This window comes from Centrocercus urophasianus, unplaced genomic scaffold (assembly GCF_019232065.1).
Source record: "Centrocercus urophasianus isolate 14NV4802_14NV808 unplaced genomic scaffold, USGS_Curo_1.0 seq_16, whole genome shotgun sequence".
Taxonomy (NCBI): domain Eukaryota; kingdom Metazoa; phylum Chordata; class Aves; order Galliformes; family Phasianidae; genus Centrocercus; species Centrocercus urophasianus.
The window spans coordinates 38109512-38250416 of NW_024884711.1; the positions used below are offsets into that span (position 1 = coordinate 38109512).

At 39.2% G+C, this 140905-nt stretch overlaps 2 protein-coding genes across 13 annotated transcripts in view; one reads left to right on the top strand and one right to left on the bottom strand.

The window, feature by feature from the left end:
- Positions 1 to 12683, top strand: part of DIP2C (disco interacting protein 2 homolog C) — a 290929-nt gene extending 278246 nt beyond the window's left edge. For all 6 annotated transcript variants that reach the window (XM_042817356.1, XM_042817357.1, XM_042817358.1 and 3 more), the window contains 5 exons: positions 1405 to 1462; positions 2502 to 2576; positions 3759 to 3933; positions 5079 to 5202; positions 9180 to 12683. In XM_042817356.1, the coding sequence (XP_042673290.1) occupies positions 1405 to 1462; positions 2502 to 2576; positions 3759 to 3933; positions 5079 to 5202; positions 9180 to 9432 (685 nt within the window). In that variant the 3' untranslated portion in view covers positions 9433 to 12683. The remainder of the gene's footprint in view (positions 1 to 1404; positions 1463 to 2501; positions 2577 to 3758; positions 3934 to 5078; positions 5203 to 9179) is intronic.
- A 6582-nt stretch (positions 12684 to 19265) lies between these two features.
- Positions 19266 to 121156, bottom strand: ZMYND11 (zinc finger MYND-type containing 11). 7 transcript variants are annotated; one of them, XM_042817556.1, is made up of 17 exons: positions 120933 to 121156; positions 102920 to 103032; positions 80100 to 80234; positions 62756 to 62915; positions 49656 to 49700; positions 46779 to 46940; positions 38325 to 38402; positions 37832 to 37924; positions 36286 to 36373; positions 35106 to 35161; positions 34390 to 34467; positions 33753 to 33871; positions 31801 to 32008; positions 29895 to 29963; positions 27810 to 28082; positions 26538 to 26723; positions 19266 to 21431 (listed from the first exon to the last, which is right to left on the bottom strand). In XM_042817556.1, the coding sequence occupies exons 3-17, from the start codon at positions 80213 to 80215 to the stop codon at positions 21309 to 21311; spliced, it is 1854 nt and encodes a 617-aa protein (XP_042673490.1). In that variant the 5' UTR covers positions 80216 to 80234; positions 102920 to 103032; positions 120933 to 121156; the 3' UTR covers positions 19266 to 21308. The 7 variants fall into 7 exon arrangements, with proteins under 7 accessions (XP_042673490.1, XP_042673489.1, XP_042673492.1 ...); XM_042817555.1 differs by lacking the exon at positions 102920 to 103032; XM_042817558.1 differs by lacking the exons at positions 102920 to 103032; positions 120933 to 121156 and adding an exon at positions 119866 to 120178.
- Positions 121157 to 140905: the final 19749 nt, after the last annotated feature.

A 140905-nucleotide genomic window follows, 5' to 3' on the forward strand; every position in this document is an offset into this window, starting at 1 on the left:
ATCAAGGCTGAGAAACTCCCCAGCACTGCAGATGAATCTCTATTCACTGTTCCTGCCTTGACCTCGACAGTCCCAGCTTTTATGGATAACTTCTAGAGCAAAGAAATAGTACAAAAAGAAGAGAAAATCTTTTTCCATCTTCTTTTATGTGTAGGGGCTTGAAATTGCCAAAGCTTTGCTCTTCCCCAAGGGACCTTTAGCAGAGTTCTCTCTGTGTCTCATCCCTCCCTCCCCATACTGAGCTCTGCAGTGTTTCACATATAAAAAGGTATCAGAACAGCGCAGAAAAGATCTCTCACGACAGCTCTTAACTGACTGCAGTTTTGTGATCACTTCAACTGGATCCAGTTCTCTACACACCTCGCTATGCCTTCCTGTGCACCCTCTTGTATCAACATTTCTTTTATGAGATTATTTTTTTTATATATCTCAGGGATTTTTTCTTTATAATGTGGCATTTGGTGGAAAGAGAGGGGTAAGAACTGCTTGCTTGGTGGAAGAAGAGATTTAGATCAACTCTGTGGGATATGAAAATTCGGGAGAGTGGGAAGTTTTTCATGATTCTGCTATGGCTTTTGAGGCATCTCACTTGGGATACAGAAATGCCTATTTGTTACCAGAAATCTCTTCCCCGTCTACTGGCTGAGCTGATAGACCATTTTAGGACTTCACAGTCTCTTTCTACTGTTAGATGAGCAATCTCCTTCCAGACCATCATGCTTCTCCAGGAGAGCTGCCATAGCTGTTCCTTCAGTGGGAAAATGAGTTATCTAAGAAGGGAAGAGAGCAGACCAGAGTGTCACTGTCAGTAAGGGTCTGACCTCAACAGTAATAGCATTTTTCATTTAAGGGTTTTTTTGTTGTTGTTACTAAAATGTTTATCAAACATTGTCCATCGAAAATGATCAAAAGATTGCTAAGGCAGATTTCAGTCCAAGTTGTGGTTATGGGCTCTTTAGGGATGACTTTGGTTTCAACCATTACCCACTCATGGAATGTGGTTGCTCACTCAGCTCACATGCTTTTGTTTCTGTGCCCTGACATTTATGATGTTCTTGTGGAAAATCAATGCTTTAGATCCCTTTTGTTGGGAATAATTTTGTGCTTGGAATTCCATTTACAAAAGTCTATCAAAATAAATATAAGGCACCAATTACATTGGAAGAATTTAGTCTTTAAGAAAATGTTTGTAGCCATCTTTTTTTCATTACTTTCCAAGCTGTAAGTTTTGCCAAAAATTAAATGTTGGGCCTCAGGATGTTTTAGAGGATATAAGCTCCATCTGTTCCAAAAATAGCATTAATCTCTGTGACCATCAGCCGTTCCCTTTAGAAATAAATATCAGTGGAAAGCAAATAAACGCAACCATCTACTATCCGTATTATTTTCACGTGTATTTTACAGAGTTCGTTTAGTAGAAAGAGGATCTCCGCATAGTCTGCCCCTCATGGAGTCAGGAAAAGTAAGTACTGAGAGAAGATTCGAACATCTCCTTTATAGTAAATGATTTCAGTGCATTTCCATGTCTGTTCATTTTTCAAGCAAACACAGCGCTCCAAAAGTCTTTATCAGCTGTGCAGCCAAAGGCCTTTGCTGCTGGAGTGCCAGCGGCAGCGCCTGCTTCATTGCTCAGAAGCTGCATCTCATCCTACAGATGTGGCACACGTGTGCCTTTAGCGAAGTCTCAGCGTCGACGTTTTACCTGTAGACTTCTATCCATCGGTAGAGGGGTGCAGCACCCCAGGGGAGACAGGCCAGGGGGCCCAGCAGACACTGGTGCCATGCTCAGCTCTGTGTAGGACACAGCGCCCGGCCACATGCCAGCGGCTGAGGTGTGCTGCCAAGCGTGCCCTGCCTATGTGAGGCGGAGGGGACGGAGCCGCTACACTCAGCCGCTGAGGCAGCCCGCTCACAGGCTGCCCTTGGCCCTCTCTGTGCTCGTCTAAAGCAGTCTGATTATATCTTTGAGAACGTTCATTTCAGAGGATGCTCCCTGTGCTATTTTAGGTTTTAGCATCTCTCCACCTCTGCAGTGTTTGAATGCCAGCCTGTTACATGGAGTCACTGGCAAGGATCTTGTTCTTAAGAGACTATGTGCTGCCTACAGGGCTTCCTCTTTGCTTCAGAGCAAGCTTTCATGTGAATAGGGTGGGTTTTTTCCATTCTGGTATGTACTGTCAAAGAGATTTGGGGCTGTTTGATATGATTTTTGGAGTTTTTGGGGTTTTTTTTTGCTGTTCATGTTGTAGATCAATATTTGACTTTTGACAAGTTTTTATTGATGGAGCAGCTTTCACAAAGATAAGAGGTTTTACTTTAACATTTCCCAAATATCTAGATTTGTTACATCAATTGACTATTTCAATTTTTTATTCAGTATGTCTACTTCTGATTTTTAAGGATGCCTTCAGATTTACTGTGAAGGCAATTTTGGGGAAGAATATTCAGCTGATGATTGGGTAAGTACCTCCTTTCTCATTCTTCATGTGTTCTTTCAATAGATCCTGCCTGGAGTACGTATCATTATCGCTAATCCAGAAACTAAGGGACCCTTAGGAGATTCTCATCTTGGTGAGGTGAGTCATGAAAACTTCACCTTTGCATACTTGGAACTGAATCTCAGGGGAAAAGCTATCAAAATATTTGCCAGTGGTTTCCTATCATGCATCTTATTAAATGCTAGGTTAAAAAACTTAAATGATGCAGACCTCAATTGTGTATGAAGTGCGTGGTGTGATATTTGTATCTTTATTAAAAATGTTATTGGCATACTTAATAAATGCTAATAATAGCTCAAGTCTATGAAATAATTTGAAAACAATCTGCTTTCTCTAATTACATTTTCTACTTGATGCTTGAGTAATTCCAATGAAAACTTTAATGAAAAAAATAAGTGTATTGATTAGTCTAATTTCAGCTAGAGAAGTTTCAGTGTTTTCCTCTTTATAGTCATTGCGCTTCAGTGCACTGAAGCACTCTCATTAGCTGAGTTGAGCAAGGCTATGTGTTTTTCTGATTTATTTTTAAGTTTATAGAGAAAAAACTTCAAATGTTATTTTCAAAGAGCAATTAAAAGATCTAATTAACAAAATGAGGGATTTGCGTAGTCATAATTAAGATTGCAATCTGATTTGTGAGATTCATTTTTAAGATTTCATCACTATGAAAGTGTGAATATTCCATGATGTCTTGAGTTAGCTGAAATGAACCCTTTTCCACATGTGAAGGTCCCTGGCCTCTCCCTCTAAAATTATGCAAACTCCATTTCAAATGTTGTAGCCTTTCCCACTACACTGGTGCTGTGGGAGGTATCTGTCTGTTTTGTGTTCACTGACAATGTCCAGCTGGATCAAATACACTGAACCAGGCTCAGGGGGCTATGGAAGAGCAGTATGTCTACAGCAGCATCTGAGAATTGCCACAGCCCAGGCAGAGCTCAGAGCAATGACAGTTGCAGGAGTCTGTGCAAGTCTGAGGCTGACCTGGGGCTGGAAAGCTGCAGGGAGAGCGTCCCCACAACATGACTCCTGCATTCCCATGGGCTAGCACAGATTAGCTCTGCGCTTTGACTTCAGCGAGGTCAGATTTGGGTCTTGATTCGTGCATGCAAGTGGGTCAGGAACAGTGTTAAAAGGCATTATTTCTGGTTACATGTATTATCTAGCTATGACTGAAAATATTTGCATTAAGAATTTTCAATAATGCTTCATTCTGGAAAGCTGCTTTAATTAATACCAGTATAATTGCTTTTAACTTAGATATGGGTTCACAGCACTCACAATGCCAGTGGGTACTTTACCATATATGGAGATGAATCTTTGCAATCAGATCATTTTAATTCAAGACTCAGCTTTGGAGACACACAAACTATTTGGGCTCGGACTGGCTATCTGGGGTTCCTGCGAAGAACAGAGCTTACAGATGCAAATGGAGGTAAGGGGTTTCTCCTTGTCTGCCGTGGGTCTGTGTGTATAATTTAGATTATGATGGTTGTGTCTCCTGGCCTGTGTTATCTAGCTGGTTCTGTCAGTGAAGCTACTAGAACTGCAAAAAAAAAACATTTCAAGACAATCCAAAAATAAAACAAAGACCAGGATTACACAGTTTGATAATGACAGGAGAATGGCTTTAAACTAGAAAAGGGAAAATTAGGTTAGACGTTAGGAAGAAATTCTCTGCTCAGAAGGTGGTGAAGCAGTGGAACAGGTTGCCCAGAGGAATGCTTCATCCTTTGAGGTAATTCAAGGCCGGACTGGATGGGACCCTGGGCAGCCTGATCTGATGGGTAGCAACAAGCCCATGATGGGACTGGATGATCTTTAAGATCCCTTTCAGCCCAAGCCATTCTATGATTCTATGATTCTGTGATTTGTAATTACCACCATGCAACTCTCTGAGTTGTTATGAAAAGAACCAGTTGTCTGCTTTTAAGACTATTAGCAAATATAATTTCCTTTAAGGATGATGTGCAAGCGTTTATTATCAGCCTGATATCTTTTAAAAAGCCTAATTTCAGCCTCATTTATTTCTTTAGTCAATAAAAATTCATATTACAAGAGGATTACTCTTCAGAACTTGTATTTGTCTTAATGAGATATTTGCTATCTAACATGCTGCACATATTTCTAATTGATGAAGACTACTGTAGTACAACATAAGGCATCAGTACTGACCTTCTCAAGGCTGCTGGAACAACATATTCCATGCTGTTTAGGGTCAAGTCTTTGAAAACAAAGAGAGAAAAACAAGGAGTCTGTTGTCTGTTTAGAAATTTGCCTTGAAAAAAAAATTTTTTTTTTTTTGTTACATCCACCTTAAGGACAAAGGAAATTGTCCTACTGTTCTTGGGTAAAGACTTATATCTTCTTCAGATGTGAATAGTGGTTCTGCATTCCTTTCTTCTGCCTTCTGCTACATTTCAGTGATGAAGAATGCTTATTAGTTTGAAAATCAGTTGGAGGGATCAGAAATTCAAGGATAATTTCTGCTATATGTATTTTCCTTGTTTATTAATGTGATTGTTTTTGTGATTTGATGCTCTGGAGAGCAGTCATTAATTCTTTTTCCCTTACAACCAGAACGCCACGATGCACTTTATGTTGTGGGTGCATTAGATGAAGCCATGGAGTTACGAGGGATGAGATATCATCCAATCGATATTGAGACCTCTGTAATTAGAGCACACAAGAGCATCACTGAATGGTAAGGGTTATGTAACGCTATGGCTCTTATATAAAGCTGGAATATCTATATTATCTGGGGTTTTTCTTGGATATTGCAATTGGTGCAGGAAATGATCTGTCGGGACGGTCGCAGGATTTAGTACCGGTGGTAAATGTGCCTTTAGGATGAAACTTTTCATGAACAAATGTAATCAGGAAGGATTGTTTTCCGTTAAGATCGTTCGATGCATTTCTTTTCTTTGGTGTGTTTTGAAATATGAGTGAAAGATTAAACTTTCAGTTTGAGAGAAGCAAACAGCTCTCAGGTAGGTCAGTGGATGTTTTCTGCTCTAACCAGGAAAAAAAGCTTGGTGTGAACTCAAGCTTTATGAGTGCTCTTATTAGAAGGAGTAAGCAAGCGGGCATTTAAAATAAATGAACACACTAATAAACGTTATTAGTGAACGCGCTGTTACTTTTGAATTGGTCATTAATAAATCAAGCAGTGATCAAATCAAGGTCACAATGGAAATTGAAGCAGTAAATCAATGAGTTAATAATGATGTTGTCTTAATCAATGTATCACATCGTCAAATGCACACAGCAGGTAATGATTTCACTAGGCCGACTTGAGGCCAAATTGCTTTTCATTATTTTTGCATCAGAAGACTGAATCAGGTCGTTGTTTCGGTTTGATCTAACTTCAGCTCAGCCCTTCTTCTTTTAACCAAATCAACAATCTCAGCAGTTAAAGCAAGTCAGCTAGTACAGGATGTGACTCTCCATTTTTGTTTTCAGGCTATAGAGTATGGCCTGAAGCAGTAAAGAAGCATAGCAACCATACTGGTTTCTTCAGTGACAATTAGCCGCCTTTTTCTCAAACATCTGTTATGAAACAGTTAATTGCTTGGTTGATTGTATCTGGGGTTTTACCTGATTGCAGTCTTCCTGCAACGTAATCATCACCATGCTGTGCTGTGCTGACAAAGGTAGAGGATTCTGGGTTCTCGTAGAGATCAGTACAAACCCACAGAGGATGTCATGAACTGCTCCTTTCATATGTGCTGTATTCTTATCAACAGTGGATGGAAAACTATTCAGGGAAACTCTGTTGTAGATGGCCACAAATTCAAAATCTGTGTGTTCAGGTATACCTGCTGTCAGAAACGTGTCCTCCTGGGGCAGTGAAAGAAGCAGCCATATCATACTGCAGAAGTGATCATTATTGATTCCAGTGGCAAGAAAGGCTTAAGTTGTATTCCTTTTGTCAATACTACTGAAAGCTCTTTGTGAATCTCTTTCCATCCTTCCCTTCTATTACCACGGAAATCTTGAATGGTATAGGGACAGCTCAGGAAGGGTTGGTGTAGGCTGGGAAAATCAAAGAAAGACTGTTAGATTTCTTCAAGAAGGTAGAAGTACATGAAAATAATTCTTAGACCACAAGCAAAATTTCAGAAAGCATTAGTGATGCTATTACTACCTTCTGCTCAAAGGCAAACTCTGATAGTTGTTAGGTTGTTTTTTCCTCAAGGAAGAGAAATTGGAGGTGAGCTGGATATTTTTGTGAAGCGGTCCTTCAGAAAAACAGGTGTTTAAAGAGAGAAGTTGCCAGTATGGAGTTTTCTTTCATAGTCTGACCCTGACCTTCACTTTTCTCACTCAGCTTTTCTTTCAGCTTCTCCTCTTGTCTTTGGGGAGCACCCCTTGACAAAAGTCTTTCTTTGTATATATGCTTTTGTTTGGGTTGGGACATGAGCATTTGGTTTTGTTAGAGACCGTTGTTCTTTCAGTTACAGCGACACATTAAGAATTGAACTGCATTGATACCTATTGCAAACAAAAGGCACTGGGCAGGCCAGCCAACAAATAATAAAAATAGCCCCAGCTTCAAAGAAGTGTGCTCCTTGCATAACATGTAACGCTGCTGAGGAAAGCACGGACTGTTGACTGACACACGAACTTGCTGTGCAACTTCTGTTACTGAGGATCTGATTGAAAGATCATTTAACGTTATTCTGTTTTCTTAAGAGATTTTAATAGCACAGCCTATGCCTTCGGACCTCCTTTGTCTCAGTCCTTTTCTATTGTGATGTATAACTGCACCAAGCAGTGTAAATCCATCTCAGCTGGTGGAAACATAAAGGACAATATTTCTTTGTGTCTGCAGCGGTCATCACTGAGTTGGAGTCAAGACAAGAGAAATAAGTTTTAAATTGATACCTTCTTAGGAGTGTCAGTGATCCTTGGAATTAAAAGCAGCTTCATGAAGGTTTTTGGAATCAGTCTTTTGAACTCTAGACAAACTGACTTCTCCATAGCTGTGTTTTAGGGACCTGCTGCTGAATCTTTCCATTAATTGCTTTCCCAAGAAACAAGTAACAGTTGGCTTAAAGCATGGTTTCAACTGCTTTCTAGTATTTTAATTAAACCTCCCAAGCTTTTTTTGTTAAAACATACGTAATATTAACTCAGATGCTTGTGTAGCTTACTAGAGCTTGTGTGAAAACACAGTTACAAATTAAAATTCATTTAATAGCACCACTGAGTCAAAAACAACCTTACTTTGAATGCCCATTAGTTTTCCAGATCAATAAGCACATAGGTACATAAAAATTCAATCAAACTGTACTTCAGCAGGATCTGAAAATGAAATATGTATTTTTAATAAGTATTCTAAACCTAAAATCTATTCTTCTAAGTGTCAACTTAGAACACGTTTTCGTAGCTAACTTTCAGGCAAAGTAAGATGTGTTTCCAACATACAAGGATATTCAGAATTTTAATAGACCAAAACAGTGCACTTCAGACTGACTTCAGTCAAGGATTGACCTTAGCATAAGTAGCTCTCTTGAATTTACCTTAGATACAGAATATATTCTTACTTTCAGGTGCTTACACTCAAGACAGTTCTGGAAAATTATCCTCTGATTTTTTAAGGTAAAGGAGGATAGAGCACAGAATTTGTTATTTGAGTTAAAGTGTAAATTCTAATTATTTTTGCTACAGAAAAAGGTAGAGCAAGAAATAACCACTGTTGATATCTTAAACATGTGCCTGAATAAGTCTGCACTTCGTGGATCCTCAGTCCTGCTGACCTCCTGTAAGACTTCAGGTGCTTTGGAGAAATTTGAGAAAAGGGGAAAGGGAAGGAGGGAAGAACACACCAGGCTTTTGTACCTTCCCGGCCACCATGGTGGAAGGACAAAGCAAAGTTGCCCAGTAGCAGAGAACAGAATTTACCTGTTCTACCAGCCAAAATACTGGGGTCATACAAAGTTCTTTCAGTTAAGAAGAGACATTGATGGTAACGATATTTCTTCCACCATCTCACCTGTTGATAAGGGTTGTAAAAACTCCTGTCCCTTTAAGCCCCCCAGAAATAAAACATGACTGATATAAAGCAGATGGTTTCTGCGTAACCCAATTGATCCAGAAGAAGCTGAGCTCTTCTGTACTGAGCTGTGACCAGCCTGGCAGACCAGCAGCCCAGTGCAGAAGGCCCGTCCCACGCTGGCACAGCACCCAGCAAAAGCCCCTTCTTAGGCAAAGTTTATCTTCTCTGCAGAGCTGTTTTCCTTACGGCCTTGTATCCCTGTCTTCTCTCTTAACCTCCTTTGCTCCTCCGGGCTGTGCTTCAGAAAAACCCAGTGAAAACTTCCACCCACACACTGCCTGCCTTCGTGAGCACGGCAGTGATGTGGCAGCCTGCTGGCTTCAGAGGGGGCTGTGCTGCTTCCTGCTGTCCACATACGCAGCAGGCGAGGATGAGACTCAAGATTCTGCAAGGTGTAGCCCACATCTTAATGTTGCAGTGATGTCAAAGAGCAAGCTCATCGGACTGGTTTTCTGCCCTGCCCGTAAGCACCTTCTCTCTTGTCACTTAGATTCTGTGCTCAGGCCTGAGCACTCAGAAGGAGACATCACAGCTAAAACAAGCAGTAAATAAGGTGGAAAAAAAAACAAAATAACGAAACAAAAAAAAAAACCCTAATGCTTCTTTTTCTTTGATTCCAGTGCGGTGTTTACCTGGACAAATTTATTGGTCGTTGTAGTTGAGCTGGATGGATCGGAGCAAGAAGCTTTGGACCTGGTTCCTTTGGTCACCAACGTGGTCCTGGAGGAGCACTACCTGATTGTAGGGGTGGTGGTGGTGGTGGACATTGGTGTAATTCCTATCAACTCCCGTGGAGAGAAACAACGTATGCACCTACGAGATGGATTTTTGGCAGACCAGCTAGATCCCATCTATGTGGCCTACAACATGTAGTCTTGTACCTTAAAGCTTCCATGGACTTTACTATAGATGTATAAAATTTTTTGGTGTCCACAAAAAAAAAAAGTGCAGATAAGATGCTGACACTCATCAGAATAAAACTGTTTCTATTATGACTTTTCAAAGCAGTCACGATTGGAAGGAAATGAAATGTGAAATTTTTTCTTTACCGCTAAATTTTAGAGAAGAAGGACTCTGGGGTAAGGCCCTTCGGTTTGGTGGAAAAGCCCATTGAAAACTCTTTCTTTTTTTTTTTTTTTTTTTTTTTGCTTATTGGACAATACTGCTTTCTGAGTAAATGTGGCTTTGTGTTTGACATTAAGTAAGCTGAAGTAGATTTTTTTTCATTCTGCCCTCCGAATGGATTCTTTTAAACCAATTTGCAGACTAATACAAAGAGTCGTTTTCTTCATTTGTTTTAATGTGTCATAAAAAGCTGATGAACACAGACCTGTTGCTAACTTAAGCCATTTTAGGTCCCACATCTTAGGAAACTATGTAGTGGTACGAGGAGAATACCCAAAGCAGCACCTTTCCATTAGAAATCTAGCAGCTTTCTGGCAGAGGTGCCGAAAGCACGAAGGCCAAAGCGCCTTGGCAGTTAGCGTTAGAGTGGAAGAAATTTATAAATAAGGTGTATTTCGGCAACGAACTTGCAAATATCTTTGTACTAAACGAAAAAGATAAAATAAGTTAACTACTTCTTCTGTAATTATGTACAAAACGTTTAATTTATTTTGATCTCTTTAGAAGTATAAAAGAGAAAAAACATTCAAGAATATTAAACTCTTGAAATGTTTGCTAATATAAAAACAAAGTGTTGTATTATCTTGAGTGGATAGTATCACATCAAATATATATATATGAAATATAAATTCACTAATGACAAAAAGATTTTAAAGTTTAAAATGCAGTACTTGTCACTTGCATGGTGTCTCCCACTGTAGATAATCAAATGTTACTCACAAATTTTTTGAACAAAGCAATCCTGGATTGCTAGAGTATCCCTGTCTAAAAGAATCCTCTAGATACCAGCAAGTGGAATTATTGCTGCCTTTGAGGCAGTGAATGAATTTAAAACTAAAAATGCACTACAAGAATTTTTTTTTCTTTGCCATGGAGGCAACAATAAATATTCGTGCTGGCATGTGCATACACTTGTTAGACTTAGAAAAGGCAGGTTGAGGAGTAGCACTGTTGTCTAGCTGCAGAACTTTGTTGCACAATTTTTTCATTGTTTTAGTTGGTGTTTTTATTGCTATAATGAAACGTTTTGGGGTTATTTGCACAGAGTTATCAGTTTGCCTCTCAGCTAGGACACATAGCTCGGTGGCCAAGGCATCCAGTTTACATTTACATGAAATGATTGTTTCAATGGTCTTTAATTTATTCCTAACGGAGAGGAGCGTACAGTCACTACAGCCAAGCCAACACGAATCGTGCATCTGCTAACTAGTCCCTAAGCCAATTAAAACATCAGAGGAACCGAAATGCCTGTTCAAAGAGCGGAGTCCCGGGGTCTCTGACCTGAGGTCATCCGTCAGTGGGCAAAGAGTAGGAAAACATGCATCACAGCTGCCTTCATTTTACTACGTTTGGATAAAGGAGAGGTTTGATTGCCCAGTTCTGTTGTCTTCCCTGCACTCCACAACCCTTTTTTAAAAACTTTCCCGTTCCTGTGGTTGTACCTGAATTGACCTGTTTGTGATCGAGAGTGGGATTTACCAGCTGCAGTCCAAGAGTGCTTTTCTCATTGTCCAAAATGACGTCCGTGTGCTGGCTCTCATTACCGGATATGCATGACTAAGATTGTTGCAGGGCAAATGTCACCACGTTTCTGTCACCTCTGAGGGGCGTACGTACTTGGTCTGCCTCTGCAGAACGCTGGACAAGAGATGGACCCTGCTAACAATAGTTTTGTTTGGCTTCTGAGTCTCAATGCTGGGCGTTTGAAATCTCATTAAAAGGTAGGGACGTTTCGGTCTGCATGTACAGTACAGAGCATCTTACCATGTCTGACTCGTTTTATTTCAGACCATCTATTCAGACACCACTGTCTGTGAATGGCTCTATTCATGCTCTGAAGACCCATCCTCTATTTTGCCAAATTCATTTTCTGCTCCCTTTAAAAAGAATAAAGTCTGTTCCTAATGGCAAGTCGCCGTAAGGTTTCAGACGAGATGTCGATTGACTACAGACATAATTGCAGTGTGCAAACTAACTTGTGAAGTCCTGCTACCGCTGATCTCAGTACTGCAAAACAAATTTAGCTGTCATTTAAGGCATCACTTTAACCCTCACAAAGTCAACTTTGCATTAGTAGAGGAGAAAAAAAAAAAAAAGAACTGCAATGCAGTTGTGAAGCGCAGTTAATAACAGCTCTCTTCTGCAACCTGTCATCTGTGGTTGTTAAATTCTGAGTACAGAGAAATGAGAAACCGAGTTTCTGGTTTTGTTGTGCAAGCAAAAGGCAGGAAACATTTAAGCACCATCAGACCGAGCAATAAAGAAGGATTGTTCTGTATTAGAAATTGTACTGTAGATAAACCATTCATGAGAATGTATAAAATGTTTGTCTTGTGACCTTGTGCTTTTGAAGTCAGACAAAACCATGTAATCAACTTGATGCACATGCACAAAACAGAGGGTACACAATGAACATTGAAACACAAAACTAATCAAACAGGAGCAGATTCCTCATGGTGCTTGTTTATTATATATATTTAATCCTGCTTGACACTTTACCCAAGGGAAGACTGTCCCTTTTATCAGTTGAATGTTAGCAGCGTTATTTCATAGAGTGTGGTGACTGGTTAGAGAAATTCATGTAACTCAGCCAATCACAGTTTCAAACAAAAATTTTTATGTGCAAAGGACAGCAACCTTCTTGTATGTTAAACCACCAGTACGCTTTGTACATCTGTGATAACGCCTGTTTTATATTCAAATGAACAAATAAAAGCTTTTATTTTTGTTGCTCTGAAAATATCAGTTTCTTAATTAGTCATCTAAAACTGAGCTTCCCAGAGCGGCGTGAGCTCGGTGGAGGAACACTTGAGAGCTATACTGTAATTTTATTTTGTTTACCTCTCTTGTTGCATAATTTATTAGTACAAATCATTATACTTTTAACAATGTTTAAATACTGGTGTGGGCATTTATTGCTGAAAGACTTTCATATGGCAACAAATGTTTTTGTGAAATGTTTTTTTAATTCTTTTTAATATATTCAAATATACTGTTCACATTTTTGCTGAAAGTGTAAAGATTATTGTAAGCTTGGTAACATTTTGTGAGAAGCAATAACAAGCATTAGTACTGTAAAACTCCTCAGATTTGTCACATCACTTTTGTCGCAAGGTCTTGCTGCCGGCACAGCGCGGATCAGACACTTCAGTCACTGAGCAGGGGCTGCATCTCTGCCAGAGCTTTCAGCCAGTGCAAATACCCAGCAGCTGTTTGTCATACGTGGGCTCCAACATCTCTGTCAGCTTTGGCTGGGCAGACACAAGCATGGAGAACTGTGATCCGCTGATTTCCATTGGCCCTTTCCAAAAATAACATGATTTGGGGGCTCCTCTGCTTTATAGCTTCCAACAGGTTTGGATCTACCCTCACTTTGAAAATGACATTTCAGAGGGTGAGATTCGGAGTCCCTGTTCCTCAGCTTGCTTTTCTGAAAAGCTGAAGGTACTGAATGTAATTTCCAGTGGCCCAATTTTGGGTCGCTCAGGAGAATCACAGAACCTTTAGAGTTGGAAGGGACTCTGAAGGCCATCTAGTCCAACTCCCCTGCAGTGAACAGGGACACCGCAGCTAGATCAGGTTGCCCAGGGCCTGATCCAGCCTGGCTTTGAAAGTCTCCAAGGATGGGGCATCAACCACATCTCTGGGCAGCCTGTTCCAGTGCCTCACCACCCTCACTGGGAAAGATTTTTTTCCTTATATCCAAAGCTCTACAGGTCACAAGAATAAATGCAGACTCACCCCACTCCTAGCTCCACAACGGAAGATGGCAGCGAGGGGCTGAGCTGGGGTTACCCTCATGAGGACGGTATGGGAGGAGCATGGGGCCGAGCAGTGGGGCTCATCCACTGTGCCCATACAGGTCCCACACACCCATAGCAGCAGCGGGAGGGCGAGGGCAGGATGGGGGTAAGAGGAGGATGGCAGGGCAGCTTGTGTTTCCAGAACCCATTTTAGAGAGAGTTTTAGTTAAAAAAGAAAAGTTTTGTTGTTTTGTTTTGTTTTTTTAAATGGTGATTAGGATTTTTAAAGGGTCCAAATGTTTTGAGTATGCATTTTAAAAATCATTTTGGGAAATGGTACTGTAATACTTAAAAGCAGGTAGAGAGTCTCAACAACAAAAATACGTAGTAGGGTTATGAAAATAGAACAGTGTAACTCATATTAAGTTAACATGTGCCTTGCCAGTGAATTGCATCCCATTATATAGCCCTTCTCCCAGTGCACATTATCATCTCTCCTAGTTACTCCCTGGTTCAGCAGCCCAGGCGCACAATCTTCTTGACACAGCTACTAAGGAGTATTTCCATACTAGGTCTATCACCAACCTGTTGTTGTTAAGGACATCTTGTATTCTTTCTGGAGGTAGAAGGGCGGTATTTTGTAAGGTTATTGCATTTGTTCTAGAGTTTAAGGTTATCATGTTTGTTCTGTCCTGTGCTAGAGGTTAAAATGTCATAATTGTTTTGTCCTGTGCTAGGCCTACCCTGCAGATGTGCTTTATCTGGGATTAGCCAGAACACTCCAGTTTTGGCTTTTAAGCAAAATATTTGCTGCAGCTTAGTGTGAAAAGCAACTTATGCAGCTGTTCTGTAAGAAAGTTTTAAGTTTACTAAGGGCCTATACTTGGATATTAGAAGCTTCTACTGCAAACACACTAACTATCACACCATTATCATGGGGAGTGGAGCACAGAGCCTGCTGGACTTAGGTACCTAATCTGAGGTGCCAACATTTTGATGTGCTCACTGAGATCATTTCCAGTCAGGGAGGTTCCATCTGGGGGCTCGGATGAGCTATGATGTGCAGAACTCAGCCAAGAGTTTTTGAGACCAAAGAGAGGAGATGGATGGAATTAGGAAGATAGACAACATGTAGAACTGAGTTTATTGCAACCCAACAAGTTCAGGAACCTAAAAAAACAGATCTGTGTCAGGAAAGAGGCACAAGCGAGGAAGCAAATGGTCAGTGAAAATGGGTTTTTCCATTCGCACTTCTCTCCCCAGCCCAGATACCTGCTGAGGTGCCCATGTACACCAGCATGCAGGGGCCGTTACTGAAGGATGCTCTGTGGCCATGCTGCAGAAAAGGCCCAGCACAGGGCACCACAGAGGCAGTGATGCAGATCCTCAGGACACCCACCTGAATGTTTCAGTCTTTCTCTTCCCCCTCATTTGGTTGTTAAAGTAAAAGAGAGTAAAGAGCAGATGAACTGTGGACTCAGCAATATTCTCTTTTCAATTTAAAAGCTTCAGGTATTTTTTATCTCAGCCTTTTAGCACAAGTGGCTTTCAACTGCTGTTTTTAACCATGGTAAGACGACCATGAAGGATCACTCAATTCTGATAATTTTTGAACAAAACTAGATTTCCCTAAACAAAACTTTTGCTAAAATGCTTCCTTGCTAAGTGGCTGCGTAGCAGGTTGCAGCCTCACCACAAAGTGTGATTGCAATTTTGCTGTGTGTGCATGCAGATGTGAGTGCCTTCTTTTCAGTTTCCTTATAACTGATGGAGTCGTTTACATCACCAGCACATCACAGCTGGCACATCTGTGGGAGGGCTGCACAGTCAGGATGCAGGTTGTCCGCCCAAGAGAGATGTGACATGGTGTAAGTGTCGGAGAAAGCAAGCAGATATTCAGGTCAGCAGGAGCAGTGCCCACAGCACGTGAGCATCTCAGGGTTGCACATGATCTGTAAGGGTGGAGAATGCAATCATGCAGTAAGTTTGAATTCAATAAATTGCAAAAAATCAGCCGAAATTCCATCTTGGCAGTGTTTGCAACAAGAAAACCCTTTGTAAAACCTCTCCTGCCCTTTGTGAGTAGCCTCATACAGAAACAATCCTAAACACAGAATTGAGTCAACTGAATGGTGGACAAAGAGGTTGCTAAGAAAAAATAAAAAGCGGACCGTAAAAGAATGTCAGAGCAAACAGCATCTCCCTCAAAATCCCATTGTTACTGGTTTGGTTCTGGTTTTGCACTCCTTGTGCAGTCAGCCCTAGTGAACTCTGTAGTGCAGGCTACAGAGATACCCACAGAAAAGATGCTCAGGGATGCTCTGATCGGCATCTCCAGCTCCACTGCTGAGCTATGTGTTCCCCAGTGACTGTCATGGTGCTGTAAAATTGCTTTGTTAAAAGTTTCATGGCACATTTATCAGTGTATGAAACCACCAGCCATCCATCTTCTTGCAGACTCCGGACAGGAAGCAAAACAAAATGATCCTCCCCCTCCTCCTCCTTTTTCTTTTCCTTCTGCTGACACACACTGAATTTCAGCCCCAGCACCACCCTTTGGTGACAGTCTCTCAGCCTTCCTGAGCTCACAGGGCTCATCAGTCGATGAGCTGTGGGGGTTCAAACCACCGTAAAAACATTACAAAAATTCCTGCTCTGAGAGGCTGAGCCCCAACCTCCAAAAGTGATTTTCTAATTCAGAAGTCAGACATTTCTGAAAATTATTTTTTAGGATCACTGCAGGCCGGGCTCCTCTGGGCGCTGCTTTGCTTCCCCAAGGAGGGGTTCCAGCAGGTGGGAGGGAGGGGAAGATGGACTGGAGATTCATAGATTGGTTGCATCTCTGTATGGCATTCAGTATGAAGAGTGACCCCCATATGCTATACTGGAGGCCAGTGGCTCTGAGGGCTCTGCCAGCAGCCCCGCAGCAGCTGTCAGTGCTGGAGAGCAGAGCTGGAGCACTGCTGGGTCTGGTGGCTGCAGGGAACTGATGAGCAATTGCTGAGCTTCCCTTTCTTCAGAAGAAATAAAAGGCTTCTGGCACTCGCGGACTTTACAGACTTGTGAAACTCATAGAAAGGTTCTGTAGCCCAGTTAAGTACTGTGTCAGCCAAAGAAATTGCTGCACTAGTGCACGAGCAGAATGAGGCAGCGTTTTGGCTGTGATTTTGTTGGAGAAGGAACCTGCATCGCCGCTTGGTGCCTGTAGAGCTGTGCTGAACCTGTGGCACCAGGCCTTGGTGGGCCAGGCAGTGTCTATGGAGTCAGGGGAAGTCCTGGGGGGACTCAGATATGTTCCCCATCACTCAGTGTCTGCAGAGGCAGTGATCACCTTGGAGGCCCTTTATGAGGGATGAATGCACATCCCCTGTGCCATGGCCTACGAGCAAGGCAGGGCCTGAGGCTGTGCATGGCTCCTTGCTGCCCTTGGGGCAGCCAGCTGCCAGCAGAAGGCACGTTTCCCATCAACAACATAGTTTAAAAAAAAAAAAAAGGAAAAAAAAAAAGGAAAAAAAAAAAAGAATTTTCATCTTTTTAAATAGCGCTTCAACGTTATTCATAGACATTGCTTTCTGTGGCGGGAGTCCTTTCCCAAGCACCACCAAAGCATGTCGTGCACCCAGCTCAGCTGCACAGAATTCAGGGCTATTTTTAGGTACCTCTCTGGGGCAAATCCAGCTCTCCTGGAAGCTTTACACCAGCTCAGCTTCCACTGCCGGCAGCGAACAGCAGCTGGCCGGTGGCTGTGTGAGCACACGCGCATCCTGCCCTTCTGGTACGGAACGTGCTCCCTCCCCCCCTTTCTCCCTGAGTCCTCAGCCTTTCTTCTGTATCATCTTTAATTATTCGTCTCCTTTTATGTGAAAATTATCTGCACAGCAGGCCTGTGTTTAATCTCAGCCCATCCACCATTATTTGCCCTTAGCGATTTCTCAGCGCTCGGCCACCAGCCCCAGGCAGCAGCAGACCAGCAGAAATTCCGGTTCTCTGGGTTTGCTCTGGGTTTTCCTCTTCTGATTTTCCAGTTTGGAGCTCCCAGCAGCCCAGCAGCTCTTCTTGAAGGAGCACTATTCAGTGTATAAAGTACTTCTAAAATCCTTTCGCCTTCTGTAAATGTTTCATTAAAAAAAAAAAAATGAGGCTTTTATTTTTTTCAAGTGGTTTTGGAAGGTCCAAGGTAGTTTGGTTTGGTGTGGTGTTGTTTCATGGCTTTTTTTTGTTTGTTTTTAATCTTTTATGTTAGATTTAAACATCTCCTACTTCAACACTACACTTTTTTTCTGAAATGGATGCTCCTTTCCACTTGCAATTGAATTTCCTTAACGTGAAACAATGAAGGAAGGGCCTTTCTGGTTTTCACACTTCCCCCTCCATAATTTGATTAATGAAAGCATTTGGAAAGTATATGTACAGCTTGCATATGTGCATTCTGTGAGGCTAAAATTGGCTGGGTAGCCCCTAACTACCGGTAACAAATCCCAAACATGTTTTACATTCTCACTGAAGAGCTGGAAAAGCAAACCAGCCCTGAGCTGGGCTGATCACTCCACCTAAAGGAAGCGGGAGGCAGAAAACTCCTTATGTAAAATAAAGAGTCAGAGTTACAATAATAATAATAATAATAATGGAAAAACAGCAATAAGAGGAGAAATAATGCCTTTGAGCAAGCCCCACTCACTGCTGCAGCGTCGCACAGGGGATCTGCCGGGCTGCTGGTGCTGGGATCGGAGGCTGGCTATGGTACTCGAGAAGGGAAGAGGCATGGCAAGGCAGCTGGGAGAGGGCCACTGCCTTTTCCTGATCCCATTTTGTTGGTTTACTTCAGTATAAATGATTAATTTGCAATACGTGAGCTATGCTAGTTACTTGTATTGAACCAAGTTTTAGCAAGCTGAATGAATAACATTTGCACTCTTGGGTGAAACACTATGACTCATGTAAGAACAGAATGCTTCGGAATAGCAAAATAATAAGAGATTCTAAATATTTAAACTACACATTGATTATTTTCCTGGGACAAGCAGCTCTAACCAGGTTCTAATTCCCACAGAGAGACACAGGGAAATTTCTTCCCAGCATCTCTCCTGCTGCCTTGACGCCATGACAGAGCTCCAGGACTCCTTCTGCCTAATGCCCCTTCTGCTGGGGGCTGCAGGCACTGCACCAGTGGGGCTGCGTGGTGATCTGTGGGGTAAATTTTGTTTACCAGCAAGACAGTAATCCTACCTCCAGGTACAATTACCTTATTCCTCCCACCCTGGGCACAGGCTCATGGCAGTTATCGGGTTTGTGTGAGAGGCAGACGGGGCCACGGGTGAGACCAAGGAGGGGCTACAAGCTGCAGTCACATGGAAGCAGGCATTAAAACCAACACTTGATGGACATGGCCTTTGAGGGCTGCTGACTTGAACAGGCTGAAAAAATTCATCGCAGTGCCGAGAGCTGTGGTTCAATGCCCAAGTCCTCCCATGGATCTCCTGGCTCACCCCCCACCAGGCAGCAGCAGGTTCCAGGGAGACCAGACATGTTCACCTCACACACAGCCCTGGGCATGGCCACCCTGGGGCATCTGGCCACAATTAACACACACACTTTCAGCGAGATGCTTTTTTTTTTTTTTAAATACATTTATTACCCAATGTTAACACATTAAATGACTCTATATATTGCTAGTCAGAGCAGCTTACAAAATGCCAGAATGCATCATAAACTGGACAGCCACAATGAATAATTACAATGTGCATAGTGGCTAAGCTCAACACTTTAATATAGCTTTATGATTTGCAGAAAAATTAATTTTAAATCATGATTCCTAAAACAATCAATTGTAATTTTACCTAAAACTTATACAAAACCAGGCCACAATCTTTTTTTTTTTTGTTTTGTTTTTTTCTTTAAAACACACAGTTTTCACGCTGTAGTAACTTGGAAATGTGCAACCGTGTCAACAGAGACAAAAAAGCCAAAGTAACACGAATCTTACTTTCATGCAGCTATCAGTTAAATATTACATATTCTGGAATGATTTTACACCAAAAATATTTCCACAATAACTTGCTTTCATAGGGGTGGATCGAAGTTTTGGAACTCGTAAAGTAATTGAACAGGATTGATTTTTAGTTGTGAAGTGTTTTACAGTCACAACACAGAGGCGACAAAAGTTAATTACACATTAATCAGGCAATAATGTAGCTGTGGTAATACAAATTACCATCTACGTACTATTTTCTCCCGTCAGCTTACCACTCAATTTCCACAAGGTGTTGGGTGCTATTTGGCAGTATCAAGTCAATTAACTTCTATCACCGCTGTAAGTAAAAAGATCAGGATTCCAATGGCAGTTCACAGAAGTCTCAGTTGTATTTTCATCTTTACAATGACCCTGACAAATCCTAGAGAAAACTTTTTAAAGGCTTTCCTCCTGATTCTTCAGCTTCCATCGTTCCATCATGTAATTGCTTTCAATAAATATCAAAGATCTAAATAAATATTTACAAATTATTCCTCTAACTCCTCAAAAAATAGCGGGATGATTAATGGGCACAGGACTTGGTCTAAGACCAGCCTTTGAAAGAAGAAACTAAAATGCGGAGACACTTTAAAAGAAAAGCTATTTAAGTAAGCTTTACATCTATTTAAAAAATTGTCTCTGAACATGGATGCAATTCATATATCTATATATAAAACAAACAAAAAAAAATCATTTTTCAACTATCGATCCATTCCTATTGGTAATGCTTCTTAATCCAGACATTCCGCAAAATACAGACTTTTTACAAATCACGGCATCTTTAATACAAGAAAATTAACATGCATTATTCTTCATTCTGAGTACAGTGATGGAGCTCATTATTAGGCAATGACCCATTACTACAAACATAACGGCTTCTGTGAAACGTAAGTGCTTTTTCTCCTCTTACTATCGAGTTACAATGGACCAGGTGACACCAGATCGTAGGCAGTCAGATGACATTGGATTGGGGAGGCTGAAGGGGGCACGTTAACAAAACTTGTAAGCCTCGTAATTCCACATATGAATAAAGGTAGTTGCTTCTTTTGTTGCTGTTGTTTGGGTTTTGTTTTTTGGCTTTTCTTATTCTTGTTACAAGCACTCATGTCAGGACAAAGATGAAATGTGCAAACTTCAAAATTTAAATATTCATTTTTCTCTAAGATCCAGCTCAGTAAAAGATTACCCCAGTTCCCTGTGATTTTAAACTACAAGATCAAAGCTAATATTTTGTTATAAAAGTTATATATTGAAAAGAAATAATGAAAATAAAACACAGTTGGGAAATATTTAAGAAAAAATACGCAGGAGTAGCACCTGCTGTGTCAACCCTGTTCCCTAAATTCAATCATGTACCCACTGGTATAACCAATAGATAATGCCTTTAAACAGTAAAATTAAGCTGAACAAAACCAGCTCAACAAGGTTAAGAAATAAATGTTACATCAAGGTAGTATGCTTCGTTTTTCTGAAACAGTTCTAAAGTTCTTACATTCAGATCTAGTTTTTGTATGTTCCTTTTGTTAAACTCGCATGGTTTAATTCTAGATCTGCTGTTTTTAAAGATTAAAATCTCTGTAAAACCTAAAAATGTTTTAAAATTTGCTGAAAATGCAACAAATCCTCTAGTTTAAAATTATTTAAAGTAACCTGCTCCCAGAGATGTTCAATTCATTCCGCTGGCAAAATTTTGGAGGAGCACTGAACAGAAGATTGAAATTACTGTGCAAAATTTCTTTTACGAAAAGTGTTTAAAGGCTGGTGCAAAATGGGAAGCAAATTCTAAACAATTTTGGCTTCTTGGAAACAAAAACCGCTGTGTCTGAGAATAGCAATCATCGGGGTGATGTTCTAGCGGAGGAACAGCTCTTTCATCTTTTTCTGCGGCAGGTACGTTTGTGTTCAGCATGCCAGTGCTCCTGCTGACACTTGATGGAGCAGTAGGAAGTGTTCCAGCAGCAGTGGTACATGGCCTCTTCTTCACAGTTGTAGCACTGGAGAGAACAAATGAGACAAGATTACAGCCCTCGCAGGATCCCTCCTCGCTGCCCAGCAGCCTTCTCACCTGCTCATGGGTGCACCAGTGCAGAGCACTGCTTGTTCTGCCTGGGCACCCAAACGCAGCAGGGCATTTGTCACATGTGCCAAGAAAGGCTACAACTTTCAGCAAATCTGTACCATGCAAGTACCACAAGCACATCTCTCATTCAAGAAAGCACATCTCCCAGGTCAGTGGGCTGAGAGTTTTCAGCTGCACAATACAGGAACTGTCTTTTACTCTACGATTGTATAATGGCATCCTCCTAAGAGCTAGGATAAAAAAATTGCTGGAGTGAACATCGAATCACAGAATCATAGAATTGTTCAGGTTGGAAAAGACCTTCAAGATCATCGAGTCCAAACCACAACCTAGCCATACTACCCTAACTCTAACAACCCTCCACTAAATCACATCCCTGAGTACCACATCCAAAGGGTTTTTAAACGCATCCAGGGATGGTGACTCAAACACCTCCCTGGGGAGCCTATTCCAGTGCTTAACAACCCTTTCTATAAAGTTTTTCCTGATATCCAACCTAAACTTACCCTGGTGTAACTAGAGGCCATTTCCCCTCGTCCTGTCACCTGTCATCAGTGAGAAAAGATCAACCCCCTCTCGCTGTAGGCACCTTTCAGATATTGGAAGAAAGCAATAAGGTCTCCCCTCAGCCTCCTTTTCCCCAGACTGAACAGCTCTAGTTCCTTCATGTGCTGTCCAAACGTGAAAATCTACCTTCCTGAGGTCTTGCTACAAGCCCAACCCATCCGGGAGCTGCTGGGGGAGATCCTCATGGGCTAGCAATAATCACAGAATGACGAAACAGCTTGGGTTGGGTTGGTTAGAGTTGGGTTGGGTTGTAAGGGGACCTCAGGGATTATATAGTTCAAACCCCTGCCATGAGCAGGCCCCATCCAGCCTGGCCTTGCACGCCTTCAGGGATGGGGCATCCACAGCTTCTCTGGGAAACCTGTGCCAGCACTTCACCACCCTCCCAGTGAAAAATTTCCCCAACACTTAACCTAACTCTCCCTTCTTCTAGTTTAAAACAATCTTCCCAGGTCCTATCACTGTCTACCCATAGTTTTAACCTAAGACAGGAGAGATTTAGGTTAGATATTAGGAGGAAGTTTTTCACATAAAGAGTGGTGACGCACTGGAACAGGTTGCCCAAGGAGGCTGTGGATGCCCCATCCCTGCAGGCATTCAAGGCCAGGCTGGATGTGGCTCTGGGCACCCTGGTCTGCTGGTTGGTGACCCTTCCCACTGCAGTGGGGTTGAAACTAGATAATCACTGTGGTCCTTTTCAATCCAGGCCATTCCATGATTCTATGATTCTTTGGAAAAAGTTGATTCCCCTCCAGTTTATAATCTCCCTTAAAGTTTTAGAAATCCCAAAAGCCACAACAAAAACACTACTGGAGAAAAGAATAACTCCCTACTGTATGGTTTGTCACAGACCATTTGGTGTAGGCCTGCAAGAAGGCTGCCATCACTGGTGTGTCTGCTGATTGCCAGAGAGCTGCAAATGGTGACAAGAAGACGTCCTGCTACAACAGTGCTACTGCAAGAAGGTGCCTTTAGCTTCACGCCTTTCAGAAATCACAGAAAGCCTGGAGAACACACAATGGCTCCACGGCTTCCTGCCATTTATGGCTACCAGCATGGCACAAAACTCCTGAAGGAAGACCTATTGCACAGCCTCTGAGTTCTGCAGAAATACCTGCCTCTCGGCAGGGCCTCAGCAAAGAGGATTTCTGTGCTGGAACATGCAGAATGCTCCCAGGTTGGTGGTAGTTGGAAATAACTCCATGGACACTGAGGATTTAAACAAAGAGAATCAGCACGCTGCTCAGCAGGGAGTGTGGCACTCAGATGGGCAGCAGGCTCTGCCTCCAGATGTGTGCAGTACTGTCAGCCTGACCAGCCTGTGCAAAGTAGGGAGGCATCGCTGCTAATGGGGCTGCTCACACTCAACACCTCAAAAATTGGATCTAATGATCTCAAATTTGTCTTTCTGAATTTGTCATACTCAGAATCAGAGAATATCTTTAAGAATTCAGCCTGGAACACCTCCCGTATGACGGGGAACAGATGGAGAAATGTGCAGGTTGCTGTCAAACCACAAAGAAACACAGGTTGTACTTTCAACGTACTCTCTAACTACAGCATTGTTAATAAAACAAGAGAACTACAAAGGAAATAAAACCCAATTGTCTTAAAACAAAATAAAAATGCAATAACTCTATACTCTCCTATAAGATGCATGAAAGTTGCCTTTTACATCAACTAAAACAGTAATTATTTATTTCTACCACCAGCAAAAGGACTGCTTCAGCTGCATGAGAAGGTAACTTCTCCACTCCATTTTCTCTTTGTATCTTAGCTCTAGGGAAGTTTATTTGTAGAAAAATCTGCAAAGGAGCATCCTCTCAAGGCCTGCTTTCCTGGTTTTTCATGTTGCTGGCTGCCCACCAACCTATGGGAGCCATTGGGATCATCTGCTGGAACGCGCAGGGAACAGCTGTGTCTCTCCATTGCATTCAGCACAGGCCTCAGCCCCAAGCTTCACATCTGCTCACTTAGAGAGATCAAAAACACTAAGAAAGGAGAGGACAACCAGTTTGCAGACACTGCAGTTCCCTTTACATATGTTGGCCATAAGTGTGGGATGTAAATCTCCCCTTACAAAAGGGAAATAAAGTGTCATCTAAGCTGGTACCAGCACATGTGGCAGAGAAGGCAAAATGCCAGCTGGCCTCAGGCCTCCTTTCCTTTGTGTTTTCCACATCTTAAACATTATCAATCATTTGGGGTTTTGTTTCAGACTGTACTCATCACAGACAAATGCAGTTACTTAAAGACGACCTGTTGCAAGTTAGAACAAATATACAGGTAAGCATTACTGAGAAGGTTAAAGATGAACTATGCACCACTTTAAATGATGCTTATATGCAAGTTAAATAACTGGAAAAAATAAAAAAGAAACAAAACAACTGTGGTCTGAGTTTTGTCAATCATCACACTGCATAAACTCATGACTCTCTGCCTTTCCATTTCTTCCTTTTATTTGCCGTTCACTTGAGGCATCTGTATTAATTCCAAATTTTCTGAAGGTACAGAACTGAAATTTGGCTAAACCAAGGGGACTGTGACCAGTCAGAGCAACACAGAACGTGGTTCTTTACGAAGGTGTGAGGAGGCATGCCTGCTCTTGTGCCTGTCAAGCAGCAGCAAAGCAATCCCTTCATTCTGACCAGACTATTTTTTTAAATCTAGGAAAAATACAAATACAGTATGAATGGTAACAGCTGCATTCCCAAACCCAGACATCTGCATTACGCAAAACCAGAGGTCTCTGGTTCTAATTAAAAAGCGAAGCCACCAAAACTCATTTACTATGTGTTAATTACATGAGATTTTAGTAAGGAGGCATCATTATTATAATAGCTGCATACAACAGTGGTACTACACACCAGGGACTGTCATTAGTGCCACAGAAAGAAAAATCACTGGGGAGTTGTGTAATTGGACCAGCTCCAGCTGCCTGAGGCTGCGTGTTGGCAGGCAGATCCATCAGCCTGAATGCAAAGGTGTTTATCCTTCCCCTCCCTCCCAGCACATGAAAACCAGCTGCCTGCAAGATGCATTCATTTAAGGTGGTGACTGACAGCTCTGGGCCCACAGGAGAAGGTGAAGCTGTCAAATGCTCTTTATATCTCTAATTGTCTTGCTTGGAAAGAGGCATTAAGTGCATGATCCTAAGATGCAGAGATGTGGTGCCACAGCACACTGATGAGGCTAAAGGACACAGTAAAGGCACACTGGAACAGACAAATAGAAATCTCAGGAGTCTCTTTCACAAATTCTGCCTTCAAAAAGAAACAATCCCAACCAGCTCCAGCTAAGAGCCTGGACTCACGATCCAGTTACTGTGATTGAATTACAACTTATCAGTTGAGTGGTGGCAACAGTTCACATGTGCACTTGTAACATCTCACAGAATAGAGCTCATTTGACACAGTTTTATGGTGAGAAAGGCCAATTCAGTTTCCTTTTCAAGTGCCACATGCAAAAGCTCATAGACACCAGGGGCTGGTGACTCATTACAGACAACCTGATCGAGTTTGAGACCTAAATAACTTCTTGGGTCTGCAGACCCAAGGTACACAGGAAAGGATTTGCTCACTGATGGAGAACCAAACTGCAGCATCGTCACACCTACAGTACATCTCTACTAGAAATCAAAATGAAAACACTGCAGGTGCTCAAAAGTAATTCTCTTTAAAAAGAAAACCCCGAAATTGCAGCTGTTACAGGCAGCAACCTATTGTCTTGCTTTAATATTTCTGTCAGTCCCCTACAGAACACAGTTCTCTCTGCAGGGCCCACCGCTTCATCCAGAAAGGCTTACGAGGCTGAGCCCAACCAAGCACAGCCCCCTGCAGAGGAAGGAACGCGTGCTGTGCAGTGGCAGCCGGTGGCCGTCCGTCACTCAGAGCAGCGTGCCATCTTGTGGCAAGGCGTCTGCACACTGCTCTGCCACAGCTGGGCAAGTCGAAGCTCCAAGGCGAGCGGGAGAAAGGGAGGGAAACGTATTTGAGAATGTTTGTCTGAAATGCACAGGAGCATAAAAGAGCTGCAGACAAAGCTCTGGGAGGAAAAGGCCAAAATGATATCAATACGAGAATTTCTAGAAGGGAGCTCCAAATGCATACAGCTAGGGCTTGTACTCTCTAGGGCCTTGAGATCAAAGGAGTGGGAACATAACGCAAAATTTGTTTGATCTGAAGTACAACCACACATTTTTCAGCAATATTTAGCAACATCTGGCTGGGCTATGGAAGATGGTTCTGTTAACACTACCTAAATAAGATAGAAAGCAATGAAAATCTGGAGTTCAAATGTGAGGGCGAAGGAAATCTGAAAGCTCAAACCTTGAAGCTGAAAGACAAGTGAAAAAGCGATCCAGGTAAAAGCAAAGAAGTGAATGCCTACCACTGGCCTGCAGTCTGCATTATACATTTCCAGTTATCGTCTTGTAGTAAGTTTTGAGACTCACCCACTGCTTCTTCTTGGTCTGGGAAATCAGCTGCTTGTGCTGGCCCGCTAACTTCTTAATTTCTTCTAAAAATTCTTCTTTGCACTTCTCCTTTACTTGCTTACATTTTCTGTCCATCTCTCCTTGTGCATTGGCCACGGCTTTATTTACAGCCTGTCTTTTCTCTTCTTCCATCTCTGTACGCAGCTGCCATAAGAAAGTAAGTCAGCAATGCAAGTCAGTGGATAGCTACTGGAATAAATCTATCTTCTTTAAGCCCCTAATACTGTTGTGAGTGGAGGTCACATAATTAGAGATTTCTTCTCCTCAGAAAACAAAAAGTAGTCTCCGTTACAGCTATAACAAAACTTCTATCTCCTAAGAATTGTTCATAATTGTTTTGTTCTGCAAGGCAACCATAAAAACAGCCACACAGGTTCCATGTCTATCTTGTTAATGATCGGTTTTAAAATTATGAATTAATTTTTGTTAGGCAAAGATTTTGTCTTTTCTAAATCTATAACTTCATATAACTCCAAAGTAACAGCACGATGGAAAATACAAACTGTAACATTCCTAAGTTCAGTGAGAGGTACCACTGTATTATTCGTTGTCAGTGGAATTCCTTTGCCCTCATACAAACAGCTGGAGATTTGGTGTCTTAGTCCTACAGGATTAACACCTAAACTCCCTACGTTCATTCCAAAGTCCTCCCTCCACGAGGAAATTCATTTTTTTTTCTTAGACAGGTACTTAAGTGAGGTCAGATGAATCATCCTCTGATTTGTCCTGTTTTCTCCAGCCAAAGGTGACCAGCTCAGACTTAGATAACAAATTTTTAGATGTTACTGTTAGACAAGAAGATTCAAACAAATTTTAGCCAACCTCTTTAATGTTTAGGTCAGAAGTTTGATGGAAGAAGGATTGTTTACGAATAGCATTTAAACAATGACATTGTTTACAAACACACTTGACAATGGAGACAAAGAAAGGCTTTGGCAACAGATAATCATGAAGGAACAATCAGTTTCACTTTTGGATCACAAACTGATTTTACTAGACTAGAATCAGAAGCAACAAGAGCTTTCTACTTAAACTAAGGCCTGCTGGTAAAGAATTTGTCTGAAAAGCAATACTGAAGACTATTTTTATACAGTCTCTTTGAAGAAGGTTTTTTTACCTACTTTCTGATGGGTGGATATTATTAAAGTAGAAAAGAACGTAGAAAAAAAATCCTAATCCCACTCCTCCTCTCCTCAAACCAGGGCGTAGGTGGTGTTTGACAAGTGTTACCTTTTCCACTGCCTCTCGCACAACTCTCTCAGTTTCTCTTTTGTGATCAGCTTTCATCCTGTCCTTGAAATCATTGAAGATTTTGGTGTATTTGTCATGGCACATGTTCTGACACACTCCATCATTATTGGTCTGGGTGCTCCGGTGCAGCATTTTTGGAGAAGAGGCACTTAACTTCTTGGTCTGAGTTGAGACTGAAACTTTTTCAATGGGCTGAGGCATTGTGGGAATTTCCTGGCTTGAACTTACTGCTTCAGTTTCAGGTTCTGGCTCCTACAAAGAAAGAACAAACTTGCAAATCCAGGTATCAAAACAGAACAAATTAACTCTCAATTCTCTCTGGAGAAAAAATGTTATCTGACTAACAACAGCACAATTGATGTGAACGGTGTTTGCTTACACTGGGTAGATGAGCTTTCCAAGGAGGCTTTTCTGATCCAGAGCTAGGAGCTCTGCTGAAAGGAAGATACACAGACCCTCGCTTCCCTAAAAGTACCACCAACCTCAACAAAAAGTATCACCTCCCCAAAAGTACCATACCAGATCACTGAAGACCCAGTAAAGGATTACTACAGGTTTCTCCCCTACTATTCTTCCTGAAGAGACAATGTGGCCACAGTGCCTCAACTTTTTTGGCAAACACAGGGCTTACTCTGGCCCAACAGGCTCTGCTGGAGACTGTAATATTCCATTTATTTCATAGAACTGCTGCAAGGATTGATTAGTACTTCAAAGGTGCTTTGAAGATGAATGACTAATGAGCGTCTAAGTCTTGATTCCAATAACATAGAACTTGGATGACCACAGAAGCTTTCTGTAATTACACAATTATCAGGAAAGAAATCATAGTTACTGTAATGTACTGTATTTAATTTAGCTCCCTATGTTATTGCAGTATAATATTGATTGTTTCTGCTCTTCAGAACAGATAAAGCAATAAATTTGCAAATCCTTGGTGATATTTGAAGTATCTCAAGACACAGGTGTACTTTTTTTTTTTTAACTTACATTTTTAAAAGCTCATTTAACAGTGTACACACAAAGCTCACAGTCCTTAGTGCACCAGACTTGCTCAGGACTGGCCTTTCTGCTTGACAGTGTGATGGGGTACATGGCACACCAACCAAAATGATGTGTATCCCCTTTTGCAACAAATTACTCTATAACTGGTTGCTTGCATTGACTTCAGGATCACTGATAAAGTATGAACAGAGCTAAGAATGCAAATGTTAAGATAAAAATACGTAAATTACAGAATTTGCTTGATAGAAAACACTAGATAGAAAAAACTAAGATGATTAGACATCCTTAAACTGCAGTCTGGGAAAGATGCCACTCTCCCTTTCTGGCAGTCCCAGGGAAACTACGGTCACATCCACAATGATGAAGGTGCCTTGAAGACACAGTCCTGTGGAATCAGATACAATATCAATATTTCAGGCAGCAGGCCCATCCCACATAGCTCTGATGCTGAAACATGTGAACCCTCCTCTGTAGAAGGGACCCAAGTCCTATGCATATGTGCAACTTTTTCTCATTGTTCATCATGAAGCTGAAACGAGGACAAGAAAATGCTTAGAAATTGGGACTAACGCTAGATTTATAACTGCTTAAGCAACTGCCCCCTTGTGTGCAAGGATAATAACACAGTTCTGTAGCTACATGACCATGGGTTAATGTTTCCCCCAATTCATTCAGTTTGTGAGGCAGATAGACAAGGAAGGAATTTCCATGGACAAGTCTGGTTATGGTATTTTATGAATGTAATATTCTTGATCTTGCAAAATACTTCTGAATTTTTTGTTTGTAGATTTACATAGCAAGTAGAATTGACTCTAAAAAAATCTTGTAGACTGACAGTTTGGATTTATTCATGATACAGAATATCACCATAAAGACACCAGTGGCTGGAATCTGGCATGTACGATTATGTTTGTTAGTAAGGAGAACAAAGCTATGGGACTGGAATTTCTAAGATTAGTGTTACAAAATCAGTAAAAAGTGAAAGCATCCAAAGGTGCATCTGTTACAACTTCAGACTTTTTCTGTTGCTATCTCTGCAAACACATAATTGAGGTTACTTACTTCTTTTTTGAGTTCCATACTCTGGTTACGTCGTCCTTTCTTTGCTCTTGGTTCCTGAGTAACCTTCAGCTGTGAACATTATGAAAAGAACACTGAATCATTCCAAGCAATAGTTCATATGAGTAGCAGTCATTGTGACACGAACAATGTGTGTCTTCTTTGTGCTTATTTGCAATTATTTAATTTAGCAAACAGAAAGTTGAGTATGGTTCTTAAATAATAAGCACACACAGTAAACCTTCTCCATTATCAGTGATAAGTACACTCTGATAAAAGAACAAAAACTCACAAACATTCTAAAATGCAGTATGTATTTTCTAAAATATCTGTAATCATTCTTTGCTTCATTTCACACGCAAATTCAAAGCCTTGTTTTCTGGAATATTGTGATATCAGCAACTCATAACTAGGTAGCAGATCTTTGTTGAAGCCAGAAAGCAACAACTACTACAAAGAAAACACGCATAAAGAAAGGCAGTAAGATTCCTGAGACTTGCTTTAATTGATTATTATTGTATACATGAAGGGTTCTCAGTACGTCATCTCTAAAAAAAAAAACAAGAATAGCTAGCAAAAAAAAAAGTATTAAGACTAAGTGAATGGTATATAATCTTACAGTTCCCTCCTGAAGCCTTTGAAGCATCCAGTACTATCTAGCATCAGTACAAGAATATTGCAGATTATTTTAAAGCTCTGAGTTTGATGGCTACTCTTATGTTCCTCTGTTTGGAAACCAATGAAGCAGGTACAAGCATTAAGCAAGTGAAGGATGAACAGGTGAGACAGGATAGAAAATATGAAAATGGACACTTTAAAACCTGAAAAATTACGGAAACTGTTACCTGTCATAAATTTTGTGACTGTTTTCTTGTTTCATTCTATGCTGTTGCATGACTGTATATGCAAAATTAAATAAAGGGGGCTACAAAGGTTTAGTTAGGTAAACTAACCAAAACAAAAATATCTTTGTTAAGATATCCCCATAAAGCAGCATCCAGTTTTATGAGCCGTAAGTTTTTGGACAGAAATTAGATGACAGGCCTGTTTGACTAAAGGGCAGAGAAGAGGGTCAAAACACACTGATCTTTTGAAATTTAGGAAGATGTTGGTGATTTCAAATGAGGAAAGAAGATCATGCCAGTGAAGAAGTTGCCAAAAATACAGTGAAGCATCCTGCAAGCTATGAAAAACTTCCTGCCAAGTCAGTGACTGCAAATATAAACACTCTCTTGGACACGAAATGACTAGCAAGGCCCAGCTTTGATAAGGGAATTTCCAGTGCATAGTTTTCTATCTTTTCCCTCTGTGCATTTCAGATTTGTTAAGGCAGTGTAATTTTTCTTATTTTGCAGAATTATTTTGGAATTACTTTAATTAATTGCTGGTCACATGCTCCTGAAGTGCAGTCTTTGCACCTAACTTTACTTGGACTTTCTAACAGTCACGGTCGGTGTTGCTCAGGGACTGGTAGCACAGAATACAGTCCCAAGTCCCAAGTGAACATGCTCCAGCTGTGAAAAGGCAGAACAGCTCAGGGCTGTCCCTTGATGAGAGTTTAGGAAGGCAGTGTTGCCATCCATCTGATATCCAAGACATTTAACTTGAATGTGCCTGTTTAACTTTAGAAATCTTGGTCTGTTCTCATGAAGGTGCTGTAGATGACAAACATCTTGAAATTTCTCAGAGGTCATCCAAAAAAAAAGGGGGAAGAGAAAAAATGTATATTCTTGCTAACACTAAGCTACACAACATGCAGAAAATAAGTCTTTGAATCCTCTTACAGTCACCATAAAACTGCAGACAGAGCACAAGGCTAATTTGAAAGTACATTAATTCAAGGTATGTCATGTTTTCACCCTATCCTATAATAAATTCCTCTGGATGCCAACATCATGGTGACACTCACTTGCTCATTGCTGGTGGAGGAGATACTTGACTCTGCCTCCTCTTCCCCTTTATCCTCATTCTTTGATTTCCAGAATCTCCCCTCACGAAGAAATCGCTGGTGCAGTTCCAGCTCATCACAGGCCTTCTTCCAACCCATGCTGCGTTTCACGTGCAGCCGATGGATGTTAACTGTGATATCCTGGATGTTTTCAGAGGGGATCCAGGCCCTGTTGAATAAACAGATGGGTTGAGAAACACAAAATAAGGACAAGAGATCTTGACTTAAAAAACTGACTTCCAAAGCAGTTTTTCAGAGTGGCCAAGAGCTGACAATTCCTATTTACACAGGATCTTCCCACCCTTGACACATTTGAAAAATGTGACAAATTAGACACTGATGTTATCACAAGCACTTATTAGCTGTGCGTGTTGAAAGTCTCTTTTGCTTCTGATGAGCCACAAACATCTCCTAGCTCCAAAAGGAGACCCATCAGCTGCCTGTTCTCTTGCTAAATGCTCTGTCAGACACAGAAACATCTTTACTGAAGATTCATTTGCTAATCCAGTTTAGCCCTTGATCTCTCCTAAAATCAGCAAGGCATGTACCAAATTATCACTTTGAATATAGATACTCTGTGGCTTGGACTCCTGTCTATCAGGACTGAACTCATATAGAGACTGTCATGCTCTTCTGGACTGAATTTATACCAGTGATATGGTTCCAAAAGTACTTTGGTATTTTCAGAGATTGTTCTCATAGAGAAAGATGGGCAGCTTTTGACATTTTGAAAGGTTACACTATGCAGCACTGGATATTAAAGAAAAAGAGTTACAGCCCTGCACATCTACATAAAAGAGTAAACAATGTAATAAATTCATTGTCCATGGTCAGATTTTCAATTATTGTAACATAAATATCATTCAGTGAAGTTAGAGAAACAATTCTGATTTACACCTACTGGGAATTTGGTCTTCCATTTTTCAAGAAATGGCACTCTAGCAGAGTCTATTTTGCCTTTTCTGCCAGCACACACTTCAGAAAAGTTACAAATACCTGATCCTACTTTCTTCAATAGTTTGAAGCTTTGTGAACTTAATGCCAGATCTACTAATAAGGTAAGCTGCAACAGATTCAAAGACAATCGTTCTTTTATTGTGACACAAATAAAGATGCTGTATCCACTTAGCACCCATTAGGAAATCTTGGTAGTTCATGCACAAATTAAAGCATGTTAAAGTTAGATCAAAAGCTATTTAAATGAACAGTTTCATAGAACACTATTACTGAATCTCTAGACCTTCTGGGATGCTTGAAAACATACACTTTCCCCAAAACCATGTTAATTTGCAAACATTTATATTCCTCTGCTCACATATAGGCACATAAATTAAACAACAAAAAAAATCAGTACATCCGCTGTAGCGACCCTGCTATACCCTTTCCAAATGCCGAACACACAAGTGGATTTGGAAGTAAAAATTGTGAAGTTTCCAATGGAAAGAGTTATTCTCTGAAACTGCCAACCGCCTCACAGCAGGAATTTCATCAGTGTTCCAGCAGAAAAACAGAAATATTTGTGATGTATATTATATTGCTAAAACAAAACAAAAAAAAACACATACTGTGACTGCTCAGAAGAGGACACTGCAGAAAGTCAGTACTGCTGGTAGTATGAGAGCATTTCTGTCCAATTTTTACCTTGGACTGGATTAGCAGATTGTTACTGCTTCGAAAAAACAGTTCTCTGCACAGAAGTTCATTGGCTTTCTTTAATGCCATTAAGTAACAACTCTATCCCAACTGTGGAACCTCTGAGCCATTTGGCAACTTCAGATGTGTTAGACTGAGCTTTAAACTTTATGAAACAACTGGCTTGCAACTAGCTGAGCCACTACTGCCAGTGTGATACATGAGATAAACTCATTCTAAATACTGTTTTTAGAAAGCAACACGTGGAATAAATAAATTACCTTTGGTGGTGATGACCAAAAAAGCGAACATCAACTTGATTGTCCTCCTTCTGCATGACTTTGGCTGGCCAAAACCCAAAGCCTTTCATTTTGGCCCAAACCAACTCATGATTAGGTATCTGGAAAAAAATGTTGTATTTATTATTGGATATGAAGCATTATATTAATTTGTACCACAAATATTTTACTGTAATGCTATGCTAGTTTCTTAAGAATATGGTTGTTGTTTTATATCTAATGCTTATTTTCATTTTTATCTTCTTACAATGCACATTTCTCTGTAAGATTTATTGCTTGGATTATCATCAAAAAAAGACTATTGAAAACATGTATTTTAAGCATCCCCCAAATTAATCTTGTCTTTGTCCTTTCCTAGAGTAAAGTTTTATTTCTGTAAGCTCCTTATTTTCTTGTGAAAGTGATGTAGCTGTCTGATAATCAAGTTTATTACACGTATTGATACGGCCTTGCACTTCAACCAACACTTTGTTTGTGTTAAATATCTAGATTTAAGAGAGTCTTAATCATACATCTGAAACACGCTTACAGAAATTGAATATTCAATGCATTAATGAGATCAAACTGCAGGAATTTATGCAGAAAAACAAACAAATAAAAATACGTGTCAGCAACATACACAAGGATAGCAGAACCAATTGTCAGGTCGTGCATTTGACAAATAAAAACAGTTCTTGCAAAGCTGCAGTTCATCCAGCTGAAAAACAAAAACAGATATAAATAAGCTCCAAAAATCCTATTTGTATGAGCTCAGTAGTGTAAGTGGCAGAATTTTTCAGTCCTGCTTGCTAATTGGGTGGCATTACTTCTGAGCAACGAGGTGTGAAAATGAGATGTCTTAAGAGCAGATGAAAGACAGATGCAGAAACATACTTTCAAAAAACATGGGGGAAGGGCTTAATTGAACACTTAATGATTTATTAAAGCTAAAATGCATAGTTATTAAATTCATCAAAATTTAAAGCACTTTTTTGAAAGAAAAAATTCTACTGAGCAAATGTGACAGCCACCTCATCTTTACTTTTTGGTCTCCTTTGAATATTAATAAATGTTTCAATGACAATTACAGAATTTGGTAGGAATCCCACTTCAGACTGAAATTATACAAGTACAATTATTTCTAGTCCAATCATGTATTACTATATTATTTCAAAACTAAAACTTAAATATCATTTAATCCAAACGACAGTGTAGTTGCAAAAAATGGAAAAGCAATTCTGAATCAGTAGCTAGAATTTCAAGTCCTTGTTTTCAGAACAGGAAGAATTATTCTCTTAGCTTCTAAAGCAAAAACCAAATAGCATGTCTATATCTTGGTTACTTGGTGCTACTTACTTCATGACATGTGTCTTTGTAAAGCATCCTCGCTATGTCAGCTTGTTCACTGTCCGCTATAAATTAAAAATAAATGTTATGAACAATCACAGTATGATCACCGTGCTCACGAAGATTTGCAGCTGCTATGACTTTCATGCTGTAATTGTCTTGCTTTAGAATGCAAAACATAATTCAGCCACTCAGATAACCCTTCCATTTAAAATTTTCTAATGATCAGTTCTATATTTGCTTGCTCTTTTGTGTTAATAATGCAACAACACTGTTGGGAGCTTTAAACCAAACAATACAAATATAAATCTCTAAACATGGATCCAGTTCCTTTCTCTGCTAATGTCTTACCAATTGCCCTAAAACATGCTTCTCTGCAGTCACCATTGGAGTGAACACAGGTACTTAAGAAATACATAAGTATTTCTGCTCAGAGAATGCTTCAGAAACTGTTTATCACTATGGGTTTTCCTTGACACTTGTGTATGTCTCTATTGGCACACTCCCTCTCTTAGCGCTCTCCCTACTAGCAACAGTGTGGGTTGCCTGACACTGCACACGGCCTGGACCCAGTTCCCCTGAGCTGTCTGCGTGGGAGAACCACAAATCACATCCTTCCTGAAAAGACATCTCTAGAGAACCTTGTTCCTGGACCTGGCTCTGACTTCTAGAAGTGGTGGTGGTGCTTCTACATACTAGCTGTATTGTCAGACCTTATTAATTCACTCAGTGGCTGGCAGCTTTTCTGATGGCACCAGTCCTTTTCTCATAGCACCAGTATTTTTAGGGGGATGTAGATGTATCTGCTGTTGGAATAAGGCAGATACTCCCAATGTTTTTTGCTGACACAGCACATCAGAAACCTCTTTCTACTTTAGAGCAACACGTATTCCGGAAGAAACCTGTAGTATAGATTAACTTGTGTCTTTGGTTGCAGAAGAAACAGGATGGCAAAGTTGCAAATTCCCACTGACTCACTTAGCAGAGAGGATGAAAATAGGCATGTAGCAGGTGGGCAAGAGCAGACCCTCTAGTCAACCAAGTCCTCTCATAGCTTACTTTCATTTGTAAGGGCTTTCAAATAACTTCATCTAAATTTAAGATAATCAAATACCAAAACTAATCTTGAACTTGTGAGCTACTGACAAAGATAAATCAAATAATGCGAGTAATAAATGTAGCACTTTACCTCCATAGAAAATCACTGTGTTGTGTAGAAGCAGCTGCGCATCTGCTTTGAACTCCTCATAACTCCTGTACTTTCCTTCATTTACTTTCTATATAAAAGAAAACAGGATTGTGAAAATACTGCCAAAGTGCTGTACCTGTTTTACGCAAAAAAGCCTTCATGGAAATCTGCATTATCAGACACTGCCCCTCCAGAAGTAATACTTACAGCTGTTTGACATGGTTTGTTAGCACCTGAACACTGGCTGCATTGCTTTCTTCATGCAATGCTCAGCAGTAAAATAAGTGCTTTTATGTCTGATTAAGTTCAAAGTAACAACCATCTTGGTTATGACAGGGTAAATTTGGAGCAGTAAGATCTGATCCAGAATGCTGGTTCAAATAAAGGTATATTCCCTGAAGTGAAGATTTTGCACCTTAAAATACATGCCAGTTTCAAATCGATGTTGACTGCTTTTATTTTTTATATGTTGACTGCTTCCAGGATTTTCACTTGACAATGAGTGCTTTCTGATGCAGGCTCATCTCCTTAGCTTTCCAAACTCATAGCAAAAGCCTACAGGGAGCCACGCAGCTAATTTACCTAGTAAGATCTGTTTTCTAGTAAGGAATGCAGTCTTTTCTCTTATGCTCTTTGAAGAACATCTATGAGAATTATAATCACCAAAAAAAAAAAGTCTTCAAATTCTGGGATGTTATCAAGGCCAAAAAGACCCTCTGTGGAAGTGGGTCAAGGTGACACAATGAAAGGGAAATCTAACCTATTTTTAGTTTCAGCCACTTCAATCCAGCCCGTAATGTACGTCTCCAAAATCATCAGCGTAGCTATTGTTTATCCATGTTTTTCAATAACAATAATAAAGCAATATTTATTTACATCTATGTTTGTAAAGGATAATATATGTTAGCATGTCATAGCAAACAAGTTACAACAGTAAATATAATGATATGCTATCCAGTTTGGTCATGTGTTGATCTACATGAGTCACAATCAGACCTTTTGCTCAGAAGAAAAAATAAAAAGAGAACACACTGGAACTTTATTCTTGGAACAATTAATGCAAAACAGATGTTAAGTGAGTCCCGGTTTTTTGCGATCAACAAAATGATTGGTTCTTAATGAATCATTCAGATGTTTCTAAAGTTGACATCTACCCAATGCCTCAATAGTTAAAAATGCAATACAGTCAAAAACATTGGGCCAGATATGCAAACACAGGCACTAAAGACCATATTCAATGACTTAGATAAAGCACGCTTTTTAAAAAAGATTTCAGCTACCTGCAGCTCCTAGTAAAATCCTAATATGAAAGGAAGTGACAATACTCTATGTCTGAAAACCAGGCACCACTCAAGACATTTTCACTTCTTTACCTGTTTATAAAGAAAAGTATGACATTTTAAGCTCCTACATTCAATGCTCAATATGAAGCTGCAGTACTCATCATAAGGAGAATTAAACAGGATTGTGCTTTAGTTCTTAAGGTTTATCTTCAGTGTTAAAAGGCGCCTAAACAATGTGGAAGTTAGAAAGGAAATCACTCTACCTCCTGTATAGTAGGAACATCAACAGCTGAGTGTACCAGCCTCCTATACATTGGATGTTTGTTGTCCTTCCCTTTCTTGTTTAGATCTATAGCCTGAAAGGACCACGAGACAATACAAGTTATTGCATTGAGAATCTGCATAAAACACGAACAAAAGACTAAATAATTGCAATAGATCGGAATATTTCAGGTGGAGAATAGACAAGGCCCAGCTGCAGATCAGCAGTCTTACATATTACGTGCGTCTCAAACCTGAAAAATATCAGTTTCAAAAGAGCTACGGGCCCGTTGTATAAACTGTTCCTGCCACAATTATATTAATCTTAGCCAAGAGACATGATAAGTGCATGTTGAAACACACGCACTGCTTATGACAAGGGAAATAAACAACACTCTCTTGTAGGACTTCTTCCAGCGCAGTCACACACGGCCAGCTGCACTGCATCCCCTACAGCACACAACACTGTGCCAACTGTCCCTGTTTCAGACTCACCCGCTCCTTCATACGAGAGACTATGAACCGCAGGTATGTGCTCATCTCTTGCTTACTTGTGTTTTTCTTCTTGATGCTCTGTCAAAGAAAAACACAATTATATCATTTTAAATTTGACTTCAAAGTTCATCCAGCAAACATTTTCTCAGTGTCACAACATTTTTTGAAAATGTAATTTCAGATCAAGCTATATCAGAAGAATTTTTAGGGGGAAATCTTTTCTGAGGAAGTGGTAATACTAACAGGTCATAACAACCATACATGCTGCTTAGAATTACAACTGGGCTGAGGACTTCAGCTATACAAAAATTACCAGTTTTATTTCTACCTATATTCATACTATTTTGCCAGAACTTTTCACATAAAAATGTGTCTTATTAGAATAAAGTAATGAAGAAGGGCATTATAGTTTATAAATCATCTTTTTCTTAATTAGCAAAGCATTAAATTATCAGTAAAATAAATTACTTTTTAAAGAATATCCTATACTATCTATAATGTGCTTACTAGGCAAACAGACACCGTGTGGGATACACTCAAACACAGGACTGCTCCAGCCACTAAGAACTCAGAGTATTCCCTGCTGCTCAAGAAATACAGCAGTTAGTTTTTGTGGTTCTTCCTTCATAAAACCTAATCTAGATTTCGGAGCACAGTTTGCTTCTTTTTAACAGTTCAGGATCCAGAAGTTTTAATCCCCATCTCGGACTAGTGCAGAGTCTTATCCCTACCCTTCAAAGCCAACTCAGGCTAGAGGGAGGGAGCTTTTCATGCAGAGAACATGCTGCTACATAGAGGGTGGCTCTCAGGTGCCTAGCTCTCTTACAAAATAGCCTTTCCAAGCCCAGGATGCTGGCTGTGCACAGTACTACATGGCCTTACAACAGCTGCTATCTCTTCTTTGTTCTTGCCTATAGGAGCTCCTCAAAACAAAAGTGCAGTGAAATAGCAGTATGGGTTCCAGGCTTATTTCTGGCAGAGGTTTTCAGCTGCTTACGTTTTCAGCAAAAATGTTTACTTCACCTCAAAACTCTGAATGCAATGAGTGCCAAACTGAGTTCTCCATTCTATGCCTTCAATCATCAGCTGTATGCAAAGTATGGGGACCAAATACTTTGAGCTACACCTGCCTCTTCAAACTTTGATTGTCTTCAGCAAGATCCACACAACTATGTATGACTGCTGCTTAGCAAACAATATCACGTATGATGCACATGAAGTAACAGAATCCAGTTTGCCATGTAGTACCACATGGGTACCTAATGGTAACTAAGAGAGGTTAAGAGGCTTACAAACTATTAATCAGTAGGTTTGTTTTCTTTTTTTAAATTAGTCATAACAGACCCTGGGCATAGAGAGGGAAGATATGTATTGAGCACAGAGCAACTAGTTTTACATATTTACTTAGCAGAGCACAGATTACATGGTAATACAAAAAGAAAAAAAAAAAGAAGAAAAAAAGACAAAAGGACAGAAATTTGATTTCTGGTTGAGTGTGCTCTGCTTTCATTCCTTCTGAAAGACACTGAAGACACTGAAATCACAGACTTGCCCTGGTGCTACAGCAAGAGTGTAACCTATGCATCTCAGGACTGCACTTACTACCTCCTTCTCAAATTAAATAAAATCTGTACATAGCACCTATAAAGGTGTCTGTTCAATTACTTAGCAGTACACATAAAATCACTAGTCTGTGCTGGAATATTTCTACCTCACCACTGCAAGCTACAGAGTGTACCTTCAATAGCCTCTGCCCCACAGACATGAACCCACATGCAACACTACTGTATGCAAAGCAGCACTATAGCTTTTTCCTGAAAGGACAATGCCAGTGTTAGGCAAAGTGCAGTACTGTGGAAAGGGCCAGCAGATCTTTCTAACTCTCCTATCACATTTTAGCATTATTTTCACAGTGTTCATGCTTCCTAGACTGTCTGCCCAGGCTCTGGAATGAGACAGAATTTTCTTTGAGCCCTACGTCTGAATTACCTGAGTATCTCTTCAAAGTAAACAAGGCAGACAAAGTAATCCGCCACAAGAACACACATTCTACTCAAATTCAATTATCTATTCAGTTTTGCATAAAACAATATTCCTACTCAGCTGCAATGCATTAAATTTTCTGCATTATGAAATGCAGCTGTCATTTTATTGTTTTAGGCAAGAGTTCTGTATGCTTGCCAATGACGTACCATTTTAACAGGCTTCTCAAGATGCAATAAAATTAACTTGCAGAGATTAGTCCTCTCTTTCTGACACGGTTCTGAATATATCATCCCTTAAAATATTTCAAAATTCATGTGAACCTTTTATCATGCCCTGATGGGCAGCACAGTTTGTAAGAGACTGTGTTAAGATAGACGGTTTACAGACTTATCTCTCAGATCATAAAGATAGATAGGTGGCTTTGTGTCATTATTGATGTCAGCAATTAATATAATCTTAAGCACCAATGAAAATGATATAATTAACTTGCCAATTCAGGCAAACTTGAATTTCTCTACTTTTTCCTCAATTCTCTACATTGATATAAGAAAAAAAAAACACAGATCTTCAGTTGCTTTTCTAAATATTGAAATGTAACGAATTAGGGAATAGAAGCCCATGCGCCAGCATAATGTCTTTTCATGGCAAGGTTACTCACCCTTGGTAGAAAGGTATAATAAAACCACTTCATTCACTTTTGAACAGGTTTACTTGTTAGGACATACCTAACACGTGATTTGGAAGCTATGATCAAAAACATGGATTTTTTTTCATAAAAGTAGTATGTGTTTTCAAGACTTGTCTTGTTCTGGGATTAGTCAAACTAGACACACTTAAAGAATAGTTAATATTAGATGAGGGATATCTTTAACATAAAATCAAATTATATTGTTCTGAGATAAGTAAATTTACCCACTTTCACGTCCCTTTATAGACAGAGTGATATAAAAGCAAGTACAGATGAAAATTTTGTCTTTCAATTTTCTACTTTTAGGAAAGGAAAATAATACTGGTGACTCGTGAAATTGAAGAAGTGGCAATGTCTACTACTTATCTTTTCTCACAGTCAGATCGACTAAGACACACTATTGAAAACCTTTTTTAAGAGACTCTTAAGATTCAATCCAACCCAAACAGATCATTTCAGGATCATTTAATGTACGTATTGTACTGGTTCTGGTTGGAATGCAATTAATTTTCTTCACAGCAGCTCTTACGGAGCTGGGTTTTAGATGTGTCACCAAAACTATGCTGATAACACAGGGATGTTTTAGCTATGGATCAACAGTGAACATCAAGGACTTCTCTGTTTCTCTGTATACCCAAGTGAATGGATAGCGTGCAAGAAGTTGGGAAGGGATACAACCAGGTAGATAGCCCAAACTGATGACAGAGATATCCTAGCCCATGTAGCATCATGGATTGACTAGCCAGATCTATGGTTGGACAGCATGATCTTAGTGCTCTCTTCCAAGCTTAATGATTGTACAATTCTCTAATTCTATGGTGCCAAGTAATAAAAAGGGAAAATGGGTGCTTTATGGAGGTTATCCATCTTTAGCTCAGGTTCTGGCTACCCGTGGGAGATGCTGAGCAATTGCTTTAGCATCACTTTTTCTGTTTTGCTTTGTTTCTTCTCTTCTTCCACTTCTCACCTTACAAGGTTTTCTTGCTTTCACTCCTCCTTTCCTCATTGCCTGTTCCCACCGAGGAGCAAAGGAGTGAAGCTTGCAAGTGGCTGCATGATGCTCAGCTGCCCACCAGGGTTATCCCCCAGCAGGGATTATTTCTAAGTCACACCAACTTATAGTGAAATCAGCAGCCTTTCCTCTTTGAATCATAGTCAAGTGCCAGGCATTGATGTTTACACTGTGGGTGCAGGAGTGCAGCACTTGACAATAGCAATAGCAATCCTCATGTAGAAGATTCATAACATCTGGTAGGCAGAAGGCCAAAGCTGCAACCTAACTGTTAGTAAGTGCAGGAAATACCTTAAATATGCATTACCCTCTGTAGCACATCTATTTTTTAGAAGTTGGTACATGAAGACTGGATTGATGTTACTATTTGCATTCATTATCCCAGATTAATAGAAGTGCTTCGCTGGGAAAGAGGGTGGCAACACACTGCACTGTGAAGCTGCAAGTGACTTAGCAACCCTGACATGCACAGTGCAGGAAATCACTGCAAGGCTTTATGAACTCCCTGAGGTCAGCACCAGCTGAAGAGACACCCAAGAAACACTCCAGCCTGAAGGAGCACTGTTTATGGTGGAACTATCTATGCTTCACACTCTGAGGTACAGAGGTTTCCTTATAGTCCCTGATTAACCTTTTTTTCCCATTCTTCTCTCAACTGTCAGGTGTATGCACACACTGAAGAGCTCCACATCAGAGCAGGAAGCTGCTCAGTGATGGATTAAGTGAAGGCTGCTCAGTGACAGACACATCTTTCTAAGTCACCAGTTCCATTTCCAGAAGCAGTTAAGATTTCCAGGGGTGCATCCACAGAGGAGAACTAAGTGTACAAGCCTACCATTTATTCACCAATGTTGTTTATGAGCTCTGTGATTTACCTGCTGGCCCTTTGATTTTTTTAGGGTTTAAATTTACAGAGGAATATGGTGCTAATGCATAGGTATAATTTGTATAAATATGCCAGACCCTATTTATGGAATATGTTCCATCATGTAGTTATTGTACAGGTTCTGGCTGTGATAGTTTTCTTTACAGAAAGTTCTAGTTCTACTTCTCCTCATGTGCCTGTATTTCTTCATGTCTAATCTTCATGTGCCTGTATTTCTATTTTTCTATCATTTGTCATTCCCACTTGTCATGTTACACCTATTGCTAACTGTGAACTACATGATGGAGAATTTTTATGTACCCTATGAAATGTTCACTACAGTACCAGCACTCTGCAACAACCTACTTATGGAACACGTATCAGCACAGTATTTCATATCTTAAGCTCTACACTTTACTTTGCTTGCATATGCACAAAACACAGAAATACTGAATAACCCACTACCATGGGTAAATTGGTTATAATTCCTTGCACAGCACATGCATGAAAGATCAATGCCTGATCAGACATTTGCAAAAAAAAACAACAACAGCAACAACAACAATTAAAAAATAGCCCAGGGAGAAAAGCGAAACCAAAACTAATTCTTCCTTTTTGTTTCATAAATAAAAAATGTATTCCTCTGGGACAAAATACATCACCATGCATAATTTTGCCTTTCTTAAAAAAATACTAAAAAAAAAAAAAAGTTTTTTGAGTATTAATCACAGGCAGCTATTCAATCTGGGATCAATTTTCTCCTATTCAGACTTCTTTTATACATCTATTTTCACAAACAACAACAACTACAATAAAACACTGCATTTTTGCAGTACTTTATGCAGTTTTGAGGTACTAAATTAACAACTGGATGAGATTAATTTCCTCTCTTTATCCAACCAAAGAGTGGCAATACGCACACAAGTCTCCTGCATCCTTCAGATACCCAGCAGACCCTGTATTGCACGAACCATTCCAGTAGTGGGAAAAGGCTAATGCAATCCCTAAGACCACTTGATACCATCTTTCCCTAGTGACCTATCTACCAGGAATTTTTATGATAATACAAATTTATTTCACTTAAGACAGTGATTAGTCAACAGTCAGGGAGCATCTTCAATCACTGCATTATGGTTTGAGCTGAACTTTGCTTGACTCTTGTCTCCTGCTGAGAATTATGTAAGGTATAAAATATTCAGATTAGTTCTGTGAAATTAAAAAAAAAAAAAAAAAAAAAAAAAAAAAAAGCCAAGAATGAGACATTCTTGCTTATGGATGCAGTGGGAAAAAATTGCCAGCAGGGAAACAGAGTTCAGAGCACAGCTTGTGAGGCACCGTTCTAAACGTTACAGGAGAAAAAATATTTTCAAGTTATGAACAAATCCTTGGCAACGTCCTTTATAAAATGCTTCTGAGTATTCAAGTGTGCAAGATAAAGCTGCGCAGGTTGATTGAACTAGTACAGCCAGCAATTGTGAAACAAATAATCCAAAGGCTTGCTGACCTTGGCAGCATTACAGAAGCAATCTTTACATAAGAATGAAGTGTTCTTAGATTATTTCTCCCAATATATTAGGTTTCAAACATATTTCCACTTCACCTCTGTAAAGAGCTCGGAGATCCCTCAGTAAAATGTTCTATGTCCAGTCACAAGAAAAAAAAGTACAAAAATATACACATCTCTTTGTCCCTATTACTTTCCTTGAACATCCATATTTACTGCAGATAACGCAAAATAAATCCCATTGTCCTTACGCAAGATAGTTAAGCTCTGTTATGTCCTCTGGATATCAGCCAGGGTTCTCTAAACTACCATAGTGCTTTGAATATAGGCCTCTCTTGTTCTTTTAAAATAAAATTAGAGCAGCCTGTTCCTAGGAAGGTGGGGAAAGCAGTGGAAGAATACTGAAACCCGAGACAAGCATGCTAATTCTCATCTAGACCTCTGCCTTGCCCCCAGAGACTGTGCAAACCTCGTTAGCCCCAGTTTGCAAACTTAGGGCTTCAAACGAATTGGAGTAATTATCGTAAGAGGTGCCAGAGCAAGGGAAAAATGGATGGCATGGCATTTAAAATGGCAGCATTCTTATAAGTACGTTGGTTATCACTCAAGGCACTGAGCAAGCCAAAGGTCTCTGGAGCAGGAAGGATGTAACAGACCCCCAAACCTCTCCCTGTATAACAAAAAGGGAATCAATAGGCAAAAGGACACATTACATATGGTCTAAGATTCATAGCATTTTCTTAAAGGTAAATATTTGTTTAACATCAGTGCCATAAAGTATCTCAGAGCTCTAAGATGAAAATCCAGCTGAACTCAGAGCAGACCACCCCGCAAATCGGTGCACTCCACATGCAGCAGTTCAGCTCTTCCATTCTGCAGACATCCATCTTGTAAGACAGATGCCATAAGCCTCCTAACACACAAACTCACTTAAACCATTTACATTCCCTCTTTCACCAAGCGTCATCTAAAACTGTTTGCAAACTAGAGTGGAGACTGGATCAGGTTTATCTGATCTTAATTATTTGTAAGAACTATCAATATTTATTATGGGAAACAACAATTATTAAGGTGATTACTTTAAAAATCTAAAAGCAATTCACATATATACTCCCATTCTTTGTTTTTAACAGAGAGAATACTGAGTAGTTAAATTAAATGCTGCTACTTTGATACAGGAGGATACAGTACATGTCTTTATTCTTAACTGCTTGCTCTCAGCCACTAGTATAGTTTTTAATTCCCTTACGCTTCCCTTACACTTCTTATTTTTGGTATTTCCCTAAACCCTGAGAGCTCCCACTCTGAGGCAGGTGTCAGGTTTTTACAACTGGTTCTAAGGTAACAGCAGTCAGAAAGTACTGTTTTGAAACAAAACAATCCATATGTTAAAAAGAAAACAAAACACAACACTTCTCTGCGCTTAAGAAGCACCAACCCCTAATACTGGTTACAGCAGAGATCATCTGAAGGTCAGTCCTCTGCCCTACAACTAGACCTCAGCCTTTGGCAAGGAGCTTCCTCCAGTAAACCAAGGTAGAAGGCAACTGGCAGATTTTTATACCTTTTATATCAACAATTTTGTCTTACTCATATGCTTTCTTCCCTATTGAAGGAAGCCTAGAAATGTGGTGCACCGTGGGAGGCTGTGCGGAGATGACAACAGTTAGGAAAAACATCTGGCTGATGCAAGGCTGGGTACCAGCAAGCACTTCCATATGTCTAGTCTTCTAACAACACGTAGACACATACCTGCTTGTTCTTCTAACATACGTAAGAAATAACTGCTGTCACCCTACTATATTCATTAGAGAAACAACTGTGAAGAAAAAGCAGTCTAGATACAGATGTGATGGGTGAAATCCATATTGACTTTTTCATGCCAATAAATGCACAGGAGTAAATGAAAGGCAGAATTTCACCCCTTGGTTTTAGATACCACAGTTGTCAGCAACATGATTGTAGCTTCATAATGCAAAATATGATTCTAATAAAATATTAGGAATGCGGTCAAAATAAAAAAAAAAAATATTACATTATGATTCATTAAAATGAGGTTAAGTAAAAACAGCAGCATCATATACAGCAATCTACTTACTCATGTTGAAGATTTCCACAATATACTGCATTCATACATTGCATACATACGTACACACATTCCCACACAGTATACTGTGTGCTGTCAAATGTATAAGTAAAACTTGCTGGAGTCTTCAAAAATAACCATCTGCTACATGCACCATAATTTAGTATCTCTGTACAGATGCTCTAGGTATGTACCATTGTTAAAATATTCAGTTCTTTATCCATTAACCTGGCCAGACCATCTGGACACCTTAATGAAACTATTCATGAATAGCAACCCTCTAATCAGCACATGAAAGCTCGTAGGTACTCACCCTGCAAACTGGGCACTGCCAGTGACTACTGCTGTCTCTAAGCCTGAACTCATCAGACAAACACTTGGAATGATACACACGAAAACACAGGTCACATATCAACACCTCTCCAGGCAAATGGCATTCAAAACAATACCAGTCATGATTTTCTGTTTCCCAGTCCTACAAAAAATACAAAATATTTTGGTATGATATTCTGTCAAAATCTTTAGGAACTAAGAACAAAATTGATATATGTCTTGTAATCCAGCAGCAATTAGACATTATAAACAGTTTAAGAAGTGTATAATGTTTAAAAAACAGGGGAAAACCTACATGCTTAAAGATCTTCATCAATTTAATATGTGCTAACTCAAACAGCATGTGAATGCCAAGTTTTAGCTTTTTCAAGTGTCTGATCGGTAACATAATTTCAAATATGAGCTCTGTCCACAATGAAAAGTTTTGGGTTTGTTTTCTACCTTCGTGTACAACACTGTTGTCGACCTCTCTGCATTAGACTACAAACAAAAGGCTGTGCACTTCAATTGAGCATACCTATTTCCTCAGACTATGTCCCCTCGGTTTGATTGTTACAGTATATTTTCAACTGTAATATTCTGAAGGGTGGCCCCTTCCAGTCTTTACTCTCTTTAAACTGACAACTTTCCAGTGTTAAGTTACAAAGAATACATGAAATCATGAACCTAAAATTGCAAGAAATGTGTTTGCTAAGCAATCTCAATACAATTCAAAAAACAGAAACTGTTTCACTTGCAGTGCCCAATAGCACTTATTCCTGAAATGTCCTACAGAAGACAAAGGATGTGATTCTGTTCATATACAGATGTCTTTAATACACTCTTGAATATTCAGTCCCAGTGGCCAAATTCTGACCTTTGAAACATGTGCATAAGCTTTGATGAAGTAATTGCGAATAGCATGCATATAATTTGGAGGCAGAATTTTGCTCTAAGAATCTCTAGCACTAAAACCAGACAGAATTGCCAGTGGCCACCATCAAATGTTTGTTATCTGAAATGCCATTCTTTTCCTTACACTTTGAAAATAACTGTCATATCTCAGATTAAACTCCCAATGCCTTTTAATGTCCAAATGTCACTTTTCAGTGGGTTCAAATATCTGAAAAAATTACTCCTATTCTTCAAGAAGTGATCTTGATAAAAATCGGACGGAGCTTTTTTAATGTCACGTTGTAAAGGTGGAGTCTGCAACTCTCACCACTGGCCTGAACAGGCTTTTGTCCAATTCTCTTCCATGCCTGGGAAGCAGAGCCCCTCAGGTCCATAGGTCCCCTTCACAACGTGGGGTAAGAAGTGCTACGAAGTGGCACCTCCAGTCCCTTAGGCTGAAGCAGCTGTATTCTGTACATAACTCATCTGACCAGAGTCCTCCACAAATATCAGACATTTCAGGACAACCCCAATTGCCTACACTAAAGTTTATACCCATGAATGTTGGAGCAGTAAGTTTAGGAGAAACAAACCAATAAAACATCAAAAAAAGATCCTTAACCAATTTCTGACTCAGAACTTCATCCTGCTTTGTTGTTCAGATTAACAGTGTAACTTGACTTTCTACTGGTTTTGTTTCTTATTTATGTATCAATTCTGCGTATCTCAGAATGGCAAAACAATACCACTTAATATAGCTATAAAGAATGTATTCTCATTTCACCAAATCTTTCCCCTTCAACAAAATCCAGTGGCAGAACACTTTGAGAGTCCTTTCTTTGCAATATTTTAGAAATAACTAAAGATACTGCATTGTAGATGCATGTGGTTTCTCTGCAGATTGACAAAAAATGAGGATATTCAGTATTTAATGTAATACTTCTTTACAGAACTGCAAGACAAATAAATAAATAAGTGACAAAGGGCCAATTAAGCAAGAAAGGTTTGACTGAAGTTTTATCCAGAGAAAAATCAAATGGAGAAGAGCCCAAGAGATTCTGGCTACTGAGGAATTTCACTGCAGAATAAGGATTCCAGGATTTTTCCTTTTTATTCACACTCGTTACTTATTGGTATATTCCAGATATTCCATTGTTAGGAAATATGCTGGCAAAGAGATGTGGAATTTAATAAACACAGGGAACTTACTTGCTGGCAAGAAAAACCACGCGCTCAAGCCAGAAACCATGTTAAATAAAACACCAGAAGAAGCTTTCTTGAGTAGTCCCAATTGAAAGTTTTGAAAATATCATTAGTTCTAAATAGGCATCACTAGGTTTTTCACAGAGATTTTTAGTTTAATGCAGTATATTTAGTGCATAAGTATATATAAAACATTCATTTATGCAACATATCCATAAAGTTAATAAAGAAAATAAAAAAGGTACATAGCCCTTGTGAGAAGCTATACTATCGACTTCAATAGCAAGGTCAGAGGCAGTAATTTTGCTCCAGCAGCAGTGAAATGTCACTGCTTCGGTTTGCATGTGTTTGAATGGGAGGAGAATGTGCTCCCAGGAGACTTTTTCGTGCAGGAGACCAGATTCATTTATAGAGCTCAAAGTGCCTGCCAGCGCTCGGGGTAGGACAGGTCAACATCCTCCGCCAGCTGCAAACGCGGTTAAGTCTGCATTTACGATATACACCACCAGGTGTCATCAGCCACTCCAAAAATGACTGATTTAAGGGCAACCATTGTAACAACGTCTTGAACTGTAACGTGTGAGTAACCACTTCCAGCCCCCAGGAGAGAGAAAAATCATCAAACTAGATACATACATAATGCAGACTAAACTCAGAATTGGAAGTGATATGGATGATGGTTTGGTGGTTAATATAGCAAACTAAGCTATCCTAATGGAAGACAGAAACGTAATAGAAAATATGACAGAATTCAAAACCACATAGTGCAAAAATTGTTCACCTTGTTTTTTGCTGCTGTCTGGGAAAAAGGCTGCATACCGTAGGCCTTTCAAAATAAAAACAAAACAAACTTTGTATCTATACTGTAATCCGTCCGATTATCAGGATATACACAAGGCTAGAAAGAATTCATGCACAGTGACCAGGAAATCAATGTTACTTCTAACATCTGGCTGCATACATTTCTTCCTGCATTTCTGGAATGATACCTAATGTTTTAACCACATTCTGTCTCTTCACAACATCCCAGGTACTTATATGATTAAAAGAACCCAACACCCATCTTCTTCCCCATATATACACCCACCACCAGGGAAACTTAGAAATGTTCAAGAATATTAATGATTATTAATCAGTGATACAGAAAACTGTGTTGGCTCCTGTAAAGTGATTTACTGCACAGACCCCAATGAAATCAAACTGCATGTGAACAAAGATGAAATTCCCACTTTATCAATAAAACTCACAGTCCTCATGGTATAACAAAAGGGGACGTGTTCCTGGGGCCATCCAGAATGAAGGCAGGATCTCCAGCACAGGGACTCAGCTTGCCAATATTCTCGCTCCCTGAGGGAGGGCAGGGGAAGCCCCTGGGTCACCAAGGGAATCCTGTGTTGGCTGGAGCCGGCTGCCCAAGTCCGGTGGTACCCAGGGACTGCCCACAGCTCTTAGGGGGGAGCGGAGCTGGCAGCAGAGCCACATAGCTCAGATGGAACAACAGTTTTCCCCTTTGTTTTACTCAGCTGCCCGCTGCATTTGTAGATATACGCATTAGCAGGGCAGCAAATGTCTGTTTGGGGGATTTTATTTAATAGCCAAAAAGCTATGCTCTGTTAAGCAGAGCGGAATCTTGCAGCAATATGGGTCACTTGTGGTCACTTGTTCTTTATATTCAAATCGGTCAAACATTATATCACAAAGGTCACTTTGCACTGACATAGATAGCAGTCAAAATTTCTCAGCAACATGAACAAAACAAAGCAACAATTCTGAAATATGGCTTAACTTATGACTGACACATAAGTTTACTTTTTCATGATTTGTATTAAGTAGGTTGTCTTAAAGAACATACACATATTTATTCTGGAAGAACAGAAAAATAACATAGGACAGAAAATGTCAGGCTACCTAGAACACTCAACACTTCAAAAAGAGATAAACCCAACAGAAAAGAATGAATCACCATGTCGTAGCCTTTACTGTAAAATGAAATATAAAGTTGTTGACAAGGAAAGAGTAATTTTACTGCATAAAGAAAATGTCCATTATAATGCAAATGTACATGGAAAAGAAATGCTTACTCATTAGTAATGGAGATTTACTTCACTGTAATTGAAATAGGGAATCTGTATGTTGGAGAATGTGACAATCTGCTGTACAATTTGCATACCATTAAGGAGGAGATGTGAAGCACATACAGTAATATTAACAATAATTTAGAGGTCACAACTACAACAATTAGGCCACTTCCATACCTTACCAATACCATAATTACTGCACCAAAAAAGAGATAAAAACAAACAGTAACTTTTTATTTTCCTATAATTGATATGCAGTCATTGCACGTGAAAACATTATAACCGCTTTACTTAGAGTTTGTCTAAAAGGACCATTTTGCCTTTTTAAAATGTACATTCCATTAACATAACTCATTTCTTACCTGTTAATCTGTTTTCTCCAAGTCCCTTAATGGTAGCCCAGATACTCGGTAAAAAGTCACTCTACTATCAGGTGGAAGAGAGGAAAAGGGAAGGGGGAAAAAGGCAAAACTCTATTCACAAAACTCCCCTCTATGGGGATTTGCTGGTTTCACACAGTTGAACTAGATTTCCCAAGCCATCCAAATCATGGCTATCCTTTGGACCCAACCAGCAGGCTAAAAAAAAATAAAAAGGGTCACATAGATAGAAAAACAATTTTAAGTCAGTCATTTCTTTGGCGCAATCGTGTTTATTTACAAATAACATACATACAGTTCTGTTGTCCCAAATTCAGTATGACGCAAATGAAGGACAGCACTTTCCAAGGAGTTCATGCTTCCCAGCCTTTTCCTTTATGGCATTTTGTCCCATTGTACTCTTTGGACTTTTTGTTTTCCCAGGCGTTCTGTTTCAAGGGCTTCTCCAGAGTTTCTTTGCTGCTTACCTATGCACTGCTGTGCTGCTTCTCTAGAACTCCCATTCACACCACACACACACAGCTCCTTTCAGATCACTCGATTTTCATTCAGACCCACCTGTGCACAAATCCACGGTCAGCTCTATGCAGTGTCTGTGCTTTAAAAAGCCTCTATAGCTCCAGTTGCCTTCTCGTGAATAGAGAACTCACAACAGCTTTTACATTTAGTCTAAAGGAAGAGCATTAGCAGATACACTGTGCTATTTCACCCACACTGCATCATAACAACACTTTTAGTCTGTCACAATAATCTCACTGTCTAGAATGGCAAGTAGGTCCACAGCAGCAGAAAAAAAATCGTTTACAAAATAAAGACTACTTTAAAATAATAGCTTTTATATGCTATATTTATTTCAAGACATTTTCAAATTACCAACCCAAAATTTAGTGGAATCTTTCCTATTTCACAACCCTTTAGAAAACTGGACAAGATCTCAATGAATGAGTTCCCATCGTTTCTCTGATTCCCATTTCTCTGACACCTAATTGGGCTGCGTTCAATTTAAAGATGTCATTCCTGAGGCATGTGTTCTGGATTCAGTTTCTTCATGGGTATTTTAAGATTCAGGAATAGCCATAAGGAACACTTCTTTCCCTCCTCTCCACCTCCATCAGTTTTACACTAGAGAATTTTCAGCTTGGTCCAATGAATTGCTTGATTCCTTCAGGTAAGAGAGAAGCTGTTAAAATTCAGGATTCTGCTCTTCAAGGTCTGTTTACTGGCTTTCTCTTTAAATGAGAAAAAGCTCATAGTGATAGCTATATATTTTTAAACAAATTTTTCATTTTTAAAAAGTCAGTTTCTTTCCGTCTTTTTCAGGTAGCATCTGTTTCCATCAAAGCTTCTTGCTTAGGCATGAGCTTTGCTATAGATAATTGTTAAAACTTTGCAGCGCGTTTTTCAGTCTTCATCATTCACAAAAGCAACAAACCACGGAGGAAGAGGGGTGCATCTCCTACAATGTTCCTGTTCTCCAAGACAAAACCTAAAGGAAATAATTCTTACTTACATATTTGCTCTAAACAGCTACTGCACACTTAATATTGATTTGTTCATCAGTATTTTCTCAAAGCATAAGTATCAGAATCTATACTAAAGGCTGTCTGCAACAGGCTCAGACAAGAGCCTTTAAGTACTGTAGAAATGCTAAACTTTGTTCAACTTTGATCTATCTAGCTTTTGCACTACTGCTGAACTTCCAAGTGACTACTTGTAACGAAAGTTTTATGGAATGTGGCTGTTTATTCATGGAGTTGGACAGAGCAGATCCTGGCTCCTTCTTTTTTTTTCAGACTACCAGGTATGCACCCAGTATGTGCACAGCTGTCTCTTTTTTAGGCAGGCTGTATCCCACTGGTACAGCACCAGTAAGTAAGTAGTAAGAAATCTTACTACAACTCTTGGTAGATGTATTGATTTTCAGTAAGATATTAATGTGCCCCGCATACTTCCTGGGTCTAGCAAACACAATGTGCCACAGAGCACAATTTCCAGGTTTTTTTTTCTCTATGGCATGTTTTTTTGCCACAGGCCCTAGCCTGCTGTGAGGGCAGCCCTATGTGGGCCTTTTGATCAGCCTTCTCTTCACACCAAGCATCTCTGGTTCCATCTCTTTCTTAGTGATCAAGAATCTTCCTGTAAACTTCCATTCAGTAGCCCACTGAATCTGCTTTTATTTTTCTTCATCACGATGGGTTAGGCTCAGCACTGAAGGCACAGTAAATTGTTTGATGACTCAGAGGACTGACCATCTTTGCAGCAGGTAAACAGCGAGGGAGCCATTTAATAAAGTATTTCCCTACAGGATTCATACTTGATCAGGATGACTGCTTTACAATGATAAAGTTTCTTAGATCATCCCATGTCTTACATTTAATATTACAGTAATATAGAGTAAATAATAGCATCAAAATAGAGTAAATTCAGCATCAGAATAAGCTCATTTTTGCCCCAGTAGTTTTCTTGTATATATGTACTTACTAGATACGTTGACTCATGTTTTGCTTGTGGGTTTTTTTTGCTCATCAAAAGTGTTCTGCAAGTAAATAAGCATCCGTCTCTTCTTCAAAGCCAAAAAAACTTCAGCAAGTAGAATTCCTTTATGAAAACTGTTTCACTTAATCTTCTCCTTCCTCTTCTAAGAAACTGCTGCAGCAGGTAGCTACGCTGATCTGTGATTTTAAGAGACAGGATAATCTGTCCATTGCAAATCACCTGCCTTTTTATAGATCCTTTCCTTTGATGACCTGAACTTCATCTTAAAAATGGATGTCCACAACCTTACTTTGTAGGATACTTTGAGGGCATTCATTACTCATACTTCATCACTAAAAGAAATCCAAAGCAGTAATGAGCTCATATATCCTCACAACTATCTAGGCATCTTCCTTAAGTCCAAGTACTTTATTTATATGTCTTGGTTCATTTTATATAGATTTTCATAGTATCAGTCAACAACAGATTTGTTCCATTACTTCTAATTTTTCTCATTTTAGAAATCACTTTTATCCTAGAAAGAACAGAAAATCATCAGTAAGGAGACAGATCAAAACCTCCTTCTCTATAACGTGTATTGAACACAGACGTATTTAGAGGCTTGTGATAATTCAGTTCCATCTTCTTCACTGATAACTGCTTCCAGTTCTGAGGCACACGTGCAAGTAGACTCAGCCTCTGCAGTGAATTCCACAGCCTCTCAGTAGACTTTCTTTCATTGAGCTTCATCTGCAAGCCCATGTGTCTAATTAAGTTATTGCCAGTTTGTCTTAGAAGTCTTCTGTTTCTAGCAGAAACCACCGAAGTCATCTCTGGATGTTTACCACGACAGGCAGATTTTCACTCCCTCATCTACGTTATATTTATGCGCTGGCCCATTTGAGGCGATGGGCTCCAAAGTGCAGTCAGTCTCCAACTCCCAGAGCTAAGGAAGAAGTGCAGTTTTTTCAGCAAGCGTAGTAGTGTGCCAGCAGCCAAAATGACTGCTAAAATCTCTGTGTGTTCATCTTCTCAGCCTATGAGCTGTGTTCCTGAAGCAGCGAATAAATCTCAGTTTCCCTCTCAAGAAGATCACATTTGGGTAGCAGTAGTATACATTATTTCAGGTGAGACAATGTGAGCATTCTCCTTCACGTTATTAGAAAAAGAATGTCATTTCAAATGAAAATAATTTTTATCCTCCTTCATGTTCCAAGTGAGTTCAAGGTTAACAGAAACTTGCAACCTATCTCCTCAGAAACTGCATTCACTTCCGCTATTAATACCATATTTTTTTACTCAGATTGAAGCAAGAGGAGGTTTGTAAGCTATTCTCATTAGGGAGATATGTCAGTGACAGACTGAAGTACTTACAAGGTGCAGTGCCTTTTATTTTCATATCATGCATGAGAAAGTTTTGTTCCTTGAGACACAGAATGAATCCAGATCAGAAAAACAACAACAACAAAACCCACCTCTCTTCTTGTAGTTCCGAGTGTCTTTCCAAGAACGACTGTGCATAAAAGGTCTCTCCCTCCTCTCTCCTTCTTAGTTAATGTTTACATTGCTCCTCTGACCATAACTTCTGCATGGGATTTTGTAGTGTTTCTCTATGTTGATGTTTCTGCACACACAATTCTCTCAAACAATATTCTAATCTTTTTATCTGAACCAACAGCATAAATTCCTACACTCCTTGCTTAAATCTCCCTTTAATCACTCTTGTTTAAATTTATTTTCCCTTCTTGTGCCATAGGTGTGGCTGGTATTGTTTCAGCTGCCAGTGATAGAAAAGGGATGAAGTCTGCTTTTATTGTGAATGAAATGTGAGTAAGTTCATTAGCTTCAATAAAATTTCATTCAGAGACCAGCATGACATCACAGTAAGAGAATCAAAGTAACTGTCAGAGATGCACAGCATTCTGAACTCACAAACTGAATAAAAACAATGCTACCAAGTCAGGGCTGGCACAAAGGATGCGGAAAAACACAAAATGCATATTTTCAGAACAAACTCAAGATGAGCTGGTCTAAGTCATCTAATACATTAACATAATTTGAGTCCCGTGCTGGAAACTTTATACAGAGCAGGTTGACTAATCTACTTGAAACCTGAAAGTAAATTATCATTCTCCTACAGATCTCTTAAGAGAGCAGAAGCATGTGAAAACTGTGAACAATGTCAGTATCACAACCACAGAACAGTGGGTAAGAACCTTCAAGAAGAAAAGAGCACTGGATTGACCAAATTTTTAAGTCACATCTGCAAAGCTGAGACAGGCAAATGAAGATCCTGATGAGGTTGTTTTGCCAATTTAAAAGAAGCATCATCTCTTAGGTATGCAATAAGGTGGATTCTTCTAGTGTCATCATTACTAGTGCGAAGATCTTCCAAACAATGTGAGCTTTTATACCGATTTTCAGAAGGTACAGGTACTTCCTTTTTAGGGGATGAAAACTAAAAGAGGGCTGGAATAGAGGGAAGAAATATTCCTGAACATACAGGAAGAGGGAAACTTAGAAAAGGAATGTACAGAATTGTTAATGATTCTTAACACACATTGAGAAAGGAAGGCCGCTGCTGAGACAGTGAGGCCATCCTCATGAGCTACATGTTAACAGCCTTAATGTGAAGAGGGTCTTGGGTTCAACACAGCAACAGTAAAACACTTCTCAACCATGAGGTGGGAGTTCCAAGTTCTAATTTGCTCCTCAAGGAAAAAACAATCTATGCTTTAATTTGATGACTTGATAAGATTTGTTTTTCATAAATCCACAGCAAGGTATTACACTAGTGGACATGTATTTTTGGCTCAATAATAAGCAGATGTTTACACTAGTGCAATTCATGATAATTATTTACTAGAAAAATCTATTTCTTTTAGTGTGCAGTGACTGGTACAGTGGTATTCTTTTGGCAAATAACCTCTGAAAGATGGGAATTCAAAGGATGGAAAGGTAAGATAGCAAAGAAAGAGTCAATTCCAGATATGCATTTCCCTTGAGTGCCTTCGTGAGAGTGAACTGATAGGCATCCCCAGCCTCAAAGCCTCCTCATACCTAATCTGAGGTGTGAAATTAGAGATGGAAGCTAGTATGAAATTTTCTCTCCCAAAAGAACGTTCATTAACTCTGCATTAGTGAACATCAAATGTAAAGAATACTGATAATTTCATAATAATGAAAAATCTTTCCGGAAAGTTCAAGACTGGAAAATGTCTGATTTGTTACAACACGAGAGAAACAATTATCATTGTTTGGGCTGTATTTGGCTCTGGATTGGTGAATTCACATAGGACTTCAGATTCAAGGCAATACAGATAGATGATTTTTTTTTTTTAAACTCTGAAGAAAACTTTTCTTCGTTTGGTACGACATGTTCTTCCTTTTTGTGCTCACCAGTAGGAAGAGCATTCATGATGAAGACGCTGGCAGTACTATTGCTATTTTATATTATTCTACTGGTGACACACTGGAACAGGTTGCCCAAGGAGGTTGTGGATTTGTGGATGCCCCATCACTGGAGGCATTCAAGGCCAAGCTGGATGTGACTCTGGGCAGCCTGGTCTGGTGGTTGGTGATCCTGCACACAGCAGGGGGGTTGAAACTGGATGATCACTGTGATCCTTTTCAATCCAGGCCATTCTATGATTCTGTGATTCTAACTGAAATGAATGGGATGCACATTAAAACTGTTTCTTAACTTAGTAAATTAGTAGCCCCCAGCTTGCTAGCAATAACTGGTAGTTATATGGTTGTTATGTTTTCTTTTCAAATTTGAAGTGTATTTTATATCCAGAGAAGATTCAAACCCTCACAGTGACCATTCTTATGATGCCATGATAATCTCAATACTTATGGAGAGACTCAAGAAGGCACTGGCAGATCAAAATACTGCTTCTGGATATCAGCAATGCCCTGGCATAGAAAAAAATATAGTTACCAATGCAATTAAGCATAGCAAGAAAGAAACCCAGTTCAATCTAAAGCAAATTAGATTAACAGAAACATAACAACAAAAATACATCTCTTATATAGACTGAGCCTCATAAAAATAAAGCTGCAGCACATCAAATCACAGTAATCACTGGGTGTTTACCTGAGGTTAGCAGGGTTAATAAATTCACAGTGCTAGCAGTGGGCCACAAAAAGGCTAAAATGATGGTAAAGCACAGTGAAGAGGTGGTTAATTTAGGCAGGCTTGGGACTTGAAAGTATCTGGAGTTACTATGAGCAAGTAGCAGTACTTTTCAAATACTAAAAATCAGAAAATTGCCAGGATGAGTTAGCAAGTTTTAAATACACGGTGTGTAGGGAAAAATCACACTCTTCTAAGGTTTTCTTAAAAGAAGAAAGCAAGAAAACTACCCCTCCAAATGACCTAACTAAAAAGTGTTTACAATATAAGAATTGGAGAAACAGCGATTAGAGATATGGAGAACAACAAGTGCACACATAAATGATTACAACTACAGCCCAAAGTCATATTTAACCAGCCAGAAGAGTTTCAGGCTCTATATACAAGCAATGAATTACACGATTGCTTTGGGGAAAAAAGACTTCTATAAAAAAGTAACCTCTCAAAAGCATGACCAAGTTGTATCTATTTTGGCAGTGAAAAAATAGCTCAAAGTACCCTAATAACGTGTGAAGCCTCACCCTTCATGTGTCATTAGAGGATTTGGTCACTACGAGCTTTAATTCATAGCAATGCTATGAAGTATGTTGCCTTCAAATGAAAACAATAAATCTGTGCCATTAACACATCTCCATTGTAGAAGAACATAACATAATCTGGCCTTATGAACACACGTAAATTGAAACTATACATGCATAATAATGCCTCTTGCTGGGCCACTGCAATTTTATGACTTTAACCATGAGAAGAATTAGCACAATCAATGCTCAAAATACCTCCATACACATTGTCTGTAAAAAAAATCAAAAATATGAGAGTGAGTAAGGCACACTAACTGTAAGAAATACATCTAAGACCTCATAAAGGTAGTGCTTTAATTAATTTCTTTCACTGAGATTAGACTATTCACTGAGATCACTATTTTACCATGATAGAAGTACACAAAATTAATGGCAAAACTTTAAACCTGAAATTAATCTGTAAGGACATTCATCAAGACCACACTTTCCTTGTAGTTATTGCATCTACAACACTGTTAGCAACACTTACTTGCATTTTTTTCTAAACCTTAAGAGCAAAGACATCATTTGTTTTTTTAATTGAGAATAAATAACACTTCCAAATTCCAAAAGTTCTGTGAGAAATAGAAATAAAGATTTTAGAAAAGAAAAGTAAATGTCCATTACCAGGTTTCAGGACTGACATTTCCCTTGCAGGGCAAGAAGCTGCAGAGATTTTGTTGAATTGCATAATAATGTCAATGACAGACAGTGAAAATGCAAAATTACTGACTAAAATGCTGGGTTACAATGGAAAATGATTTCTTCTCTCATTTATTTTGTGTCAAATGCATTAATCATCTGTAAGATGAGAAAGCCTGTAAGATGAGAACACATTTTGAACATTTGCAAAACATCTGCATAGATGGTAAATGAGCAAATAAAATGAGTACCTGCACAAGTCTTGAAAGTAAAACACTTGCAGCAAAGTTCTTACGTAGCTACCAACCCATAAATATCTACTGGAATACAGTATATTGGGCAACTGGCTTCATACATTAAATTAGTTTTGGTAACACATATATGAATCTCTCCCCCATACACATCAGAGAAAAAGAGGACAAATTTATGCTGTTTTAATCTGGTCATTCTTTTTTTTTACAAGTTTTTCAGAAGATTCATTTTCAGATGACAGTCTCTCTTGGAAAGGCCTCCTCTTGATGCTCGCGAACTGTTATATCTTTGCACACCAGCTAGTTCTTTTGTATGACATCTGAGGACGTAATACTTTGCCTCATTTTAAAAAAAAATTAATAAAATAAATAAATATATATATATGTGCATATATATATATGTATATATATATATTTTTAACCACCATTCTGACAGAACATCGATAGCAAAGCAGCATAAATTTTTTAACATCTTCCTCTGAGGGCTGTGAGAAACCAAATCAGACATCACGTCCTTACTGCATTTATCTGCTGTTACGTTAAACTATGGATAGCACAAGGGTTTGGAAACAAGAAAGTAAACACCACAAACTACCTAATTAATCTTTTCCAAACAAACCTGCATTTTCATAATCCATATATTTTTAATTATTGTTACCATTTAGCAATCAATCTACAGTCACCATTAAAACCAGCATTTTCAGGCCTTGTGTCAGCCTACAGTCAGGCACCTACTTGAATAACAGATACAGGAGCTCAGCAGTATCTGCAGACCAAATAATTAATTTATCTATTTGAATACAGATTTTAATTGATAGGATTCAGGTCCAAAAGTTCAGAAATGCAAAGAAACTTCAAGTAAATATTCAGATTTTAAAAAATCAAAGGAGGGATGAGAAGAATGTCTCCCTTTGCTAACTCCTTGTAACAGGTGCTCCTTATTGACTTTCAGCGTGCTGCCAGAAAACAGGCTGAAATCCAATGGCATTTTTTGCACAGATGTGGTAGATCAGTTCTCAAGTCTTTTACTTTATGAGCTTTCAAAGCTCTAGCAGTACCTCTAGCAGTGAAACAATGCTTGCCAATAGGGTCAAGGATCTGTCTGTAAGTGCCACAGTTTGCTGAGTCTGAATTCACTACTACGACATTAACAGCCCCATTTCAGAGTTCTACCTCCTAAGGGTGGATCTCTCAAAAGACTCCTGAGTTTGTCCTCACTGAAATGTAACTTGAACTCATGGTTCAACATTAGTGCCAGATCTGGATTACACAAAACTACAGACCACATCTCGATCAAGTGCAGACAAAGTACGTGTAACACTATCCAGCGTCACATTCAGTCCAATGTAGGGAACACATCAAACTTTACAGTTTTGCACCAATTGTTGGAGAATGGAAAATACTGGATCTGATATCAAGTGATAATGTTGTTACTTTTTAAAAATTTTTGAATAAAAACCCCCCAGAGAATTCCTTTATATCAAGTCAATGTATTTTGCTTCAGGTGTCTGCAGCGTTTTCAGTATTAGGATCCAGAGATGCTGGAAGCCGGGTACAGCTGAAACATGGCCCTGATTGGAACCTGATTCCTACTAATGCAAAAAGCCATTAAGTCAAGCGTGCATTGGTGTTCTGAACAACTGAAATGGCTGTCAGACATATGGGCACAGCATAATGCAGCAGTGCTTAGCAATCAGTACTTCCAACCAAAAGGCTATTCACACTGTGACCTACATAATAGCTTTAGCCAAGTCAAAGAGAACTCTTTCCATTCTGAGATAAAATAATAATTTAATTCTAATGGTTCACTGGGAATTCAAATACTGATTATCATACTATTTTGTTTAGATAAATGTTGTTAAGAAGAAGCAGGGTTTTGGTTGGTTGGGTTTTTTTTTTTTTTTTTTTTTTTTGAATGACCCTTTACAAAATGGCTATTGTGAGGCAATTCAATTCTTCTCTTTTTTCTTCTCAGCAATAGAGGAAACAAACACATTGAACGCTTGTGATAACTACGAATATCAGAATATGTTACGTAGTGTCTACACAATTAACATCACTTCTAAACACGTAAAAATGACAAAAGAAAAATTTTAAATAGCTAAGCAGAAGTTTCCGAATGTTGGATTCCACAGGGAACTGTGGAAACAGAACTAAATACCCTTTAGAAACTCCCATGAGGATTTCTAAACAAATTAGAATGAAAAGTTTAACAGCGATGTAACATATACACATTGCAACACTTCAAATTAGTAAGAATAGGATAGTTCAAAATACAGTGCTTTCTATTACTGATAGTTTATATTTATTTTAATTTTGAAGAAAAAATAGCATATTATTCCTCTAACAGCTGCAATTATGCAGCTGCAATGAGTATTTCAGTACCTTTTAGTGTTAATTTTTCTGTAGAATTTTTCTGGTTTTCTTCAAAGTTTAAATCATTATCTCTGTCTGGAAGATGTTGCCCATTTTACCATTATCTAATGAAATTTATGTTCCAAAACAACCATTTCTAGTTCAAGTATTTTAAAGCTTTGCTAAACTGTTTTTGTCAGAAAACCATTGTCTTGTAAATGCAGAGAAAAGGCTTCTGAACAAGGCAACATAATAGCACAACTTCTGTTCCTGGTCTATTAGACTGTTCTCAGTTAGCACTGTGAGTACATAAGAATTTAGCTTTAGGGACAGAGAAAACATGTTTTTCTTTCCTTTACATAGCTTTCAACCTATTTAATTGGATTTAAATATTTATTTTACATATCCAGTAGAACAACGCCTGGATGCCTGTAATTAATTTACTAAGAAAATCTTTCTTAAATGAATGCCCCAATGTTTCCAGATTATCTGTAAAACTTAGCTTTTAGTGTCTGTTTATACATAACAAAATATATAACTTCCTGTGGTTCTCTGGAATTTTTGGAAGTTGAGCACTTTTGAAATGGACTAGTTTTTCCTTTCTAAGATTCAGATTTAGACAACTCTAAGCCAAAATTTTTGTATTAATACATTTTAACAGCTGTCACCACTGGTATTCCTGGACACCTGAGAATTTCAAGTAATACCAATACCATTGTATCTACTACCTTCCTATGCAACTGTAGAAGAGGTAACGCTATGTATGTTAGGCATGACTGAGCAAGATTTTGACAGTGTTTCACAGCAGAAAATTCACATTTGAGAACAAAGAGTTCCTATGGAACAGAAAGGGTTAAAATAGAAAGGGTTTAAGAGCACATTACTTCCCTGGTCACAATCATCAACATAGCATGTGTAAATACCTTCAAATAGAAATTAAATCAAATTTAATGTGAAGATACCAGAAATGGTGATTTATTTTCTCAAAGATTCTATACTCACAATCTCATCTCCTGGCAACCAATATCCTTCTTGTTCAATACCAGCCTTTGACCCTTTACACCCCACCGTCAAGGTTTCAACAATAAGACCATCCTTGACTGCTAAACTCAGCTGACGAGTGGTTTCTTTTGGATGCATACCATGGACTCGAGACATATACCTGCACAGAGAGCACAGAAGTGAGTGTTAACGTGAGTGTTAAATTGTAAAATGCATCAACAAATGCATACTCTTTTAAAAGATGCAAAATTACATATACTCTAAGTTTTAGGTTGTTTATAAGTCATCATTACTTATATAATTTTCTCCTTCATTCCAAATGATCTTTACGATGTAGAGCCTTAGAGGAGAAAAGGAACAGTAATCTACAGAGACAATTATCAGACCCAAAAATAACATGCACACTGCTTGGCCTTGTCTTTGCTAAACTTCCCCCTCCATCCAAACCCCTAGAGATACTTCTTGCATCTCTCTAGTATCTCCTACAGGATGCACACTTCAGAATGAGCCTGGAAATGTTCCAGTGAATCTCTGACATGCTCCTGTGTGGAACACATTTATAAAGAACATGAAATTCATGCAACATGTATGAAAACCCAACAGCTAGAGATATAGTAGTAGGTATTTTTTCTCCTTTTCTTGAGATAACTACAATGACCACACCACGATGAATGTCACTGATGTGAGCAAAACATACACAGCCTAAACTGTGTATATATATGAGATCCAGTTGTGAAATGTTGGCCTTAACCCAGTATAATTTGCTGTTTCTAGTCCAACACAAAGTATTTACTTGGAACAAACAATGTAAAATGATCTTCCCTCTAAAAAGGCAACCCTCCTGTTTTAAGATCATTACACTTCATTATTTTTTTTTTTCAGCAGAATTCCAGGAACGTATTTACCAACCACTGAGCACTGAGAAGTGAACTGCAACTGCATGCAATCAGCACATCAATGAACTGACTGGATCTTGACTTGGAATCCATTGGAAATATCTGGAAATATTTTTCTAGCTTTAGCTCTCTTACAGTTACAGGGTTTGCACAATTTCTACCCTAGTTTTGTGTTCTCCAGGTACCCTATCTCCTAGCAAAAAACTTCTGTAATTTCATAGAATCACAAAATATCCCAAGTTAGAAGGGAACCATAAAGATAAGAGCCCAACTCCTGACTGCCCACAGGACCACCCAAAAATCAAACCCTATGTCTGAGAGCATTGTCCAAAAACACCCCCTGAGCTCCAGCACTGGGGCCGTGCCCGCTGCCCTGGGCAGCCCATTTTCCCTGTCCACCGCTCTGGGGCACAGCCTTTCCCTCACCCCCAGCTGCCCTCCCCTGGCAGCTCCATGCTGTTCCCTCAGGCCCTGTCGCTGTCCCCATAGAGCAGAGCTCAGCGCTGCCCCTCCGCTCCCTGTGAGGAGCTGCAGCTTCCGTGATGCCTCCCAGCCTGCTCCTTTGTATACCCAACAAACCCAGGCACCTCAGCCACCCCTCACACATCTTCCCCTCTGGATCCTTCACCATCTTTGCAGCCTCCCTTTGGACACTCCCCAACAGTTTTACGTCCTTTTTGTACTACGGTGCCCAAAACTGCACAGAGCACTCAAGGTGAGGCCATACGAGTGTCCATAATACAGAGCCCTGGGAGTCCTGCTTGTATCCCATCAGCTAATTGCTCACCCACCACCTTCTCTAGCTGTATGCTGGACATTCTGTCCAGAAGGATACCACGAGAAACAGTATCAAAGTCTTACTGAAATCCAAAGACAAAGCTATCAGCTTAGTATACTCTGTTTCATGCTTGATAACAAACTCCAGCAACCACAATTCCTCTGTGACTACCATCACAACCATCTTTACAAAGAGTATAATTACTTAACACAAGAAGCAAATGAAAGGAGAATACTTCTGATTTAAATTATGTTAAAAAAAAAAAAAAAAGAGTTATACCATTCAGATTTTTAGTAACATGGCTGTCAGGAACTATCAATGGTTTAGAAGTTATAACTCACAATAAGAATGAAGTCAGCTCTCTGAACACCTCTTCTCTTTGAGGATGTTTTACTTTCCACCTTGTTGCTGTTTTGGATGCATAAAGATCATTGCTAGGCCTGCATTCTCTTCTAAGCTTCTCCTGAGAACTGGCTTATCCTAATCTAATCTTTGTTTTTCCTTTAAAGGAAACTAAATGCATATAATCATACTGTAAATCTGCAGATTTCTATTTGAGTGCAGTAATTCATACAATAATCAGAGCAACACAGGACATCTGTAAATTGTCGCATGATATCAGAGTCATTTATGTAAATACAGTGGATTGCAGGACACTGAGACTTCATTTTAGGGTAAAACTCCTTAAAAACAGATGCTACCATTTACTGCAGCTTTCACAATGCCTACCACACTGTGGTCCAAGTCTGGCTGGTTTGTATATGCTAATAGTGCACAAAAAGTTACTAAGTAACAATAAATTAACAGAGAAAGAGCAAAACTCAGTCCAAGTCTGTAGTCCATGCTAATATATATGAATCTTGTGCTTGCTACCAGCAAGGATCGAGGCCAAGCGATGACCTAGGAGACAGACATTCTTCTGTGTCGTGCTGGGCAGATGCTCCCTGCTTTTGCTGAAATCAAAATGCAACATAAGAACCTGTTCAAGCAATATTAAACACCACAAATGAGTCTTCCAAGTTCCCCACGTTCCAAGGAGAGCTTCAACAGGCAGAGACTCAAACCTATCACTTCACTTTCAAAAACTGCAAGCAAACATTGCTAGTATGCTGAGTGATATGGAGCTGAAGCTTTAATGCTGCCTGAAATAAGGAGAAAAAACTCGATTGTTTATACTCACGTTCTATGTACAATGTGTGTGTGTGTGCATATGCACACGTATTTATGCAAATGCACACAACCTGATCTTTGAAGTGCAAATTACCTTTGTCAATATTTGCCAACTTTATTGGATTTTAAGCAAATTTCCATTTTAACGTTTTACTAATAACTTCCCTATTTGAGTAACAGCAATTCCTACCCTCTGCAATTTCTACAACTCTGTGATAGTTTTCAAAAACATAGCATTGATACTATGATTGCCACCAAAAATCAAGTTTTAACCGAGTGCCACCCTTTTCTTCAACGCATCTTGCTGAAGAAACCAAGCATTTTGCATAGCATCTTTCGCAAGTGCAGAAACATGCTCCAATAAAATTCTGGAACGTAAGCAATGTGTTTTGTGATATTTGTCATTCACATTTCTGTACAGATAGGCATGTAATGGAAAACAAAAAGCCTTAAACCAACTGTGATGAGCTAAGAGGCTTAATCTGCCTATTCCGGCTGCGGCAGAAGTGAACAGGAGCACAAGGCTCAGAATCTCCCATGTCTCAAATCCAATCTGTTTTCTCAACTGGAGTGAAAGTGCTACCACCAAACAATCATTCTGCCCAATTGCTCCAGCTGTAAGTGGGAAGTGATAAATCCCCAGTGGCTTTTTGTAGAATACTTAGTCAATGCTCAGGCTGTGCAGCCTGCAGATCCAAAAGGGCTGTGCTTTCAATGTTTTTAAATACAGTGCTATCACCTTTCGTGGGAGAGCACAAAGACTGAGAATGTTTTTACTTGGAAGGGTAGAACTGCTGTTAGAAAAGTGCTCCCCATCTCAATTTCTTTTTTTGATTAAGACCTGCATAGTATACATGGAATAGGTATTCACAAAGACTTTAAAACAACATTAGCAGGATCTGCATGAAACTCTCTCTTCTATTTCAGCCAAAAGCCAGCAGCTAAACTAAGAAGCTTTTTAAAGCACAGGGTTTTAATCAGAAGATGTTTCCTTAATAATGAAATGTGAAAAACAGTCATAATGTATGAAACATTGGGTACAAAAACAAAGTTAAACTCTTGCCCAAAGACAGAAAGCACAATGTCAGGAGTTCTAACCACCCCCCACAGACTCACTACTGGATCAGGGAAAAAATACTGAAATCTCTCCATGCAAAGTGGCACTATTAATCCAGTGAATGCATGTTTTTTCCTGGCACTGCATGCACTGAAGCATCTGGCACCAAGAAGTTAAGAAACAAAGAAGAGAGATGAAGTAATCCCTGATTGCTGTTTCCAACAAAAGCTGATTAGCCCTACCTTGGAGGTGGGGAGTCGAAGCAATACTGGTTTATTACCCTCTTGCCCAGTTTTCTACATTAACAGACTGGGAAGTATACTACAGTGTCTACATTCCTGTTATGTAGCCAACCATGAGAAGCAAATCAAAGATGCTTTCAGATGTTTGAGAATACAGCATGGAGAGGAAGTAAAATCCCATAAACAAGCTAACCATCCCTAATCAGCTTGGGGCCTAAAACAACCATTGCAAAATACAACTTAACTGTGCTAATAATCCCCGTGATATAGAAGGAGAGCCTGTTGGATGGAAAGAGGAGGTTTGGCCTGATAATCTTCATATTACATTCCACATTTCACCAAACACTGCAACTGACAAATCTTAAAGCTGCTGCTCAATTTATAGTTCAGTATACACAAATTACAGGTCAGTATTTTCTCCACTTACAAACTGATGGAAGAAGCCTCCTAGAAATTAGCATAGAAGTATCATATTATAATATACAGAATGGCTTATGTTGGAAGGGACTTTAAAGATCACTTATTTACAACCCCTCTGTTGTGAGCAGCAGAAAGTTTTATTAATAATAAGAGCCCCCTGCCTGGTTGTTGTTTGTTACCATCCTTGAAGAAACCTCTACACCATAACACCGCTGAATGCAAATGTAAACATGCTGACCTCCAGAAACAAGCCTCTACCAAAATTAACTGGTTAAATGCAAGTGCATATATAGCTAACACATTTGCCCACCTGTTTGACAGCAAAGAAAAGTTTTAGGGGAGAACATTGGAGGGTAATCATTGGATAGCAAGCAGGTATGTGCAAGTACTCAATTAGTACATGAAATGCCATTCACAAAAATGTGAAACAGCTAATTTTAAACTTAATTGGAACTTCACATAAACAAAAGAGAAATCTTTCTTTCAAAGCTAGCATCAATAAAACACCACTTTCTATCCAACTAGCCAGTCCTCAGCATGTCTTTCCATTCAAAAACTGCATCTAATACATGTGCTTTGTAACACAGCTTAAAACTTAAGAAAAAAAGTCCGTTTTGATCCAAGGGGTGTGGAGGCAGCAGTTCTAAAGCTGGATCACCATGGGAGCAAAATAGATACAGAAGGAGCTGGCACTTGCAGGGATCAGATGGTGAACTTTTCGCCTACAGCTGTCGCACAACTCACAGCTCTTTTGCTTGGTGCTGTATAAGACACAACATGAAGCCAAACAGAGCTTAATATACATGGACACAGAGCAATGCACAGAGCCAACTCAGTCCTTAAAAAGCCCTCTTGGAGGCAGCAGTGGTAGTACATACTGAGACCTGCGACTGGCATCACAGTGCTGTGCTGGTCCGAAAGGTCTGGCAAAAGAAGGAAGGAGGAGGAAAGCTGACACGGGTTTAAAAAAGGAGAAAAGAAAAAAAAAGAAAATCTGATTTTTCTGGACTTGTGAAGAATCGTACTTTCAACCATCTGAACTCATCAAAAGGAAAAAATACTGAAAAAATGCAAGAATCGCTGTCAAAGAATGAAGTAAAATACACACAGAAAATAACTGCCTTATGTAAAACAACACAGTGTGCCAGGTGTAGATAATTTTAGATAAGGTGCTAACTTTAGAGCAAACATCATAATTGTCATCTGATCAATTAGCTCTGTCTCTGGTGGATGCATCTGCCCTGCACTACAGGAAGCTGTGATGCAGATCTCCATCAGATGAGCAACTCGCCCTGGGAAAAATTGGGGTCTGAAGATTTCCATGCACACACACACACAGTGCTTATCTCACAACTGAGATCTGATAAAATATAGCAGATCCCATTCAACTGAAATGAAAAGCTGCCATTAATTCTAAATGTTACCTACAGGTATGTAAAAATGTCCTAGATTCAGAGTCAGACCTTAAGGAATAATGCATAAAATGAAAGGAAATCAGCCCAAAGTCTATTCTGAGTTTTACATTGTGTTCCTATCTCTGCTGATGTGTTTTGCTTTTGATTCAGAAAACTCAGAATAGGATGGTAGTTTTACAGAAGGCTCACACTCATCTTTTAAGACTTATTTTTTAATTTGCAAAGAATAGGTCACTTGGTTACACTGAAATGGAAGGGATGTCTATAGCTTCTTTTAACAAATACAGCTGCATTGTGTAAGAATTTAAAATGCTGAAACCCAAATTTCAGGAATCCAACCAGCTCTCCTTATGGAGGTGAGCTGAAGTTCTCAAGTTCTCAGCTTCAGTTTCTCAAGTATCTCAAGTTCTCAGCTCCACCTAAATGTAGCACTGTGCTACAAACCAACTTCCCCCACACAAACTAAGCACTGTAGGCATTTACGTTTCGAACTAATGCATTTGAAATATATACTGCCTCCTTGCCAGAAACGTGAGAGCTGGTCTGAGAGCTGAAGACAACGTAAACACATATAGAAGTTGAACTGTTTACACTGGAGACACAGCAGCACACTTCTGCCTCCCCCCTCCAATTACTTTTTGATATGCTTACAGTTACTAAAGCTTTGATTGTGGATTAAACACTATGAGATAAGAACAACTGAGCTTAATATTTCTCCTCTGTACATCCACTCCATGGAGACCTGCATGCATGCACTCCCATGTTGCTTGAGCCATGCAGCCATGGACAGGGCTGCTGCTGGTGCAGTGTTTATATTATCTCCATTTTGTGCAGTCTAAGCTTCCATATGGGGGACACACAGAAACTGAACTGTAGAGAAACCACAGTTCATTTATTTATTCTGACATCAGTGTCTACAACATTCATTTTGAAGACACTACTGCTCAAGTAGGACATGCTTTTTAAAAATTGTTTAATTTCTCCTTACTGTTCTAGAAATACAGTACTTGTATGAACACAGAACCTGATTTTTTTTATTTGCGCCTTTTTTGTTTGTTTGTTTTTAATAACAAAGGATGCATAAGCTTGATAGTGAGCTACGAAATAGAGAAATTCAGGAAAATTTAGATCTGCCTGATGCTTTGGCTCTTGCTGCTAAAACAAAGGGAAGGAGAAATCAAATTTGTGCATGCTTTTAGATCCCACTGGCACCGTGCAGTTTCCTACAACTTTATCCTCTGGGTCATTTCTTTCAAAATCACAGTAATTTTAACTCAGGTAATTCCTTGTTTCAATAATTTTAATTCTCATTCACGCAATTTTACTATCCTCTTAATACTGTATAACATACCAATGTGACCACAGAAAGCAAGTAATTAAGGTACTGAACTATTCAACCCTTCAACCCTTATCTACAAAAATCTCCTTTTCAAAACTACTACCATCACCTTCTTAGGGAAGAACTTATCTAAAGGAGAGCTCTACTGCCAGTTTTCCAACCAGAAAGTTGTTCACTACAGGTAATGCTCAAATACCACCAGTCAACAGGAATGCTAATCCTTAAGTGCCATTAAATATGTACAAATACTTGCACATATGCAGAGGTACAGTTCCTCCAGCACTTTGCCACGGACATACTGGAGAGGCAATTAGATAATACATGACACAGTATGCAACACCCTGACTGGTACCTTACAGATGAAATGTTCAGCCAGCTTATATCATATCGAGTGTCTCAAAGCAAAACATGCCTAAAAAACATACATTAGAGTGCTTTGATGATTTAGCTTTTAGAGTTGTCTACCTTATTTTACTTTCATTCTTATCTGACGTAAAAGTAACAGTAGCTTTTTTGTTTGTTGGTTGGTTGGTTGATTGGTCAGATTAGCTTTAGCTTGGCTGAGTTTCAAAGCCATCCCACCGTCACACGTGTGTTGATGTAACTATCAGCTAGGGAAAAGCACAATAGCTGGAGCAGCCATCAGGGCAGTGCTGCTGTTTTGGTTGTATCAAGGGGAATATGAAACCACAGCCTATGAGCAGTGCTCTGGAGATCATTTTCTCTCCACTGATTACAGAGAAAGCCTTGATGAGCACTTTAGACCAGACAGCAACCTGTTAAATTGCCACAATGCACTCACTTTTATCCCTTACCACTAATAGAAAAACACATTTATTTACAACAACAAAAAAAAAAAAAAAAAAAAAAAAATGTTATGATTCGAGCAAAAATCAATACTGCTTGTGAAACAAAAAGGAAATTGGCTTGCTTTTAGTAATCAGAAACAAAGATAGCCCACTGAGTATTCCGTGCAGACTTCAATAGGAATGCTAACAGAAGCATGGGATTCATGCAAATACTCTTTGTAATGAAAATGGAGATGGTGATTTCCAAGTCAGATATATTTCTACTACTTTCCTTCTATACTGGAATTAGCAGTTTGTGTGTACTGCCCATGAAAAGTATTAAAAGTTGAACATTGTGATTTTCATAGTAACACATATGGAAAAAAGAGTTTAAATGAGTTTGCAATCATTAGCAAACATCACAAGAGGTTGTATCACTGTTGTCAATAACCATGGGTTGGAGCTGTTAATCACTGTATTTTCCTGCCATGCTCCTGCTCAGCCCAGAGATGGCTCCTGACCCAATGAAGAGCGTTGATGTTTGAACTAAAAGCAGAAAAACATTTTCGTACCAATACCACCTAAGAGCATTCTTAAGAGGATAGCTATTTATTAGGGAAAATTATCAAGCAAAACTGGTGAAAACATCTCATCAGCATCATCTACTTTTTTTTTTTTTTTTTTTAGAAAAAAAAGGAACAGCATGAACAAGATGTGTTTGTATTAATATTTCCAAACAAGGCAAATACACAGAAAGTTTGGTCTCACTTCAAACTCTAGTGCTTAGGTTTGTAGCCCTCAACAAAACAGCCATACAGATGCAATGAACAGTTACACAGCCAGCCACAGCAACCTTCCCAATCCACATAGCATAAAGCAGCAAAAAAAGGTGGCAAAGCTGGAAGTACACCTGCTAGATGTTAGACCCTTCTGAATGGTTTCCTACTCTGGGCAGTGAATTACTCCTATGTCAGCCAGTAGTGAGATGAAGACTCACTAATTCGTATAGCAATGTTCTTTATCACGTAGTAGGATACTGGCTTATCACCATCTTGAAGGAACAATTATCCCTAATAAATCACAAACTACACTGCTTAAAATATATGAGCTTCTTTTTACATCTTTCCTTAAATACTTAAATAATGTGATTAGATGAAATCACAAGTCAAGAAATGGTCTCTGTCAAGTGAAGAGCTGATGAGAAGCAGAGCAATTAATAATATATATTATAAACTCAAGACGACATTTTAACCAAAGATCCTAATTCAGAAATTTTAATTTTTCTATTATCCAGAGCAAATGCAGTTATGATCTTCACAGCCTTTTTCCAAGAAATGTTCCCCATTTTTTCCTGTCATCACTGCCTCTGCCCTCCTTGGTCAAAAATGCCTAAAAGCAAATCCTAAACAGGAGCAGTATTAAAGCCACATACCCTCCAAAAGAGATAATAATGAGCTCATAAATAAAATTAAGACTAAACCAATAGTAACAAACAGATAAAAATTTAATGACCACTATAGCTATCTATGGGTAACAAGGGTGAAATTATTCCACTGTGAGCCTTCCTCGCGCAACAGTCGACAGGCAGGCATTCCTTCTTAAGAGTCTTACAAAATATGAGTGTTGAGCCTAATTCCTCCCTTTCTTCAATGTTTCTGTGAATCTGGATAATAAAAATTGTTATTAGGTTCCTGAATATTACCTCATAGATCAGTTCTAGGTACAAATCTCCAAGTAAAACAATGCATTAGTTATTGCGCAAAAAATGATAAATTCCTTGTATTTTCTCGTATACATGCACACAATTATTTTGTTACTTCATTTCTACATAATTTGAAAATCTCTGAAAATTTCAAACTGAACATATAATTTAACATCACTGCAAAGACATTAATATACAGCATTAAAATTTTGGTTTGTAACTGATAATAATGCACACAACTCAGAGTTTTTATGTATTATCAAAAAAAAATTTTACTACAAGATTGTTTTTTATTTTATGAATATGATGATTTTTAACCACCCTGACTAAAATTAGACATTTGTTTTTTTCTAGAATGATCAGTGACTAAGGATTTACAACCATTACAACTCTTGATTTGTTGCATTTATGTTAAACCAAGGGAAAAGTGTTACAGAGACAGAAAAAAAAGAAAAAAAAAAACCACAACATGTTTTCTGGTTATAAGAAGCAATGGAAACAGTCTAACAGGGGAAAGAGAGAAGGACAGTAAAATGAAATGAATCGGTGGAGATTGACTTAGTAGAATCAGATAGAAGGAAGCGCCTTGTCTTTGGCTATATCAGAAAACTCATAAAGAAATATCTAAAACGAAGAATTTTCCATGTTGTCATCATCTGGTAATGTGTTTTTGTGTATTCCATAAGAGACAGATTTGTAACCAACCAACCCAATGCACACGGAATTCTGTTTTCTCCGAAGTGAACACTGAAGGGATGCAGCCACTGGAAGCAGCTACGTGGCCTGCTGGGAAGTAGGTCATGCTGCTTCTGGTAGGAACTCACATGCCACACTTTTGCTTACACTTACATAATTAGGAAGTGGAACAACATGGCAATGAGAAAACTTCACTTGACTATTCCTTCTCATCCTTCCCCAGATCGTAAAATGGAGCTTTCTGAGCACCTCCCTCAGCACTGGCTTGTGCCACCACGGTACAACTGGCCACGTTTAATTATCACATACTAGATTGTAAAGAGTTGCTTTTAGTAACACTACTTGATTCATGTGGTCACATTTAAAACATAGAGGGCAATGATGTGAACATGAGCAAAAGGAGCCAGTAATACTGACTAGAAAAGAAATCAAGCAGCCATGCATTTTTACAGCTAACAGGAGGATGCTTTGTTTCAAACAATCGTTTTCAGATAAGCCTATACTGCAGGAAGGAAAAGGCAGATACATTCAGAGGAATGGTTTGACAAAGGATAAGAAACCACCAGAGCAGAAAAACATATCTAAGTTTTCATTTCAGTCCAAGAAATATCAAGTGCTACAAAAATTTTGCTCAGGTAAAGTTAAAAAACAGTATTATCTAGTTCTAAATCCAGAATAATCTGTTCTCTTAATCATTGTCATGACTTACTATTTTTGTTTTTGCATGCCTGTTTATTTGCAACATCCAAAATACTAGTGGGATTTAAATTATCATCAGATGTACTATAAATAGTGACAATTTTTTGTAACAAGTTTCTGAGCTTCAAATAAGCAATACTGTAAGCATCTTAATTTTACATTGTGTTTTTTTCCTTTTGCTTGCCATTGCATTTCATATTCTTATTTATAAGCTTTTGTGATTATTCTCTCTACCTGTTCAAATTGCTCATTCTCATCTTTGCTCTAATCAGTGCTTCCAGAATTTGATTTTTGTTAAATAGACAGCCTAGGAGAACAGCGGGAGAACTAAGGCAACAAAAACAAATTTATGGATGGGAGAGGCCCCTAACTTTAAACATTCTTAGAGATTGACAGGAGAAATTTCACAGAGTAGTGTTTGGAGAAGCAATCCCTCTCCTAGCACCGTCATACACTCAATCTGCTAATGACTCCACCTCAACTATGGGACCACAAAACCCCTTGTCATTTTTAAACTAATTTTTCATTACTGAGTAATTCTTCTCTGGGATGCTCTCCCATCAATGCTGGTTAATGTCAGTCAGCACAAAGCCAACAAGGAACTGGCAGAGCCTGCTCTATGAAGGGTTAGAATCCTCTCGGTTCTCTTAGATGATCTGACTTAGCTGCACTTCTATCAAATCAGAATATAACAAAAAAGTCCACAAAACAAATATGGGAAAACAGTTATACCCATTTAAGCACCTCGTACTTGACCATCCCATCTGAATGCCAATTTAAAAAGATGAGAGTCTGTGCATCTATTTGTGCAAAATACATTTTTGTATCACCAGTGTCGTAAAACAACTTTCTGACTGATGAAACATATTCATTTTTGTGTAGCTTAGCTTAGATTCTCCAATTACAGCATATCAGCTTTATCCCAATTAATGGTCCTTCCATCAGCGTCATCCTGCCCAAGAAGCTGGGACACTTCTACCCTGCAGACTATGGTCACTCTCAGTTTAATTCCAAAGCTAAGTAATTCTCAGGCTCTGCTCTGCAGGAAGCCAACTTGTTCCTCTGGAAAGAAGGGAAAGCATGGCCAAGAGGTAAGTTTGCTCCACATAGAGAATATGGATGTAAACCATTCCAAGACTGGCCCCTTCTGCCCAGGGCACTCCAGCACTGGTCCAGCATGCTATGTGACCTCAGATGCCTTCACGCCATGCCTAGTGGCAAATTAAACAAGCCTCCAGCTTCAAGTTTCAAGAATAGCATGGCTGTGGGCTGTGATATTTTTGGCTCTTAGAACTGAAGAACCACACACACATAGAAAATAAACAAAGAATACGTCAGGGCCAAAGAAACACTCCGTGAGCCAACAGCAATGCAGTGTGGTCACAGTATATCTGCTCCAGAGGTGCCAGGTCATTCCCTGTCACAGCACACAAATACAGTACAGGTAGAGCCTTTATTGGAGACACGGAAAGTAGCCAATCAACTAAATAAATCATATACTACACCAAAGGAAGAGGAAAAACAACACAAGAAAGAAAGGATGAGAGAACAGAACTATGCTTTGGTTCTTCATATTACTGGTTTAGAAACCAGGATTATCTGTTTAAAATGACAAAAGCATGAAAGCTGCCAAAATAGTGGTTCCAGAGCATCATATTTGGCAACTGGGTATTTTGAAAACATCACCTTACTAGATAATGAACTCTGAGCCAATCATAAAGATCATGAAATGTTCATAAAGTGGTAGTGAGGAAATCCAATTCCTAGACAGAGAAAGAATAAAAAATTAATAGTTAATTAAATTTTAGGAGTCCAATTATCTGGAAGGGAATGATGAAGAAAGCACTTTAAAAGGCAGTGGAAGCCTGGAGTAGCCAAAGAAAGAGAACTTTAAAAACATGTCCGTACAGAAATACTTACTAGACTGCTATGCAACAGAATATCAATAATTTATCCTACTTATTTAAATATGTATGCCTTTTTTTTTCCCAGTGTATTTTAATGCATTTTATTCCATAGAATCAATTTTTGCGGTTATCTCAAATCCAAAACAGATGGAAGATAATGAGGAAGAACTGAGAAAGTCGAAGCATAATTATAATTTTTAACACACTTTTAGGATGAGCAATTTGTCAAGCTGCACTCCTGACAGAATTCATGATATACAGAAAGCTTACGGCATAGTTAATCCCAATCATAATCATCTAAATAATAGACATATTAAGGTTAAATTAGCTCAACATCAGGCCTAGACAGTCAAATAGATAAATACCTTTTAGAAATATCATTTTGTTAGTAAGTAATTTGGTAGTTTAGAAATGCCAGACATATCTCTGTTGCTAGACTTTTCAAATGATTATAATTGAATGACTCAAGAAATACTAGGACAAAATAAGAAGGGAGTATTTTTTCTACATATTATTAAAAATAACCAGTACCACCGCCTTCAAATGAGCTTTACCCTTAAATAAAAATGCATTGAACACACTGGAGCCTAGGTACTGACTGAGGAATTTACTTCTATATACATACAAAATTATCTTCCAAAGGCAGTTTGCTCTTCAAGTACTGACTCCTTTAAATTCACTGCATCTATTTCTTGTTGCTATTGGCTTTCAGTCCTTCATTTAGTTTTCAAGCTACTCCATTCAATGGGAAGTAACTTCCCAAGTAAAATGCATCTCCACATGCAGTCACTAAAATTGAGGAATTCCTTTCATTTAATAATTTGGTGACAGTTTTGGAGACAAACCTGTCCCTGTCAATGCTTTTATTTAAGTATTTATCTAATGCTCCAATTCTTAGCCTCTTTTTTTTTTTTCTATTTCTCTGCGTACATTTTTAATTCCTTCATAAATAGATGCCTTTTTGTGTTTCTTACACAACCAGTGAATTTCTCAGTATAATTGCCAAAAATCCAGTAAGCTTAACAGTTAATTGCTTCAAGTCTCCTGCTCATATTTTCAAAATTTTCTAGAGAAAATTCTCCTCAATATAAGTTTTCAATCACATCCTAATCATGCGTTTTTCCATTCTTGCTTTTCCTCATCATCAAATTTAAGAGCAAAGTACACTTGATTTAGTCTGCTTTTAATTAAAGCCCCTCTTTCCCTACAGGTTTTTCTGACAATATCAGAAGTACTTTCTAGTGCTCTTGGCTCCTCCTACACTGTCCTCCTGCAATTATGTTCTCTACAGAAAACGTGTGGCCAGTTTTATTCTTTTTTTTTTTGCATACTTTCAATTATCAGTATCTTCTAAAAATATTTATTTCCCCAGATATTTTTTTGACAATTACATATCAAGTGTAAAAGTTACATACTACGTTATTGTAGTGTGTTATATAAGTTAATCTTTTTATATACTGACTTAAAATAGTTCATTATCTACAAACTATACATCCTCTGGTAATATAAAAATATTATCAACATTTCCACCCTCAATGTAAGAAGTAAACACTCCCTGACATGCGCAATGGCTACTAGCAAGCACCAGAAGGCTAAGCAAACCAAGTAAATGAAATAAACTGGGAATATCAAAGGGACAGAACCATGCTGAGCTTCCAGTTGGAGAAAAAGGCCCACTAACAGATATATTTAAAAGTAGCGAACCATCTCATGAAGAAATCAGCAATACAGATTGTGCTCTAACGGTGTTTGACATAACAAGTCACAAAACACAGAGGACAACCTGTCTCTTGCAACAAATGAAAGCCCAGACAAAAAGCAAATAAAAAAACACTAAAATCATAAATCATCTGTTTAACTTTCCAATCAGTATGTGACACGGTAGGACAACTGCTGTTTACCTCAAACAAGTATTCCCCTCTTTCCCCACCCCCAGAAAAAATCTTGCCTTTTAGGACACTTCCATAAATTCCATCGTTATTACTCCTTGCAAATACTTTTAATGTATTTAATTTTTTTAATACTTTTAAAAAAATACTTTCAATCCCAAGACTTGAAGTAACAACACTTCCAAAATTATCTTAATACAAATATAAGAATCTCCCTCCTATAGCTATAACACGTTTGAAGTACAACCAATATCTTCTGACCACAGTTTTTATCTTACTATTCATACATACACCTATGTACCTAGGCACAGATAAATTGCAATTTTATTTGACTAAATGATCCTTCAGCCCGGAAGAAGACAAGTTTTTTTTCAGTTTTCATCAGAAGAGAAATTCTGACCCCCCTCTGATTTCAGAAGCTTACTTTGAGTATTATATGACATGCATGCTCATTTACTAAGCATTCTGTGTATCTCCATCTAGGCACAGTACTGGAAAGCAACTCAAGGATTTCTCTCTTTTCATTCCTTGTCAAATGTTATCTCCTTGAAAATATCATACAACTGAAACTAGATAACACCTGTCACTGAAGTGCAAGCAGAGCATTTACAATGTCCTAGCACTTTTCAGATTACTCCTTACTGTTAAATCAGTGTATCAAAGAGACAACAAACTATTCCAAGCTTTTCAGTGATCCTCTAAACTTCTGTAATATTCATCTGTCTCAAAGAACTATGGCTGCTCGCATCTCTGTTTAGTCACTTGAGGTATCTTTCTTCTGATTAGAGATGAGTCATACAATTTGGATCTAGACTTTTAAAATAAATCAAACAATCCTTTAGTTACTAAGAGCAGTACCTAATTACTTGTTTTCTCAACCTTGTTTGTAATGATGGGAAATGTCTTCTCTAACTTCACCTAGCTAAATGTTATTCTCACCATCCTAAAATAAGCATCTCTTGTAAGAGTGGGATGAATCCCCCACTAGACATGCTCATCTCTTTTTAATACGGAAAAAAAGAGCATAAATAGCCACCAAACTCAGCTACTACATGCCCTGCAGCTAGTTATCCGAAACATTCAAATGCAAAGTGTATAGCATTAGTTTACCTACTTATCTCCTTAGAGATAAGATACTAACACATAATGCTTTATGGCATTCTAAAATTCAAGTGCAAGCTCAAAAACAAAAATGAAATTCTTAAAATACAAGCTCCCGTTTCAAGCCTGCTTGGAATTGTCATTTGGAAGGTGTTTTTTGGCTTAATGGTGCATTTATTTTAGTTTTAAAAGCCAAGTACACACTTGGGACATCATCTTTTTCTTTTCTCCTGTATATTGTTCACTGTTTGCACAACCTGAGTTGTTACACTTCTACTTATTAAGCCCATTTTGCTGTTCGCTTCCATCCTAGAGATTTCAAACTTTGTCAGTGGACTATGCTATAGTGATCTTCACTTCATTAGTCACCTGCACTGTTTATAACTCTGCCCTTCGTGGTATCTGCCCTCTCTATCAGCTCACACTGGTTCTGGCAACTGAAGAGATGCCAACTGGTTAGTTTTGCTCCTTTAAATTATTCATATTGATTACTTGGCAAATGTGATGTGCACGCTGGCCTTGAAATGCAGACAAAGCAAAGAGGCACAAAACCTCTCTCAGTTTTTATTACTGTGGCTAGTGCAAGTTATTCTAAAAGCTGTTTTAATATTTTAGACGTTTCAAACAGTGCAAGCTCAACAGAATAAACAATATTTATATTTCTCTGCGTATACAGAGCCTAATACATCTTGAAGAATATTTTAATACTAACAACAGTATTAGTCATAGGTGTGATCCTCTCATGTCTTCTTTAATAGCATCCTATGCTCATCTCAGCAAATATGGCTCAGGCAATCAAGGAGATTGATTTCAGACTCATCTTTTTATCTTTGTTTTCCAGAAAAAAATGATCCAATGACTTAGAGCCTTTCCTTAAGGAATTAGATAATTTACACATTTTACAGCCATTTTCTCTAAACTTCTAAACCTACTTCTTCTCTTCTGGCCTATCTAGCAAGTAAGAACAACTCTAACACAATCAACTCAGTTCATGTACTATAAAGACTAAATATTTCCTACAAATGCTTATATCAAGCAAACACAAAATGAATAAAATCTAAACTCAGTAGATTAAATCTCACTATAGGACCTTCAGGTACTCAATTAAAATTAGGTAATTAGTAACTCAGCAGTTGATACAGCTTTTTCACAGTCACTCATAATGTTTAACGTCTCTGTTTCCCAGAGCTTTTCATATCATCAGCCTTCCCCCTCATTAAGATTACTTTGGAATGGATCACTTACTTTGTGATACGGTCAATGTTAGCAATTTGCTTCTGATTCCGGATTATTTCTATTGCTGCCCAAAGATGCTGGATCGCCTTTGTATCTGCCTGCCGTCTCTTCGTTAAGCGTGCCATGACCTGTTTACTTGGTCAGCTGCAACCAATAAATTAAAAATATATATATTAATGACTATGAAATAGAATACACGATCCTCTTGCAATAAGTAAAATTACACAAAAAATCTGTTAAAAATTCTGTTAACCTCTAGCAATCCAATCTGTATACAGCATCATGTCTTCTTCTGCTTAAAGAGCAACAAAACCCCAAAATATACAGCACACACCACATCACAGAAAGACAAAAGGCAACCAGCAAAAACTATCAAATCAATAACAAATAATCTAATATAAAATGGGCTATAAAAAGACACTCAGGTCACATCTCAGTTCCATAACATTTGGTAAAAAGCAGAAGTCACCCTAACCTGGAGCTCACAAATTTCCCCATTTCCAAAACTCCTAAAAAGGGTGAACTTGAAACCACCCTTTGTAAGAATGAATTCTGACATATTGAAAAAGCAGTGGCCACTGTTCAGATTACAATACAGTTCTCAGATTTTTATTTTAAGATTTTTATCACCCAAAACAATTTTAAGAAAATCTATTATACACACAGAAACTAGAAATACATTTTCAGGAATGATAAATATTAAGAAAAAAATACTTTGGAGCAATTCCATTTTTTATAACAGCCTAAAACCCAACAGGACCAAAGTGCTTCTGACGGCATTTAACCATCTAACCAACCCTGAATGGGAACATAATGAGCATCTGGCTTTGTTTACAAATTTTCCAAAAGCTCAAGGCGACGAGTACAGCTAAGCCATAAATGGCCTACAGCTCTACTACAGGCAACGGAATCTCTTTTTAAAAGCTTAACAATGCATTTTGATCACTAAATAACTTTCTTCCAGTGCCACCACTTTCTGAATGAAAAAAACCAAACTGATTTATCACTGTTACCAAAATCTATAACTTATTTGAGAGCTTTGTCCTCTAAATGAACTGTGTGATGCATGTGGATACTTGACATTAGCAGAATATTACCCCTGTTAACCTAAAACAAGACAAAAAATGGAAAATTAAGACACCATCTGTGCAATGTTAACAATGGAAACGTAAGTATTTAAAATTTCCCTCCTCTAAAAATTCACAAAAACTGAACAGATCTGAGTTTCCTATCAGTTGCGGAAATGTAATTTTCAAGTCCATAGGACCAACATGAACATGTCTAAAATTACTAAAATAACCTCCAGTTCTGTTGTTAGCTCAGCAACGCTCACACATTCTACAGTTGTAACGAAATAAAGCACACCACACTATTTTGGGGGGAATAAATGCAGTATTATGTAATTCATTTAAAAAAAAAAAAAAGAAGAAGAAGAAGAAGAAGAAGAAGAAGAAGAAAAAGGTTGATGTGAAGTGATATGTGTATGTCCAGTTGCAATTTTGCATGAGGCACCTCTCTCTCCTGGAGGCACCAGGGAAGAGCTGAAGAGCACAGGGCTCTTGCAGACACAGAGTGATCCCATCGGCCCAACACTTCCACTTCAGAAATCTTTTCCCGCTGGGATTTAAGGCAAGGGCAATGGGATGCATCCCCCAGAAAAGAAAGGCCAGGAATATATTTTTGAGGGAACGATAAAAGAAAATATGACAGAAATGCAGCCAAGAATGACAGCTAGTAGATAGCATCACCTAAGAATGATTCAGAGAAAGTCTCTGTTGGGAATAGCAGAAAAAATCCTGCATCCCTGTGAGCTACTCTGCATTCACATTACAGAATATGAAGACATTATAAGTAAGAAAATCCTCCTTATTTGTAAGAGAATCATACGATTAAGTGTAGAATTTAATTCTTAAGGAAAACAGATCTATAAAATACAAAACGGGATTTGACACTAACAATAAAAAGGACAGTCCTACTATCTCAAAGGAAACATAAAACTGCTTGTTTAAAGCAGAATTAATTAAAAGTGAAACCATTCCTTATATTCCATCCGTCCCCTAAGAATCTGCTTTAAAAGTTGGTAGCCAGGATGGCAAACAGGCCAGCCACTGAGCTCGTACATCATCACAGCCACGTGTGAGAATCAAAGAGGCAACATCCTTCTCAAACAGTGTGAAACAACAGCCCAGTTGACACTCTATTTCGTAACAAATAAGTAGTGCCTTTTACTCCAACCATTTTTGAAGTCACCATTATTTGGTAGCCTGGCACAGGCAGCCCATGTGAGTGCAGCACTGAGTACTGCCCAGAGGCAGAATGCAAGGAGGAGGCTTTTCTCTCCCATCCCTGCGACACACCAGGCTGGGCCCCATCCTCCATGCAGCCTCATGTCAGAGCAAGGCCTGGCCTGTGGGGCCAGGGAACTAGCTCCCACTTGTATCTTCTGGGAGAAGAAACCCATGCCCAAGAGAGAAGGAAAGGATCAATGCAGCTAAGGTTTCTGAGGGTTGCAGAGCTGCACCGAAGACGGCTGAAAGAGGGGAAAAAGATGCACTGCAGAGGCCCTATTAGCTCCTTTTGAAGACACTCTATCTTCAGAGAACATACGAGAGCTGCTGTGAAGGTAATGCCTCCTATGTGATGATGTTGGTGCATGATGTCAAGAGGCGCATTTTGGTGCAGAGGCAGCAGAGGTTGAAGCTTCCCACCAATATCCCATTACATGTTGCTGCTGTGTGACAGATGGCAGCAGAGGGGCAGTCTGACAGAATGGTGTCTGACATGGAAGTGCTATGAAGCAAAGGTTAGGAATTGAATTTCTCCACGTGGAAAAAATCATACCCACTGAAACTATCAACATTTGGTGAATGTTTATGGAGACCAAAGAGCGGGTGTGAGCACAGTGAGGTTGTGGGTGGTGGCTTTCAGCAGTGGATCAGGTCCACAGGTACAGACATTGATGAGCGTGCAGGCTCTCATTCATTGCTGGTTAAAATACACAGCTCATGGTGGTGCTTATGTTGAAAAACAGTGCTTCGTACCTGAGAATTTGCTCTTTCAGATAGTGTATCTGTTGTTGTTTCCATGGGAAAAAAAAAAAAAAAAAAAAAAGGAGTCTAGTTTCAGAGTGAGCTACGAACACATTTCATTTGCATAGCTCTGCTTTACTATTTACAGGCACTGTGAAACACAGAGTTGACATTCCACTACTGAAATAATGGTTCTTACAGAACACGCTTACAAAAATATCAAATAAACTTGTTATTTTTTTCCAAAAAATCCTGACTACATTAACATTATTTTCATCTTTGGACTGCATAGTATAAAACAAATATAAAAAGCCTCTTGCATTAAAGAAAAAGATGAATAGATCACGGAATATTTCTTCCTATTCTTTGCATTGTCACTCTTCCCCCATAGTAAAACTAACCACAACAATATTCTTCCTGCAATTCTGAAAATATTTAAGCAGCTTTCTACATTATTACAAAGCCTGAGAAATAACCTGTCAGACTGCTGTTTAGAACTACTTCCAAGCAACAGAAAAGGCTCCCAGGGCTCCAACATACACAACTGCTTCATACAAATGACTTGAACTTAATGGGAGACACATCAGATTCTGAAATCTATATTTATCACCACTGATTACTTGTTTACAAGAGGGTGCACACAAGAGAGCAAGTATCCATTTCCAGTGCATGATTGTGTTCAAATCTGTGCCTTATCTTCACCTTTTGTTACAGCATTTCTTTCAATACTGTTGAAAGAAAAACTAAAAGCTCAAGTAAACATTAATTTTCCAGCAGTGTTTTGAGAGCCAACTGTTTTTTAGCAAGGGAGTTCCCTGTCCATATGTAAACGTGTTTTATACCACTTCTGTAATGTTCTGCTAACAAGCTTACAGTAGCACAGTTTCATAGAAGAAAGCTGAAAAACAAAAGATTGCTAAAAATTTAACAATTGATATCAGCAGGATGTTTCTCAAGTTTTGCAGGCATTCCTGGGATCTGGTGATTATAAGGATTCTCTCTATAAAAGTTTGGTGTGCCTGACATGCCAGCTCACATGCTTAGATCACACACACACAACAGTGCCCGAAGCAAATCATTAATCTTCTCCATTTTCAACTCCCCTGCTGTTTCTCAGTGTAATCTGAGTAAGCTTTTACTATCTTTCAATTCCCATTTGAATGTGCTATTTCAAAAAGTACACCTCTTAATTGTACACAACTTTCCGTAAGAGCTAACTATTACACATTTCTTACTAATCAGGAAGGGTGAGCAGGCAGGCTCAGCAAACTGCTGCTTATCTTGTAGTACACACAGCACTGGTTATCTTCTCAAGCTGTGCAAAGCCCCTAGCAAAGTGTGCATTGCCATGCAGTGGCAATGTTAGAGCAATGGCAAACCAGACTTACTGTCAAAACAGCAGAGCTCCAAGTCATTAGACATGCACTCAGCCAAATCAAATGCTCTACAGCTGTCTGTTGCAGTTTCGATGGATATGGAAACCTGCACTGCAAGTGAAAACAAAATAAACAAAAATCACCTTGCAAATCAAGAGATTTAGCCTAAGGAACCTCCTTGACCTGCAGCTTGTGTTCAATTTAGCAGATACTGCTGGACTCTACGTTTATCTGGAAACTTCCTACAGAGAGAGACAACAGAAAGGTAGGTAGATCTTAAGCTTTAAGCTTTAAGATCTACAATCGCCCAAGCAAAATGTGGCGCCACTGAAAATTTTGACTAATGAATTGGACTTTGCACTAAAGCAGACGGCGCTGCAGTTGGGTGCTGCTGCTCTGATGGGAGCTGCTAATTAGGAGCTGACAAGTAGTAGCTTGTTAAATCTCCTGCTTGTAGCTCACAGCAAGCAAGGCTACCTGTGGCGTTCATCCCCTTCAGTGCAAAGCCAAACAGGTTAAACTTCATCCCTGCTATGAGCTACCATTTGGCTGAGATTTGGTATGCAGATAATTGCAATGGAAAGACAGTTTAAGGAGTTGATCCTTGCCACTGCTCAGCTGCTAGTTTCTGCCTTACAGCATGGCATCCCTGGAGCTTGCTATTATTTCATCCACACTACACAGTGAAAAAAAAACTTCAGGCGTTACAGGAGGAAGAAGCTAGACTCAATCCTAGGTTTTTGTGGCTTTCCTGCTGTGAGACTGGCTGAGTTTGGGCGGTTATGAAACCTAGATGCAGACTTAACTACATATGCACTTTATAATGTGATGGACTCTAGTGTTTCTTAAAGGCTAACTTTTTATAGTAAGTATAAAACCATATGTATCAGTGGTACAAGTAGTTCCAAATGTTTAGTGCTTTGTTCTTGCATTAAATAGGAGTTTCATCTTAAAGTCCAGATCACGAATTTGGAAGCTGATATAGAGCTGGGGGTCACTGGACTTTATACAGATCTCTGTTGTGCTCTGAAGTTCTAAAGTTTTACAGTTTACAATTAAAATACATCTTTCATCACCAGTTTAGTGGGAGGGTAAACATTTCAGTCTTTCCCTCCTAGAACAACTGAGAGCAAAAGTTCATTTTTATTGTATTTCAATATCATTCACTGAGGCTAAGGCATATGATACCTGAATTTTTAAGCTCAGACATTCTGAATCATCAGTGTTCAAATAGTTGAACTCTCTTTTGAAACCAAACGTGGACTTTCTTGTTTACTTAACTCACCCTGCTAAAGGGAACTTGACACAAATGTTGAAGCAGTGAGGCTTCCATCCCACAAAGAGAACTTCTAAGAAAGTACAAGAGCAAGTCAATGTAAACAGAGTATAACAAAACCTGGGGTGAAGCAGCAACAGCTGTTCAAAAAGAGTAATAATCATGCACTCCAACTAAAGGCTGTCAAAGTCATTTTGTTAGCTACCTAATACAAATATATGAACAGGACTAAGATGTAATCCTGCACTGTATTATCCCTTTAGACAACTCCAGCCTGGAATTTTACACACAATAGTGAAGGCTGTCCTAAAAACTGGAAGGAAACGACCCTTTGTTCTCACCTGGCAGAATTCACTGAATAGAAATTTATCTAGCAATATAAGTTTGAACAAGTGAAGAACACAACTGCCAAAAAAAGCAAAGTATTCAAAGCAAAGAGCTCAGGTTCTTACTAGCAATACAGCTATCAACTTTCAGGTGTGCATAGGTAAGCTGAAGCACGTTATATATTTTCTTCTAAATATTTGTCTCAATACAATTTTCATGTGCCCTGGTTCCAAGTTTGTCTTTTAAAATAAACAGTATTGTGCTTTAAGTTTCAGATTTTTGCTATGTATTAAACACATGGTGAGCGATCATTCTTTTTTACAGCTGGTAACAGAAATAACAGTTAAACCGGACTATCAAAACTAGAACAGTGCAAATTATTGTTTGCACAAAAAAAAAAACCACCACTGAAAATGAACGCACTGTTAGTGCACTCAGCAAACTCCTGAATCAATGCAATTTAAGCTAAAAACCAGCATAGTGTGGCAACTTTCTCATGAAAGTAAGCTTTAGCTGCTGCAGTAACAAAGCCCCTGATTTCCAAGATGAGGATACTTGTACCAGTTGTACACTTAAAGGCTGCTCTCCAGAAGACTGCTCATCTTTCTTCACAGAAGTTTTCTATTCAAAAGACAATTGCATCCAACTAACTTCCTCTAGTTATCTATTACCTAGATAATAGATGGTTCATAAAAGGTGATGACGTTTCTTGTCCAGTGTCACGCTTGAAAAATAATGAATATGCTTCAAACTTACTTACTTTGGGAGTAACCAAAATTAACATGTTCTACCACAGACAAAGAGCAAGAAGTGGGTCAGCTACGAAAGCTCAGGTGACACACATGGTGACAGGGTGCGAGCCCACACAGCGTGCTAATATGGGCTTTCTGCAGTTTGACTGCACCCACTATCCCATTCTTCATTTTTCAAAGCAGTCTAGGACTAAAACAGGGAAAACTGCTCCTGAAGAACCCATAGAAAGAGTTAACAATGAGCAGAGCTACTTCCCTGCATACAAGCCCTTGGTAAATAGATACTTCCTGTCCACTCGCCTGACTGTAGCCAGCAGAGATGATTAATGCAGCTATGCATCCTGATAGGCTCTAACATTCACTTGGCTGTAAAACGGGGAAAATCATGGCCAAAGAAGGCTGATGTTGAGGGCTAGAACTTTCTTCTGGATGCTAAAACAGATACCACTTTGATTCTGCAACTGTCTCTACCAAAATTGAGAGGTGGAAGACATATTAGAAAATGCTCAGAAATGTAAATGAGAAGAGCAGCTCTTTCTCCAAAAGCAATCCTTTGATCATCATCTTCCTTTCTGTTCTAAAGGCTAAGGAGCTTGGTTATTCTGTGAGCCTAGGCTGTACTGATGCCACACATTTTCCCTCTCAGTAAATAAGTTAAAATAGATAAGGCATAACAGCATAAATAAATAAGTGATTTTTCCTAGTACATGCCCAGGAGATGGAATTCCACAGAAAGTCAGTTTCACACTAATAAAAGAAGACACACATTTCCCAGGTTAAAGAATTAGCAATGTACAGAGAAGAGCTAAACCATGAGAAAATGTAAATTCATTCCAGATTAAGTAAGATATATGGTAAAACAAAGAGTGGATGTTGTCTTTCTGCAGATGTAATGTTTCAAATAGCTGTTTTTTCTCCCCCTCTCCTCTGAACTACATGTAACTGACATTATCCTTAAAGTGCAAATTGGGATTCTGCTGCTAGCAGCATGACTTAACTCTCAGATGTTTGTAAAAACTATTCCTCCACCAGGCTATATTTTTATTGACAAAAGGTAGCTGAATCAATTTTTGTTGCTCCTTAACAAAATAAAGACTGTCTGAACTTGTTCCTTTCCAAGTTACTCTCTTTGGCCTCTCCCTCTCCATAAATAAAAGCACAAATACACAACTTCTAAAAGCAGAAGTCAGCACATTAGGCAGACACAAGCACTTTCCTCCACAAGTCAGGCCACGAGCAGCACCAAACCAAAGGAAACTCATGTAAATAGTCATCTCAGGGAAAGCTGATACTATATGAAGAAAACAACTGCCATTCAGAACAAACAAGGCTGCCAACAACTTCAAGTCCAAAATGTTTGGGCTCACCAGACCTGGAAGCCTACTGAAATACACTCAGAACTCACAGAGTTAAAGCGCATTGATCTGTAATGCAGGTAAGATGAGCCAAAGATAAACAGTGCCAAAGCTTACAGGCTTTTACAGTTTTAATCAAAAGAAACTTTAAGGCAAGGAGAGGATCAAATTGTAAAATCTGAGTTTTCGATCCTGCTTCTGAAAAATTCAAGGTGAATGTCAGATAGAATGGAACTGAAAGTTTCATGCAGCTGTGGGACAGTTCATCAAAATGAGATCAACAGAAAGAATAATATACTGCAGAACTGGAAGCCTTTTCCCAAGTTCTCGCATCACTTGTTTTCTTCAGTTTTTTTCCTTTGAGTGTATTTTCTCCTTGGACATAAACATCTAGTTTAAAACTATCCTCTGAAGTATATTTACTGAATATGTTCTGTCCTTCATACACAGAACCCAAAGTCTAATTACACTAATCATGCACATTTCAATACAGCCTTTCTCTCATCTTGCCCCAAACCAAGTCTATCATCATTCCTTAGTGAAGCCTTAATCCCTATCCATTTCAAAGACCCATTCTGATTCTTTTTTTCCACTGATGTTCTGTTAAAAAAAAGCAGGTAATTTGTTTTGCATGTATGTACTTACTTCACATAGCCCTCAACTTTTCCCCCCAAACTCTTCATGTCCAGACAAGGACGAAGCTTGCCCTAGGGACAGTTTACAGACATGTGAGAACAAGTCTTCAAGAAACTGATGTACAGCTCCAAATAACAGGATTTGTAAGTAAACAGATCATTAATGGAAAACAGCCAAATATAATCAGGACCCTTTTCTTTTTACGTTCGCTTCAATAGTTGATAAATAAAAAGTGGAAAAATGACCAAAAGGAAATTTTGAAAGAAAAAAGAAACTTAAAAGCCAAGAAATGATTTCAAGAAATAAAGATCTATCAAAGAAATTGGTCAGGTGATGAACATATGTTGAACCCTGGATACTGCCAGTTTCACAGCAAACCCACATAACAGCTGACATCAAGCCAGCTTTGTTCTACCATTACAGGTTAGCATTTCCTTCCTACAAGTTGCTTAAGGGACAGAAAGGAGAGCAGGAGGAATACATCCCTTCATTTTCCAACCAGCTCTTGTTGTGGCTGATGGCACAGGAGATGCTGGCAAGACATTTCTTCTCTAAAAATTTTCCCCCAACACATGCTGTCTTAGACTGCAATTTCATCATTTGTTGAGCAGTTTCCCTCAAAGTTAGTTACTACATTGGGAGTACTAAAGTGGTCTCCTTTGATACATTTTTGACTACCTATGACTTTCAGATGCTTCCAACACATATTTCTCATCTTCTCTTACCTGACGCCAACTTACAACATATGTCTTTATTTTTTAATATAGAGAATTCTTCTCAAAGTTCTTCCAGGACCAGCTGGAGGTGAATTAAATTATGCACTTTTTTGTTACAGAAAATCCATTTCACTTCATCATGATTCTTGCATTTTATATCTTTTCCACATTACTTGCACAGGAAACTTATTACTTTGACCAATAGTTTGCTGTTCTATTCAGAAGCAATTCCATAGCATATGCTGAAGCTAGAAGTCAGAGAGACTGGAGCGCTCTGCAGGATTAGGATACCTCTCACCGTGACATTACAATCGGTATCTCTTCTTGCAAGTGCATCTGAAACCCATTTCTTCAAGCACTGATGATGATGGCAATGATACAGAGAAGATTACAAAGGCCCTTTAGGGAAGAAATTACTTCCTGAACACTTAAGAGCTCTTCCTGCTATACCATTATGCAGGACTGAGGTATATTAAAGGCAACAGGACCATACTCTTCTCTTCCACTTCCCTCAGGCACAGAAATATAGGATTAATAATTTTGTTGGCAGAAGCAGGGCTTCATTTTCAGATTATTTCAGTGCCAACATCTGGTTGGTCTATGACTTTAGTCCTTTAACCTCAGTGCAGAGGAATAAGCCAAAGCTCTGGCACAGAAACGTAGTATAGTGATGGAAACTGAGGAAAGCACAGGGAAAGACTGAAAAGCGTGCCACACTTGAGTCTACCAACCCAAGGAAAAGCCCAGAAAAATTAATTAATTGTACCATTGATCTAACAGAAAATATAATTTATGAAGTATAGCTCCTACCCTGATTTCTGTGAAAATCTTTTCACAGATAATACAAAGGAAAAATTGCAAGAGTATTACAATGTTCCAGTGTTACAATGCAGGGCAAGTCTTCCAATCAGCACCTTCTCTTTACACTCAAACAGAAGACACAGAGCCTGCTGTGCTGCCAGAGCACTGGCCCAACACCGCCCCAGCCGTGATGCTTTAAGCTGAAAGAGGTACTTAGCTCTGTCCACTTTGCAAGCACTGCAGGTCATGGTCTGACATTTTGTGACCCTCCTCAGCTACTCCCTGTTCTACAGAACCAAGCACACGGTGGAAGGAAGGCTAGTTTGTTCACAGGTGAGTTTTTGAACTGGATTACCAGATTGCTTTACTGCAGACGGTTGCTCCTTAGTTACATCCTTGCAGGGACATCATGTTCATTCTCACTGAAGTCAAATCCGTTAATAAAGAAAACAAAATATAACTTTGGGCAGACTTCACAGTAACAGTGATTTCCTTACAGATTTACATATGCATTTCTTTTAATGTGTTCACCTGCTAAGATTAATTCTGAAGTTTAGAGTGTGCTCAGCCCCTATTTCAACTTCATTTGTTCTTTTGCTTCTAAAGGCTTAATTGAATTGCTCATTCTGCTTGGTTTATAATGACATGACTTAAAGCATGAGGGCTTATTTTACTGTAGGAGCCAAGTTTAACTGTTTAGTGATAACAGAGCCCCAACAGGTGCCCATCATCTAAGTGACCACTGCATTCTATCGTATACCACGAAATCTGAGAAGTTTCCCACTGCTTCCACCTTCATCAACAGAGACAAAGTGCACTGCTTTAAGTGATGACATGCTGAAAGAAGAAGAGAATCTTGCACTGGCATTTGTAAGTGAAGAAAGAGTTAAATGTTTCTAATGGTTATAGGCCTATTCTTTTCAGGTGGAGAGGTTCTGACTTTGACCAGCTTTTTTCTGTTTAAGACTGTCTGTTATTCTATCCTAAGACACGAAATTTCTTACCAAAACTGACTGTGGGTTTAAAATCTCAACAACAGAAAGATCTCCTTTTGGGGCAGACTGCAGGCCGCTGCCCACAACTCGTCTCCCTCTGTACAAAGCACCGGTTTGAACTGACCACAGCTGACCTCCCTGCGAGTCTAACAGCGGGCTGCCGCAGGGACACCTTCCTGTCTTCGTTAGAGCTCGTGCTATTTCTGCAGCCTTCGGGTGTAACTGTTTGTGTGCTAAAAATCCACCAATATTCACGTTGGTGTCTCGACTGCAGCTTCTGAGTTTATGACAGATGGGAGACCAACAGAGGAGTTAAAATCCTGCGAGTCCACACACAGCTTACAGCCAGTAGCCATCTGGCTGGGGATCTACATAATACCACAAGAAGATGACAAAAAAAAAAAAAAGAAAAAAGAAAGAAAGAAAAGAAAAAAGGCAGTTACATTTGCACTTCCATTTCTCTTCCCCTTCTTTGTGCTTCCTGTTTTGAATAGATTTTAATGACTGCATTACAAACAGTCTTTCATCCACTTCCCATAGATTAAATAGCTAGAATGCTTTCTCACTAGCACTTTCCACATAGAAATATAAATTCAGTATTAAGCAAGAAGTCCAGCACATCACATGTCTATTCTAGGTAACAGTCAACCAGGTAGCATTTACAAAAGCAGAAGGGTCTGAGGAGAGAGCGCCAAATGGAAAGCACCAAAAATCCTCACTCAGCAGCGCTGCCAATTGTTCTATAAAAACAGTTTGAGGCAGAAGTTGAAATGCAGGGCCCCAAAGTATAATTGCTTAGGAAAAAACGTGGCCAGCAAAAGTTACCAAACCTGTTCAGAGAAGAAAGCTGTGATTTATCCCCAAACGTGCTGGGAAAGCTGAAAATCTGGTTTTCAAAGGTAAAAGCATAAACTTCAGTAAAGCTCACTTTTGCACTTCAGCATCTCCTTCTATAAAGACAGCAAATACTGCAATACACAGAAAACAGAACAAAAGACAGACACTTTCTCCCCTCAGTTTGCCAGAGTGCTCAGAGAGGTGTTTGCAGCCCGCAATTACCTGCTTGCTGGGGTAACCGCTCCCTGAAAACAGCAGTTTTCTGATGGAAAGAAAGACCAAGAATTCTTTTCTCTGTGTTCTCTGTTGCAAAAGCGAGCACATATTAAGCAACTCGAGAACAGGAAATAACACTGACAAACAAACCGATACTTTTTCCATAGCTTGATCGCTCAGAGGAGCACATTTGAAACTTCATCTCCCTAAAGCAAGAAATGTTTATTCGACTTCTGACAAGGCTGCTGAATGCTTGTGCATTGCTCCCAATCCAAACGTTTTACAACTCTTCCAGTGAAGCTGATGGTGACTTTAGAATAGAGAAGAACACTGAAAGGACGTGATTTTTATTACAGCTCTCTCCCTAGAAAAATGCTGCTGTACTGGTAGCAAAACGATGTGTGGAAACGCACCGGCCCTATCTGACACGTGCGCTGGAATCACTCCCATATCTCTTCACCTGACCTGGGAGTCTCCAGCACGATAGGGGTGCCGAAGGACAACTACACAGACACTGCCAATCTGTCTTTCAACCTACAGCAAATCCATTATTTCATTATTGTAACCTCCAACATAAGGGATGAAAAAAAAAAAAAAAGGATTAAGTGCAGACATCTATGTGTGAGCTAATCACTTCACACTCCCTTCACCCTTGACACGATCTACCCAGTGCAACAATCCATCTTGGTGCAGAGCAGACACTGCATATAGGTCAGATGAATTAAGTCCTAAAATTAACCATTTCTCTCCATAGAAGATAAAGTGAGATTAGGATGAGTAATGCATACATTTGAGTTAAATTACATAGCCTCACTCAGAAAGGCCCCCCTTTCTCATCAGTGCTTGAGCTCACCTAGCTTAAAGCCCTGGAAACGGAATTTCTCACAGCTAAGGGCTGCAGCCACCAGATTATGGTTTGTGGTGTTTTACTTTGCCTTTTTTGGAAGAAAAATTTCATCGATATGCTTCCATATGGACATCTTTGAATAACTGAAGATGTCTTATTTACCCCATCTGTTTAAAGTCAAGAAAAATGCAGTTGTGTTTCTCATTCAGGAAGGCTTAAGTAACTGTATTTGTTATTTCTGAGGAAAAATATAACGGATAAATTTCAATTATAGCCTTAGTAATACTGTTACCATTGTAGAAAAAGGCAACTGATTAATAGCAATGTCTGATACATACATTATTCAAATTGAAAATCAGAATATGTTTTGAATTAATAATTTCTTCACAGATCAAGTTTTTAATTAAGAAAAAATTGAAGCACAGTAGAGTTTTTCATTTTTCTTACAAGAAAGGTAATTTTTATAAATGCAGCTCTCCAGCCAGGCAAAATGAAACTGCAAAAAGCGGAGCTACAGAACTTTCTCCAGCGTTTTACAGGAATACCTGGATCAAGTGGAAACTGAGCCAAGAAAGGAGTATCTGTGCTGACTTTAGGGGGCCCCTTCTCTAACTCTGTGGACTTTGACCCAAACGCTGCAGCACTGCTGGATGTGCACTCACCCTCGTGACTATCCCAGCACGCAGCCCATCATATTGATTCAGCCAGTCCTGAATTTTATATGCACTTCCTGTGACTACTTCCAAACAGTTTAAGGAGTGCAATAAAAAGAAGTTGTGATCATATACGTAATGGAAAACTTTAATACTGATGTCTCTGTCTTGAACAATTTGAATAACTCCCATTATTCACAAGGGTTCCTTCAGTTTGACCTTGATTTTTATGGAGCTCACAGAAATGCACAAAATGTAAAATAGATCAGAAAAAAGCTGAAAGTGCAGGTACCAGCTCTCTTCCATAGAAGTGGGTGAGCAGCCCAGCAAGGAGACCCAGCCCTGGCACAGACCCATTCCCTCCATGGACTCCCCTTTAGAGAGGGCACTGGGAAAGCACTTTGAGTTGCTTAGGATCAATCCGACACTGTGATTCAAACCTTCAACCTGGAAGCTTTCTTTGTCTCTTTGATTTATTTAGAGGAAATATTAGGTGGTTCTATCTGTTAAAACATGTTACTTTCCCAACATCCTGAAGGAAGAGAAACAGTGTCTGAATTCCTACCTGTAGGTTTCACTCACACAGGAGGAGTGCAAGTTCCAAACAACTCTGCAAGAACTCCTCATAGGTTCTGCTGCATGGAAATACAGGGCTTGTTTTTTTTTTTTTCCACCAACTACAACCAATTTACAAAATATGGAGTTGAACTAAATCCCAAAGCAGCACGTGAAACTAATTCAAGATCTCTTCGATTTGAGGGCGGATGGAGCAGTTTGGTGCTCCCACGGCTCTTCTGTCACCAGGCTCTTTTGTTTGAGAGCAGGCTGGTGTCACTCAGCAGCACGGCCAAGCAAAGCCGGGCAGCGCTGCGCAGCAGCGCTTGATATATGGTGAAATACAAAGGCTGTATCTTCTCCCTAACGATTGTTGGTAGTAATGTTTCAAATAAACTAGACGCTACGAATGCCCACAGTGAACCTTGCTAATTGCAGAAGCCTTTGCAGGTGACAGAGAGAAATGAGGGCTTTCAGATGTTCTCAGGTGATGTGCTTATGTCTTAAATCATGAGATTTGATTACCTGTCTCTAAGCATGCTTTGCTGCCACTGTTATTAGCTTTTATATTATGAAGCCCTTTTTGAAAATTGAACCGCTACATTTAACCACATGACCTCCACAGCAAAGTCTACAGGCCAAATGTACGCTGTCTGAAAACAGTATTTATATCTCATAAAATTACACGCGATTCTTAAAATATCTGATTTCTTGATCTTGTTTGATAAAGCTGGAAAGGGAGGAGAAGAACACAACCTGATTGCTGTGCCTGGTATTTCACATTACTATGTATCTCACAGTATTAAAAAAATAAAAAGAAGCAAAGATGAAAACATCCCAACCATGTGACAGTGAGGATCTGTTCACAGAATTACAGAATCATCAGAAAAGGCCACTAAGATCACCTACTTCAACCACCCCTATGCTATCTGGTAGTCCTACATTTTATACAACTTCAACATCTTCAAAGTTTAGATTTTTAAAGGCCTAAGCCGTCATCTCTTTGTCTTTGCTTCAGTTCCTGTGCTGTCCTGTGCCTGCCAGCTGCAGCCAGACTTCCTGACCCACTGCTTTAATCCAAGCCCTGTCACCAAGACTGTGCAGGAATGAAAAGCAGTTCCAGAGATCCTTTTCCCTTTAGCTATCCTCTTAAAGAGTTATGGATTTTTCCTTACTCTTTGGAGACATCTGTGTGAAATTACCCACACTACAGTAATCCTAACAGAAACCAAGGTTTATTAAAACAAAGAGAAGCTGGAATTAAAACAAAATAAATTGTTTGCTTAACATAGCTGATTTTACAATTCTCATAAGTTAAATTAGATAAGGCATAAATCAGATAAGCTCAACTTCAGATAAAAAAGAAGAAAAAAAAACCAGAATCCTGTATTTTATCCTTTGAAATTAAATATCTTCTCTGACCACAGCAGCCAGCCTGTCAGTGGTGCCTGAGACCAACAATTCCCCCTTTTTGTCTCCCACAGATACGCCTAATAAGTCCCAGTTCAGGTTTCCTAAACGCCACTCCGAAGACAAAAAATGGCTTTGGTAAACAGTTACAGTCTCCATCTCTGAAGAGTTACACCACCAAGGAAATGCACACCCTTAATTGTGATCTATGGCTGCCTTTCCAAGGTTTATGGCCCAGCTCAAACATTACCTTTCACTAACCAGCGCTGCTGGCTGTCGAGGATTTGGCCCCATGGGCAAAGGGGTTGACCCATGGGCAAACCCCAGGCACAGCAGCTCCTTTCCTTTCCACTTGTCACGGACTGTGAATTACAGACAAGGGATAAGGCTTTCTGTCTCAATAAGCTATGTCTCAAAACAAGTGCAGTGGACATTTGAAAAATAAAACCAGTCTTGTCTGATGTCTCAACTGACAGATTGCTCTTTCTTGCTGCCTTTACAGGGTTTACGTCTTGTATAGACATAGTTTTTGCCTCAGTACTCTGTGTCATTGAGTGGGTATTTCCCAGAAAGGAGACGAGCACTGCACTTGGAAAGCTGCAACAAGAACTGGTTTGCAATAGAAACTTTCACCACTTCATAAGTATAATGGAAATAGCAAGCTTGTTCCTTCTTGCATGTAAACACACATGCAAGAGCACTAGCCAAAAAAAAAAAAAAAAAAAAAAAAAAGGCTTAAATAAGCAGGGCTTCTGTCTACTCAGCAAATAAAATAAAGGTGAACTAAGGCAGTCTCACTGGACAGCCCCATGTTGGGACAAACACACAGGTGTACAGGAAGAACGAGGAGAGCTGATCACAGCAGCATCCTGCACAGTTAACCCAGCAAAGCTCTCCTGATCAGCCTTTATTCTTCATCCTCCCAATGAGTTTGGAAAAAAAATATCTAGACAGTGGCAAGAAAGTGATGGAGCTATTGTCGAAGATCTACTAACAACATCCGCATAGGCTTGTCTGATGTGATGCAGTCCAGTGCTAAGCCAGGAGTACAGTATGCAGGTAAGGAAAAGCAACAGCCATAACTCAAAAGGACATCTGTACAGGAGACAGACTGTGACTCGGAGCAGTAACGATGTCACTTGTCATTTTTTGCTCTAAAAGGATGCCTGAAAAAATACTGCAGCAGCACAAATACGGGGTGCGGCAACACTTCAGTTCCCTAAAGCCAAAAGCAAACGAACTGTGATCTGAGATCTGCTCAACAGAATGTTACAGGCACATTTTTGGTTATGAAATCCACATAGGACAGTCTTTCCAAGTTCCAGATCAAGTTAACAGAATTCATTACAGCAGCACACAGAGTTACTCAAACATTCAATTAAAATAATCTTGCAGAACTGCATTTAAGTTGTACCATCACCCTGATGAACTCCAAAGCAAAACGTAAAATAAAGGTCAAACTGCAGAGAACACTACGGAGCAAGTTAATACCCATGAAAAACGAGTACAAGAAAAACAAAACTATTCCCCAGTGAAAAATGGTACCAGCAGACATTAGAAGGGATGCCATTTCTCTCCTCTACTGCTGCTCATCAAATAAGAGAAAAGTCAGAAGAGGAACCATGTTGGTATGGGTAATTTTACCTTTTTTAGCTTGATTGACATTTTCTTATGAAAAAATCATTTTGTAATTGAGAAGGGAAAAATGAAAAAAAAAAAAAATCTTAATGTCTTAATACTTTAGTCCATTCTATATCATTGAAAAGACTTCAGAAAACAATCCAAAGATAATTATTGAAAGTCAGCTAATTTACAAAGTTTTCCTTAAAAGAATAATTTACTCAAAGATTCTTTCAGAATTATTTCAGATGCATGTATTGATAATATCAATACAAGTTAACAAATCTGACCTAAAGATCTCTAGTGTATTCCTGTCAAAGTTTCCTTAATTCTGTAGAATTCCTGCACACATTTGAGAAGGGTCCAAGACTCTACCTATGCTTTCTATTATTTTTGAAGGTACGAATGTTTAGAAGGCATGCCTCTACCTGTGAGAAGAAGGGAACGGGTTCTCATTATTTTTACAGAGAAAAAATGTAATACATTAGCCATAAACCAGTGTGGTGCCTTGAGTAGTATCCATGAAAAAAATCAACCTTCATACAAAATTTGAATTATTCAGAAATACATTAATTTTAGTGTCTGACCTTCTGGCTACCAATGCAGCGGAATACAATACATACAGCCCTCTGCTGCATGATACATGAAATGATACAAGGGAATCCTTTGAAGTACTGCACAATAATGAAACATTGGAAAATAGTATCTGCCATGTTTGCACACAAATACTCAGCAAAGCTGAGCTAAGAACAGCACCAGTACAGATTTCCTCTACAGGTGGTAAATTTGAACAAAATTTATTTTCCCTACATTAAGAAAAAAAAAACAAAAAACAAAAAACAACAGAATAGCAATAGTCTGTTAACAAGGTGATTTTTATAATCAAAATTCGACTTCAGTGAAGACACTCATTAAAATGCTGAAGTTACAGAAATAGATAAACCTTCCATAGCCATTTACAGCTTGAGGTGAATCCTGGTGCAGTGGGAGCTGAGGTCACATTTCAGGGCCTTGGAGATCTGAACCAACACTTCTAAACATACTGAGATTTTAAAAAATAATTCAATGACTCAATCAACTGATTGCCAAATATGCAACACAAAGTGACTAACACTTGTTTATGTGCATCTATGGCTTCTACAAGTATTTATGGATTGCTGTAAGGTGACCAACAGATGTACACCTTAAAACAAGAACCAACAGAGTCTCTGACTTAGTGTATACAATTATTTACCTGAATTAAAAAAGAGCCTATCAATATTGGTGTTATAGAGGTGGATAAAGAATTGGTTGGGTGGTCACAGCCAGAGGGCTGTCATCAGCAGCTCTATGTCCAGGTGGAGGCAACTGAAGAGTGGCATCCTATACAGGTCAGTCTTGGGATTGGTGATCTTTATCACTGATGTAGACAGTGTGATTGAGTGTACCCTCAGCAAGTTTGCTGATGACACTAAGCTAAATGGTGCAGCTGGCAAAATGAAAGGACTGCCATCCAAAAAAGGACTGGAACACGCTTGAAAATTGGGCCCATGTGAAGCTAAGGAGGTCCAGTATGGCCAAGTTGTATCTTAAATGGCTGTACTCTCCCAAAGTTAGAAACCTGTTGTATGCATTCCTCATTTGTCCACGAAATGAAAAAGATTACTAGGTAAGAGAATCAAACTCCTATATACTTTATAGAAGCTGCTTTGCAAATACATTCATCACTGCGCAACTGTCCATTGGTTTGCATCTGGCATTTGATTTCTCCTCATAACTGAGTAAATGACTCAGTACATACTAATTCCGTAAGAAAACACTATCCAGCGCCACTCTATCAGGCACCTCACGTCTACAAGTCAATTCCACCACAAAATCCCACAATTCAAACCATAATTGGACATATTTGGCCAAATACTCTGTACTAGACTTGTATAGGATGCAGAGTAAACTCAGTTACAAGGCATTATCCAAACCCCAGAGTAACACAACTTCTGAAATTCATAGATAACCTTTTGCGAAGAGCTACTAAGACTCAATGACCAAGTAAACTGTTTCTTCTAGCCTGGTTTTCAGTATCCTAAAGAAGTTGGAAATTTTGTTAGATGACCTGAAGAACTCTCTAACACTGGACACATATCAAGCCCATAATGTAAAGCAGGGGAACTTAAGCCTTTGAGATGGTAAGAGGCTTGCCTGAGATCAGAGCAGAGAAAAATCTCTCAGCTCCATCTTTCTTCCTTTGCTTCACTGCAAAGGATCACATGCAATCCTGCATCAGAGCTTTATCCAAACCGCAGAAACAGAAATTATTTTAAAAGACCGCACAAGGGAAAACAATAAATAAATCACAAGTTCTGGAATGAATTCTAAATGATTTGATTTTAAGAAAAGTACAGTTTTGTTTCCATCTTCAGCTCCTGTTACACGCTCTCTTCTAAAAATTCAGAAACTCATTTTAAAACAACAAAGATGAACAGATACTATTTTCAGAACAGGAACAAATTGGGTGGATGGATATACCAGAAAAAGGTGTTGGACGTTCCACATTTCATCACAGTCAACACTCCTTAAGGCTGCATTGTGACCATGAACAGCCCCTGTGAATAAGCATGTTCTGTGAGCTGGGCACTGGACACACAGACAGATAAGATAGCAAAGGAATATGTACCATCAAGAATCCATTTACTGCAGGTACCAGCTGAGGTGCCTGCTGTAATGTTTATGAAGACAAGAAAAAAGATAAAAAAGAAAGCTATTAAAGTAGTTTGCTTCTATTATTTGTTACAAGATCTTGGGTCAGTAAACATAAATCAAATATAAATGTTCAGCACTGACAAGAAAAGAAATTTGGTATCTATACATGAATATATTCTGGTAAACCAGGCTAAGGAACAAATCCAGTCATAATTCAGCTCAGAATTGCACAAAACCACACTATTACATTTGTACACTATGTGAAGAACAAAATGAGTTTAAGGAATACCAGTTCTTCAAATGATATCAAAAGCAAAATCATTGCAAAATCCTACAACATTACTAATTTATCATTGTTACAGCTTCAGAATGCAGCCACATCACGTCAGTTGCTTCTCCCTCATTTAATATCTTTGAATTGCCCAATCTGAAAAAAGTATCCAAAGTGCCTAATAAAGAGTCTTCGTACTTAATAGCAGAGGTGGCAGTAGATAATGAAACAATAACCACTGTGACGTAAAGGATTATATGTATTTTACTCTGGACTTACTTGTATGATAAATGCACAACTGTACAGAAAAAAACTGAGGCACTTAGTTTTTTCTCGAGGGAAAAAAAATCTGTTTGGTATCAGGTAACTAGTTGGAAGATTGTGGGTTTTTTTAGTAATTCTGAAACGGACTGGAGCAGACTGTAACAGCTACAATTTAACTCCTGGTATGAAATGCCTTCCTAACATGACTGTGATGCTACCAGTGCATTTATGTCAGATAAAGACATTCAGAATCTTCCACAACAACCACGTTATCACTATGAAAATCCGCATACGAAATTCAGCTTTCCCTTACCTACACTTTGTCCTACAGAGGATTATTGGACATGAATCATTTTTTCCTCTTGGAATTAAAAATAAAAGTTAGATTTCTCCATTACTCAATTAGGTATTTTTTCTAGAAATCTTTATTTAAAAACAAAAACAAACAAACAAAAAAAAAAGCATAGGAAATACCATTTAATTTTCTTCAGATCATTTCTCACATGGAGGCAATTTCTGTATCCTTTCCCACATTATGCCTGTAACTGCTCACTGCTGCCCTACTTGCTCACACTTCTGTGTACTTATCTGGTGACTTCAGCTACTGCAGTCCCTTTCCCACACCAAGTGTCCCTTCAGCTGCCCAAATGATTTGCTGTACATCTTCAAGGCTTATAGGCCACCTCTCTGACATCCTCCCCTTTCCTCTCCGAATCTGTTTCCTGCAATCGTGGGAAAGGGACACAGTTTTTCATCTGATGTTCTTGGTGGTCCTCATTTCCTCTTATTTTTGTGTTTGATATACAAGGAATAGGGATACAGGGAAATGTAAGAAAAGTCCTTCCTCAAACAGCAGCAACTTAAGCTCCATTTGTCAGTATCTGAAAGAGGCCAAAGTTTTTCTCAGTATCAATGAACACATTAAAAACATTGCATTTTTAAATCCCCCAAAAACTGTTCTGTATGTTTTAGTGCACACAGTGAACATGAAAACACTAATTACAAGAAATGAAAAATAAACTGACTTGTGCTTTCAGCTGCTCACAGTCAGCAGCCAGAAAAGAGAAAGCAACAGAAGTACATATTAGAAAACGAATCTGATTATTTAAAACCGCTATTATCCGGTGATTTAGTTGCTGTTTTGTATATGCTTCGTGAGGAAATAAGAAAAATAATAATATTGTCCCCATATTATCATAGAATCATAAAATGGCTTGGGTCGGATGGGACCTCACAGATCAGCAAGCTCCAACCCCCATGCCACAGGAAGGGCCACCAACCTCCATATCTAATACCAGAGCAGGCTGCCCAGAGCCCCATCCAACCTGGCACTGAACACCACCAGGGATGGGGCATCCACAGCTCTCTGGGCAGCTGTTCCAGCACCTCACTGCTCTCTTGGTAAAGAACTTCCCACTGATATCCAACCCAAATCTTCCCTCATTCAACTTAAAGCCATCTTCCCTTGTCCTGCCGTTATCTAACCTTGTAAAGAATTGGTTCCCCTGTTGTTTATAGGCTCTCTTCAGGTACCAGAAGGCTGCAATGAGGTCACCTTGCCGCCCTCTCTTCAGGTGATTTTACCAATTTATTTAAAAAAAATAAAAAATAAAAAAATCACTATTTTTAGAAATTCACAATCTTCAACAAATGATTTTGGTGGTTTTTTTCCCCTTTAGATCTACCTTATTGTTTTTCTGCAGAAAAGGAAGAGACTGTAAAATGCATACTATTTTCTAAGAAAGAATTAAAGGCTGCTTGACCTGATAAACACTAGAAGAATCAGCTAGAAATCCAAGCAATAGTAAAGCTGATCTGTAGAAAGACTGCGCATGCTATTTTGGTACTAAGCCTCCTGCCCCTCATGCCAATCCACCTGTTTTAAGCAGAAACAACAGTGCATGGCTGGCTGCTGACAGCCAGCTTAAACAGCACAGCAAATACAGTTGCTGAAGAAGGCCTTTCCAGCAGGTATGTCAAAGCTGAGTTCTTGGCAGCACTACAGACCTACTGCGACACCAGGAAGGTGTCCTAACCTCACTTTTAAAAAGTTATCATAGCTGCATTTTTAGCAGTTTGTAAGTTGTCTTCATCTTCTAAGATGAGAAAAAAAACCCAACACCATTTCTTGAGATGATAATAGTCATTCTTGAACGATGGGTATTCAGACTTTACGAGTGAAAACTGAAGAAGGCATTCCCGGTTAACATCACTTACGTTTCGTATCACTCAAGAAAGAAAAACAAGAGGGTGTTCCCAACGTGTGGATCCTGTTTTATAGGACAAGTCCCCTCTGTGCTGACATTTGACAGCTGGATTTGACAGCTGGCCTGTAAAAAAAGCAATATTCAGTTCTCTAAAAAGCTATTAGCACAATTCCAGAAGTTAATGTAGTAAATGCCTCAGCTCACTGATGACAACAGAATTTCTGATGCCATGGCAAATAGTAAAGAATGGACTGTAGGCAAACATAAACTGAAATACACTTCAGTATTGCCAGCGATGACTTACAGGTTTACCCTGAACGAAGAAACTGTAGAGTGCTGGTAGGGGAATTGCTAGCAAAGCCTTTTTTGTCTACTACTGAAAATTTCAAGGAAGATTTCTCTCTCCAGGAAGACGATGTTACTTCTTTACCAAGTTACTACAAGTTTCTCAACTGCAAAATAACATTCACCCAGTTACTAAGTACAAAATTTGCTACCTTTATTATAAAACATTTTTAAAAGTAATCCAAAAGTCACAGTAGCAAGTGTTTTCCACCTTTTCTATGGCTTAAGTACAATCTCATTTCCTGCTACTTCAAGGGTATCATCAACTTGAAGTTCCAGCCATGGTTAGAGAGCCATTAAACAATTTATTGCACTAAATCTGCTTACTTATTACTCTACACTCATTTTTATTAAAACCACATTATTTCTGCCCACTGCATTAAAAAAAAAAAAAGCACACATTATTTCTTACTTCCAATTTTTTATTACTCTAGTGTTACAAGTATCAGCATTTTACCTTCAGCTAAGGCTTCTGGCCTTACAAACAAACATGCCCCAATAATAAATAGAAGCATTTGCCTTAGCAGTTCAAGCAATTTCGCCCTACTAATTTATACCCTGAACGCCTCACAACATAGTGAAGTGCTGATACTGCTGCTGGACAGGAGGAAATTGTGCCAAAGAGAACCACACTCAGGTAAGTGAGACAGCATGACTGGCAAATATTTCAGAAAACCCAGTGAGCTATTCTTGCTCAACTCAAGCTGCCCCAGCCGTGCTTCTTGCATGGCTTGTGAGCCACTCCTGCCTCAAACTCTTCAAGTGCAGCCTGTGAGACTCTGGCCATAAAACTCAGCAGGACCACACTGGTGCAGCAGTGCTTGAATAAAGCCAAATTGTTGGATTTGGAAGAAATTAATCATTAAGGCTTGCTGAATCAAACATCAACCCAGCATTCAGTGCTGAGTCCAAACCTGCACTTCAGGAGTCCTCTGCTCTCCAAACCACACGGTGTGGTGGTTTTGGCTCTTGTAGAGGAATTTTAGTGTGAAATCCATACGGTGAGCAAGTTTGGTCATGCTTGCCCTATACAGTGAACACTGAAAAACAGGCATGATATGGCATACCTCTAATGCAGCCATGACAAGCTTTTCCATCTCAAATGCTAATGATCAGAAACTACAACCTAACTCCCAGTCTGCATTTCTTTATTCAGCTTGTACTGCCATCCTCATATCCATATTTTTCTGTGGCTTAAGTGGCTTTTTTACTTTTTTTCACTTCTTTCCAGACATATTTATACAGAGATCACACAGATTCACAGCAATTGATTGAAGATACGTTCACCGAGTTCCCTGAGTACAACATGCAGCTATCCAAAGAAATGGGATGAGCTAAGAAAAGAGAAGGCACCAAAATTAACAACAGTTTCAGCCTATCTGTTGGAACACTTCTGAAACGTCAACGTCTAATTCACAACCCTGGCTAATATAAACAGACTGCAAATAAAAGTGACAAAGATCAGATATTTGTACTGACTCTGCAGGAAGACATTCAAGTTTCAACCAGCTGCTCTCCCAGCTAACAGACCTACATGGCCCCCAGATATCGATTCTTTCTCTAAATCAAGCCCTGACTAGGAGGACTCAGTGTGCTGTGAGGAGTTTTGAGAATCTTACTTTGAATACAAGATGAAGAATCCCATGTTTTCTCTGGGAGCATTTTGGTTGTGCCCAAATGAAGGAATCCTAGCACTCTAGGAGGAAATGTATCCTAAGTTTGGGGGTTCGGAGGGAAAGTGTTGGCCAACTGATCCTTGGAGGAACCATCCGCTAACCACTGGGACCAGGAGCAAACCTCAGCCCCAGTGAAATCAAAACAATGACATCCAACAGTTAGAGCTACTCTGCTGCAAAGAGTCTTGGGCACCTCCAGTTAGCTTACAGCTCAATTCATTATTTTGGTGTCTTTATCCAAAACAGAAATAGTCTCCATCACGAACTTTTAATATAGATAAAAATAACATAAGCACATTAAGCTCTTTTCGCTTGTCACCCCTGATGAACTTCATATGGCAACCAGACCAAAAGCCCCCGCTGAGCCCCTGAAGCTGAATGCAAAACGGAAATATCACAAACACTGCCAGCATCCCAGAACATGACTCATCTGCTTAAGCACCAAACCATTACATTTAGAAGATTGTGGTCTGGGTATTTTTCAGGGATAGATCAAGCACTCAAAAGCTGCAGTTGCTGAAGAAGAGCTCCAAACTTGGTACCACTTCCTCATGTGCTGCTAACTGTGGGCAAGTCACTGCACATCTCCGCACTGCCATTTCCAAACGCAAAGCTAATTACACTAATCCTTGTGTAGCACTTAAACATTTATGGTTGGAAAGAATTATTCTAAGAACTACTTATGCTGTTTTAGAAAAGAACTACAATACTATGTGAAAAGACAAGGCCAAGTCTCTTCTGTCAGTCTATGTCTCTTGACAGAGATGAACTGAAGGTGCAGGAATGATGACAAAATCCTCTTCAGGATTGATGGACCTTCCCAAGCAGAGTAAAAGAGGAACTGACCAGGAAGAAACAGTCAAACAATACAGGAAACTCTGTTAGCTGTCCTAAGGGCCAGATTTTCAAAGATGTCCAAAGACAGAGGTCAGGTCCATACGTGGTAGGATTTTCAGAACAAATATTTATTGAATATACTGAACTCCCACTAAGACCAATGGCTGCTAAGTAGTGTAGCCTGTGCAGACAATTTCTGCAATTTTAATGACTTTAAACACCACTGAAAAATGGTAAACAGACTAAGGAGATGCTTTTTAATGTTCCCTCTATGACTACTGTGGAAAAAAATTTTAGATGGAAATGTGACTTCTAAATTGCAGTTTAGCAATCTATAAATGCAAATGAAATCCCCTGCTGCCTGCCCTGTGATAATTTTTTCCTATTAAAAGCTTGTTCTTTTTTCAATCTAATAAGCACATTATTATTCCAAGCACATTCACTGTTCAGACAAAGTTTAAATTCACATTTAAAATAAAAAGAGAGGAATTCTTTAAAATATAAATTCTTGAGGTGCATTCAAGCCAATGAGCTTTATGCATGTTCTTCCACTTCAAACCAGTCTTACATGGAGGAGGAAAAAGACAGTAAAGAAAGCATGAACGTGAACTATACACACTAAATCATGTTTTTTCCCTCTTTTTGTATGGTGCACAAGCATAGCTTAGAGCACAGTTGACTTAAACAACTACACCTGCAGCATCAACCACTCTAGCACTGCTTTAGCAACACACAGCGAGTGTTACAGCATATGGTGAAGGTAAGGATGGAGTTTCAGACAGCATCTTCTCCAACATCTCAGCTGTTCTCAGCAATACCCCTAATGTGTGCTCTGTCTGGAGAATTACACTCCTGCAACAACAGCAGGAGGTGCATCTTAGCAGTCCGACAGCAAACCCTGACGCAGCCTCCAATCAACTCTGACAGTCCATGTGGAAATGGCTGAACTGCTAAACCCTTCAGAAACATGTGTGAATAGCCTGCCATGTTTGAATGTGTGAATAGAGAAGTAGATATACTCACCTGACATAAAAGTGTAGAAATCAAGTTCTGCTTCAGAGGCAGAAGACCAGAAATAAAACCTCTAGAATAAATAAAATCTGCTGATTAAAAAGTATAATTCCACCATCATTTTAGGCAGAAAAATGAAAGTCACTCATAAGAACACATCTATCACTTGCAAAAGCCTCGGAAAAAGTCACCTTGATAAAAGCAGAAGTAGTAAACACCACATGCAAGGCCTTCATGGGGCGAAGTCAGAGTCCACACTCTTCTAGCCTCAAGCAGATTATTTCCTAACAACTTTAATAAATTAATAAATAAAGGAAAAAATATTAAGAAACCACACAGATCTTATTCCCAATATAGGCAGCATGAGGGTTCTGGCAGCATGAGGGTTCTGGATGGCTTTCCTCACTGAAGTACTTCTGCCTATCTCAATAAAAAAGGGTGGCAGAAAAACCCAACTAGGCATACGCTGCTGAATTGGTGAGATCTGTCTGCCCTACGGGCAGGGCTGAGAGACCTGGTCTTCAAACGTGACAGAAACTGGCTGCTGTTACAAAGGCTCATGATGGAATTCTCAGTAGGCTTGGTCCATGATAAATAGGTAAAATTATTTAAGCTAGGTTATCTATATTGCTAGATAACAGATTAAAAGCTCAATACTATTATGTATGACTGGAAGTGGAAAATTTTTTTATTGAAATTCTAAACCAATGCCAAGCTAGATATTCCAAAAAACGTCAACAAGCTTAGAATAAAAATAACCGTAACTTTCAAAAGTGCATGCACCACCCCATCGTCTTGCTTTTGTACAAATGCCCTCAAACAGTACATTATGTGCTACTTTTATTAGCAATTGAAGTCACATAAAAACAATCACTAACAATGAGAAACATCAATGTTACTATGCAAATTCCAAGATATTTCCAAAACATTCCCAAACCATTTTTTTTCCATTTCTCAAAACAAAAAGAACAACAAAAAACAAAACTCTCCTTCTGTAGACAATTTAATCAAGATGAGTACAATTCACTCGCAAGTACTATTCAGAAAGATGCTTCTTGCCTTTTCCAAATGAAAATTGTTTATAACTTTCTTCCACGCACTCCTAATGTCTGTGTCAGATGGGGTAAATCTGGGCTGTGCGTGACACGTCACTAGAGCAGATGTAAGTATTTTTGCAAAAACACTGGAAGAGTTCTTGTAAATATTAGTCTGATATGGTTATGCTACACAGTTTAATACTGGATTGCTTTCAACTCTGGAAATCCATTCCAGGTTAAAATGGATTACTAATACTGATCATTTTTTAAAATTCTGCTTGCACCTTTAGTGCTTCAGAGCTCTGTGAGTTCGTATTTCTACAGAACAACTCCCCACAACAGGATGTGGCTTGGGCTCTTTTTTCCACTTACCTGTTACCCTGCAGCAAGTTGTCCCTACTATAATCTAAGCAGAATTCTGAGACATAGGGTGGTAAATAATAAAACGTGCCTTTGTAGGTGGAACATGCCATGTGCAGGTCTGTGACTGACCAAATCCCAGCCCTGGGCACACACTGCCATGTAAACTGACTCCCTCTCCCTTGCTGATACCCATGCAAGATGTGCTCCCAAGTCATGCTGTAAAGCTGTGGATCAAACTGCTATCTTTAAGTGAACTGCAAGCTGGGCAGAATGCCAGTATCTGCTGTTTTGAATCTTAATTTTCTTAGAATAACCTTGTAAAAAAATATACAGCTTTAACCACAATACAGAGGGGCATTACTTCCTTAACCACTGAATTATGTCCATTTCTGCTGCACAATAGATCAAACATTTAACAGCATGCACTACTTAGCAACTTAACTCACGGTGTACCAACTTTTTGAGAGAAGCATCTTCTAACAAAGCATTCTCAAGCTATAACTCATCTCATGTTCCTCTTCTTGGCCCCTCCAGATCAACGCAGTTTTCACTTCTCTCATTTTTTTCCAATCAGCCTTTTGCTCTCTTCTTTTACACTTGCACCTTATGGATTTTATTCTGTAAACTCTGAGAACCCACCTCTCCTATCAATGATATGTCTGAAAGTGCTACTTCGTATTTCCTCCGTACCCCATCACGCCTCACTATGTTCATTCATGCACAAACAGTGAACTAGAAGTGGGCATTTTCTCACTTGTTCAGCCTCTGCTGCTAGCTTCTAAACTGCCAAGTAAATATGTGTTACTACGTAAAAAAACCACTATAGGAAACTCCAGATGAAACTGGACAGAAATGCGGGTAGTTAGAATGCAACTATACAAAACTGGGCCAGGACAAGAGGCATCCTAACTCTTGTGAAAAGAGCCAAGGAATCACTGAGCTAATTTCATGAGTTAAAACCATGGCAACAGAAACATATACTTCCAACGAAATTTCAAAGCAGCACAGTATAAGCTATTACCTTCCCATCACCATGTGTAGCTGCCAAGGGTGCAGGAGCCTCACGAACAAACACCTGCACTGCAGGTCAGTAGAGCAAGATGCAGGGAATGAAGGTCATCATTGGAATGCAAGGCAAACTACGGCAATGCAGAGCATGGTGCTGGAGGTGTGGGTACCTGCAACCACGGTTACAGGCTGCTCTCCACAACTAATTTCATTAATTCAAACGAATTCTGAAGTAAAGCTCAAACACAGGGCTGTAATTTCAAACTGTCAAGAGCTCTTGTGCTTCCTAAGTTCAGTGATGTAGACAAGAACAAGTTTGAGACCGCTGCAACCTTGCATTTCACTGTATTGATCCGAGTGATGACTACCTGGCTATCACATCCCCAGAAAGGTGACCTGGGCTGCCATCTCACTGCCACTCTTGCTGAGTTACCCTTCCATGACCAAAGTCCCTCCCAACAAGCAAAGAACACGCAGTATGGGCACAGCATGTTCATCTGAATTTGCCGCCTATGTAACACTCTCTTGAAAGCAAGTACAAACATCACATCCTCATTTAAACTGCCTCACTACACTTGGCTAGGGGACAGCACTCATAAAAACCTTTAAATTCTTCCTCTACTGTCAGATTCTTCACGTGCACAAATTGTGTAACACTTGAAGAAAGGAATCACAACCTGCATAGCTCAGATGAAAGCAGGACAAGAAGTTGTACCAGAATTGTCATAACTTGGTGTAATGAAGCAGGCCAGCTATTAAAATTGAGCGCTAAACCACTGAACGTTTTGCTTAGTAAGAGCACACGACAAAGATGAGCAATTGACACACACTCCCATTTAGAATATCTCTGCTGAAGGTACAGTAACAGAGATATTTACATGACCATACCCACTCCTCCAATTCAGCTTTGAGCATGCATCAGGCATACACAAGGAAACACCAAGGGATGCAGATGGAAGGAATGAGCATCTCTGGACTCTAAGCTTTCATTTAAGAAGCTGAAGCGCAGTTCCCAGCACTGTGTGGAGAAGCCCATCTCTGTCTGAAACTTTACTTCTTTCTTGTTCCACTTGCATTACGGCAAACTATAACAACACCTCAGAAGATCATGAACTCTTCATTTCTGTAGGGAATTAGCTGACAAGTGCAAGGATGGCCCTTTATAAACCACTGTTGCCAAGCACACTACTGTCAATACATCTACCATCTCTTTTTATACAATATGCTTGCCTATTGCATATCAAGAAGAGGTTTATTTCATTGGGAGTAGCTCCCTCTGAAAACACCAGACACTTGAGAGCATCACGTCTCTGTTGTCGTCTTTCCACTGCCACACACTACTTGTTGCCGCATTTCTTCTCTTGTTATGTATCTAGATCATTGTGCTTCTACTACAGCACAATAGCAGCACTTACAGTCTAAGAAATTAGTTTCCTACTGTTGCTGAATACATAAAATAGGCTTTTCTTTTTTTCTTTTTTTTTTTTTTTTTTTGAACGATCGTATTTAAAATTAAAGAATAAGTCGTCCTTAGAGGTGTTTTTAGTTTTAGAAAGTTACTTACGGTAATCATTTTCAAATGTGGATTTTGTTTCCATGCTCGCACACCATGTTATAAAAATACGTAACAGCAAGCTGATGCCTACCTAATTACACAACTTAATGCTGCAGAACTCTGCATCTTAAAGCCAAACTGCCAAGGAAGATCAAAATAATTTTTCTTTCTGTTTGCTGCTGTGAGCAATTTTTTTTCCTATTTAGATCATGTACAGAAAAAAAAAATTGCATGATAAGACTATGAATTCAATTGTGTTTTCTTTTTATACTGTTATAAGTTAAAAGAAATATTTCAGTGCTCTTTTTTCCTTCTTTTTCTGCAGAAGTGCCATTTAGAAGCCAATAACCCAATGATATTACAGAACTCTTCAACGCTGCCCAACAGCCAGATGACCGAGCTGCAATGTGATTAAATAATCTGATAGATCAATGAATGCAGCATGAATTAAAATGGCTGCAAGCTTCTTGAAGCATGAGATCAGAGATCCAAGGAAAGGTTTATCTTACTTGTTATATTTCAAAGAAATGCAGCAATTTATTTGAAAAAAAAAAACAAAACAAAAAAACACACATCCTTAAGAGAAATAATGCAGTATTACTCTAACACATGATGACTAAACAACACGTTTTTATTGTCAAAAAACAGCCTACATTTTGCAGTTCTTATACTGACTGAATAACCTCATTCGAGGAAAATGCAATCTCTGCTCAAGATACATCACAGTGCTAGGATCTGGTCCAAAGTGAACTGTTATCTCACGCATGAAGATAATGAATGTTAATTTGAAATAATGTTCTTTCAACTCCAGTTTTTTTTCATACAATCAATCAGGCCTGAAAATGCGTGCATGCGCTCTCCCTCTCGCACGCTCTCTGCCTGTCACTCATACATAAACACTTCATTATATATTCTCATTCCCAGACAGGCGGGAGAAAATTTTCTGCAGGTGAAACCAATACTGCACCACTGAAGTCGGTGGTACTGCACCATGTTATTTTAACAAAGTAACCTCATTGTGCCGTGTATACCTGCACTTCCATTTAATGCACATCTCACCCAAATTCTCTTTCCTCCTTTCATACATGCACTTCTCAGCTCATGCTTGTACTCAGCAGACACCCACTAGGTGCATTAACTCACCCCTCAAGGTCTCTTATCTCCATCAAATGCAGCACGAGCAGGCAGGTACACGTGGCTCTTTCCTGCAACTGAGGAAGGAGCTCTGGATAAATACCAGAGAAAGAGCTGCAGAGGAAGGCTGGGAAGCATTCAGAGGACAGAACAGGCTTGACCCAAAAAGGAGCAGGCTTTAATGTCATTACAGCAAACGTTCAGCTATTATATGAAAAAGAATTCAAAATACTCAAAATGAGTTTTGGAATAAACACAATTTTTGCTGCGTAATGCAGAAACCAAGATCTAATTATTGTTGGGGAACAAAGTTCTCTATAACTTCCTCCTACATCATAAAATTGGTGATTTTTGTCTCCTTTCTAGGAGGCATGTGAGATTCACCTCCAGCCACTGCCAGACTCCATATAATAGAAGATCCCAGTTTGATCAAGAAAGGCAATTGTGAAAGAGAAGCCAAGTGGAAATTTGGACACCATTCCTTCTCACTGACCCAGGAAATACTGTGACTGCCTACCCACCAACCTGGCAGAGCATATGCTGCTCTGTTCCTGAGCACACCTGGACTCAGAGCATCTGTGCCTCTGGTTACCTTCAGCTGGTGACTGTCACCATTTTCTGTGCCAATTAAGGGACAGAAACCTTCTCATTTGATTGAAAGCCACACCTCTTTAGAAGTTAGAGATTCAAGTTAGGCCTACGTTTGGACAATCTGTAAGCAAGTTATTCTTACGAATCTTTCTTCAGAACTACTGAGATAAAGAATGCCAATGCGGACCGGAAAATCTAATAGGACTGGCAGCGAGAGGTACCTGACTAATAATCTGTATTGCCCAAAAAGCACAAACTGAACAAGAAGAGAAGCTCTCATGTCTGGAATAAGAAAGAAGCCAAGGGTATGCTTCCAAATAATGAGATCTTATCAAGAATCCTTCTGGGAGCCAGTAAGTGGAAAATGCACAGGAAAAAGAAGAATCTTTCCTATGAGTATTTCCTGTAAGTTTATTTACAACAGGTCAATGCAAGAAGTGATGACAGCAAAGCTACAAAACGGAAAGATGCAATTACTGGACTGATAGCAGCCAGGCTTCTTCCTTTACAGCAGTCAGTCTGAAATGCTCCCTAGTATGCATCAGCACCAACCCAACTGCAAACTCTCCTTCAACAAGACATGTCAGGGAAATAAAACAATCTTTAAGAAACAAAATTAAAAAAAAAAAAAAAAATTAATATTTACAACAGCTTTTAATTAACCTGACATAATGTTCTAGCCAAACTAAGAGGTCAATGGAAATTTCTGCTGACTGAGTGTACAACTCCTCTTACCCACAACCACACTGAGCTAAGAAAAGTTTTCAGAAAGCCATGTTGATTGATGAAATTAAAGTTCTTATTACTCAGAAAATGTTAGTATCAATGCCTTACTATTCAGAGTGCTGTGTAATATTCAAATATCAGCATGCACAAGAAAGACAACTGACACTGGAACTCCACTTCCCAAGGAAAGTTTCCTGCAGTTGGTTCTCAGGAATGTCCTAAAGCCTCAACTGTGTTTACATGAAGCTAAAAATGGTGCCGGACTGGTTCCTGTGAAAATGGCTGATAATGATCACATTTCCTCTTTTACCTGTTTCTTTTACTTATAATTAAGTCTTAATACCTTGCAGCCTGCATGTTACAGAAAAACATTATCCGTATTTCCTCTGTTTTGCTTGTGGATACTGTAAATTCCTTCAAGGATTAGCATGTACATAGGGAACTGCCTTACCTTCAATGGGAACAATCAGCAATGTAAAATTCAGCATGTACCAAAAAAAAAAAAAAAAAAAAAACCTTTGCAAAATAACAGTATTCATACAGCTGATATTCAATAGGCATGAAAAACGCCAACATGACCCTGAGTGTTCCAGTGAAGTATCCAAAACAGAATATTATTCAAAATTATATAGACAAAATGAACTGCAACTGCGGCCTTCCTTTAATATAGGAGTTCTATGTAAAAATTTAATTTAAAAAGATATGAAAAATAAACTTGATTCATCAGTATGCTCCAAGGCTGATGCATCCTTATGTCTGTCTGAAACAAATGCTTATATGACCAAGGTCTCCGTCAGCATATTAATATTAATCTCCCAGTAACGATGAATTTTCTGCAGCGAACATCATCAATTTTCATCAGTGAACAATCAGTGGCCTATCATTACATTTTATGAAATAGCAATTCTTTTGTTTGGATTCTGTACATTTTTGAACCTGAATCTTAAGCAATAGGCTGGGGAGAAGGGACTGGGCAGGGACTCCGTGCAGCTCACCCAACAGCCAATGGCAGCTCAGAAGGGACTGATCTCAAGATTAACAAATGACCCAAAAGGAAAATCTGAGAAACAAAACCTTATAATTTTGAGGTAAATTTTCCACTTGTTTTATATGTGAATGTGTGCACTGTGATGTTACGCTGCAAGGCACGAAGTTTTCTCTTTGGAAGTTTTCCTTTACTAGCAACACCAAGAAATAGTAAAAAGGTATAAATAGTCATGGCAAACGTGGCTGCTACTTGGTTTCTGACTGCAGAAACATCTGTAATTTCAAACAGCTATTTGTAGACGAAAGGATCTCTTACTGAATACTGAACATTGTCTGAGACTTAACAGAAAACAATAGCATTCTAACAAAGATATAGCTCTCTTGTCTCTCAGATCTTTGTGAAGATTTACTGAGCAACAAACATATCTTACACCCTTCTAATTTATTTTTCTTTGTGTATTACTTGTAGCTACTTTGGGATTCCTCTAATTGTTTTCCTGCAACGCCATTTTGCCTCACTTCATTGCTGCTCCAGAAGTTTCCAATAAAAAGTAACTTTGTAAGATAAGAATCACTAACAAAATTAGGGAACTAAGCACACTATCCGAACCTGCTACTCCCATCCATCTACAATGAATGGATCAGATAATAACGTCATGCTGTAAGTGCAAAGCATCGAAATACAAATACCCACTTTCCAAAATACCACTTCTGGGTCCCACATCTACAGCAGTCTCCTGCAGTCCGTAAGCAAAACATGAGTTAAATTAGCTGCTTGAAAGTCCTACATTTAAGTATAAAGGCAAGTTGGTTTCATGCTTATTTTTAACTTGCTAACAAAGGAAAAGGAAACAAAATGGGAGAACTGAGAGGTAAACAGCAATATATTTAGCTTAAAAAAAAAAAAAAAAATGATTAGAACTCAAATTGGTTGTATGGCATTAGGGACAAAAATGGACTAACAGTGAGATCAATTCTTCACGCGCAGAAATGCAACTCCCACAGGAAAGGTGAAGGAGAAGTTATTGGTATTTTGGCAGGTATGCTCAACTTTAGTTTTTTTGCCAACAAGTTTCACAATCTCTGGGGCAAAAAGTATTTATTAATAATTTCCTTTAAATGATATTGCAATTGAGGGTTGGTACGAAGAGTCCTAATCACTGATTTACAATGTTTATTCTACAATTATATTACCTGGAACATAATACTGCATATAGTAGAAAGGTATATTCAAAGCGATTCTGACAGCTGGGGCACTAGTAACAATCCTTGCAATTTTTGATATTTTTGTAATTTTGAAATATTGCCATTGTAACCAATAACATATTTTCAACTCAACTTATATGTCTCTATGCTTATCTCACAGCACAAACTGCATTTCACTCACTGACGTGGAAAATGGGATATTAGAATTAAAAAAAAATCAAAAAGTGTTTCTGTATACAAAACTCTCAGTAACAACAGTCTGGATTTATCTGTGTAGTGGAGCTATAGAATCAGTCTTTGACAGGATATTACCAAAGCTGCATGGCCTAAATTAGATGACATGAGCGTTAACTTGGATTCATGGTCATGTCACAGTGCCTCACCACTGTGCCTGCTGCCATCTGCCCACGAGACTAAAAGGTCCTGTTTGTTCCAAAGGGAAAGAAAACAAACTTGAGACACACAAAAATATGAATGAAACTTCCTTGAGACAGAAGGAATATTAGCCCTTATCTCTGTATAGTTTTGTATCTTAAATCGGTTCACCTTTAGTATCTTGTATATTTTAAGAAATTGATTGCAGCCATTTTATATAGATGCATACCAAACTGAAAAAAAAAATTGGTCTTCCACAGCCCTGGTCTCCCAGAGCGAGGCATCCAGACAGGATGAATGAGTTCTGGGTGCCACATGGACACACACACTCAGGTAGAGGCATGCAGTATATCACACCATATACACCATACACAGCTACTCCAATATCTACCGCTCCACGCTCGGTTACCTACACTACACCCAGGATCAAAGTTCTTTGGAGAAACATTTCTCCCACTATCTAAAGAGAAATTAAAGCTGTATTTAATAATTAAAAAAAAATAAAAAATACCAGACTGAATCCTTACAATGCGCTGAAAAATACTTACATTTTTTTTTAGGAATGCAAGGGTTAACTTTTAAAGAAATTTCTGCAAAACAGAATCATTACCTCATCATATAAACTACCTATTTTGCAGGCTGTACTCTCCCAACTGGCAGATTAAACCTTAGAACAATAACCCAATTATGAGCTAAATTTACATTCAACTGATCAAAAATCATCTAAAACCTGACAAGAACAATCTTTGCTCACAACACTTAGCACAACCAACTCTGACAGACTAAAATATATGAGCTATATAAAAGATGACATATGTTGCATCGCCCAACTACCAAGGGCACCACGCTCCAAGTACCATGGGAGTGTTCACCACATCCTGAAACTTACTTTAAAAAAAAAACAAAAAAACATCTTTTACACATATGGCCAGTGATTTTGAACAGCTCAGCATTTTATGAACCTAGTTTATCACTGGTATGTGAGCCACACATACTTTGGATAGCTGTTTTTTTTTTTTTTTTTAAATAGTTCTACTTAGTATTTGCAACAACCTACAATACAGATAAAAGCCTTATTTTTACTGACATGCCACTCTTAAGCTAGCTAAAAACACTTCAATCAATGTAAGAAGAAAATAAGAAGTTTCCTTTAGCCATCTGCTGTAAGGAACTCTTGTTCCTCTTTCAGATCTTTTATCCTGAAGGGATTCACTGTCTGAAGCTCTTAAAAACTTCCAGAGCTAAATGCACTGTAGAATTGCGGAGAGCAGTTAATATTGAAAGCTAGTTGCACATCTTGTCCAAGATTTGTAAACTCAACTGATGGAAGACAGACAGCCAATTCTAAAGTAAATCTGATTCCAAAATTCTCTCTGATTTTCAAATTGTGCGAACCAAGACATTTTTCTAACAGACTAGACAAGGTAGACATTTACACAGAGGGTCAGAGACACAAAATTAAGAGAACATCTTCAAATGCTGTCTTTTATCTTTCTGAATTATTGCATCCTAATTCAGAGGTGGTAGCTAGCACAGTTCAGAGGTTCCCATGCTGCAGCTCACAACAGCCTAGATGTAGTCTGAGCCACTTCAACGTGACTTTAAAGACGTATTTACTGTCCATCCACCTCCTTGTCTTCTCTTCCAGGAGCACCATGTCACAAACAGCAACAGGCTGTACTGTCAACAAAAGGAAAACGCTGACCACACTTCACGGCCTTTCACTATTCACTATTTCACTATTATTTTCACATTTGCACTTGATATAATGTTAGGCTGAAAAGATGGTCCAGGCCTTCTCCTTGTCAAAGCCTCAAGTCTCCCCCAGAAGTTCCTCCTCTCTGCTATATGAGCAGGTGGACACTGCTCATATGCTGACTGCATGCAGACTATCCAGTGCCTTCAACACAATGGGCACAGGACAGGCTACAACAAACAGCCTGACACTTACATACACTGTGGGCACAGTGATTACAGACAGGAAATTCATGTTGCTCCAGTAGCATCCCATTTTTTCTAAAAAGTTCAGAAATACTCCTTCGGCCCACATTACATAAGGGCCAAGGCAAACTACCAGTAATACTGCTCACAGTGACAAAACCTTCTAAAATTTATTTGTGTTTTAAAATAACATCTGTGTTTAGATTAAAAAATAATAATAATAAAGCAGTTATAGCACTGTGGAGGACACTTCTAGCCTCTTGCGCTTTTCACAGCAAAGGCATGGGAGTGAGCACACTGCAACCCACCACTCTTCATCTAGCAAGCAGAAATAAGTGAAGGTGGAGAAACTTCACCAGTCACAATGTTGTAAGCAGAGCTAAACTCTTATGTTTGGATAAATAAAAAACATCCATACATTGAAACGAATGCACCAATTTAAATTAGTTTACTAACACTTGGAAAAATATTATGGACAGAATTATTCCGATCCTTTTCACTTCTCCACAGAAAACACTTCTCTGTCAAAATAGTAAAACTTGAAAGATGAGCGTCCTCCTAGCACACCACCGAAGTCTAAATAGTCTCACCAACACCTGCACACTCAGAACTCCAGTTACAGCTGAGTTTATCATGAGTTAGTTTTCATCATGCAATCCAGCTCACAAGAAGTCATTTTTCTTCAGGTAAAGAAGTGTTCCGGAAGACTCTCTCTTCTTGGGTGCTGCCTCTGACACCACACTGCAGGTGCCTCTCCATGACTGCACAAACCACAGCACAGCCAACAAACAGCCATCCATACAGTAACCTTCTACCCCATTTGTACAACCAAACTCACAATCAGAAAGATGAAGTGCTTTCTGCTGTACTGCCTACCCCATCCTGTTCCCCACTGCATACCTGCACAACAGGGAATGTTTGTTTAGACACAAAAAAGCTGGCAGTAACCAACAATCCACACGGGCTATTATTTTGAGGGTACTTTCACTTTTGTATAAAACAGCAGTCAATCGGCAAATAGCTGACTTCCCTAAAGGCGTTCTGTAGCATGCTCTGAGCGGTTGACAAGATTCAGAAAAAAAAAAAAAAAAAAATTGAAAAAAAGGAAAAAAAGAAAAAGGTGTGAAAAGATGCCAGGTCCTTCCCATTGAAGGATGAGCCTAGAACAGCCCAAAGGACTACAGCCTGAACCGCAAGCCGGCACTTCCACTCCCACCCTAACCCCAAACCCCAACACCTGTCCCAATGCTCACCCTAGGTCAATTCAGCAATTTCCTACTACAAATTGCAACAAAAGTGCCAGAAAACAAAACAAAACAAAACAAATCATCACTGAGACAAGAAAGCATTTTCTACCTTCGGCCCTCTTCACTGCAGCAAGATCTTACAAAACTTCTTCACAACAAATAGTAATACTCCTGTAATACAAAGATTGTGGTAGACAATTCAAGGACATTAAATACCAAATTATGCAATCATAAAACCAACCAGCACCAAATTAAAGGGTTTTTTCTTAATCCCTTTTCCTCTCCTTCAGCCACCCCTCGCTGCAGCACCTGAGCTTGCCACATGTGCAGACAACAAAAAATAAACTCGCAATTTTAACTTGCTGCTTTCAGGATAAGCCCAAAAAAGAGGCACAAAGTTTTCCAAGTCCTTAATATTTTACAGGAGGACTCCTCTCTGGCACGCAGGGAAGGTCAGGAAAGCACACGGAGGCTCCCAGTCATCCCTGCCATTGGAAACCCCACACACACACGCTTTCATCTTTTCCTCATAAAAGAAAGGCGACGGATAGGCCTCCGGACAATCCCTGCGGCTGGGGATGGAGGACAACGCCTGGGAAAGTGAACGGAGAGGAGTTACGCAGAGACAAGGCTTAGGGGGGCGGAGGGGGGGCGCGAGTAACAAACAAAAAAATACAAAAATGCCGCCAAAAGCAAGCCCAGGTTTTCCTTCAACCCGACCGCCGAGGCCCGCGGGGCCCTATCGCACCGAGGGAACTATTTCTGGAGGGAGGGGGAAGGCAACACACGGCCCTCATCCGCGGGAGTGGGGGGACATAGCGCAGAAACGGGCCGCTCGCCCTTATACCGGGGCGGATTTACGGCCTCGGGGCCGCGCTGGAGGCCAGGCGGTTCGGACCGTGCAGCCGAGCCCCCACCTGTGTCCTCGGCTCCACCGCCGTTCTCGCCGCGGGGCCAGCACAGTCCGCCCGGAGGCTGAGGGTCGGGGCTCCGAGTTCACCCTTGTTCTCGTCCCTTTCTCCTCCCCACCCCCGCTGGGAAGGGGAGCCGCGGTCCCGCTCCCGGCCTGCGAGGAGCCGCCGTCTCTCTCGGCGCTGTCGAGCAGCTGCCATTACTCGGGCCGAGACCCGTCCTCCGAAAAGGCATCCCCCATCTCAGCGAGGGAACGCGGGGGTCGTGGGGTAGAAGTGAGGGGAAGGGAGAAACGAGGGGAGAGCGGGGAGCCGAGCGGGCGCCACGCGTGGGGGAGCGGAGCTGAGGGGCGGCGGGGCCGAGGCCGGGCTGCGCCACACCCCGCCCGGCCTCCCCTCTCACGCGAGTCCCCGGCTCCTCCGCGCCCTGCAGGCCCGCGCGGAGCGCCGCGGAGCGTTTCTGTGTGTGTCCCTCTCCCCACCCATCGTCTGCCGGCTCTGCACGGCCCGATCCGGGCGGGCTGCAACTCGGCGAAACCGCCGGCTTTTGGCGGCCGAAATCCGAGCGGGGAAGGTGTAGGGACAAAAATAATCGCCGTTAATAATCACACGCGCTCTGCCGCCGTCCCCTTCTCCTCGATTTCCAAACGGACTGCGATAATCCTTCCCACTCCGAAAAAATATTATATATATACATACATACATATATAATCCCGCCTTCCATCCCCCCACCCCCGCGGCCCCACACATTTTATTATTAAGTATAATTGCTCCCCTCTCCCCATATGCTCCCCCACGGGGCAGGATTGCCCCCTCCCCTCGTGCCCAGCCCTTCCCCTGTCCCCTCTCCCCCATCTCCTTGGAACAGTGTGTACATGATTTTGTAGTTTTTTTTAAGGCGCCATGTTTATAATCCTCCATCATATTAAAAAAAAATCCACCCAGCGTGAGACGCGGTGCCACGAGCACCCCAAAGCCAGGGAGGCAGACACAGAAATATCCACGGGGCTGTAAATTCAACCCCCCCTCCCGCACACACACCCCTCCTTCCCAGACTTAAAAGTCTCTCTCACCTTGTGCTGCTGCCGCTGCTTCTGCTGCTGCAGGGGGGGCGAAGTTAAGCCAGGGGAAACTTTTCAATCCCTTCCCCAGGCCGCTGCTGCCTCCTCCTTCCACATATTTTTCCCCTCAGAGTTTTATTGTGTCTGAATTTTCTCTCTCTCTCTCCTCTTCTGTCTGTCCACAGTTCAGGTTTCTGGGGTAAACAGGGTTTAGGATGGTGCTAGGGATATTTGGGAGAAGGAGAACTCTAGTGGTGTCTACTGGAGTTGCTGTTTGTTTCTTTTTTTTTTTTTTAATACATGTGAAACAGATCTTTAACTATTTATTATAAATGTATTCTATCACATTGTTATGTCTGGATCCTATCTTACTGCAAGGGAAAAACGCACCAGTTATCTGACTCTGCTGCATGCCAGTTCCTCTTATCATGAAGTCCAGCTTGGAGAAATACTGGAGAACATTTTCAGAAGTGGATATTCACCTTGAACAACAGAAACTAAAGCTCACAAAGTCATTGTTCTCTCCCAGAACTTGCTGGCTGTATGTTCAAAGCTATGGATCTATGCTTTCACTGCAAGATTAGGAGTTCTGCAGTACTGTGAAATTTACAACTACATAGGCATGTATATATGTAGCATGAAAGCATGTACATTTTTTGCTGTTTTTCCATAAACTATTTGTTAATAGCATATTTTGTAATTAATGAATCTTGACCCGCAATGTGGCATATTTTATAACAGTGCCCCATAAGTTTGATTCTGTGAAAATTTATGCATGCAAATAATTTCATTTACATGAGTCGTCATCAGCATTATTACAGTAGCTTTGGACTATTAAGAATTAAAAAGATGCATCCGTTCTGCCTATTCAGTCAAAGTTTCAACATAATTTATACACCGAATAGGTGAACTTTCTCCGATGTGTTTAGTAAATAAAATTTTTAGTGTTGTCTAAAACCACACTTGTTTGAGACTGCTACATCAGAGCTATTCTTTTAAGAACTAAAATGCAAATAAGGGTTTGTTGCACAGTAGCGATAAAGGTTTACTTCTACTGTGTATTTAAATATGAAGGAACATTTTACGTTATCTAAAATAAATAAATAGGAATAAAAGTGCTGGTAGTCGGCTTTCAAAGATACCTGAGGGGTTGGGCAGTTACCAGACAGTGATAATGTAGTTTAACTTCATATTGTTTTTAATAACAAATAGTGAATGAAATTTACAGGTTTTTTTGTTTTTGTTTAAAGTAAGAAGGGTACTCAGGAAGAGATTTGCTGCCAGGATAATAACAAAAAGGCTACCTTATGTTAAGCATTCAGTTGTGATGCTTGGCTCTGATTTTGTTCATACTTGTAATTAAAAAAAAAAAAAAAAAAAAAAAGACACTGATTGAAATATATGCCAAGTTTCCATGGAATATTGGTGGCTTAGGTTTTTCTGAAACCTCTCTACAAATTGCATCTAAGCTATATTTATATAAGTAAAAATGTTTGGGTCCTTATCATTTCTACTGTTTCGACTATTCATTCAAGCTAACAGGTCTGTGCAAGTGGGTGTGTTTAAGGCATACCATTTTTTGCACCCAGAAGCAAACAGGAAAGCAGTGTAGCTAGCAGCAAACATAGCTGCCTTTAATTCTTCAGCTGGAACAGCCAGCTACCCAGTACCACTGGGTTGGCTTGGGGGATTCTTTGGCATAAATTCAAAACAAAGCTCTACTTCCACTCTGGTTCTTTAGTGAGAAGATTTATTACTCTGACACGGTGCCTTTGCCTTACCTATCTAAATATTTACTTAAGGCAGAAGTTCAGCTATCTTCGGTAAAAAAGGTTTTAGCCCTTTATCTCTCAGGACCCATAGAGAACTGTCAAATAAATATTTAGGCCGTGGTCTCACAAATGCAGGACTGAATCTTCATGGTGTGTCTTACAGTTTTTACCTGGAATCTACTCCTTGCCAACAATTTGTTGTACTTAACATATTTTAAAGGCTGGTTTGGACCAACTCCAAATGTTTGTTTCAGGATACAAATATTTGATTTTGGAAAGAACAAGGTATTCTAAAGCAAACATTTAGGGAGTGTCTACAGCCATAACTGCTTTACCTTGCCTGAGCTGATGGGCAGTGAATTAAATCAACTGTGGAAAAACAAGCAAACAGTTTACATACGAGTGTTCATGAGTCTTGTAGTGTTTAGACCCATGAGATCCCCTGGGTGACCACCTGCACTGTATCACCTTCAGAATATGTACTGAAGGAAAAAATAATGCATTTTTGGTTGTTCTGAATTAATTTTAACTGTGTTGGAAAGACTTTTTTATGCTTATTAAGATACAGATTTGAAGCTGTACTAGCTAGTCTTGGTTAGCCTCAGTTCTTGAATTTACCAGCATTTTGTTTGATCTCCAATATACGTGCTTTACAGACCTCTTTTGGCCATTAACTTTCCAACAGGAAAAAGAACCCAGAGCTCGAAACAGTTAATGCAGAACTCTGCTCCGAAGCTGTGCGGGCTGAGCCAGGCAGACAATAGGAAGGAAATCCCACCCTCCCTGAGCGCTGGGCAGCAGCATGTTTCCTCATAGGCAGTGAGAAATGTTTGTTAAAACAAACGCTGGGTTGGGGCTGCCTCCAGCCCTCCCTCCCCCCCCCCCATCCCCAGGGCGAGGATTGGCTGCCGAGGCAGGCGAGAAGCGAGGAGGGGCCGGGGGAAATTCAGGCATTTCCTCCGTCTTCGGCCTCGAAGGTCCCTGGAAAGACGGACGAACGTGGAGCTGGGTGTCTGCAGCAAGATGAGTATGTCTCAGGCTGAAGTCGTTCAGTTTGCAAAGAGTTTACTGATCAAAACCTAGCAGTTCATGCTGTAATCGTAAGGGTCCCAAACATCTGTTTTCTTACTCAGTTGTGGAAGAAAAAAAATGCACCACAAATGCGGTGTTAGAAAGCAAACACAATAAAGTCACTTCATTTTGAACAGAAAGTACATACAATAGAAATGCATCAGGCTACACACGTGCTTTGGACTTTTGCCGGTCTTGCTGTGCTGGTCAGGTCTATTGTAAATTGTGCCATTATCCATGTTTCATATGAAAGCAGTCTGGAGGGGAGGAGAAACTGTTTGAAGCGGGAGCACGATGTTGAATGCGTTGCATCCAGACCAAGAATGTAATTTGCTGCCTTGAGTTAAATTGTCTTTAAACAAGTTCAAGGAAAATTGATCCATTGCAGGTTGGATCTAAGCAAGCCACGCGGTGTGGGAGGTCCCTAAGCTGAAAGCATCTGGAGGCTGGGACACTAGCAAGCACAAACACCATGTATGTCTGGCTGGCGCTCCGTGTCCTGTTAGCCCACTACTCTTCCTGGACATGAAGAAGCTTCTGCTGCCTACTCTTTCCTTTTAAATTATGCTACTCCTTCCCAAGAGATTGTTTTGCTCTGAATTCCAGCACTGATTAATGCTGTCACATATGGACAGGACTTTTTGTTCTTACCATACTGTTTTGCCATGCTCTTGGTTCAGAAGTACAACATACGTGAGTCTGGCTGGTTCCAGATAATGGACTCAGGACTAGGAAAGCATCATTTGAATGCTGCTCTTATTACTGCCTGTGCTAGGCTAATGAATGAGCCCAGCATTCTCCTCTGGGACTTTCCACCATCCTCCTCACTGATCCAAGCCTACCCCACAGCTCAAGCTCACCCTACAGCTCAAGTCTGTATCTGTAGGAGAGGTTGGTGCCAACACACTTCAGTGTGTGCTCGGCTCCCAGCCATGCTGAAAGAAACACAACTTAAATGTGTTTCCTGAGAGGTGGCTCATCTGTATTGTGATCGGAAAAATATTAATGCAGCAAATTGATGTTAATTTTTCATCAGAACAAAGCTTTGCAACATGTTTTTCTTTCCAGGAAAAATCTCAGCAATGCATTTAGTTTAGGAAGTTAAGGGGAAGGGAACAAAATGATAATAAAAACAGAATATGGAAATCCACCAAGCTGGGAACAGTTGGAGGATGGGAGACTCATAGGAAGAAGCTTGAGAAGTTCCTTTTGTTCCCCAGGCATCAAAAAGAAAATAGCAGGCTGTGGAAGGGGACACAAGGCAGAGGAACCTCAAAGTCTGCTGTTCGCTGAAGCTGTCCAAGGAAGGAATGCATGCTACCCCAAGGTGTGTCCTGGCAGACAAGGATATGTTGAAGGATGAAGTGGCACCCACAGCAGCCAGGATCCTCCCTTTTCAACTTCCTTCTGGCTTTGCCCCTGCCCATGAAGTCTGGCCAACCAGTGTTGGCTAGGCTCAACTCTCAGAGGAGCTCAATGAGGGATCCTGTGACTTGGTAGGATGAATGTAAACAAAAAGTGGGAGGGAAAGTACAGACAAATAAAAAATAATTGGGGAGAGTCAGAACTGAGGGTATTTGTTGATGACAGTACACTGGGGAGTGCTGGACCTCTGTGTCTGGTCTTTTGTTGGCATGAGTATCTTACGGTTATTATAACTGATGATAACTCAGATAGAAAAGACTGCCAAGTATGGATGCAGATTGAGATTAAAAAATGCTTTTTTTTCTTCACTGCGTTCTCTCCTTAGATTTCCATGTGCAGCTGGGAATAGGGGTTTATCCTTAAAAGTTTACCTGTGAGTAAACTGACATATGTTTATGACATATGACATGATACGTGTTTATGCCAGCGTTATGTTTCATGAAAACTGTATGCCTGATTCAGCATACAGTCTGCCAAAGGAAACTTAGCTCAATATTTTTTCACTAGTTTAAAACAACAGCGTGAAATTGTGTCAGCTTCATATTTTGTGTCATCTGGCTATTGTAATTTAGATTCAGGAGCAAATGCTGTAAAATGAGAGATGAAAAAAATCATTGATGTATACCTCCAAATGGTATACTGAATTTGTCTCACGCAGGTTTGTATAGTCTTTGTGTAATACCTAAAATAATTTGTTTCTTTGCGAAACAAATATGCGGAATTCAGATTTGTTGTTGGATTGAAAAGGAATCAAATGTGGTCTATTGTTATTTTTTACGAGGATGCAATGACTGGAGATACAACATTGGCCAGAAAAAAACAGCTATTTATATGAGGAAATAAATGGTGTATTTTGTTATTGAAAATAATTATAAATTAGAGTTTTTATGCAAGAAGACATTATGAATGTCACAATTGCAGGGAAATTTTAATTACATTATGCATCATATTAAATGCCAGCATAACCAATAATAGAAAAAGATTATGTTCTGTGTAAATGGGATTTCTCATTCGCAGACAGTGGAAAAGCATGGGTAAAGAAGCTATCACAGCATGCATTAGGGGCATTCAGAGACTTCCAAGTGCCTTCGCACTGAGTGAGTTCATGACAAGCCAGGCTTGATTGGGTTTGGTCCAGCAGTGGCTTTGAGCTAATTATTGCAGAGTTACTTTGTCTCTACCCTGCGCTTCAAAGCCTTCTGTGTTCAAAGTTGGCTTGTTAGTCGGCTCAGAGCTGGACCCAAGCTGGTTCATGCTTTCATGTGGCACTTCTCCGGGACTAACAAGCCTTCCTTGTAAACAGAATTATTTCGTGTACAGAGTGGAGACATCCAAATGTTTCTGAAAGAGATAATAGGTTATCACTAGTACTGAACTGAAGCTAATAAGCCTTGCTGGACTCAGACTGATGATATGCAGAACTATCCAGCTGTGGCTCTGTACAGCTTTTTTCCAAGCTCCAATTTCCAGGAGCAGTGTTTTGTGTGGCATTAGCTCCAGTCTCACATAGTTTATTGTGCCAATTGTGATGCTACGCGGAAGAGGCAAAATTGATTCTGGAACAGAATCTCAAATCAAACACATTGCCTGAGCTAAAGATCCCTAGCAGACTGAAGCTGGCCTGGCATGAAGCCATCTTGATATGCATGCAGCTTTGATGTATCCTGATGTCATCTGCAGCTTGAATAAACCTCCTAGAAATATCACTGATTGGCTGTAAAGGATAGCCATAATTAACAACAACATTTGTGTCAGTTTTGAACCATTATGGTCAAGATGAAAGCTAATGAAGGAACAAAAAAAAAAAAAACCCAAAAACCGAAAAACCCTGCATCTGCCATTCTGTGGTTCTGCTCCTTATTTGAAAGTATCTTCTTTTATTCAGAGCTTAAGGTAATACAGTGGATAAAATAAATTAGTTCTAAACCAGTATCCCCTGCTCAAAACCAATTGTAATATTCAAGTTTAATTTTCCTGTTACTAACAACCATCTATCACTGGCAGAACTGAAAGACGATATCCCGACAAGCAATGAAAGTGGAACTTAAACTGAGGCATTTTGAAAAGATGGCATCTGAGAAGAGTACTGGGGGAAATAGATCATAGATTGTTTCATCTTACGTGTAATGCAGGGTATGTAATAAGTGCAATTCATAAGTAATAGATAATATTTATATATTTTTCTATATCTCACAGTAGTTGCTCTACATTCAGCAGATGGCAATGCAGTGACTTAAAAGATTTCTTATGAAAATAGGAGTTTATTAACATTCCATTAACAATAATGTGGGGTTTTTTATCATATATCCTACGTTAATCAGGAATACTATTCAAAAATAATAGCTAGCTATTAGCAGGGTAACTAAAGAATTATTGCCATTGAAACAGGAACCTTAAATATCCCAAATTAATTTTAGAAGTTCCTTTGAATTTTCCCTATCTTGAAAACAGGTATTTAAAAAATTCAGATTTTGATACGCTGAATTCTATGTTTGTCATCTGGCAATCTTGATAATACATTTTGCGTTCTCTACCTGCATTTACTAAGTTTTTCACATTGAGAAATAAACTCACATATTTTATTTCCAATATTTCCTGCCTTTTAGCCTCTCCTTACTGCTGCGCTGTTGCTAATTTTGTTAATTTGTTAACATAAAAGGACAGATTTATCCTTTCCATATTATGGTTCTTCTCTGTAGGTCAAAATTCGTTTCAGTTCTTTATGTGAATGACATAGATGGCAACTTTTAGATGACAATAACTATTACATTTATGTAGGAAAGAATGTTGTGTTTGAGGAGTTTAGCACGGCATCAAGATGTTGGCACAGATACCAGGTTTCCCTTCTTTCTCCACAAATCTAATGAATTCTGCTAAAGTGTAAGTTAAATGTGTTTCTTTAACTTTTTCCTTACACTTCAAGTAGTTAGGGAATATGCAGAATATTTCTCTGAAGACTGTGGCTCAAAATAAGAGTACTGAGTCAAATATGTATGTCTCACAGAATAATGGAATTGCAAGGGTTGGAAGGGACCTCATGAGATCATTGAATCCAACCCTCCAGTCTCCTTGGACTATCACAGTTATTTAATATTTCCCTCAGCTAATGTGGATGAATGAAGGCTCGGTATTGTTCTAAAGAAACAAGGTACAACCACGAATCTTGCAAGCACTCTTTCATGCTTGTAATACGAAAATATTAGGTTTCTCTTGTGTCTCTCATTCATCTTCATTGTATCTCCACTGTATGAGATGTATTCGCACAGACCTTAGTTCAGCTCCTCAAATGGATGTATCAGCTCTGCTTTGGGATGATCAAGCTAAATATGAAGTGTCTGAACATTTTAGAGTCTAAGCAAATTTTTGTACTTTTTAATTTAAGATAAAACATTGATGACAGAAAATTTAAAACTGTGGAATGCCAAAAATGGAATTGTACTTGGAAACCAAAATGGCAGATATCGAGATAGTTATATTTTTCTTATATTTACAATATCTTTTCTAATATTATTCAGGAAAAGTTACAGAATAACACAATTCTGCCAGTAAAAACTCAGGAAGCTTCAAGAAGTTTTCAGGAAAGTTCAGGGAGTATCCTTCAAGAAACATGAAGACGCAAAGCATTGTAAAATTTGTGGTATCACTTGGAAAAGTGATTGATTTGCCAAAAGAATTATTTGTTTGACAATTGATGCAGTTCCCCTGGTCCTTTTATTAATATTTAATATTTAATATTCTATGTTTTAGAATTAAATTTGTAGTGGTTGATAATATAAGAAGAGGGCAGAGCTACTCACAAAAATGTCTATGGTTGAATTATTTTCCTGGAGTAATTCATTCTTCGTGTCAGTAGGAAAATTTTGTAAAGGTTTCAGACAAAACATGGTATCAACTATATCAATTAATTTCCTTAGCAAGTGACCACTTATGCATGAAGATGTATTTATTTCCTAGTAGTGAAGTCCAACAGCTGATCAAAAGTATTAAGAGAAGGGGGAAAAAGTCAACACCTTAAAGATTCTAAGGTGGAGACAAAAACTTTCTCACAGACAGCCAGAAGGCTCAGATTAAGCCATTCCCAAATACTTTGTACAGAGGTAGGGATAAATGGAGGAAAATACTAACCCTTTCTGTCAAGATGGAAGTATTGTCCAATGTGTATAAATATCATAATCAAGAGTTATAAAAATAAAATCTTTCCCAAGAGAGTGATCTCAAAATACTTTTGTGATAGTGATATGGCTGCTGTGTGCCTTAACCTATGTGAATTCTGAGATCAAGTGTAGTAAGCCCACCCAGATGACAGGTGACGTTAATGCTAGCAGCGAACTCTTGTTTTTTACTGCAGTATCGAAGGCCTCCTGATGGTAACAAAGATAAAATGTAACAGATCTCTGCACATTGATCTGAAATGTGAAGTCTACGGAAAAGGCAGATACAATCTACAGAACTCTTGCAGAATACGAATTGTATTGTTAAATTGTATTGTAAAAGCATTTTCATTCAATCCCATCTAAATTTTAGAACTCTCAGGCTCAAGGAAGCAAGGAGGCATGAGCTATTTGTAAGCAGTGACCTTGCCAGGAAGCAGTGGTGGCAGTTTGTCTGAATGCCTTCAGAGAAACAAAATATGTTACGAAGATATACCTCCTGAGGTTTGAAGTTTTGATTATCTTTGTTGCAGCTACTGGATTTACATGACACAATACAGATTGAAAATTTCTGTTGAATTCTAACTTTGTGTTACTGGGAGTGTAAAAGTCAAACCTGAGCTCAATATGTATTGTAATTTTAATCACTGTAATTTTACTATCCTTATGGGAATATCTGATCAAGTTTCATACTGAAAATTATAACAAGTTCTTTCAAAATGAGGAATCTCATGAGTTTGCCAAGAGTATTGTAAAAAGATGCTTCCAGCGTTTCAGACAAGTGACCCCATCTTTAATGAAAATACATCATTCTGTCCTCCAGAATCAGGGAACACAGGTCACAGTGATAAGACTGGAAAATGTGTGTTGTGGTTCAGTAGTTTCATACCTTTGAAAGGAACTGGTTGCTGTGCAGGATAACCAGTGGAATACCAGCTTGTGTAGTTAATGAAAGGAGGATATTATTGCAATGAATAAAGCAAAGAGGGTTAGAAGAGTATGAATTTGAAGGCTGAATTAGAAATAAAATCTATTATTTACTGTGCTTGAACCAGTAAGTCTACAGAAAAACAGCTAAGCCATTGATTTAAGGTTTAGATAGTTTACATAGGTACTGCTTAGAGGCTATGAGAATCTGTTGTGGCTAAGGCTTCAGAAACAGTGGTTAGTTTGGGTTAATATTTTGTCAAAAACAGTGGTTAGTTTGGGTCAATATTTTGATCATAACAACAACTGTATGTCTATATTAGTAAATAAAATGTCCCTAATCTGAAATGAGCTGACACAGCATGGCTTACATTCAGATGGCTGAAGTCTGTCACCTCCAAAATATGATGTTCTCATCTGAGTAGCCCATTGGAAACAGTGTTTGGCTTGTACTGACCCAGCGGCCTCCTTGGCTTTTTCTTTTTTCTTTTTTTCTTCAGAATCCATGTTAATTATTTAACAAAATTGGTGACTGTGTTCTAGTGCCTGTACTTGGACCTTAGCACTTGGTTTATCATTATAGACATTGTTTTTTATTTGTACAGGCTGCATGTTCTGATTTATTGTGAACTCAATTTTATGTGCATCTACACATTCTTAATTCAGAATAAATTTAGAACCCTGAAATCAAGCAGATTTCCTGTAACCATTACTTTAAAGAACTAAGCTTGTTACTGCTAACGTGAGCAAACTACAAAGCAACTACAAGTCTAGCAAGCAATGAGAAGTTGATTTGAATGTAGTAGTAGCAGCTACTTCTTAAACAGCTTTTTTTTAGCTTGTCAAGACATGTTTAATTTGGCAAGCACAATAGTATTTGAATATTTATTTAACCGTGCTTATACAGCCTTCCTTCATTAACAGTGAAGATGTTAAATGTATAAAAATGTGTTTTATAAGTGAGAAAAGCTAATAAAACCCTATGCTCTTTATATCCTGTTTTTTAGAACACAATAGGAAAAAAAAATGAAAAATAAATGATAGGGTCTGTAGTAATAGCAACAGCTGTCACCTGCATTTTTTGTCTCTGTTGGATATTAAAAATGTCTAAATAGAATTGATTAGAGTTTTCTTTAGAACTGTTCTGGAAAGGAAGCAGGTATGACATATTTCATCCAACAAATAACAGATTTTAAACTTTGAGGCCACAATTATATGTGGTTCCTCCTGTGGTCCTATGAAATAGAAAGGGGATAGTGAAACTTTGTTAGTGCCATATTGGAGCTGTATAAGCTACCCATGCTCACTGAAAGATTACTGTTCAGCATGCATGTGGCTTACAGGGGCATATTTGTGAATTTTTTAGTTTAACGGTAGAAGAGAGAACACACAGATTATTTCTGCACACAGAAATATTATCAGTCTTCTCCTATTCCATAGCATCTTTTTGGAAAACAGTGTTTTTGACATAGTCTAAATGGTCAGTTGGAAGGTGCAAGAAGTCTTCATATTACTGAAATTCAAGATAGGAGCAGTGGAAAAAAAGGGAAAAAGATGTTGTCCTGCACATATCAAACAAGTATATATCCACTAGTCATTTATGTACATAGAGAGTGCTTCTTAGATGTCTAAAGAGTTGTAACAATTTAAGATGCAGGAATCGCATAAAACTTTTTGGCCATTAACTGTGATGTCAAATTACTAAGCAAGACATACGTGCAGACAGAGCAAGCAAATTGAAGTCATAATGAGTGTTTTAAAATGCTTTCTATTAACTGAAGAGAACCATTTGTAAAAGTTTATCATTTTTAATACTCTTCGAAAAATACAGTTAGTGTCCCTGCAATGCCAAAATTTTTAAGTGTGACTGACAGTCAAAAGAATGAATCACGTATGATGCCTTATGCTTTCCTATTCCCATTGCATCTGTACTGTTGGACCCTCTGTGACACTGCACTCTACAGCTCTGAATTCAGAGGGACTTTGAAGCCTCTTTGAACTTAAGGAAATGTAGCTTGAGTGAGGCCGTCAGAAAGCTGCTCCATTTCTTCTGTTTGCATTGAAAGCTAGAAAAATCCTGTCATAGTTCTGCAGGTTGTTTTTGTAGGCAGGCATGCAAAAGAAAAATAGAAGCCCATTTTTAATATTTTACAGAAGTGATTTAGCAAGTCAGAACAGGAAAGTCCTTTCTTTCCTTCTTGCAAAGTCAATAAATCAGTCCAGTTCTCCTAAGTCCCAAAGTTTGCTGAATTTCTGAGTTGTAAATGAGCTGGGGCCTGCTTCTTACCTTCAGAAACTTTTGTAAATGCTTGAATGAGTGTGAGAAGCAATAAACCATTCTGTGCTATGGTAAAACCCAGTCTGATTCCAGTGAAACTATGGAAAGAGTCGTGTGATTCTCACAGGGGAGATCACAAGGCATACACATCACTTAACCCATGTGGCATGAGAACAGGAGAGCGAGTTCAAAGAAGAAAACATTCATATGCCTGCTTTTGGAGATACTACATACTATTCATTTTCTACCTGCCGTGGAATGACGCAGATGATCTTAAAGAGCACCTCAAGGGAAGCGGGAGGGCAGTGGAGACTCAAACCTTCCCACTAAGTGGACGTAGCTTAGGAGGGATCTATGTAATGATGTTGTTGCCTTGAGAGTATCAACAGCTTCAAACATTAAAAACATTTGCCTGCAGTGGGGTCAGTATTATGTTTTCTAGGATTTATTTCTAATGTTTTGCAAATTATCAGAATGTTGGGGGGATCTAAGTTTTTGCACCAAGTACTGTATGTTTGTGGAAAATGTAAAATACATGCCTCACAGGCAAACATAGAGTACATATTGCCACAGTAATCAGGTGATTGCTTTCAAACCATTGCTTTCTACTTCATTGCACATAAATATGATTCTCCAAGCGTCTTTGCATGAATTTGACAGGAAGAAAATCACAAGTCTTTCATGCAAGAACAGCTAAAAGCGAACTAGTAAAGAGTATCTTGGAGAAATAGTACAGATAGGGCTCACTGCCATAGCAATGTGCCTTAAAGCATGGGGTGTTCCCTGTGAATGCATACAGCCTGAGATACCATTCTCCTAGCTGGCTCGCAAATATGAATAGCTGTCACCAGGTCTGCATTTGAAACAACTGTTTGCATGTCTTAGTGGGGCACTGAAGATAGAAAGCTGACCTTATTATGCTGTCTGTAAATGGTTGCATACTTTTCTATCATAGTGAGTAGTTTTATCATTTTGAGATGCTGTGGGTTAACCCCACCTGAGCTTCACAGTGCCAACACCAGTGGGATGGGAGAGAGAACCTGAAAAGGTAGAAGAGAGAAAACTCTTGGGCTGAGATAAAGACAGCTTAGCAGGTAAAGCAAAACTGCACCCACAGGCAAAGCAAAACAAGGAATGCATTGACTTCTTCCCATCAGCAACAGATGTTCAGCCATTTCCAGTAAAACAGGGTCCATTGTGTGTAATGGTTACTTGGGAAGACAAATACCATCACTCCAAATGTTGTACCCTTTCTCCATCTTTCCTCCCAGGTTTTATTGCTCATCACAGTGTCCCGTAGTGTGGGATATCTCTTCTATTATTTGGGATCAGCCGTCCTGCTTCTGTCCCCATCCAGCTTTACGTGCACCCCCAGTTCCTCGCTGGTGCACCAGTATGAGAAACAGAGAAGTCCTTGGGCTCTATAACTGAAGGTCTTGGCACTGTTCAGTAATAACTAAAACATCCCATTGTTATCAATGCTATTTTGCATCACAAATCCAAAACACAGCTCTGCACAAGCTACCATGAAAAACAATTATCTCAGCCAAAGGCAGTACTAGAGATTGTGCTGTTTATAATTCACCATACGGCTCAAATCCATTAGCAGGTGGTGTCTGTGGCACCCTCTTTAAAAGTTTTTGCAGTAAGGATCAGACACCAGTGACTTCTCTGGTCTCTGTGGTAACAACCAGCATGTTGGTTCCTCCACCTGCACAGCTGTTTAGTCTGGGACTAGTATGCTAACCAAGGAAAACAGCTCCTGGTAACGACCTCTGTGCAAAGACCTTCTGAATGCAATCTTTTTAAAAAAATGTGGAAACACGTCTTTAAATATTGGTAAAACTTGTTGCCGCCAGGAGCATTTTCAACATTTTCGTTTTCAGCCACCATTCGCATGAAGATGAGAACAATATGGTTTAATTTTGCTGGTTGGAGATTTAAATATTGAAGAAAAATTTTACTCCTCTAGTTTTAAAATAGCTTCAACCAATGACAATACATTCATTTGGAAGTGGATTTCTTTTTAAATGTTCTTATGTGAGGTATTTTTTCCTAAATTATTTCAGAAGCATAGCAGGACAAAAAACCAACACAAATTTGTATTTTGGGAAGATTAAAGCTTTCAGTAAGAACACTCATACAAAAGCTGTACTACAACGAGGGGCTGCAGGAGGGGATGAAGGGAGACTTTAGGAGAAGATAAGGAAGGATATACTGATTTTGCAGTTATGAAAGCTTTGTAATAGAGAAGGACTTCAGAGCCGGTATATATTGAAGGCAGAAACAGCAAGTAAAGTTTTAAAGCAGGCTGAGACATTGCTGAATGTGTACACCATCTACTTTAGTAGGCATATCTAAATGTAAATGAGAAGGAAATCAAATTTTGATATGGATTCTGACATCTGCATATGAGGATATATGAGCTTGCCACCTATGAACATATCACTTAATGCTAAAAAAACTAGCTGCACCTTAATTGCATGAGCATCTTGGGGAACTGTATTTTTCCTGCCAAGGAAAACTGCGGTTATGAAAATGAGGCATGAAAACCCATTTGCTGTGTGGTTTGAAGATTTGCTTCTGATCTCTTGTGGGGATGTTGGCATAGTCTTGCCAGATTCCTTTTCCTTTTAATAGAAGTTAAAGACTATCTGAAATTCCTTCTCAGGCCTATCAACTACTTATCCTGCAAGCTACTAACAGCAACAGCAGTATTACTTTACCCCATCTTGAAAATGTGACATGTTTTTCTTCTGTTACTTCCAGATGCTGTACCAGCTCAGCAGTTGACAGCGCAGATGAGAGTGTAGTAATCAAGGTCAGCCAGAGTAAAACAGCAGTGATGCTGAGAACGTGAAAGCACTTATTGAATTTGCCAGCATGGCTTACAGAGTCAGAATCATCCAAATCTGTAGATGCGAAAGATGGATGCTCATCTTGCATTCCAGCATGGCACTCACTCCTGTCTGCCTTGCTGGAGCAGCATTACACCTCTCAAAAAAGAATTCAGATCTCTCTCAGCAGAGGTTTCCTGCCCCTGCAGCCTGCTTGCTGCTGTCTGAGTGAAAAGTGGAATTTTTGAGAGCCCCTATGTTGCAATGTGAGAATTTATTGGCATTCCACTGTTTGAAGAGAGAATGAGAGTTCATTTGATTAATTTATTTGCAGATGATGATTGTTCAATTATTTAGGCTCCCATATGCCCAACAATGGGCATACTAATATACTCCAAAGTGATGGTTTGTTTTTTTTTTTGTTTTGTTTTTGGTGTTTTGTGATTCAGAAGAATTCAAGAAATAAGAGAAGCAGGGTACAAAAATAGATAAATGATTCACACACTGTGTTTTCCAGTTTGAGATAAACATCTGATAACAAACCGAGGCCTAAAGCATATATGTTGGCAATCAATTCTCCTGCACAGCCAGACGTTCATAAATATGATTTATTTCAATTATGCGCTTTTCAACAAATGTCTGCATTTTTGTTTGTAACTCTTGACTTACCAAAATGTTTTGCTAAGAATTTAGAGGATGAGGATATATGATAAGAACTACTTTCACAATCTGTTGAAGGAGAAAACTTGACATCTTTTGAAAGAACTATGCATATTTTCTTCTGAAAAAAAAATATTGTGAGAGGCTTCTCTTGGCAGAAGGAACCTAAGATGTGCTTTAACCTATGCCCTGTACAGGAGAGTAGTTGAAACAATTATTTTAATACCATAACAGGGTTGTAGAGTGGTAACAATGATTTTCAGTAATCTTTCGCTACCTTTGTGCTTAGACAAATGTCACAGTTGGAATTTCATTTCTTACCATAGTAGTTAGGTCTGCGAAAGCAGGCTGGTTTGTGCCCAGTGGAGAAATGCCATCTCAGAAGTTTATGGAAAAAAAATAATGGAAGTTACTTTGTGTTAAGCAAATATAAACAAGCAGGAACATGAAATTTTGGCACGTATTAGCAAGTTGATCTCCAAGAAACTCGCCAATTTCTATTCAGAGCAGTCTCCATAAATATTCTTGGCTTTTCTTTGGCTTCAGCTTACTTCACTACAGCTAAGAGTTGTGTTATTTTAACTCTCCAAAGCCATAAAGGGATTGGGCCCACATTACAATAAACTGTGCAAGGATATATAGAATATGCTGTTGTTCCCTGAAGATGTCGCTTGGTTGTTGTCACAGTTAGAGGTAGAAAAGATGAAGAGAAAAGATACGGTATGTGCATAGAAATAGTTATTTAGCAACTTCAGTTTTGGATTTTACTGAACTGTAATTAAACTATTCTTACAATTCCATTATTTTTTATGCAGTGCTCTCCTTCCCAAGTGTTTTTTGGGTACTGCATGCTCCCTTTATTCTTATACACCCTTACAAAAACTGAATCCCTACATTAATTTTTGCGTTTTTTTCCTAAGTAGACTAGATATGATCATGTCTTGTGTAAGAGGCAAAGAGCAGGAAAACATTGTTACAAATTGTGTGAAAGCACATGATTGGGTAGAGGAGCATCTGCAGACCCCTACATTAAACAATCTGGAACAATGTTCTTACAAAAAACCACAGGAAACAGCTCCCCTATGCATCAAACTGCTTGTGTGTATTGAAAAATTTCTACTCTTATGGCACTTTGTATCAGCATATATTATGTATTTGCAGTTTTAGTGATCACTCACACATCTATCTGGATATTTAGAGACACAGCTTCCTACCTACAGAAGGAGGAGCTGCTGCGTGCTTAATCTTTTTACCTACTTCCCTGTCTACCTTGAAATTCAGAACACTGCTTCCCTTAGCAAACCCCATCCTTCAACAAGAGGTTAATCACAAATGAAGGATGAAGAAGAACATTAGCTGATAAATATTATTCATTGAATGTCACCAGGAGTGGCAAATTATCCACCTCATCACATGCAATCCAAATAGTTTTAACAGGCATATTGTCATATGAGAATGCACAGAGGCATTCAAGGCCAGGTTGGATGTGGCACTGTGCAGCCTGGTCTGGTGCTGCACGTAGCAAAATGGTTAAAACTAAGCGATCATTGCGGTCCTTTTCAACCCAGGCATACAACTGACAAATGTACAGTTAGAAGAGTGGTGTGGTTAGGTTTTTACAGGTTTATAGTTAGAAAGATTATAGCGGTGGAAAGAGACAATCAAAAATGAAATGCTTACCCATGTCCAAGGCTCACAGTAGAAAATCCCAAAAGGAGGGATCTCTAGAAAGAGAAGCTTCCTCAGCTGGCAGTCAGCCCTTAAATGGGGTCTAGGAGAGGTGCAGCCAGGCTCAACCCCTTCTGGTCACACAGGTGAATTGCCTTCACCTGTGCTCCTATGGCTGACTCAGTGCTTGCCTCAGGTGGTCAATCAGTGGTTCAGGCTGTGATTCAGTAGTGTCCATACACCAGACCATTCTATGATTCTATGATATTGAATTGTGATTGTATGCAGGCAGATACGTATTACACTTTCATGTGTCACCTTTGATCATTCATTTTGTTCTGTTTATAGAAGTGAAAACATAACGGAAGAGCAATAAATCAGAATGCTGATGTAAACGGAGCACAGAAATCTGACATCTTTCTTCCTGAGAAAATACAATACCTAGACAATCACAGCAGCCAGCTCCTTTGGCATGGTCAGAATATGAAGTGCTTCTGTTTCAAAGAACGTCTGGTAGCGATCAGTTTTCACTTAGCCTCTGCTCAAGGCCAGGATGGATGGGGCTGTGAGCAACCTGGTCTGGAGGAAAGTGTCCTTGCCTGCAGCAGGGGGTGTGAACTAGACGATTGTGAAGGTCCTTTGCAACCCAAACCATTCTATGATTCTATGATTCTGTATACTGGATGCACACAGTCACTGTTTTGCTGGTAGGTTAGATGGCCTCTTCTTTACAGTGATTTCACATAATGGTGCCTTGAGATTTTATTTGCAAAACTTGGGAATCCTCTGAATGTTAAATCCCTTCAGAGTGTCATAAAAGGAATATCTGCTAACTGGAATACCCCTCTAAGTGTGCATCTTTTTAAAATATGGGTTCTAAAATAATTTAGAGGTTGCTCGGTTTAAAAACTGCTTTGGTTCCTCTTTAAATAAATGCTACAAATCTTACTGAGTTGAATAGGAACAAAACCAGATTCTTGATTATTTTTCATTTGAGATTTGTAAGCTGTTTTGCTCATGCAGCACTCTGAGCTGTGCTCTACTTGAGTTATGCTCAAAGGAGTTAATTTTTCAAATATAAGGAAATACAAAATCCAGAGCTTTCTTTCAAGTCTTAGTCTACGTATTCCTAGGGATTTAAAAGCTGTCTTTTTTTAAGCAGGTTACACGTATAAATTTGTAAGGAATTTAACATTAAAAAGGTCAGGAGCTAGATATATATTTATATGTTGTCTAACAAGACACAGCAATGCATGTGTAGAAAATAGAGTCATACTGTTATTTATTTGTTATTTACAATTTTAGTCTTATAAGTAATTTTTCAGAGGAGGCTCATTATTTCTTTGAAAAAAGGCTCAGCTGGCATTGAAAGTCTGTTGGATATCAGGATTAGGAATAAAATTAGAATAGTGAATCCTCTTATAATAGGGCCAGATCCTCAGAAAGTGTAAATCACAACAGCTCAATGTAAGCTAAGCAAGCTATGGCAATTTATATCAGTTTAGGATTTGACCTTCTCCCCAGAAAATTATTTCTCTGAAGATCATACTTCCTATATTTGTCTTACTTTGTGCCTGGCAGAGAATTAATTAACACGTAATTGCTTTGGTGAACTCTGGATAAAACTTCTCTGTTCAAGAACTCCATTCATTTACTGATTAACTTGCTTCATGGCTGAGTTAGTTCTGCAGGGTCATGCTGTACTAATGACCAGAGCACAGGAACACAGTCAAACCAATGAGAAGGAGGTAGGTTTGGCAGCTCTCCAGGTTCTGTTCAATTAATCACTGAAATTTCAGGAGCTTTGGGGACAGAGTTGAAAAGTAAGTGGAAGAGAAAATACATGAAGAATTAGATTTATATCCCAGACGGACGGAGTGGGAGGGAGACCTTACCAGATGAAACTGAAAGAAAGAGGAATCAAGTGGAAATGTGGGAAAATTAGAATTTAAAAAAAATGCATAAAATGTGCTACTGATAATTTTTCACAGGATTGTGATTTTTTGTTTGTTTACAGTCGTTTGATTTTATTCTTTTTCTTTTCTAACATCACCTGCTTGTGCAGTCTTCTTGTCTGTGTGATTACTTGCAAACATACAGACCACTCATGCATAAAGTTTTGTGGGATCCAGGTTTAAAAATATCCACTGTTTAAAAGAATTCCACTGTCTTTTCCACACATCAGGTTTTCTGCCACAAGATGCTGTTGCATGCAACCTAAAAATTGCTCTTTAATATATAAAACTTGGTAGTTCCCAGTAAGGTCAATGAGAATTGCTGATGCTTAATTTCTCATAGAGAAGTATATCAAAGAAGGGCATTTTCTCTGTGTTCCTAAATCCCATTAGTATTACTGAGATAATGGCGTGTGCACTGGAAGGAAAATAGTTGGCTCAAAGATGAGAGGAGACCACACTTTTACGTAATCAGCAGTTCAATTATTGTTTTTTTTTTAAAGTAAGGCTGCAACTGAAACCTTTCAGCAGGTGCTGTAACACAGAGCTTAAGGCAGAAGCTGAATCTCAGGAAATCAGATGAAATCTTCCATATTCTATCTTACATTTCCAGCTGACCGTTTATAGACTGCGAAGCATGGTTTCAAGCCATTTGAACCTGAATTGCAGATAGTGAACATATCACAAATGTCATTTTTTAAACAACTCTGGCTGCTATTTTGTCAGGAAAAAAAAAATTTTTAAAGATTTTAGCTTCAGCTAGTTGAGTCAACTCAAAAGCAATTAAATTCTGCAGAGAGCTAAACTCCATTCTTAGCGTTCACATCAATTAGTAGATCAAATTAAAGCTGTATCTAGGAGCTTATTTTGATCTGCAAACTCATGTCAAGGCTGCAGACTGTCTGGACTTGAGCGTTTCTTTGTGTTATTTGACTTCATAACTCAAAATGAAAACTTAAGCTTTATTCTTGCAAAAACAAGGGACTATTGTTGCTGATTTCAGCCTCTAGAATCTGGTTAGTGTTTCCATTTAATTTTGAAAGTGTGAAGTGAAACTAAATTTGTTATGTTTGCTCAGTTTTCAGAGTGCTGGTCAAAAGGTTCTACAGCAAAAAATCAATGAAGGTAGGTGTTGTTAATAAACTGAAATTCAGCACTGAATATCTATACATATCTATGAAGGCAGTAAATTGCTATTGCTGTTTGAGGGAAGGGAAGGGAAGGGAAGGGAAGGGAAGGGA

Bases quoted from the DNA above. Each gene is read 5' to 3' on its own strand.
- ZMYND11 (XM_042817555.1), bottom strand. From the start codon at position 80,215: ATGGCACGCTTAACGAAGAGACGGCAGGCAGATACAAAGGCGATCCAG. The intron at 35,162-36,285 runs GTAAAGTGCTAC...TTTAATTTATAG, and splicing joins CACAGTGATTTTCTATGGAG to CGGACAGTGAACAAGCTGAC. The intron at 26,724-27,809 runs GTAACACTTGTC...TTCTTATGGCAG, and splicing joins TGCGAGAGGCAGTGGAAAAG to CTGCGTACAGAGATGGAAGA.